The sequence below is a fragment of the Muntiacus reevesi genome, chromosome 4, assembly GCF_963930625.1.
Source record: "Muntiacus reevesi chromosome 4, mMunRee1.1, whole genome shotgun sequence".
Lineage (NCBI taxonomy): Eukaryota > Metazoa > Chordata > Mammalia > Artiodactyla > Cervidae > Muntiacus > Muntiacus reevesi.
In genome coordinates this window covers 67,239,183-67,360,100 of record NC_089252.1, presented here as the reverse complement: position 1 = coordinate 67,360,100, position 120,918 = coordinate 67,239,183, and the positions used below count along the sequence as shown (strand labels likewise).

At 44.5% G+C, this 120,918-nt stretch overlaps 2 protein-coding genes across 2 annotated transcripts; both read left to right on the top strand.

The window, feature by feature from the left end:
* Positions 1-10,064: 10,064 nt before the first annotated feature.
* GLB1 (galactosidase beta 1) lies at positions 10,065-111,938 on the top strand. The gene is made up of 16 exons (XM_065932930.1): positions 10,065-10,213; positions 37,453-37,622; positions 39,284-39,434; positions 39,976-40,036; positions 41,227-41,321; positions 47,661-47,841; positions 53,173-53,231; positions 54,965-55,086; positions 55,197-55,237; positions 57,379-57,491; positions 81,416-81,490; positions 83,686-83,775; positions 86,641-86,754; positions 89,573-89,704; positions 91,569-91,823; positions 111,382-111,938. Exons 1-16 carry the CDS (start codon positions 10,142-10,144, stop codon positions 111,610-111,612), a joined length of 1,962 nt encoding a protein of 653 aa, XP_065789002.1. The 5' UTR covers positions 10,065-10,141; the 3' UTR covers positions 111,613-111,938.
* Positions 10,394-20,889, top strand: TMPPE (transmembrane protein with metallophosphoesterase domain). Its single transcript, XM_065932942.1, has 2 exons — positions 10,394-10,508; positions 12,300-20,889. The coding sequence occupies exon 2, from the start codon at positions 12,408-12,410 to the stop codon at positions 13,740-13,742; it is 1,335 nt and encodes a 444-aa protein (XP_065789014.1). The 5' UTR covers positions 10,394-10,508; positions 12,300-12,407; the 3' UTR covers positions 13,743-20,889.
* Positions 111,939-120,918: the final 8,980 nt, after the last annotated feature.

The following is a 120,918-nucleotide window of genomic DNA, read 5'->3' as shown; positions in this document are numbered from 1 at the left end:
ATGGATGTGAGAGTTAGACTATAAAGAAGGCTGAAAGTGAAAGTCGCTCAGTAGTGTCCAACTCTTTGCTATAGTTCATGGTATTCTCCAGGCAGGGATACTGGAGTGGGTAGACTTTCCTTTCTCCAGGGGATCTTCCCAACCCAGGGATCAAACCCAGATCTCCTGCACTGCCGGCAGATTCTTTACCAGCTGAGCCACAAGGGAAGCCCAAGAATACTGAAATGGGTAGCCTATCCCTTCTCCAGCGGATCTTCCTGACCCGGAATCGAATCAGGGTCTCTACATTGCAGGCAGATTCTTTACCAACTGAACTATCAGGGTGCTTTTGAACTGTGGTGCTGGAGAAGACTCTTGAGAGTCGCTTGGATGGCAAAGATCAAATCAGTCAATCCTAAAGGAAATCAACCCTGACTCTGCATTGGAAGGACTGATGCTGAATCTGAAACTCCAATACTTTGGCCACCTGTTGCAAAGAGTCGACTCACTGGAACAGACCCTGATGCTGAGAAAGATTGAGGGCAGGAGGAGAAGGGGGCAACAGAGAATGAGACGGTTAGATAGCATCACCAATTCAATGGACAAGAGTTTAAGCAAACTCCAGGAGAAAGGATAAGACAGCCTGGTGTACTGCAGTCCATGGGGTCGCAAAGAGTCAGACATGACTGAGAGACTGAACAGCAACATACAAACATACAAAATAAAACTATAATGAAAAAGGAACCATAAACAAAACTTTTGGATCATGATTTCCTATAAGGTAGAAGGCCCCTCAGGTGACTTAAGTGACAAATTCTCTTTAGTATCATGAATTGATTCATTCTTTCACTACACTGTTCAGCACTTACCTTAGATCAGGTCCTGCCCTTGGCACGGAATGCAAAGATGAATCAGACATACATCCTTGACTGCAAGGAACTTCCAGTTCAGTAGAGATAAGACATCTATATTTTTTTGCATTTGTTCCATTAACCTATAGTAAACTATTGTGTGACAGGCACTGTATTAAAGAAATATCAACTTGTTCCCTCAAAGTCTTGAGAAGACAGATAAGCAAACCTTTCATTACCCACCATTAGAGCTGGAGAGAGTGTTATGTGGACCCCAAAGAAGGCTGGGTAACTATCTTAGTGATTTCCGGCTGCTATCACAGGCCCAATGGATGGTTCGTAGACAGAGATTTATTTCTCATGGTCTGGAGGCTGAGAACCCCAAGATCAAGGTGTTGGCAGGTTTGGTGTTAGGTGAGAACCTGCTCTCTGGTTCATGGATGGAAGGGGCAAGGGAACTTTCTGGTATCCCTCCCTATTTTTTTTTTTTTAATTATAGGTTTTTAATTGGAGGATAATTGCTCTACAGTACTGTGTGGGTTTCTGCCATGCAGCAACATGAATCAGCCATGGGTACACACATGTGCCAGTGTCCCTGCAACCCAAGCAGCTGCGCCACCTCCACACCTGGGGCAGACCTAAGTCCTCAAGGAGTGTCTCCTTTTTTTATTTGGCTGCATGGCTTGCTGGAACTTAGTTGCCTGACCAGGGATTGAACCCTGGACCACTGCAGTGAAAGCACTTGGTCCTAACCACTGGATTCTCTCTCTCTTTTAATAAATGTTTGGCCATACCGCATGGCATGTGGGATCTTAGTTCCCCAACCTGGAACTGAACCCACGTTCTCTGCATTGAAAAGGCAGCCCATCAGGGAAGTCCCTGGGGTCTCTTTATCGAGGGCACTAATCCCATCCATGAAGGCCCTGTCCTCATGAGCTAATCACCCCGAAGACTTCAAAGACCTCATTTCCAAATACCATCACTTTGGGGATTAGGTTTCAACATATAAATTTGGGGAGGTGCACAAACCTTCAGTCTGTAGCACTAACCTAGTCTGAAGGTGAGTCTGGGAAAGTTTCTTGCAAGAGGTCATTCTTTAAGTCTTGAAGGGCCTGAACAAAAGGAACAGAAGTTTGCTGGAGGCAAGAAGGGAAAAAGGAAGAAGATTCTTGGCAAAAGAAATAACAGTTACAAAGGAGAAGAGAGGTGATGGGACTGGAGGCCAAAAAACAGCATAAAGACCCCAAATGAGATCCTATAAGAAAGATGAAGGCATGGGAATTCCTTGGTGGTCCGGTGGTTAAGACTTTGCGCTTCCATGGCTGGGGACCCCAGGTTCAGTCCCTGGTCGGGGAACTAAGATCCTACAAGCCTCACAGTGTGACCAAAAATAACTAATTCAATCATAATTAAAAGAAGATGAGGGTCTGAGTTAAGGCACAGAACATAAAGAGCCATAACACAGAGAAAGATAAATGTCATAAGTCAGATGTATGTAGGGCGATGTGGAAATTGTGGGAAGGAAAAAGCACTAATTACTTCACTATGAAAGGGGCATTAAATCTGGATTTGAATTGGGAATGAATTGTGATCTGTGGTCCTAAAAGCAAAATCTAAGAGGACATCCCCCAGAACCCACCGATAGAGAAAGCTTAAGAAATACACACAGGCAATAGGAGGCTGCAGAGCAGTTTCTCGCGTTCAACAAATAATGGTCTCATGCTGGGTGGACTAGAAGACAGAGACTGAGGCAAGAATTAAGCGCTCCGACTTTATGTGGAAGGTAGAATGCATGACTGGGAGAGAGGAAAGGAAAGGAAAAGGAAAGAAAAGATGAGATGCAAAGTGCGTGCGTGTCTGCCAAGTTGCTTCAGTTGTGTCTGATTCTTCATGACCCTGTGAACCACAGCCCGCCAGGCTCCTCTGTCCATGGGATTCTCCAGGCAAGAATACTGGAATGGATTGCCATGCCCTCCTCCAGGGGATCTTCCTGACCCAGGGATCTAACCCGTATTTGTTACATCTCCTGCAGTAGCAGGCCAGTTCTTTACCACTAGAGGCACCTGGGAAGCCCCTGAGATGCAACACAAAGACACAAAGTAACGTGTTCCCACACTGGCTACAATTTCATAACAGCTTGAAGACATGCGGGCCTTGGCACCTGCACCCACCAGACCATGCGGAATGTCTCTGGACAAGCTATACAGAGAAACCACTCCTTGAAACAGTTGATCCGAGCGAAGAAGGGCGAGGAGGACATTTATTTACTGGCTCATTTCCTGCTCTGATCCCCACTGCACTGTGGTTCTCCGTGAGAGAGTGAACTTGCCTGCCCCTCTGGGTTGCACCACCCAGCCTCTGGCAGCCACAGAGGGAGCGTGGTGCTCTGTTCCAATGAGCACACAGGTATCTGGAGGAGCCAGAAACTCCAGGTGGTTGGTTTGAGGTGATAGATGTGCAGCCAGGCTGGCTGGATGGAGCAGGCAGCTGAGAGCTCTGGAGACAGGTAACTAGGGAATCTGATGGGTCACATCAATATGTTTGATATAGCAATCAGAGAGGTTGTAATCAAATTACCATGAATACTCTCTGGCCCAGAAGTTGCAAATTTTCATGTCTGCTGGGGCCTGCAAAGGTTGCACCATAGCAAAGGTGCAACAGACCAGGAGATGTTGCAAACTGAAATAACCTACCTGCCTAAAGAATGTCCCAATGCAATATATGATCTACTGTTACCCCAAAGGACCTTGGGCCTTCTGTGGCTAGACTTTCTGGTCATTTTTTCTCTCTTTTTTTGGTTGAACTATGCAGCATGTGGGATCTTAGCATCATGCTGCTGCTGCTGCTGCTGCTGCTAAGTCGCTTCAGTTGTGTCCGACTCTGTGAGACCCCATAGACGGCAGCCCACCACGCTCCCCTGTCCCTGGGATTCTCCAGGCAAGAACACTGGAGTGGGTTGCCATTTCCTTCTCCAGTGCATGAAAGTGAAAAGTGAAAGTGAAGTCACTCAGTTGTATCCGACTCTTAGCGACCCCATGGACTGCAGCCTACCAGGCTGCTCCCTCCATGGGATTTTCCAGGCAAGAGTACTGGAGTGGGGTGCCATTGCCTTCTCTGCTTAGCGTCATGACCAGGGATCAAACCCTTGCCCACTGCAGTGGAAGTATGAAGTCCTAACCACTGGACCACCAGGGAAGTCTCAGAGAAAGAGAGAGTGTGTGTGTTGAAAACAAAGTCAGTCCACCTCCCACCCCCCTCCCCCATTAAGATGGGCCTCACTTGGGGTATTGTTGGTTTTAGATCTTAGACTCCTGAAAGGGAGCGTGAGGACATGCAGACCAAGGCGTCCTAACCTCACGAGAGTCGTGAAAGGTGGGCAGTCCTGGGGCACAGCTGCCAAGTTTTATTGAGATGGTGAGGAAACTGCAAGCTGATGATTTCACAATTTCATCTTTTTATTGCAAATAGATGGGGAAACAATGGAAACAGTGAAAGACTTATTTTTTGGGCTCCAAAATCACTGAAGATGGTGACTGCAGCCATGAAATTAAAAGACGCTTGCTCCTTGGAAGAAAAGCTATGACAATCCTAGACAGCATACTAAAATGCAGAGACATTACTTTGCTGATACAGGTCTGTCTAGTCAAAGCTACGGTTTTCCCAGTAGTCATGTATGGATGTGAGAGTTGGACTATAAAGAAAGCTCAGCACTGAAGCATTGATGCTTTTGAACTGTGGTGTTGGAGAAGACTCTTGAGAGTCCCTTGGACTGCAAGGAAATCAAACTAGTCCATCCTAAAGGCAATCAGTCCTGAATATTCATTGGAAGGACTGATGCTGAAGCTGAAACTCCAATACTTTGGCCACCTGATGTGAAGAACTGACTCACTGGAAAAGACCCTGATGCTGGGAAAGATTGAAGGCAGAAGAAGGGGACGACAGAGGATGAGATGGCTGGATGGCATCACCAACTCGAGATACATGAGTTTGAGTAAGCCCTGGGAGTTGGTGCTGGACAGGGAGGCCTGGTGTGCTGCAGTCCATGGGGTCACAAAGAATCAGATACAACTGAGTGACTGAAATGAACTGAACTGATTGTTTCATAATCATACCCATTGGTTGGTTGCACAATTTAATCCCAGGATACAGGTCTTATGACTTTCTTCGTCAGAAAATTTAAAGACTTGTGAGAAGCGTGAGGGATTGCTACACAGCAGAACTGTCTGAAGCTGTAGGCAGGAGGCTTTATTTTATATTTTTTAAATAATCTTTTTATTTTGATATAAGAATTTCTATATGCCCTTTGCCCAATTCATCGATTGTTAACATTCTGCCTTATTTGCCCCATAATTTGCTCTCATCCTATACATGTAATAATATGTATATTATGCATAATTATATATATACATGTAGTAAGTGTATATTTATTTTAATGTATAATTATATATATGATACATACACATGAGGTTTCCCAGATGGCACAGTGGTCAAGAATCTGCCTGCTGATGCAGGAGACACAAGAAATGTGGGTTTCACCCTGGGTTGGGAAGATGCCCAGGAAATGGCAACCCACTCCAGCAATCTGGACTGGAAAATTCCATGGACAGAGGAGCCTGGTGGGGTGCAGTCCATGGGGTCGCAGAGTCAGCTGCACACAGCTGAACATTGCAGAACACAGCGGCACATACTGTGTGTGCGCACCTAGACAGAAACTACAAACAGAGCAGGCACAGAAGCATCATGGCCTTGTGAAGATAACCCGGGCTCCAATAAACCATAATGAAAAAAATGTGAAAAAGAACATTTATATATATATATGTATGTATATAAATAAACTGGAACCACTTTGCTATACTCCAGAAACTATTAATAACATAACATCGTAAATCAACTATACCTCAATAAAAAATAAGGATAAAAAATAACTTGGTGTTTACAGTCAGGCAATGAGACTAGAGAGCCCATCACTTCCCTGGCTCTGTGGCTCCTGGCACGTACCTCCGCTCTGACTCGGTTTTCTCATCCGTGAAATGTGGATAATAACACGCAACTAGGTTTTGACGCAGACTGACTCACTGCTGGTAAAGCCTTTAGCACAACCACGGCGATTATCACTTCCAGTTCAACTGTAACACAGAGTCTGGCACTAAAATCTCAGAAACAAACTGCTATCTATACTCCCTGGGCAAGCTTCTACTGTAAAGGGCCAGATACAGTCCATTTTAGGTTTTATGGCTCATAAAGGAAAGCTATGACAAACCTAGCCAGTGAATTAAAATGCAGAGACATCACTTTGCCAACAAAGGTTGGTACAAAGCTATGTTTTTTCTAGTAGTCATGTATGGATATGAGAGTTGGACCATCAAGAAAGCTGAGTGCCGAAGAAGACTCTTGAGAGTCCCTTGGACGTTAGGGAGATCAAGCCAGTCAGTCCTTAAGAAAATTAACCCTGAATATTCATTGGAAGGATAGATGCTGAAGCTGAAACTCCAGTACTTTGGGCACCTGATGCAAAAGTGGATTCATTGGAAAAGACTCTGATCCTAGGAAAGACTGAAGGCAAAAGGAGACAAGGGAGGCTGAGGATGAGAGGGATGGCTAGCATCACTGACTCAATGGACATGAATTTGAGCAGATTCCGGTAGATAGTGGAGGACAGAGGAGTCTAGTGTGTTGCAGTTTATGGGGTTGCAAAGAGCTGGACACAACTTAGGGACTGAATAAGAACAACAAAGGCTCTGTTTCAGCTGCTCGACTGCCGTTGTGATCCCAAAGCAGTCCCAAGCAGGACGTAGAGGGTCAGAAGGGGTCGTAGTCTAATACAACTTTACTCATGGATGCTAACATTTGGATCTCATATCTTTTTTTTTGGCCATGCCTCAAGGCTTGTGGGGTTTTAGTTCTTAGCAGACAAAGGACTGAACCGTCTCCCCCTGCAGTGAAAGTATGGAGTTCTACCATTGTACAGCCAGGGAAGTCCGCTGCATCTTTTTTTTTTTTTTAAGGTTTCTTTATTTTTATTTTTGGTTGTGCTGGGTCTTCGTTGCTGGGTGGGCTTTCTCTAGCTGCAGAGAGTGGGGGCTACTTTGTAGTTTCGATACATGGGCTTCCCACTGAAGTGGCTTCTCTTGTGGAGCACAGGCGTTAGGCACACGAGCTTCAGTCCTTGCAGCACGCAGGTCCTCCACACAGGCTTAATTGCTCTGCAGCATGTGGGATCTTCCCAGAAAAGGGACTGAACCCGTGTCTCCTCCATTATCAGGTGGATTCGTTACCACTGAGCCACCAGGGAAGCCCCCCAAATAACTTTTAAGCTAATTTTAAAAACAATTACAGGGAATTCCCTGGCAGTCCAGTGGTTAGAATTCTGTGTTTCCACTGCAGGCGGCACAGGTTCAGTCCTTCAGTGGGGAACTAAGATCACACATTGAGGCAAGGTCAAAAAAAAAAAAAAAAAAAAAAGGAAGAAGAAGATACAGGAAGTGACACAAAACATGAATGACTAAGTGGCGAGTACTCCTGTAACCATGCTCTAGTTCAAGATACAAAATTTGGGGGGCCCTTTCCATTTCAGGCCCTCACTCTCATAAGTTATTACTATTCTTTATTATTATTACTTTATTTATTTACTTGGCTGTGCCAGGTCTTAGTTGTGGCATGCAAGCTCTTAGTTGCAGCATGTGCTGCTGTGGGAGCTAGTTCCCTGACCAGGGATCGAACCCTGGCCCCCTGCATTGGAAGCTCAGAGTCTTAGCCACTGGACCACCAGAGAAGTCCCATAACCACTAATCTTGTCTTTGATAACCATCACTCTCATTGTTAAAAACCAGACTAAGTTTGAAAAAGGTCTGCAAATTGTAAAAAAAAAAAAAAAATAGTGCTAAAGAAAAAAATTGGATACTTGCTAAAGTGGTAAGGAAGATTTTCTTCAAGATTTTTCTAATAACGCTCAATTCTACTACCACAGGTGGAGACGGATGGGTCTCAATTCTAACTACAGCAAAGAGAGCTGGGGATTTATAACCAGCAGAGTTAGGGGCTTGTGGGTGGAAAATTGTAAGATGAGGTCTCAAGGGATTCTTGCTAAGGGTTAGTCAAAGAGTTAGATGTCAAGAAGAGGTGGGATGGGGATGAGTAACTTGATCAGATAACAAGAACTGGGGGATTATTCCCAAACTGATTTAGCAGGATTCTTTGCTAAGAATTTTTTTTTTTTTTTGCTAATTTTCTAAGACTGGACAATTCGGGGCAGGCAAGGACAGGTCAGGCACAGAAGGCCAAGATCCAGGTCTAGAAGAGTCTAGAAGAGTCTCTCTAGTCAGAGAAGCCTAGTTAAAGTTTAGTCAAGGAGTCTATCAATAAACTGTAATTTTTTTGGGGGGTTGGTGCTTGCAGTTTGGCTTGTGGGATCTTAGTTCCCCTACCAGGGATCGAATCCTGGGACCACCAGGGAATCCCCTAACCTTATACTGTTACTGTTAACCTCAAGTCTCAAGTTAACAATATGGGCTTCCCTAGCGGTTCAGTGTTAAAGAATCTGCCTGCAATGTAGGAGATTTGGGTTCCATCCCTGGGTGGGGAAGATTCCCTGGAGCAGGAAAATGGCAACCTAGTCCAGGTTCCTTGCCTGGGAAATCCCAAGGACAGAGAAGCCTGGTGGACTACAGTCCCTGCAGTCACAAAGAGTCGGACACAACTTAGCGACTAAACCATCAGCAAGTGAATATATTTAACATGAGTGCATTTTGTAGTGTTGGGGCCAGTGTGAGGAAAGCAGGAGAGACTCCACCTTGAAGCCTGTCATCCATCTTAAAGACAGGATGTAAACTGGGCCTGAATCCTGCCCAAGAATGAGAAAACCATTGCTAATGAAAACCAGGTCCCCTGGAGACTTTCCTCCCTACAGATGGCAAAGGAAGACTGTAGTTGACTCAGGCTGCCCCTGTTAGATTAACCATGGAGATATCCCCCATTGATGTATAATCATTGTTCCCCCCCTTTAACCTTAATTGTTTGTTCTTCTAGCACCTACTTGTTGTAAAACTCAGTCATACACAACAAAGAGGTTGCTAACTTGTAACCACTCCCGTGGTGGGGGTGGGGGTGGGGAGCATTATAAAACTGGGCCTCTGGGAAACATCAAGGTCCTTGTTGGGAACTGATTCCCCTTGGACCTGCTGGCATAATAAATGGCACTTCACATTGTCTTGTGTCCTTTGAGGTGTGTTTCCGTGATTCCGGATTCCACAACAGTAGAATGTTAACGTAATTCAATAAAGCTGGAAAATATGTATACATACATTTGAAAGCGATTTCCCTAAACCCGCCTTCCTCTGAGACTCAGTTTTGATTAAAGTTGATTAAAGTGCAGCAATGCAAAGGGGGGATTTGCAGAGAGTTTTGGCAACCAGGTAGGAAAAGACAAGTTCAGGTTCAGATCTAGGGGTAACCAGCAGTCCTGGACTGGTTAACTCACAGTAGAGTCTCCCTTTCCCCAAGTGTAAAAAAGAGATCATACTAGATATTTTATTCTACTTGACAGACCTGTTTGCATTACAGGGATGTTGAGTGGCTTAAAAGCAAAACTGAAAGATGGGAGCCGTTGGTACTCTTATCTCTCAAAATCCAGCATGAAATAAAAATTCCGCAGACCCGGGTGCCTTGAGGGTAGGCATTCCTGAAGATTTTGCCACAGTTGAACCACACCTTTTAATGTATCAGTAACCTGGAATAATGGTTCTCAAGCTTTGCGTGCTGTCAGAATGACCTGGAGGGTTGTAAAAATAGATTTCTGGACCCTATCCCTAGGGTTTCTTGGGCGAGGCCTTGTTCCTTCCAATTCTAACACGTACCAGATAGAAGACTGGTTCAGGGACCACACTTGGCGGACCCCTGGATGTTTTCCAGACTGCCCCTATGAAGGGCTGAGGATCCATCTAGTCCACTTAGGTCTATCTGGCCCGTTTCTGTCGTGTCCAGGGAGCCGGGAAGCAAGGAGACCCTTGTTAAGGTCCAAACCCGAGGTGCGTTATCAAGCTGCTGACAGCGAGTACTCCTGAGTGTCTTTGCAAAAGGTTCCTCCCTCCGGCGGAGGCCGGCCGGGGTCAGATAACACTGCCCTGGAGTCACGCGGCCGCGCGTGGCCCCAGGCACTCGCCTGCCCCGGCTCCGGGCTCCGCGGCTGCGGCGGCGGGCCGGGGCGGGGCGCGGGGCGGGGCCGGCGCGGGGCGGGGCCAGGCCCCGGTCCTCGGTCAAGTGACGCCGACCGGCTGCCCGGGCTGACTGCGGAGCCGAGAGGCCCGAGAGTGGACATGCCGGGGGTCGTTCGCCTCCTCGCCCTGCAGCTGGTGCCGCTGCTGCTGGGCTCTGCGCATGGTTTGCACGTAAGTCCACAGGACCCCCGCGCACAAATGATGAATCGGGGGAAGGCTGGCGGGGAACCGGGCTGGGGCTGCGGCCACCTGGGGCCCCGCAGGGCGGAGGTCCTGGGACCCCGAGGCACGCCCGGGCCCGCCCGGCTCCCGGGGAAGCTCAGGCAGTGGGCCGGCCTTCCCGTCGGGGCCGGGCGGGGCGGGGCGCGCGTCCTTACCAGCAGCTCTGTCGCTCGTGAGTTCCGCTCCTGCCGCCTCTGTCGCCGAGAGCCACTTCCTTATCGGTGCAACCAAGGGCTGAGATGAGGTGCTTTCCAGCTTTGCGGGTTTCCGGGAGTGGGATTCTGAGCTGTGCGCGTTCTTGGAGGGCGCCGGAGGCTCGGGCTTGGCGCGCCTCGCTTGCCTGCGCTCTGCGGTGCGCTCCGGAAGGAGAATAGTGGGGTCAAGAGAGGCCCCGGCAATGGGAACATTGGATTAATTACCTTCGGGGTGTTCTCTTTGAGGACGTCTCTTGCCCGTGTCGCCACTTCCCTCCGCCTACTTTTAAAACTTGGATTTTTCAAAGCTTCAGCGTTTGACGGTGGGCAAGGGGCAGGCTGCAGGTGGCCGCCAGCGCTGCTAGAGGGAGGTCTGGCCGGGCGAGGTGTGTGCTGGGGAGGGGGCGGGGAAGGGGGGGAGTCGTGCACAACTGCGAGAGGACAGCCTCAGTCCGCCCGGCAGAGCTAAGGTAGGGACCGAGGGAACTCGGGGTCGCTCCTGTGCAGGTCAGCATCCTGGCTTTGGAAAGGTGGGGGTGGGGAGATCTGAGCTGGGAGATGAGAGCGGGGACCTGAAACGGGCGCCTTTCTCTCTGCACTTTACGGGAACTAATTTTGGTTCCTCCAGAGTTCCGGTGGGCTGAGTCTGGGGCTTGTTTTATAAGTAGAAGCTGGTGAACTTGACTTGCAAATTACACCTTCTGATAAGAGGCTTTTTAATAAAGTGCCTAGAACAGAAACAAGAAAAAAAGGCCTACATTTATCTAAAAGCAAGATTGAGAATCTTACTTGGAAAGCAACTGCTGAAAATATTTTCGTTTGGGGTCTTAATGGGAAAAGGTCACCTCAAATGAATATTTGCTAACCTTTGTCTATCCAGGTCTGTAGTTCCCTTGCACAGTTTTTTTTTTGTCTGGGAGCCAGCCAGCTAGGAGAACCAACCAGGAGACTGGCTCCACCCCAGGAATCTTTATGTCAGTTGCCTCAGTTCCCCTCCTTGGCCTACAGCTAAAAAAAATACCAGCAGACTAGCTTTCCATGGCTTCCTGGTTTACACTTTAGAACAGCGGTTCTCAAACTGTAACTGTCTTAGGAGTTAGACCATTTAAAACTATATGTTAATAAACAATATATATTTTTAAAAAGTAAGTTGTTCTCTCCAGTTTTTAGGGCACAAAGTGACATTGTACATTTTTGTAAATCTCTTTCATGTCTTTTTTGTTTTTAGAGATTAGACTTTGTTTTTTTCAAACTTGACTTTTTATTTTGTATTGAGGTATAGCTGATTAACAGTGTTATGGTAGTTTCAGGTGAATAGTCAAGGGACTCAGCCGTACATATACATGGATCCATTCATGTCTGTCTTAATAGACGACTGTTGAATGCTCGTAGCTACTTCTGCATTCAGTTTTGCCATATCACATGTCATGTAACCTCTGGAAACCACTGTACACTCATGAGAGAATGGTTATGGCTTAGTACTGTTTTTGAAAACAGTCAGTGGACACCCCCCACCCGTTTCCCCCCAACGCCAACAGCCAGAGGGTCTCCCTGGACCACACTTTGAGAACCGCTGATTTAGAATAATGTTTTTCTTATTATAAAAGTTCATATACATGTTGTGGAAATACTTGAAACACTCAGAAAACTGTAAGAGAGTGAAACTGCCCAACCTGTTACAATCGGGTGTGTTTGTAGTTCACTAATAAAGTCTAGCAACTGACTGGTACTTGAGTGGCTTGGATTCAAGGCTGGTTGGGCAGATGTAAGTGGCCTTCAGGTTTTGACAGGGGACAAGAAAGCTCTCATATCACAAAGCTGACGCCGGTTCCTGGTTGCAGGCGGAGCTGACCTGGAAACCTGTCCTTGGCCACTGTCCTATCTAAGGAACTCACCTTCCAGAGCTCGCACGCACAGAGCTGGCGGGTGTCCGCTTAGGAGCAGAGGCAATGGCGATCTTCAGGCAGCTGTCCCTGGGCGCAAAGGCCGCCCTGGCTGCCGGCACTGTCTTCGTGTCCATGGTTGTCTCCCGGTCCTACCTGGCGGAGAGCCTGGAGTTCAGGGCCTGGCGATGCCTGTTCCGCCTGCAGCTCGCCCTGTTTGCCAACTCGCTCATGCTCCTCGGCTCCATCTACATCTGGCGTAGCACCATCAGCAATCTCAGGCATTCCCCGGCTGCAGAGTCAGCCTGCTTCCAGCTCTGGAAGATGATCGTCGCGGCCTTCCTGGCCCTGGCGCATTCCAGCTTCTTCACCATGATCTTTCTAGTGGCCGAGGAGCCCTATCTCTTTTCCCTGGTTGCCTACACCTGCCTTGGGGCGTATGTCATCATGCTCTGCTTCCTCTGTGTCCTCAGCGGCATGGAGCAGGCCTACCAGCTCCTGGCCTGGCGTGCCGGCAGGGCGGTGGGCAGCCTTGACAAGACCAGGAAGCTGGCCCTCCGGCCGGCACTGGTGGTGGTGGTGACCACGGTGCTCAGCGTGGTGGGGCTGCTGAACGCCGCCCAGCCCCCAGCGGTGACCACTGTGGAGGTGCCCATGCATCGGCTGCACCCCTCCATGAACACCCTCAAGATCGTGCTTCTCTCGGACATCCACCTGGGCCCCACGGTGGGCAGGACCAAGATGGACATGTTTGTAAGGATGGTGAACACGCTGGAGCCGGATGTCACGGTGATCGTGGGCGACCTGTGTGATTCCGAAGCCTCTGTCCTGCGCACGGCTGTGGCTCCTCTGGGCCAGCTGCGTTCACGCCTGGGCACCTACTTCGTCACAGGCAATCACGAGTACTACACGTCAGATGTCAGCAACTGGTTTGCACTGCTGATGTCCCTGAACGTCCAGCCCCTCCACAATGAGAACGTGAGGATTTCTGCCACCGGGGCCCACAGTGAGGATGACGACTGGATCTGCCTGGCTGGGGTGGACGACATTGAAGCCAACATCCTGCACTACACTGGCCATGGCATGGACCTGGAGAAGGCCCTGGAGGGCTGCAGCCCGGATCACCCCACCATCTTGCTAGCTCACCAGCCCCTGGCTGCCAAGAGAGCCCTCCAGGCCCGGCCAGATATTAACCTGATCCTTTCTGGGCACACGCATGCTGGGCAGATCTTCCCCTTGAATGTGGCAGCCTATCTCCTGAACCCCTTCTTTGCTGGTCTCTACCAGGTGGCCGAGTCTACATTTGTATATGTGAGCCCAGGCACGGCCTATTATGGGATACCCATGCGTCTGGGCAGCAGGGCAGAAATTACTCAGCTCATCCTGCGGCCTGCCCCCTGACCCCACCCCTGCCTGCCCCCCGCGCACCTGCCTCCTCGATGCCCTTGTCCTCTGTCCCCATCCCTCTGCAGGGCAGGCCACCCATCTACCCCCTCTAGCCGCCCCTGCCAACCCACACTTGTCACAAGACTGGCTGGCCCCGTGATCTCTGCTGAGGCTGCCTGGCAAGTCCAGGGAGGTTAACTCTGCAGATGACCACCTGCTTTTTCATACGCATTTGTGAGGCCACTCAAGTAACATGTGTAAGGACGGGCATCTATTTTCCAAAAGATGTGGAGTAAGCCCTTCTCTGCAGAACTCACAAGGATGTCCTGAAAACAGGGGTTGCTGAATAGCGATGCCTCTGGCAAGTGGAACAGGGAAGGGACTCTTGGTGTTCTAAAAATCTTCTTTTGAGCCTAAGCAATTTCCAGAAATCAGTGATCCTGAGCTTTCTGGGGAAGGGGCAGTGGGGCTAGGTAATCTGGGAGAACAGGCAAGATGGAGGCCCCTCTGGCTGCTGGAAAGAAGGTTTACTTTTCCCTCTTGGTTCTATCAGAGTCACCTTTACTGAGAGTACCAGCCAAACCATCTGGAATACAGGGTCCCTCCTGTTCCTCTGGGCCCTGATTGATGCTCTCTAACTGGCTGCTGGACCTTTGGGATTGGGGGTGGAGTGGAGGGATGTGAGCACTGCAAGATGAAGGTCATGGTGCTGCTGCCTAGAATTCAGAGGGTGTTTGCCAACCTTGACTCCATTTGTATTACAACACTCGGATGGAGTGATTAGGGACAGGCAACTTGCCCTTGCTGAGCGATGAGGAAACGAAGGCAAAGGGAAGTTAGGGCACTGGCAACACTCAAAGTTTGTGGGAGATTCTGGGCTGAGAACCAGGTTTCTGCCTCCCAACAGAAGTGTTCTTCCCACTGCCTGAATCCTTACAGGTGAGAATGGGATTCAAACACAAGTAACAGTATCGAGAAGGGCCTGGAACCTGATGTCCTTTCCAAGTGCTCTCCTTGAGGCTGATTTCAGTTCATCATCACTACGTGGGCCGGCCCTGGAAGGGGGTTAGACAGTTTCAGTGCAGGGCAACTGGTGCATGGGAGGGACAGCCAGGAAACTGAAGACCACACCCTCCACCCCGGGTTGGGGTAAGAAATGGAGGTTCGGTTTGCACCCTCCCAATGCGGAGGTTAAGGCTTGCATCGGGAGTGGCCAGGGCCTTTCCTCCCTGGGGGTCCTGGCTTTGGGATGCTGGGCTATCTTTCCTCTCCAGCTGAACCCATCAGAGTTACCCTTGCGCTTTGGTCATGGAACCAGAAGGCCATCCCTGTGCTGGATCCACAGAAAAAGAGGCAGGGGTCAATATGTCTGGAGCAGCCCTGACCCCACTGGCTGGCCTCTGTGCCAGAGACAGGGGACCCTGTGACCCCGTGACCCCGGGCTAGCAGTAAATCCTGATAGAAAAGGCCTCAGTGGGAATCCTTCTGTGATCTCTGCCCCGGGGGCAGGCAGGGTGGGGGACACTCCTCACCTTCCTGCTCACTTGTCAGGCAGCATTGGGCAAACTTGACGTCACTGAGCCTCAGTTTCCCTCACCCTGAAATGGGGATAATTACTGTGTGTACCTCAAGATTGTTTTGAGGGAAGGGTATTAAAACATGCTGCAAAACAAAAACACAAAACACATGCTGCAACAGTTGCCAGCGCTAGGTCACAAGGAAGCACTTGATGTTGCTAATTTTAAAGCATCCCATGGGGCGTGCAGTGGTGCTGTTGGTCCCAGGTGCCCAGAGAAATTGCGGAGCAGCCACTCCTAGGGAATGGGAGGGGGTGCCATGCCCAGGGGCTTGTCAGAGCGGCAGCTGCTGGCGTTGCTTTCCTCTGCCTCCATGCCTGCTTTTGTCTCCCTGTGTACACTTCGCCTGGCCAGGGCATTTCTCCATTTCCCCAGACAAGTATCATTTGCTTCTCTTCTTGGTCAGTGGAACCCTGGGGGATCCTGGAGACCACCTCCCTTGTTTCCAGGCAGCCAATGTGTTGACAGCCAGCCTTCCAGGCAAGTTTAAAATGCATCTTTGAGTGGAGATTTCAGTGGTTTCCTTACTGTTTACCCCTTGTGTTTAATCGTTCTTACAGTCAGGAGTATGTTTGGAGAAAAACTTATCTAGAAGCAAGGGAGGGACCCTGGAGAACCTTCCTTTGAACACATTTTGCAGATGGTGGGGTCGTGGGAGGGGGAAGTGCTTTGCCCTGGGCAGCGCCCAGCTCAGCTCCAGTTCTCTGAATCCCTTCTCCGTGGCATCACTCAAGCTCCCCGCCTCTCCCCGTCTCAGAAAGGTCGCTCTCCCAAACCCCCTCACTCTCTCGTGCCTGACCCCAGCTGGGACCCCTGGCTCTCTGACTCCCTTGTTTGGATCCCCCCAGTCTATGTCAGTTCTGCCATTTGTCTTCTACCTTTTGGTGCAACAGGCCGTGTGTGTCTCTCCTGCTCCAACAAGTATTATTTCACTGATTTCTTCACTGGGGATCTTTCCGGCGCCTGAGCTGGATGGGATTTACATGCGTCAGTCCTGTTTTTCATCTTGCGTCTTTGTCTCTTCTCCTCTGCTTGACTGCCAGTATTTTTTGGTCTTGTGCCCTGTCATCCTTATTCTGGGGTCCTTGGTTGACGGATTCCTGTCTTAACAGAAAGAGGGCAGGTGCATCTTCTGTGCCCAAGGAATAGTCAGCAACACCTTCTCACACTTGGTTTGTGTTCCTTGATTTTATGGTGGAAGTTTTCCAAGCAGGAATTTCTCCATTTCTGTTCAGATATGGTCTATGGAGGGGCATGTGTGGTTTGCTCTCCATGGCCCCCAGGCGCCTATATTCCCCCGTTCCTTGCTCATTTACTGTCTTTGATTTATTTATTGCCAGGGGAGGTGGTGAGAAACATTTACTTGAAGCTTGAAAATGCTTTCAATTGCATTCTAGTTTTTTTTTTTTTTAATCCGTTAAATGCAAGTTAAACAAAATACTTTCTAAAAATTAACAGTAGCATGTGTAGTATGATACTATTGTTAGAAAATCCCCTTACATTTATCCTTCTGCTGTTCATTCCAGACATCCATCCATCCTTTTTCCTTCTTATTTTGTTTATTCTCTTTAAAGCCTTTTACTGAGGACATTTGAAAGTATTCATGAAGTAGAGAAAACAGCAACTGAGCTCCCATGTGCCTGTCACACAGCTTCAACATTTGTGACTATTCCACTGTTCTTTCTCATCTACCCCAGCCCCACACTCTTTGTTTTTGTCTGGAGCATATTAAGACAAATCTTAGAAAATATGATTTCACCCTAAAATACTTAAGTATGAATAAATTTTTAACAAGTGTATCCTTAATGCTATTGTATCTGATGAAATTCACAGTAATTCTTTAATATCGTCTAATACCTAGTTAGGAGACTGGGAGCTAGAAGCTGTAATAGGTCTTCTACCTCTTAATAAGAGTATTTTTTCCACTGTCTGAGGATTAAGTAGCTATATCTATTATAGGTAAGTATAGGATTCAAATGCAGTTAACTGGATAAGGATTAGTTTTCAGGGTTTTTTTTTTTTATTATTTCAATTGTCTTCTGTGTGTGATTTTAAAAAAACATAAAAGTTATCATCTTAGTGATTTTTTAAGTGTACAGTTCAGTGGTATTAAGTATATTCACAAAGATGTACAACAGCTCTTCAGAGCTTTTTCATCTTGCAGATCTAAAACTTTGTACCTATTAAACAACAATGCCCCTACCCACCCCCAGCTCCCGGTAACTCCCACTTCACATTCTGTTTCTGTGAATTTGACTACTCTGGGTACCTCATATAAGCAGAATGATACACTATTTGTCTTTTGTATCACTTGGCATAATGTCCTCCGTGTACATCCATATTGTAGCATCTGAGAAGACTTCCTTCCTAAGGCTGAATAATACTGCATTACATGTATCCACCCCCTCTTGTTTACTGATCATCCGTCAGTGGACACCTGGATCACTCTCACCCCTTGCCTGTTGTGAACAGTGCCGCTTGAACGTGGGTGTGCAGGTATCTCTTTGAGACATTGCTCTCTCTTTTGGGTATGTACCCAGAAATGGAATTGCTGGATCATACAGTAGCTTCTATTTTTCCCGTTTTGAAGAAGTTCTATACCGCTTTCCATAGCGGCTGGACCCCTTTACAGCCCCACCAGCAGCACAATGTTCCAGTTTCTCTGCATCTTCACCTGAATTTATCATCTGTGTTTGTTTCTGATGGTAGTGTGAGATGAAAACTTACTGTGGGTGTTGATTCGCCTTTCTCTGATGACTCGTAATGTGGAGCATGTTTTCATATGCTTGTTAGCTATTTGTATAGCATCTTTAGAGAAATGTCTATTCAGGTCTTTTCCCACTTTATTCATAGTATTTGATTTTTGTTTGTTTGTTTGTTTTTGGTTGTAGGTCTTTATATATTCTGGATATTAACTGCTTATCAGATATATGATTTGCAAGTATTATCTTCCGTAGACTCACTTTTAACTGTATTGATTGTATCCCTTGAAGTGAAAACGTTTTTAAGTTTCATATTCTATTTGTCTATTTTGATTTTGTTGCCTATGCTTTTGGTATCATATTCAAGCAGTCACTGCCAATCCCAATATCATGAAGTTTTCCCCCACATTTTTTTTTTTTTTTTGAGGAGTTTTAAATGTTAGGTTTTATGTTTAGGTCTTTAATCTGTTTTGAGTTATTTTTGTATATGGTGTAAAGTAAGGATCCAATTTTATTCTTCTGCTTGCAGATATCCAGTTTTCCCAAAACTTTGTTTAAGAGACTGTCCTTTCCCCAGGGTGGTCTTGGCTCCCTTGTTGATGATCAGGTGAACATATACGTGACAGTTTATTTCAGGCCTGTCTATTCCAGTGGTCTATTTGTCTGTCTTTATATCAGTAACATTGTTTTTATTATTATAGTTTTGTAATATCTTTTGAAATCAGCAAGTATGAGTCTTCCAATGTTGTTCTTCTTTTCCAAAGTTGTTTTTAGCTCTTTGGGGTTCCTTGAAATTCCATATGAACTTGAGGATGTATTTTTCCATTTCTGCAAAGAATGCTCTTGATGTTTTGATAGAGGTTACGCTGACTCTGTAGATCACACCAGGTAATACGGACATCTTAACAATCCTAAGTCTCCTGGCCCATTAACGTGGGATGTCTTTCCATTTATTTGAGTCTTTTTAAATCTCAGTAGTGTTTTGTAGTTTTCAGTGTGTGAGTCTTTCACTTCTTTCGTTAGGTTTATTCCCAAGCATTTTATTCTTTTTGATCCCATTTTGATTGAAATTGCTTAATTTCATTTTTGGATTGTTCTTGTCAATGTATAGAAACGCAGCTGATTTTTGTATGTTGATTTTATATCCTGCAACTTTGTTGAATTCATTTATTAGTTCTAATAACTGTTTGTGTATGGGGGTTGGGGGAGACTCTAGGGTGTTCTACATGTAAGATCATGTCCTCTGTGAACAGAGATAATTTTACTTTTTCCTTTCCAATTGAATGTCTTTTCTTTCTTTTTCTTGCCTTGTTGCTCTGGCTAGGACTTCCATTAGTATCTTGACTAGAAGTGGTGAGAATGAGCATCTTGATCATGAAAGAAAAACTTGCAGTCTGTCATACTGAGTATGATGTTAGCTGTTGATTTTCATATATGGCCTTTATTGTGTTGAGGTAATTTTCTTCTATTCAGAGTTGAAGTGTTTTATCATAAAAAGGTATAGAATCTTACCAAGTAGATTTCTGCCTCAACTGAAGCAATCGTGTTTTTGTTCTTCAAACTGTTAACGAGGTACAATCCATTGATTTTCATATGTTGAATCACTCTTGTGTTCTGAGTCCCATTTGGTCATGATGTACTGATAGAAAGAGTTGCTAAGGGAAACCCCTCGCAGTCTAGTAATTAGGACTTGGCGCTTTCACTTCTGAGGGTGCCAGTTCAACCCCTTATCAGGCCACTAAGATCCCACAAGCCAAGTGGTGCAGCCAAAGAGAAAGAAAAAGAGTTGTTGAATTTAGTTTGCTGATACTTGTTGAGGATTTTTGCATCAGTATTAACCAAGGATATGGTATTGGCCTGTAGTTTTCTTTTTCTGTTATGTCCTGTCTGGCACTGATGTCAGGATTATGTTGTTCTCATAGGATGAACTTAAAAGTGTTCCCTCCTCTTTAATTATTCGAATAGTTTCAGGAGGATTGGCATTTAAATGTTTGGTAGAATTCCCTAGCTCAGTTGGTAAAGAATCCGCCTGCAATGCAGGAGATCCCGGTTCAATGTCTGGGTCAGGAAGATCCCCTGGAGAAGGGACAGGCTACCCATTCTAGTATACTTCAGTTTCTCTTGTGGCTCAGCTGGTAAAGAATCTGTCTGCAATGTGAGAGACCTGGGTTTGATTCCTGGGTTGGGAAGATTCCCCTAGAGAAGGGAAAGGCTACCCATTCCAGTATTCTGGTCTGGAGAATTCCATGGACTGTATAGTTCATGGGGTCCCAAAGAGTTGGACATGACTAAGTGACTATCAGTTTCAAAGCATCAGTTTCTTGGTTTTTCTTTGAGATTTTCAATACTGATTCAGTCTTTTTACTAGTTATTGGTCTGTTCAGATTTTTTATTTCTTCATGATTCAGTCTATGTAGGTTGTATTTTTCTTGGTAGGTTGTATGTTACACAATTTGTAGGCATACAGTTGTTCATAATAGTCTCATAATCCTTTTTATTTCTGTAGCATCAGTTGTAGCATTTTTCTTTCATTTCTAATTTTGAGTTTTATCTGTTTTTTCTTAATCTAGCTAAAGATTTTTCCATTTTGTTGATCTTTTTAAAAGATGAACTCTTTTTTTCATTGATTTTTTTTCTATTCTCTATTTCACTTGAAAAGTGAAAGTGTTAGTTGCTCCGTCATGTCTGACTCTTTGCGACCCTAATGGACTATAGCCGGCCAGGCTCCCCTGTCCATGGAATTCTCCAAGCACGAATACTGCAGTGGGTTGCCATTTCCTTCTTCAGGGGATCTTCTTGACCCAGGGATCAAACTTGCATCTTCTCCTTGGCAGGCAGATCCTTTACTGCCTGAGCCACTTATCCCTGCATTAATTTGCACTTATCCCTGCATAAATAATATTTATTTATTTATAATAATTATTTATATTATTAATAAATAATAATATTATTTCCTCCCTCCTGTTAGCTTTAGGTTTCGTTTTTTCCTTTGATTTCTTGAGGAATTGTGTCACTTTATAGTTCTTTTGTTTGAATCAGGATCTAAAAACAAGGTCCATATATTATATATATTTCATAAGTCTCTCTAAGTCTTTAAGATATCTTCTCTTCTTATGCTGTGTCATTTATTTGTTCAAGTTATCTGGATTTGTATCTTGGTATTTTCCTGCATTTTGGATTTGTGGTGGTGTTTGACATACACTGTCCTTCATATTTTCTGTAAACTGATAGAGGTGGACATCTATTAAAGTTAGAGCTAGAAGTTGGACAGATTCATGTTCAACTTTTGCCCCTTTTGGTAGGAAGACTCCACTGTTTTCAGGGATGCTGAGGTTGATCAGGTGTTGTCAGCTTGGCCCCACCACTAGAAAGTTCCACATCATCTTTTCATCTTAGGTTTCAGGAGTCATTGATGATTGTTGCCTGAAGTCATTAGTAGGGATTGTAAAATGGTGGTTTTTTAAGTTTGATACATTTAATACAGAATGTATTTAGTAGGCCAGAATACCAAGTAGACTTTCTAGGAATAATTAGTTGGCTTTAATGTATTCAAGAAACAATGGAAGCTTCTTTTACCTCAGTTTTGTATTTTGAAGGAATTTTTGTGGCACTTAGAAATATAATCCTGGGAATTCCCTGGCAGTCCAGTGGTTAAGACTCTGAGCTCTTGCTCCTGAGGGCCCAGGTTCAATCCCTGATTGGGGAACTAAGATCCCACAAGCCACACAGTGTGACCAAAAAGAGGTATAATTCGGCCTTCAGCCCCCAAAATGAGGATTTTTAATCACATCATTTCTTCTGTATTTACTAGCTATGGTTTTTCTACAAAGAATTCTCTTCATCAGTTTTTTGGTTATTCTGAAAAAGTCTGTAGCAAAGGCAAGAGAGATGCTGATTCTTCCTCTTCACTTCAGTTTTCAGGATAATGAACTGATACCCCAGCAAACTTCAAGGATGACCAAAAAGCTTTTCTTTTGCATGGGAAGGAGTTTTCTGAATTTGGCTATTTTTACATGTCTGATATGTTTCAATCTAGTGAAATGTTAAATCTTTTGATGCTCAAAATAGCCCATCTTCAGCCAGTAGGAGCCCTTTCAACTTTGCTTCTATGTAATTTTGTTGTTGATAATAGTTATTGATTGTTTTAGGCCTATTTTGTATATATTCTACCCAGACTTGGATTAACTAATGTCTTAAGGAGCGCTGGTTTCTTTTAATGGGAAATATTTAGAGACTATACTTAAAGGGACTAGATGAGCTAAGTGCCTACTGGCTATTGTCATTTCTAAGCTGTTTCTATGGCTATTGCTGGGAAATAAATATTTTTTTAGAAAAAGGAAAACTTTTAAGTTTTATTTTTTAGAGCAGTTTTATGTTCGTAGCAAAACTGAGTGGAAGGTGTAGAGATTTTATGATTATAGGATTTTTAATTAACTTTCTTTGATTTTATATTTGCTTCTGTTTTACATTGAAAATTTTGGTTCCTAACAACCCAGTATAATTACATATGTATCCTACTGTGTATTTTATGAATTCAAAATAGTCATGAAATATTAATAGGATGAAATCTACTGGATGCCTGTTTGTTTTAATGCAGCTCAAGATATATTTTCATCCTTAGTTAAAACATTATTTCAAATTGACTTGATTCTTTTCTCTGTGGGAAGTTAGGTCTTAACTTTCTTGACTATTTTTAACTTTTAAAAATTATTTTATATTTTTAATTTTTAAATTTTATTTTAAATTAATGAAATGTGCACTTACCTCTTCTCTGAGAGGAGCGGGTAGAATTAAATCTATAAATGTCTGTGAGTCCTGGCGGATAGGGAACTGATCCTCAGCTGTGCTCACGTCTTTTCTATTCTACCATCTTTCCTTCCTCTTCCACTGAAATGTATTCTTTCCATCCACGGTCATTTGGAATGCTGAACAAAAATCTGTTTGGAATAAGACAAGCATAAATAAATAAAATGAGTAAATACATAAGCTATAGCAGATCATTCACAAATTCCTGCAGATCCATGTTGGTTATCACTGTTCATTCCCTGTGGCGGTTTTGCTTCTCCATTCTGATGTAATGATGCTTCCATGACGTTTCATGTTTGAATGGGCTCCTGCTCTGGCACAATGAAAGTGTGTTTTATAGGTGACTGCAATACTGTTTCTCTTTCCCCTTGTTCTGTGAACTGAGGGGTCTGGGAAGCCCATGAGTGTAAACACCCCTCCACCCTTGTCCTCTCCCCTTCTCTTAATCCCATTTCGCTCACCCCTAGGGTCCTATCAGCCTAAAAGGGTTGTGTCTCTGTCACCCTGGAGCTGAGCAGCTCATGTCAGGGATTCTCCAGGCTGTGGGGCCTCTGGGGTGAGTTGAGAGGGTATGTAGGGGTAGGGATGGAGGTCCATGCAGAGGTGCTTAACTGAATTATAGTGAGCAACTTAACTATCTTCACATAATCAGCATGACCCATAACTGTGATGGCACTGATCTCCTTTTATTTCTTTATTCAGGTGGAGGAGTGTGCAGGAATAATGCAAATATAACCATTTTTAGACCTGAGGATTAAGAAACTTGAGGCATGTTTGCATTACCTGGTGATGTAAATACTGATGTTATGTTTAATTTTTTAAAAGAAAGGCTTATTTACCACTGAAATAATCTTAAACATTATCAATAACTTTAAAACTGTTGTACTGGACAGTATGAGTTACCTGATACGTATTGATCTGGGCTCACTTGTGCTCTGGCCTTTTTCCGCAGTATTATATGCACTGTGCTCATGGGCTGTGGGTGGTGGGGGTGGCTTGGAAAACCGTGGGCTTTGACTTGCTTGGAATTACTTTTTTGTGAGTGCTATGACTTCATGCATTGTAAATACTGACGCTCCCACACCCGAGCACATGTGAAATAAAACTGTGACTCTTCAGTCTTTGGTTCCAGTGCTAATTATTTAAAAGGGGTGGAATTTACACAGAAGGCTGGTTTTCCGTTACATATATTTTGGGGGAGTAAACTCTGAAGACAGCTTTCGCTCCTCCTCTCCCCACTCCTGATTGTCTTACTCCCATTCATAGTGCCACAGCCCAGAGGTTAAGGAAGCTGGCTCTAGTAAGCTGGATCCTTTCAGGTCCTTCAGCTTGGAGAGGGGTCACTTTGGAGCCATGAGGTGGATGTTCCCTGTTGGCTGTGGCAGGCACCAGTTAGAAGCGGTCTCTTAGATGATGTCTCTTGCTTCTGCATCTGTCCATATTATCCCCCTTTAAAAAACATTTTTTGATTTATTTGTTTGGCCGAGTTGGGTCTTAGTTGCGGGGTCTTCCTTGTAGCACATGGCACATTATCTTCTCTAGCTGTGGCACGGGCTTTGTTGCCCTGCGGCATCCTACTTCGGGGGCCAGGGACTGACTGAATCCGCGTCCCCTGCATTGGAAGGTGGATTCTGCCACTGGACCAGCAGAGAAGTGCCCCCACTTGCTGCTTTTCTAAGCTTTCTTTCAGAGACTTGCCACTGCTCCCCAGGTCTAATCACACACTGTTGTTTGACTACCGTGACAGCTCAGAGTGACCTGGCAGTCAAGGTCTCAGGGGACGGAGCAGGTCAGGAACCAGATCCCTGGAGCAAGAGAAAGAAGGTGTCTGCTGTCACGCCCACTCACAGATTGCTTCTGATGCTTTTTAGTGACAGTTTTGAAAGGATTAAAACACGAGTTCCACAGCCTCCCCTGGGGCTGGTGCTCAGTTAAACAACTGGTCTCCCAGCATCAGCCTCCTTCCCCAATGGGACTTAGGGCACCTTTGTCCTAACGGAAGGGTACCCCTAGACCTTGTGAGGACTGTCAGTGTCAGCCCAGACTGCATCTGACAGTCTATGATTTCCGAGCCCTTGCCCGAGGTCATCTCTGAGGTCAACACGCCCCGTTTGCCACCACAGTCATAGTGATGGTGATTATGTCCACCGGCCACTGGCAGTTAGGTGGCCTCTCTTTGGGTGTGTCAGGATTTCATCACCCTCGAAGACACGAACCAGTGTCTCCTGCCATTCCCTGCCCACAGAGCGCAGCCCTCAGGGTGCGTGAGGTCTCCAGGGCCCTCCTCACTTCCGCCTTCCTGACGGAAGGGTGCGTTATCTGGCCAGGCTCAGGGAGTGTAGGCAGATGGTGGGGTGTCTGGTCACCGGCTTTACCTTCTCGTCTCTTAGAGCTGTCTCACACCTTCCTTAGGATTGCACAGCAGTTCGGGCACCTCACTTCATTTCCCATAGGTCAACATCAAGTACAGGTTCCAGCCACACAGGGATGGATTGAATGCCTTTACCAAGATGAAAGCTCACGAATCTTGGGAGAATGAGCCATGTCCATGCACCCCCCTCCCTCCTCCTTGTGTTCGTCCCCTCGAGATTCGCTCCCAGTGTTCCCTTCCACCCCCATTAGGTCCTGGCCTTATCCTTCTGGCAGGAGATGTAGGTCTCTTTCAACATTGCCACGGAAACTTCTAGCATACCTGCGTGGACGCATGATATGAGCCTGTCAGCCAGTCTTTCTTCAAAGCTGCCAATCCGTTAGTAAAAGCCAGCCAAGCTCAGAGTCCTTACAGTTACCAGCACCCTGTCCTTCAGCCCCGTCCCACAGGGAGAGCTAAGGCAGATGCCAGCTCCTGTCTGCCTGTTTCTCCTCCCAGGCCTGTACCAGTGGGGCCTCAGTGCCTGTGTTTGCAAACCAGAGGCCGTTGCCCCTCCACTGAGCACTACTTTAGGGTTCTCACCACTGTCTTGACGTACAGGAAATGAGAAATCCAGGTACAGACTCAACATCATGAGGATCTGCTGTTTAGGCCACTTCTGGAACAAACTGTCTTAATTTGGGTTCCTCTAGAAGTAAAACAGGCTTCTTTGGTGTCTCAGACAGTAAAGGGTCTGCCTACAATGCAGAAGACCCAGGTTTGATCCCTGGGTTGAGAAGGTTCTCTAGAGAAGGGAATGACAACTCACTCCAATATTCTTGTCTGGAGAATCTCACGGACAGAGGAGCCTAGCGGGCTACAGTCCAGTTCAGTTCAGTTCAGTCACTCAGTCATGTCCAACTCTTTGCGACCCCATGGACTGCAGTATGCCAGGCTTTCCTGTCCATCACCAACTCCTGGAGCTTACTCAAAACTCATGTCCATTGAGTCGATGATGCCATCCAACCATCTCATCCTCTGTTGTCCCCTTCTCCTCCTGCCTTCAATCTTTCCCAGCATCAGGGTCTTTTCCAGTGAGTCAGTTCTTCACATCAGGTGGCCAAAGTTTTGGAGTTTCAGCTTCAGCATCAGTCCTTCCAATGAATATTCAGGACTGATTTCCTGTAGGATGGACTGGTTTGATTTCCTTGCAGTCCAAGGGACTCTCAAGAGTCTTCTCCAGCACCACAGTTCAAAAGCATCAATTCTTCAGTGCTCAGCTTTCTTTATAGTCCAACTCTCACATCCATACATGACTACTGAAAAACCATAGCTTTGACTAGATGAACCTTTTTCAGCAAAGTAGTCTCTGCTTTTTAATATGCTGTCTAGGTTGGTCATAGCTTTTCTTCCAAGGAGCAAGGGTCTTTTAACTTCAAGGCTGCAGTCACTATCTGCAATGATTTCGGATCCCAAAAATATAAAGTCTCTCACAGAAAATTGGATTAAAGATTTATTGAGCATGGCCCCGCCCATCAGAACAAGACCTAGTTTCCCCCACAGTCAGTCTCTTCGCTTCCATAAGCCTCTTATCCTTATCATAGGGCAGACAGGATAAAAACCACAATCACAGAAAACTAATCAAACTGATCACATGGACCAAAGCTTTGTCTAACTCAAGGAAAATATGAGCCATGCTGTGTAGGGCCACCGAAGATGGACGGGTCATGGTGGAGAGTTCTGACAAAACGTGGTCTGCTGGAGAAGGAAATGGCAAACCACTTCAGTATTCTTGCCTTGAGAACCCCATGAACAGCATGAACAGGCAAAAAGGTATAACACCAAAAGATGAACTCCCCAGGTCTGCAGGTACCCAATATGCTACTGGAGAAGAGTAGAGAAATAAATTCAGAAAAAATGAAGAGACGGAGCCAAAGAGAAAACAATGCCCAGTTGTAGATGCAACTGGTGATGGAAGTAAAGTCTGATGCTGTAAAGAACAATATTGCATAGGAACCTGGAATGTTAGGTCCATGAACTTGGAATGTTAGGTCCATGAATTTCTCATGAGGCAGGTATGGTGGTCTGGTATTCCCATCTCTTTAAGGATTTTCCACAATTTTTGTGATCCACACAGTCAAAGGCTTTGGCATAGTCAATAAAGCAGAAGTAAATGTTTTTCTGGAACTCTCTTGCTTTTTCAATGATCCAGGAGATGTTGGCAATTTGATCTCTGGTTCCTCTGCCTTTTCTAAATCCAGCTTAAACATCTGCAAGTTCACAGTTCACACACTGTCAAAGCCTGACTTGGAGAATTTTGAGCATTATTTTTTAGCATGTGAGATGAGCGCAATTGTCCAGCAGTTTGAGCATTCTTTGGCATTGCCTTTGTTTGGAATTGGAATGAAAACTGACCATTTCCAGTCCTGTGGCCACTGCTGAGTTTTCCAAATTTGCTGGCATATTGAGTGCAGCACTTTCACAGCATCATCTTTTAGGATTTGAAATAGCTCAACTGGAATTCCATCACATCTACTAGCTTTGTTCGTAGTGATGCTTCCTAAGGCCCACTGAACTTTGCATTCCAGGGTATGTGCCTCTAGGTGACTGATCACACAATTGAAAGGTTGTTGCTGAACTGGTAAAACGCCGGGATTCTTGGCCTCCGGAGGAGATGAATTCATTCCGGGGCCAGAGACGAGGCTGGATCGCTCAGAGCTTTTGTGTAATAAAGTTTTATTAAAAAGTATAAAGGAGATAGAGAAAGCTTCTGACAAAGGCATCAGAAGGGGGCAAAAGAGTACCCCCTTTGCTAGTGTTAGCAATGGAGTTATATACTCTCCAGTGAATCCAAAGAATGTCTGGAGGTTGTAAAGACCTCACCAGACCTACTTCCATAATTTACATTTTAAGATAACATGTTGAGTTAGCCAGGAGGTTTAATCCAAAGACTGTCCTGAGGCAGGATACATTATTGTTATTTAGTCACTCACAATCTGTTAATGAAAAGAAAGGAATATCATAAAACTTAGAATGGCACCAGATAATTCATCCCTGGCCATAAAACGATTGACTTGAATCTTGTAGAAGGGCAGATTACCAACAAATAGTTTCATTTACATAGATTAGGGGAACAATATCTGAGTAAGTAGGTTGGGCCATTTGGCGGAACCAACTTGAAGATAGAGTCATAGCTTAAGACAACATTTCCATAAGAAAAATGCATTGGTTAACTCAAGGTTTGAGAGTAGTTAGCTTCAGGTGAAACCAGGTGTCATGGTAACACAGCATTTTAAGAGAAACCTCCTTTTAAATTTGTATAGAGAAGAAAAAATATCGCTGGTTTGTTTCCTCCTGCCGCTTAAGAGAGATAAAAATGTCTGGCACTTGCAGCCTCTTTCCTCCGTTTGGAGACCCCTGGCCTTCCTGCCTGTTACCCTCTCACCATCATGGTTATCTGGGTCATGAAGATCTTTTTTGTATAGTTCTTCTGTCTATTCTTGCCACCTCTTCTTAATATCTTCTGCTTCTATTAAGTCCATACCATTTCTATCGTTTACTGTGCCCATCTTTGCGTGAAATGTTCCCTTGGTGTCTCTGATTTTCTTGAAAAGATCTCTAGTCTTTCCCATTCTATTGTTTTCCTCTATTTCTTTGCACTGATCACTGAGAAAGGCTTTCTTATCTCTCCTTGCTATTCTTTGGAACTCTGCATTCAGATACTTATGTCTTTCCTTTTCTCCTTTGCCTTTCACTTCTCTTCTTTTCTCACCTATTTGTAAGGCCTCCTCAGACAACCATTTTGCCTTTTTGCATTTCTTTTTCTTGGGGATGGTCTTGATCACTGCCTCCTGTACAATGTCACATACCTCCATCCATAGTTCTTCAGGCACTCTGTCTATCAGATCTAGTCCCTTGAATCTATTTGTCACTTCCACTGTATAATCGTAAGGGATTTGATTTAGGTCATACCTGAATGGTCTAGTGGTTTTCCCTACTTTCTTCAATTTAAGTCTGGATTTGGCAATAAGGAGTTCATGATCTGAGCCACAGTCAGCTCCTGGTCTTGTTTGGCTGACTGTATAGAGCTTCTCCATCTTTGACTGCAAAGAATGTACTCAGTCAATTTCAATATTGACCACCTGGTGATGTCCATGTGTAGAGACTTCTCTTGTGTTTTTGGAAGAGGGTGTTTGTTATGACCAGTGAGTTCTCTTGGTGAAACTCTGTTAGCCTTTGCCCTGCTTCATTATGTACTGCAAGGCCAAATTTGCCTTTTACTCCAGGTTATCTCTTTACTTCCTACTTTTCATGGACCTAACATTTCTGTAGGACCTAACACGGGGTACAGTCCATGGGGTCACAAAGAGTCAGACATGACTAACAGTCAGAGCAACTAACAGTTACACTTTTCAAAGTAAAACATGAAACAAGGGCTTGAGTGCACGTGATCTGAGAAGCTGTCCAAGTTGGACAGGTGAAAAGAGGCAAAAGCCTACATGAGGATGTGCATCATAATTCTCACTCTGGGCGACAGGACTGATTCTGCCAAAGACTCCTGGGAAATCCACAGAATGTCTCCTGAATTGTCTGCCTGAAGACAGTGTAATTATTCCCCTTCCACCAGGGCTACCCCCAGGGGTGTGGACTCCACCTCACTCCTGGGCTCCTGGGTGAGCAGGTGCCCATGGTGTGGAGATTGTTGTTCAGTCACTCAGTCGTGTCTGACTCTTTGTGACCCCATGGACTGCAGCACGCCAGGCTTCCCTGTCCTTCACTCTCTCCTGGAGTTTGCTCAAATGGAGATAGTTTGCTCCATCGAGTCGGTGATGCCATTCAGCAATCTCATCCTCTCCATTCTCCTCCTGCCCTCAGTCTTTCCCAGCATCAGGGTCTTTTCCAATGAGTCAGCTCTTTGCATCAGGTGGCCAAAGTATTGGAGCTTCAGCTTCAGCATCAGTCCTTCCAATGAATATTTAGAGTTGATTTCTGTTATGCCCAATGTCCGAATCCCCGAGCGGGAAGAGAGAAGGCTTCCAAGACAATGCAACTCGCAAAAAAAGGGAAGTTTATTACTGACTCGAGCCAGGGCCTTCTGCCTCACCCATCACAGTGGTGCAGGGTCAGAAAAGCCCTGAGCCCAAGCTGTTACGCAAATTTATAAGATATGCATAAGCAATTAGTAGCTGGCTTAAGCGGATTGGTTACATGTTTGCAAAGCAATTCTATTGGTACAGACTTTTGCGGGCTTTTTCAAACCTGGGCGTTCGCGGGCTTTTCAGCTCTCCCTTTGTTTCTTACTGGGCGCATATTGATTGGCTGGCTCCAGGTTACCTGATGGGGGTAGGGAATCTTACCATTTCGGGGAAAGCTAATACTTAGGTCCAGGCTGCCTGTCATGGTATTAACCCTGGCAGCCTCACAATTTCCTTTAGGATTGACTGGTTGGACCTCCTTGCAGTCCAAGGGACTCTCAAGAGTCTTCTCCAGCACCACAGTTCCAAAGCATCAATTCATTGGCGCTCAGCCTTCTCTATGGTTCACCTCTCACATCCATACAAGACTATTTGAGAAACCATAGTTTTGACGAGACAGACTTTTGTCAGCAAAGTGATGTCTCTGCTTTCTAATACGCTAAGTTTGTCATAGCTTTTCTTCCAAGGAGCAGGCGTCTTTTAATTTCATGGCTACAGTCACTGTCTGTAGTGACTGTGGGGTGGGAAATCACAAAGACTTGAGGGATGAGTTTGAGATGAGACCCTATCAGCATACAATATGATGAGTTCCCAAGGGACTATCCACAGGAGCTGACATAGAATGTGTTTTTTTAATTAAAAATATTTATTTATTTGACTATGCCAACTCTTAATTGCGGTACTTGGGATCTTTAGTTGTGGCCTGTGGGGTCTAGTTCCCTGACCAGAGATTGAACTCACAACCTGTGCATTAGGAGCACAGAGTCTTAACCACTGGACTGCCGGGAGGTCCCCACAGTTCACATTTTAAGCTTAATTTTTTCCCAGTTTTATTGAGAAATAATTGGCATACATCCCTGGATAAGTTTAAGGTATACAACATGATTGACTGATTTACATATTGTGAAATGATTACCACAGTAGGTGGTAATATCCCTCGTCTCATACTGATACAATAAAAAGGAAAGAAAGAAGAAAGAAAATTTTTTCTTATGATGAGAACTGTTAGAATTTACCCTCTTAACAGTGTTCCTATAGATCCTGCAGCATTCTTAGTTGGAGTCATCATATTGTACATGACATCTCTGGTACATATTTACCTTGTAAATGGAAATTTGTGCTTTTTGACCACCTTTCTCCAATTCTTCCTGCCCCAACTTTTTAATGTGTCAACATTTCACTTGGAAAAGTTTTCACACATACAGTACTCACCATTCAGATTCTCCCATTAACATGTTACTGTCAGTCTATCACTGCATCCATCACCTCTGTGTTATTTTGGGGATGCGTTTGGGAGTCAGTTGCAGACATCAGTGTACTTCCTCTGATATATCAGCATATAAATCATTACCTAGAGGTCAATATTTGTTTAGAGTCCTTTTTTCCTTTAAGGTAAACTTTACATGGACCTTCCCTCGTGGCTCAGATGGTAAAGAATCTGCCTGCAATGCAGGAGACCTGGGTTCTATCCATAGGTCAGAAAGATCCCCTGGAGAAGGGAATGGCTGTCCACTCCAGTATTCTTGCCTGGAGTATTCCACAGACAGAGGAACCTGGCGGGCTACGGTTCATGGGATTACAAAGAGTCCGACACGACTGAGCGACTTTTACTACTACAGACTTTACATATAGTGAAATACACGAGAGATTTTGTAATGTAACAGTGTTTGGTTTTTTTTAAAGATTTCTTTATTTTTGGCTATGGGTCTTCTTTGCTGTGTGCGGGCTTTCTCTGGTTGCGGTGCATGGGCTGCTCAGTGTGGTGGCTTCTCTTCTGGAAGCACAGGCTCTAGGGCGCCCAGGCTTCAGCAGGTGTGACGCAGTGGCTTAGCTGCCATGAGGCATGTGGGATCTTCTTGGAGCAGGGATTGAACCCGCGTCCCCTGCATTGGCTACAGGATTCCTAACCACTAGACCACCAGGGAAGCCCACCGCTTGATGAGTTTTGATAAACGCATACACCTGGTAATCTCAAACCCTGATTCAGCTCTAGGATGTTACCATTGACCCAGAAAATTCCCCAGTGTTCCTTCCCAAGCATTGCTATTTTCAAAAATAGTTTATTTTAATACCATCAACTTTTCAGAGTAACTCTATCACTGGACTTTAAAATGTCCCACATGTTAGATTTGGCTTATTACTTCCTTGTGTTAGAGTTAGATTCAGGTTCAGTTGAGATTAAAGTTCAACAATGAGCACTGCTTCGAGGTGGGGCTGTGTACATCTTCCTGAATCACAACATGACAGTCACGTCTGCTTGTTCTACTTTTATGAGGTCAACATGAACAGAGGGATCACATCTGCCTGATCCCTCCTTTATAAGATTCCTTCAACCTTGCTGATGGTTTTAGCATACATTGATGATTACCAACAAAGGTCCGTCTAGTCAAGGCTATGGTTTTTCCAGTGGTCATGTATGGATATCAGAGCTGGACTATAAAGAAAGCTGAGGGCTGAAGAATTTATGTTTTTGAACTGTGGTGTTGGAGAAGACTCTTGAGAGTCCCTTGGACTGCAAGGAGATCCAACCAGTCCATCCTAAAGGAGATCAGTCCTGAATATTCATTGGAAGGACTGATGCTGAAGCTGAAACTCCAACACTTTGGCCACCTGATGCGAAGAGCTGATTCATTCATTGGAAAAGACCCTGATGCTGGGAAAGATTGAAGGCAGGAGGAGAAGGGGAGGACAGAGGATGAGATGGCTGGAGGGCATCACCGACTCAGTGGAGATGAGTTTGAGTAAACTCCGAGAGTTGGTGTTGGACAGGGAGGTCTGGCGTGCTGCGATTCATGGGGTCGCAAAGTCAGACACGAATGAGCGACTGAACTGAACTGATGATTACAGCTTAAGTCTATTATTTCGCTAAAGGTTAGGAAAAGATGTTTTTCAGATTCTGTTATTCTGTTGCCATTTATTAGCTCGAATTCTGTGAAGAATTCTCCTTTGTCAACTTCTTGGTTACCCTGAAATATATTTTTTCTGTGAAAAGGGAAGTAAGCTGCTTTTTTTTCCCCTTTGCTTGTCATTTTTGGAGTAATGAGTTGGTACTCTGGCAGTCTCCAAAGGTGACTGGTGAATGCTTTTTTCCCCTGTGTGTATCATTATGAACTCATAGGTGTTAATATCCTTGCAGTCTTCTTTTTCCAGAGGATACTCTAATTTAAGTTTCTCTCTTTTAAAAATACTTTTAAAAAAAAATATTTTTTAATCTCTTGGCTGCTTTGCATGGCATGTGGGATCTTAGTTCCCTGACCAGGGATTGGACCCTGCATTGGCAGTGTGGAGTTTTAACCACTGGACCACCAGGGAAGTCCCTCTCTCTTTTTTAAAGAAAAAGCTCATTTTTTTTCTGCCCAGGGCCAGTGGGAGCCTCTGGCTGAGGCCCTGTGTTCATCCTGCATCTAAGCAACCCATGAGTTCTGTGGAGTCCACTTCCTGCCCACCTGACCCCTCGCTACCACCACCAGGGTCCACAACTCTGCTTCCTTGATTGCCATTTCAGGAAAAGAGCAGAGTGCCAAATATTTGAAAACACACGCCTGATCCTATCAGTCTTCTGTTTAAGTAGCTCTCCGTAGCTCTTGGCATAAAGTCCAGGCCCTTGGATGTGGACGTCAGAGCCCATTCCGACTGGCCTCTCCCGTCTCCCCGGTTTCGGCTGTCACTGTGCTTTATCTGGGTTGTTCCACCACTCCCTGTCCAAGTGCCGCACCCTCTCCGTCAGGGCTCCCAGTTTCTGCTCCCTGCCCTCACCTCTCCTTGGCTAACTCTTCTTCATCCTGGGGCTCAGCTTAAACCAGGCATTCTCAACGCTGACTGTACATTACATCATCTGGGCAGTTTTAAGAAATGCCAAGGCATGGGCTCCACCCAAGATCAATTAACATCTGTATGTCTGGGCGATGAGGCTTGACTTTGCTATATTTAAAAGCTTGGGCAGGTGATTCTGATGTGCAGCCAAGGTTGAGAATCACAATTTGAGGTGTTCCTTCCTCTGGGAAATTCATCTTTGTCCCCCAGACCTGGGTTACAAGCCGTTTGTTTCTGTTGCCATCTTCTGCTCTTGTCCTGTCCCCCAGCTGTACTCGATATAATTGGAAAACTATATATGTTTAAGGTGTACACCCGGGTGGTTTTATCCTCATTTAATCATCTAGGACTCACTGTGCTGATTCTTGGGTTTCTTCCTTACTAGACAGAAGCTTCACATGGTTCCCCTGTTATTACTCAGCACATAGTAGGTGTTTGTAATTTTTATAAGTAGTTATTAAGTTGGTGTTTGGGCTGTATTTTGAGGTTGTTTGAATGCAGAGACGGTGGTGGTGCTCTGTTCTGTGGGATTAAGCCGGATTTCACCTTCTGCTGGATCACTTCTCTCTAAGCTCATTTCCTACTTCTCTGAACTGCTTCTCTTAGACAGGGAGATTTGTGGGATCTTAGTTCCCTGATCAGAGATTGAACCTGCATCCTCAGCTGTGACAGTGCAGATTCCTAATCACTGGACAGCCAGGAAATCCCCAACAAGCAGACTTTAGACAGCCCTTTCCTCTTCCCAGTTCTACCCGAAGTCGCTCCCTCCCTTTCTATCGGTCTAAAGAATTTCCCCAACCTCTGAGCTGCCTTTGAACTCCTAAAACTTGTGGGAAACCCTTATTTGATATTTAGTCATATACATGCTGTGAGATGTTTTCAAAATCATCCATTGGGCCACAGGTATAAGAAATAATTTTTATATTTTTGTTAATTTCTGATTTTTGAATGGCGATTAAAGCATTGCTTACTGGAAGAATAAAGGATATTGACACTCTGGCATTTGAAAAAATGATTCTTACATTAGTTTTTTGTTTATTTTTGGTTAGTAAAGCTTTCCAGCTGTCCCTTAGCACTCTCTGAATTGTTTAACTTTTAATCACAATGCTTTTTTTTTTTTTTTTGCCATGCCCACAGCAAGTGGGATCTTAGCTCCCCAACCAGGGATCAAATCCATGCCCCCTGCAGTAGAAGTACAGAGTCTTCACCACTGGACCCCCAGGGAAGTCCCACAGTCACAGTACTTTAACTCTCTGGTTGGATTTCAAGCCAAGTGTGATCTAGGACCCTTGCTTTCATGGTTGTTTCCAGATATGGCTTCAAGGGCAACACTTAAAAGTTTCATGGACTGTTATGCTGCTATGAAAAAAAGATTTTAAAAAATGCCTAAAGATGCACAAGAAATTTTACCAACAATTGTTCAGTCGCTAAGTTGTGTCTGACTCTTTGCAACCTCATGGACTGCAGCACTTTAGGCTTCCCTGTCCTTCACTGTCTCCCTGAGTTTGCTCAAACTCGTGCCCATTGAGTCGGTGATGCCATCCAACCATCTCATCCTCTGTCGCCCCCTTCTCCTCCTGCCCTCAATCTTTCCCAGTGTCAGGGTCTCCTTTTCAATGAGTCGGTTCTTCAAATCAAGTGGCCGAAGTATTGGAGCTTCAGCTTCAGCATCAGTCTTTCCAGTGAATATTCAGGGTTGATTTCCTTTAGGATTGACTGATTTGATCTCTCTGCTGCCGAAGGGACTCTCAAGAGTCTTCTCCAGTTCCACAGTTCAACAGCATCAGTTCTTTGGTGCTCAGCTTTCTTTATGGTCCAACTCTCACATCTATACATGACTACTGGAAAAACCATAACCATTGTTAACAATGGAGGACACTAATTAAATGGTTTCTTGTAGCTCTGGGTCGGGAAGTTCCCCTGGAGAGGAAGTGGCAGCCCACTCCAATATTCTTGCCTGGGAAGATCCCATGGATAGAGGAGCCTGGTGGGTTGTAAGGTCCAGAGCATCGAAAAAGAGTTGGACGTGACTTAGCGACTAAACAACAACAACAACAATTTGTAACCCTGGTCCTGTTGCTACGTGAGGTCTGTTGCTGCCTTTTTCCATCCACCAGAGGGCAGTGTTCTATTCTACCTAAAAGTCGGCCTCCCCTTTGAGGTCTTCTCTTTCAACTCCTAGCATTTTGCCTTCTGAAGTGATCCCCAAACAGTGTTTCTTGAAATTTGATTTGATTCTAGAAACACAACTTACACTGCAACACCACAGAGATATACATCTATATGCAAATCTATATATGCCTATATAACTAAAGTTTCATAAAATAACACTGATCTTTTTAGAGAACAGACTTGTGGTTGCCAAGGAGAAGGGGGTTGGGGGAGGGATGGATGGATTGGGAGTTTGGGGTCAGCAGATACAAACTATCATATAGAGAGTGCAGAGACAACAAGGTCCTACTGTGTAGCACGAGAACTGTGGTCAATATCCTGTGATAAATCATAATGGAAAAGAATATTTAAAAAGATGTATATATAGGTATAACTGAATCACTTTGCTCTACAGCAAAGATTAATACAACATTGTAAATCAACTACTTCAATAAAATACAATTTTTTAAATAACACTTGTCTTTACTATGTGTAACACTGATTTTTTTTTCTTTCTTTTTTCTATTCTCTTTCATTTAAAAAAGTTCTGATCTCCCAGATTGAGTTCACGACTCACAAACTGGGTCGCAGACATTGCCTTCGAGTTCATTTAGAATGGCATCCTGCATTTTTATGGATGAAGAGACACAGGGTTAGAGAAGGATGCTCGGTCATGGTGGGACTCAGAGCAGCAGCTAGGAAAAGGTTTCAGGGCTTCGGAGGTTTCTGGCCTGTTGCTCTCAGCATAAGTGGCATTCCTGTTGCGGGAAATGCAGGGCTCCAGCGGGGCATGGCCACAAGGGGTGGGGGGGAGGCAGTGTGTGTGCATGTGTGTGTGTGCATGCGCGTGTGTGTTGCTGCCCCAGCACACTGGGTTTGAGAGGAGTCCCCTGTAGCAGGGGGACTCTTTGGTAATGTAACTTCAGCATCTCAGCCACTGATTGTCACATTGGTGCCAGCCTCTGGAACTTTGCATGTAGGTCCTCCTCACTCTAACTCAGCAGTGGTTTGTTTTATAGCCCAGAACCAGGCATGTACACAAACTAAATGGGTAGGGAGTCCCTCACCACCGTCCAAACATCTGCTTTCTGAGGGTGGAAGTTCTCATGTGGTCCAACCCTTGCTCTGTAGAACGACACCCAGAGAACATTCCAGATCGACTACGACCATAACCGCTTCCTCAAGGATGGCCAGCCCTTCCGCTACATCTCAGGAAGCATTCACTATTTCCGTGTGCCCCGCTTCTACTGGAAGGACCGGCTGCTGAAGATGAAGATGGCTGGGCTGAACGCCATCCAGACGTAAGTAGGAGGGCGCTGGGCTCCCCTCCAAGGCAGAGACACCCATGCCTGGAGTGGGGGGTCAGCTGCATCTCTCTGTGCAGAGGTTTCGTTGCTCAGAATGGGAATAACATGGTCTGGTGTCCCACTCCAGTATTCTGGCCTGGGAAATCCCATGGACAGAGGAGCCTGGCAGGCCACAGTCCATAGTGTTGCAGAGAGTCGGACACGAAGTGACTTAGCATGCACAGTCTCCTGGGAGAGGTTTGTCGTGGGCTTGGGTGTCACTTCTTTAGACAGTTAACTACTTCTTCCAACCTTGAACTTTGTCAGCAGAAATCATAAAATGAATATCAGCTTAAAAAGGCAAAGGGAAGTAACAATGATTGAGGATTTGCTGTGTGCAGGACATACGACATGGATGATGCCATTTCTCCAAGTTCACTATTACCGAATGCAACTGATAAATCTGAAATTTGCCGAGGCATGTGCTTTTGGCCGGAAATCCGGCTGAGATTTGAAGATCAGTGTGTTTGTAGGCGGCCATAGCTCCTCTCAGCTCCTAGGGGAACATGCCTTGTTGGGTAGATCCCTGAAACCTAGGTTGTCTTTGTGGTTCTGCTGGGGTAATTCTATGGCCCAGGGTTACAGAATCACCCCCAATAACTATCTCTCCTCATCTCTTCTGTTTGTTTCAAAGTGACTAACTGAGAAGGAAGTCAGGGTGGCTGGCCACTCTGGTTTTTGTGTTGCTGATGTGGATTGCTGATAACTTTTCAAAGATAAAGTATGAGAAAATCCAGCAGCAGATTCCTGGGACAGATGCTTAGGGAGAGTCCCACCATTCTCCTGGCTAAAGGACCACTGGGTCCTGTCTGTAGTTTTAGCCCTAAAACTAAAGTTTTAAAACTAAGTTCTCGGAGACCAGAATGGTTCCAGGGAACCCTGAAACCATAAGTCAGGGGTCATCAGAGAGACCTTTGTGATGGCAATGGGGAGCTTTGGATTTAAATTTGTGTCCCTTGCTGCAGGAAGTCAGGGGAACTGGTCGGAGTTTTTGTTACTTTACCTCCTTCAGGGTATTCCTGATAAAATTTTTGGTTAGGAGGACACAGGGTTTGGAGGCTTTTCCGTTTTTATTGAAAAACATTTTTCAAAAAGTAAGTGTATCGTTTATGACCTTAACACAGATAACTTTCATTTTTCCTAAGCCTTACACAGGCATATGTAATTTTTACACAGTAAAAGTTTGTGTCCATGTAACTATGTAATTTTTGTTTTTGGCCATGCGTTGTGGCTTGCAAGATCTCAGTTCCCCAGCCAGATACTGAACCCCGGACCTGTCAATGAAAGCCCGGAATCCTAACCACTAGGCCACCAGGGAACTCCATATATATATACATATATATATATATGTATATATATATTTTTTTTTTTAATCAAGCATTAAATAGGAATGGGCATCCTTTGTGGGGCATACACTTAAAAGTGTCCCCACAAGTTTGTTTATCTGGGTAGCTGCCGTGAAAGCTCAAAACAAGAGTTTTTTCTCAAGAGCTGCCTTAGGAAGACGTCTGTCTGTGTCCTGTGGGTTTATAGTTCTGCAGAGGGGTTTGGAAATTTGTATGGGACACCTGGACTTTTGAGCTATTTTCAAGAAGGAGCTGTGTGCGTCTTGGCAGGTACGTGGCCTGGAACTTCCATGAACTGCAGCCTGGACAGTACAATTTCTCTGGGGACCATGATGTGGAGCATTTCATTCAGCTGGCTCATGAGCTGGGACTGCTGGTCATCCTGAGGCCTGGACCCTACATCTGTGCAGAGTGGGACATGGTGAGTGCGGCTGACCTGGCCTCGTCTGCCTGGTGCGTGGGCAGACGGGGCTCTGGGGGAACAGGAATGAAAGCGCTGTGGATGAATCTCATCCCAGATAGCACGGGCCTGTAGCTAAGAAAGCCCGGTGTCTTTCACCTACGAGGTGGCCAGGCAGAGAGGAGCAGGGAGGGGTGAGACGGCATGGGTCCTCCTCCTGGTGGTCACAGACAGAAGCAAGTTTCCTCATCTGTTAAGAGGAGTTCATGAAGTGGCCTCTGTCTGCCTCACAGGGTAGATGTGAGGTTCAGGGGAGCAATCTATGGAAAAATCTTTGATTCTCAAAACATTACATTCGTGAAGAGTGATCTTATTTTTTATTATGTTTACAATCTCATTGCCCTGAAAGTTACAAACCAGAAAGCCTAGCTCAAATACCTGTTCTGCGTGACACATTTCTTCTTTACTCTTACTGCTAGTAGTATTAATAATTTCTATCTCCCCTAAGACCTTAAAATGGTTTCCTTTTTTTTTTATTTTTTTGCTTGTTTTCCCATCCTAGGGAGGATTACCTGCTTGGCTACTGGAGAAAAAATCTATTGTTCTCCGTTCTTCGGATCCAGGTGAGTTGTTAGAGATGTTGTAAGAGAATTTAAGAAAGTTCAGATACTTTATATCCAAAGGGTCAGATACAATATTTCAAAGGCTGGAGTACTCCTGGGTGAATGCTTCTGAAAGTTTAGCAAAAGTGTGGGTGTCCATCATTCTCCACCAGACACTGAGTGTGTAGGAAAGAAGGATTGTTTGAACAACCTGACCAGATCTCGTCGATGCCTTGGTAACTCTTTGAATTGGCACTGGGCCCTATCTGCGGTTGGCTGACTGACTTGAATGCTTTCTCTGCCTCCATTCATTCTGTGACTTGATGGGGGATGACCTCCAGCTAACCAGAAGGGCAGACGTAGTTTCTGTGGTGGCATCACTGGATGTCTCTTCATCTGCTTTTACAGAGTGATCTGTGAGTGATAGGTTTTTCCCTTATCTAGCTATAAACCCTGATCAGTCTGCAGGTCCCGATTAGCTGCATTTATTGTTGCTGGCGTGTAGCTGACTTACAATGTGGTGTTACTTTCTGCTTTACGGCACAATGAATCAGCTATGCATATTTTTGAGATTCTTTCTCCATGTAGGTCATTGTGGAGTACTGAGTTGAGTTCTTAGCTGCATTTCTGTCTTCTGAAGACTTCATTTCTCTCGGGGGTGAAGCTGGCCATAAGAGCAGCTAACAATGATTAAATCTGCTGTATAAAAGGCTAGTACATTACGCTCTGCATGCCTTTTCTTCTTAGTGTACTACCCTCACGTTTTACATTTTTAGTGTATTATTAGTGTTTTCCCACGTACTATCTCATTTAATACTTACAGCAGCTTTATGAACTGCATACTTATCCCCATTTGACAGCGTAAATGTATAGTTGATTAGAACTTAATTTTTAAAAAACTCAGCTGTGACAGAGAAGGACCGGCCACTCAGTCATTCAACAAACATTGGCAGATGCCTTCTGTGCTGCAGGCTTGTGGTCCTAGCGGCAGGGGCCGATACCAGGCACACTGGCCCTCCGAAGGCTCCGCTGAGCAGACAACTCCAGGCAGGACAATTTTTCAGACTTGGAGTGCACGTGATACCCCCGTTTCAGAAGGTAGTGGTTGAATCCAGTCTGTTCGACCTCTGCTGCCAGCTCTAGGATAATAGGCTGCATGGTGCCTCGTAGACAAAAGGTGTGTGATGGTGTTAAACCTGGTTGTTTTCCAGATTACCTTGCGGCTGTGGACAAGTGGTTGGGGGTCCTTCTGCCCAAGATGAGGCCCCTCCTCTATAAGAATGGAGGCCCGATTATCACAGTGCAGGTAATGATGGAGCCCCGGTGGGTAGGGGGAGGTTTCCATTTATCCACACAGTATATGAGAGTGAAGCAGACGGGAGCTTCATGTGACTCTTTCTTTCTTTCTTTTTTCTTTTTAATTTTTAGAATTGAAGTGTAGTTGATTTGCTATGTTGTGTGAGTTTCAGGTGTCCGGCAACATCATTCGGTTTTAGATTCTTTTCCATTATAGGTTACAGTAAGGTCCTTGCAGCTTATCCTCCTGTGTCTATCTCTAAGAGGCAGTGCCGCAGACGGTACTTGATTTAAATTGCATTTTGAGAGGGCTTTACCATTTTTGAATGCCCTCTGTGAGACTGTGCTGGCAGCCCTACAGATTCCAGTCAGTTATCCCGGCCACCGTCCCAAACAGGTTAAGTGACTTGGCCAAGGTCACGCAGCTGGCCGGTGGCAGTAAGGATTGCAGCCTGGCTCCCCTCTGTTCCCACGAGTCTTCTGGCTGCAGGGACGCACCCCGGACCGACCCACTTTGGTGTCTGTATCACCTTGGTCGTCGGCTCCCGTGGGTGAGGAAAGAGGATGTGGTGAGCTGGGGCCACTGTCTTTTTTCTCCCACTTCCTGCCCTCACCTTCCTTCTTCCATATGTTTTTCTCTTTGCAGTGACTGGTAGATCAAGGAGTATGTCATGTGGCAAGAGTGTTCCAAGAGAAAGATCGGTTCACTTGTGATTTTCGATGTTTGTAAAATGACTTAGGTCAAACAAAACCATGTTTGTTGGTCATTTTGCAAGGGATCTCTTATTGCAGAGAGTATGTTAGGTAAATCCGGCTGTGTCCCGGACCAGCATGGGGTGTGTGCAGCGCTCCCTAGGGGAATGTGGGCCAGCACTTGGGACCAGCACTGTTCACTGTTTGTAGGGATGGTCATGGTGGGGAGGGAGCTTGGCCATTTCTGTGTGCTTAAGATACAGGCTGCAGGGGGTTCCGTGGCGGTCCAGTTGTTAGGACTCTGCCCTGTCACTGCTGTGGCCTGGGTTCACCCCCTGGTCAGGGAATTAAGATCCCACAAGCTGTGTGGGGCAGCCCCCCCACCAAAAAAAAAAACTAACAAACGAATATGCAGGTTGCAGCAAGAGGGCTGGACTGACCAGGGTGCCTGTTCTGACACTGCGTGGTAGAGAAAGGCCAGGCTGCTGTTCCCAGAGAGATAGCCTACTGGTAGCATTCACTGCCCCCCACCTGTCCTGAGTCTGTACCAGTTAAGCTGATAGGAGCCCATTTTCCTACATGAGGATTTCAAGGTTGAAACTGGATGTGTCTGCCTAGCTGGGTCTTCTTCCTTCCTCTTGATCTCAGGTTTTCCTCAGTTCCCACTGTTTTTTAGTTTGTTTTTTTTGTTGTTGTTGAGTTGCTTAGTCACATTCAACTCTTTGTGACCCCATGAACCGTAGCCCACCAGGTTCCTCTGTCCATGGGATTCTCCAGGCAAGAACACTGGAGTGGGTAGCCATCTCCTCCTCCAGGGGATCTTCCCAACTGAGAGACCAAACCCACGTCTCTTGCATCTCCAGCATTGACAGGCAGATTCTTTACCATTGAGCCACTTGGAAAGCCCTTTGCTTCTAAGTCACTTTTTAAAAAAAAAATTTATTTATTTACTTGGTTGTGCTGGGTCTTAGCTGCAGCATGCAGGATCTTCAGTTGCAGCATGCTAACTCTTAGTTGGGGCATGTGGGATCTAGTTCCATGACCAGGGATCACACCCAGGCCCCCTGCATTGGAAGCAAGGAGTCTTAGCCACTGGACACCCAGGGAAGTCCCCCCTAAATCACTTTCAATTTTTGCTCACAAGTTTTCTGTATCTTTTGGTTATTGAAAGGCACTAAAATGTCATCCCTGGAGAAGGGAATGGCAATCCACTCTAGTATTCTTGCCTGGAGAATTCCATGGACAGAGGAGTGTGGCGGGCTACAGGCCATGGGGTAGCACAGAGTTGGACACGACTGAGTGACTAACACTTTCACTTTCACTTTCAAAATGTCATCAGATACGAACTCTGCACAGGAGAGCAAAGTTGGCTGATTTAGAGAGGTGGACGGTGGGCACGTTTCCTCCTGTATCCATCCCTGGCAACCCCAGGTGACATGAACTTCACTGTGGATCCTGCCAGGGGACTCAGTTTCCTCCTCTTTTTCCTCCCCACATCTCCCTGCCTGCTCAAAGCCCACCTAGTCCTTTTGCCCCTTGGTAATCAGGAATGGGGGCCTTCTACCCTACAACCTAACTTGTGGGGCGCTAGTCATGAGGGACTCCCTCTGTTTATACCTGTTGTTTTGGAAGGTCAACAACTGAAAATGTCTTTGTTGCTTTACAGTAAATCCCCTATGTATGAATGAGTTTCATTCCAAGAGCACGTTCCTAAGTCTAATTTGTTCCTAAGTCCAACAAAGTTGGCCCAAGTACCCAACTAACACAATCGGCTATATGGTACTGTACTGTAATAAGTTTATAATACTTTCCACACAAATAATACATTAAAAAACAAACACAAAAAAGAAAACATTTTCAATCTTACAGTACAGTACCTTGAGAAGTATAGTAGGACAGTACAACAACTGGCACACGGGGGCCGGCATCAAGCGAACAGGCAAGAAGAGCGACTGACTGGAGAAGGGAGACGAGGTGGGAGATGGCAGAGCTGAAGGGTCGTCAGCGACAGGGGACGGAGGACAAGCTTTGATTTCATCCGTGCCTGGTGCTGATGGTGCAGGTTCTGGTTCCTTGCTGGATCAATTCTGTCTGTTGCTCAGTTGCTCAGTCGTGTCCGGCTCTCTGTGACCCCATGGACTGCAGCACTCCAGGTTCCCTCTCCTTCACCATCTCTCGGAATTTGCTCTAACTCATGTCCATTGTGTTGGTGATGCCACCCATGATCTCCTCGTCTGTCGCTTCCTTCTCCTCCTTCCTTCAATCTTTTCCAGCATCAGGATCTTTTCCAGTGAGTCGGCTCTCTGCATCAGGTGGCCAAAGTGTTGGAGCTCCAGTTTCAACGTCAGTCCTTCCAATGAATATTCTGGGTTGATTTCCTTTAGGATTGACTGGTTTGATCTTCTTGTTGTCCAGGGGACTCTCAAGAGTCTTCTTCAGGACCATAGTTTGAAAGCATCAATTCTTTGGTGCTCAGCCTTCTTTATTATCCAACTCTCATATCTGTACATGGCTACTGGAAAAAACCATAACTTTGACTATACAAACCTTTGTCAGCAAACTAATATCTCTGCTTTTCAATACACTGTCTAGGTTTGTCATAGACAAACACTCTGTCTACTCTCTTGGAAAGTGACCCAGCGATATCTAGGCCGTAGCTCCTTTTTTGTCGTCATAGATGACAGCGGTAGCACTGGACTGCATTCTGAGCAGCTCCTGCAGTCTCTGGGAACTGTTCTACATTTGGGTCCTGTGCCTATAAAACTAACAAACAGTGGTTCCTCAAGTCAAGAAAATCCCCTTGCCATTTCCCTGCATCGTGAATCTTTTCCGTTCTTCAGTTTCTTCACCTTCCTCTTGTTTCTCTTCATCCTTTCTCTGGGCGCATTCACATCTTTGATAGTTCACAACTTGAAGGTTCATATGTAGGGTACTTAGGAGCCTACAGGGTGAGATGATTATCCTAGAGCAAGTATCTGCAACCTGCTCCAGGGGCCCTCTGCCTGTTGTGGTAAATCAATGCCACTGGCACACGGCCATTTATGCATCGTCTAGGGTGCTCGCGCACCATAGCACCATAGTAACGTACTCGAGTAGCTGAGACGGAGACTTATGGCCCCAAAGCCCCTAGTGTTTGCTCTCTGGCCCTTAACTGAAAAAGTTAGCAAACTCCTGCTCTGGAACAATCAGTGTTCCTCGGAATCTCACTTCGACTTCTGTGTGTCTTTCAAGCCCTTTTCTGCATGTTTCTCCTTTCACCTGCCCCGCCTCTCCTTTCCCCTCCTTGGCAATGATAGAGAACTTGAATATACACTTTGTTGCCAGCATTTTGAGCCTTCACAAGGTGCCGGGTATTGTGCATCGGCTCAGGGGCTCCTCATGCAGCCCAGTGAGGAAGGCACACTCACCTCTTATAGACAGACAGAGGTTTTACAGGTGGAGCCACATGGATGAGAAGAGGCAGAGCTGAGATTTGCACGAGGACTCTTGGGCCTTTGAATGTCTGTGCCTGTGACCGCAGCGCTCAGCTGTCTTGCCAATGTGGAGCTTTTCTCTCTTTCTCTAAAAAGCGAACCAAATTATGTGTATGCATTAATTACAATCCTGTTTAAAATACACTCCTACATTTTACTGTAATATAATGATGTTAATGGATAAACAAGGCTTGAAAAAGTAAGTGAGGATCGACGATGTCAGCTTGGGCATGGCCAGAAAAGAACTCGGGGTGCAGAGGCTGTGAACCCACTTTGTTGCTAGAGCTGAACCTTAAAGTTAGCTCTGAACTCCTTGGCAGCCAGATGATGAAGGAAGACACAGCCATTTAAGCACCTATTTTCTTCTTTTTGGCTGTGTCGTGCAGCCTGTGGGATCTTAGTTCGCCAACCAGGGATTGAACCTATGCCCCCTGCATTGGGAGCACAGAGTCTTCAGCACAGGACCACCAGGGAAGTCCCTATAAATAGCTCTTAATTAAAAGGAGGAAAAAGAAAATGAGGGGGAATGTACCTTGCCAGTGTTTACAAAGCTTTCCTTTGGGACTAGGGCTTGAACCTGTGTCCCCTGTGTTGGAAGCATGGAGTCTTAATCACTGGACCACCCGGGAGGTCCCCATTCTGCCTTTTGAACCCATACCTTGACAGTATAGTCAGAGGGATTCTTGCTGAGAAAACCATCATGCATTAAGCCATTTGAAATGTAGTGCTTTTAGACAGTGACGGTGGTATTTGGTTCCTCTGCATCACTCCCCACCCTCCCCACACCCCGACTGTGTCCACAGGCCTCCTGGAGCCACCAGCAATTCTGCAAACAGCCTGCTCTCTGGGGAACGCTCTCCACCTGTCTCGCTTCCTTGACCAGTGCCTTTCTGTCTAGAGCTGCTTCGGGTAACCCCTCTGGGGAAGCCCCGTTAACCTCCTCTCCCGGCTTCCCTCAGGCTGGACACCTGTTTTCTGGGGGCTCACGGTTTCTTTCTCTTTTAACTTTTTATTTTGTTTTGGATTTAACAATTACTAACAATGCCGTGATAGTTTCAGGTGCATAGCAAAGGGACTCAGATATACACGGATCCGCTCTCCCCCTTCCTCCCCTCCCATCCAGGCTGCCACATAATAACATTGAGCAGGGTTCCTGCGCTCTACAGTAGATTTTTCTTGGTTATCCATTTTAAATATAGCAGTGCATACGTGCTAATCCCAAACTCCCTAACTATCCCTTCTTGGGGGCTCTTGGTTTCTTATACTCATGTTCAAAGACAACATATCCCTCGTATCACAGAAGCTTGTTTTGTGTTGTGTGCCGGTTGAAATTCTTATGTTTGGGCAACTTTTAAATTTTTGTAAAATTGTGAGCTGTAACACACACACATTAATGTGCAGTGAATGAAGCACTGTGGAGAGAACAGCCACAGAATGGACACCCAAAGGACCCAAGATGGGAAATGGTATGTGGCCAGGACCCTAGAAGCTTCCCGATCATGCTCTACTTTTTCTCACTGTCCTGACTTTCACGACCATCAGCTTTTTGCTTTTTTTTACACTTCTACCAAACCAACTATCCGCACACCCACACTTATAGTTTGGTTTTAACTGGTTTGGATTTTCTGTTCGGGAAGTTGTATTATGTGTATTTTTTTAGTGTCATGCTTCCTTCATTAAACTCTACACCTCTAAGATTTTTAAAAAAAAATATTTATTCATTTGGCTGCAATGGGTCTTACTTGTGACTCACAGGCTTAGGTTTTTATGCTGAGTTTTGCTCTTTGGAAAATGAGTTTTGAGGATCAAGTGTAGGAGATATTTAGGGGGAGGGGACCACTAAGCCTCATCATCTCAGAGAGGCTCAGGGAGTTTCTCCAAACAACAGTTTGCCTTAGAACGCTGGAGTCTTCTGATTTTTTTCCCCTCCTCTTTTTTAAACTTTTTTAAACTATGGGATTCCCTGGTGGCTCAGATGGTAAAGTGTCTGCCCGCAACACGGGAGACCCGGGTTCGATCCATAGGTTGGGAAGATCCCCTGGAGAAGGAAATGGCAACCCACTCCAGTATTCTTGCCTAGAAAATTCCATGGATGGTGGAGCCTGGTGGGCTACAGTCCATGGGGTCGCAAAGAGTCGGACATGACTGAGCGACTTCACTTTCTTTCTTTTTTAAACTTGCAGGTTGAAAATGAATATGGCAGCTACTATTCCTGTGATTACGACTACTTGCGTTTCCTGCAGAAGCGTTTCCACGACCACCTGGGTGAGGACGTGCTTCTGTTCACCACGGACGGGCTGAATGAGAGGTTCCTGCAGTGCGGGGCGCTCCAGGGGCTCTATGCCACCGTGGACTTCAACGCAGGTTGGTATCTGCAGAAACCCAGCTCAGCTGGCGGATCTGGGCCTTTAACTTGGTCAATTGCTCTAGGCAGCTATTGTTTAAGTGGCTTGGGCATATGGAGTAGGATTTCCCAAATTTTCCTTTATCTGTAACGGTAAAATAGAATACTTGATAAAGCACCCCTTGGTGGCAGAGATGGGTTGATGTCAGCTGAGTTGGCCCTTAGGACACAGGCTCTGTTTCCAGCCCTGGCGGAGCTGGCTGCAGCCTGGAGTCCTGTTTTCTTAGGGGCTGCTGCCAGGGGTTCCCCCAGCTGGAGGAGCTCCACCTTTCAGGCTGTGTCTGGGATGTACTGTTCTTCTCTGCACCTGCCCGCCCCGCCGCCCCCTGTGCCCCCAAGGTGTGGCTGGATGCTTGGGCCGGGTTGAGGCCACTGTGAACTCTGAGGTCAGCTCTGGAGTGCAGAGAACATACCTGGCACTTCCATCTTCTTTCTGTGTAACTCATAACACTGGGAACTGTGATGGGCCGGAGGTGGTTTGGAAGATGCTGCAAAGAATCCTCTTTCCTGATGCATTCGTGCTGTGTAAGCCACAGTGTGGCTGGGGTGCTCGGGCTGAAATGACATTAAGAGATCTTCATGTGGGTTGAGAGCGGCTTTTATAAAAGGCATCATGGCTAAGTGCAATGTGATCCTGAAAAGGGTCCTGGACTTTTTTCTCTGTTTGTTTTAGTTGTTGTTATTATGAAGGACAATATTGAGACAATTGAAATCTTTGAATAAAGCCTTTAGATAATGGTAATCCATGTTAATTTCCTATTTTTTTTTTATCATTGTTTGTATTTATTTAAAGAATGCTCTTACTCTTAGGGGATACATGCTGAAGTATTTAGGGGTAAAGGACCATCCTGTCTACAATTTATTCTCAAACAGTTCAGAAAAAAAAGTGCATATTTATATAGAGAGGAAAAAAACCAATGGATGTGGTAAAATGTTAACAATTGGGGAACCTGGGTGAAGGGAAAATAAGTTCTTTGTATTATTCTCACAGTTTTCCTATACATTTGGAATGATTTCAAAATAAAACATTACCCCACTCACCCAAAAGACCAGCTCTTCAAGTAGCATAAAGACCCCACTGTTGTCCTGTCTGAGGGAGGACACACGTCCAGCATTGCCTTCTGTAGAGAAGGGTGTTCAGACTGAAGTTGCATTTTTAAAGAAATTCTTCTCCACTACAAACAAAGAGGTAACTGGCTCCCAGCGAGCTGAGTGCTTCTAGAAACATGGCACATTGCTCAGAGCGCTTGGTGATGAAGTCAGTCACCTACAAAGAGCTGCACAGGAAGTGGCACGATGGTTTCCTCCTGCTTTGGCACATTTCCTAACACGGTGATGAAGAAGCACAGTGTTTTTCTGTTGGGAGGAACAAATTGAGGATTATCACAAGTTAGTTATAAGTGTTATTTGTATGTGGGGTGACAGCATGGTTGCTACCGCTGTGGGTTCAAAGATGCACTCAAGGCCAGTGTGCCCGGGGCAGGTGGGATGGTGGCGACTTCATTTATTGGAGTGTGAAGGGGGCAGTGCCTGGGGTCAGATCCCAGGAGAGGCTCTTGAGAGCAGGTTTCAAGATCTGGAAGGCAAAAACTAAAAACACCAAATAACCCCATCAAGAGATGGAGAAAAGATCTAAGTAGACATTTTTCCAAAGAGTATGTACAAATGGTCAAAAAGCACATGAAAAGAGGTTCAACATCACTAATATTAATAATTATAGAAATGTAAACCAAAACTACCATGAAGTATCACCTCACACCGATCAGAGTGGCCATCATCTAAAAATTTATAAACAGTAAATGCTGGAGAACGTGTGGAGCAAGGAATCCTCCTACTCTGTTGGTGGAAATGTAAGTTGGTAACAGCCATTATGGAGAACAGTATAGAGATTCCTTAAAAACTAAAACTACCATATGATCCAGCAATCCCACTCCTGAGGGTAGAGCAGAAGAAAACTAGAATTCAAAAAGATACATGCACCCCCAGCGTTAAGTGCAGCACTGTCTACAATACCCAGGACATAGAAGCAAGCTAAATGTCCATCAGCAGAGGAATGGATAAAGTAGATATAGTGCACACATGCAGAGGAATATTAGCCATAAAAGAGCGAAATAATGCCATTTGCAGCAACATGAATGAACTTAAAGATGGTCATACTGAGTGACGTCAGTCAGATAGAGAAAGACAAATGTCACATATCACTTATAAGTGGAATCTAAAAAAAGGGGGAGGTGTAAATGAACTTATGAAATAGGAATAGAGTCACAGATGTAGAAAACAAATATGGTTATCGGGGATAAGGGGGGAAGAGGGATAAATTGGGAGACTGTTCGCTTCAGTTAAGTCGCTCAGTCGTGTCTGACTCTTTGTGACCCCATGAACCGCAGCACGCCAGGCCTCCCTGTCCATCACCAACTCCCAGAGTCCACCCAGACCCATGTCCATCGAGTCGGTGATGCCATCCAACCATCTCATCCTCCGTTGTCCCCTTCTCCTCCCGCCCCCAATCCTCCCCAGCATCAGGATCTTTTCCAGTGAGTCAGCTCCTTGCATCAGGTGGCCAAAGTGTTGGAGTTTCAGCTTCAACATCAGTCCTTCCAGTGAATACCCAGGACTGATCTCCTTTAGGATGGACTGGTTGGATCTACTATGTGTTAAATAGATAAGGTATAAAATCTGCTGTATGGCTCAGGGAACTCTACCTAGTAGTCTGTAATAACCTATATGAGAAAAGCACCTAAAAAAAAAAAAATAAGAGAGTAGATATATGTATATGTATAACTGATTCACTTTGCTGTACCCCTGAAACCATTACAACATTGTAAATCAACTACACTCCAATAAAAATTTTAAAAAAGATCTAGAAACCACCTAATGCTTAGTTAATAGTGAGAAATTTACAGCCATAAAGTAAATGAAATTCCACTTTCTTGATCATCACTTTCTCTTCTGAGAGCTAGCCTCACAGAGAAGCCCAAGACTTGTCCGACGGCGAGGGGTTATTTGGAGACCTGGCTGGCGTCCTTGCGCTCCAGGACACCTGCTGCAGGAACTGGACAGTGCAGTGTGGGCCTGGGTGTCCTCGACTCTGGCTGGAGAGACACTGTTCGTGCTCATTACTTCTCTGTGGAGAAACCCTTTTTCTTTTTAGAAGAGCGGGGGGAGAACAGAAGATGTGGGAAGCAAGATGAGACATAGACATCCTAATGGGACACTTCAGAAGACAAAAATTGAGCACAAGTGGTCTGGAATGGCTTGAGATGTACAAATTGAAACACAGAGTATACTCTGTGATTCAGGATAAATGTAGTTAGAGCACGATTTGTCCCTTTGATTTGTTAATTATTTGTTGTTGTTCAGTTGCTCAGTCATGTCCGACTCTTTGTGACCCCATGGACTGCAGCACGCCAGGCCTCCCTATCCCTCACCATCTCCTGAACCTTGCTCAAGCATATGTCCATTGAGTCGGTGATGCCATCCAACCATCTCATCCTCTGTCATCCCCTTCTCCTCCTGCCCTCAACCTTTCCCAGTATCAGGTCTTTTCCAATGAGTCAGTTTTTTGCATCAGTGGCCAAAGTATTAGAGTTTCAGCTTCAGCATCAGTCCTTCCAATGAACACCCAGGACTGATCTCCTTTAGGATGGACTGGTTGGATCTCCTTGTAGTCCAAGGGACCCTCAAGAGTCTTCTCCAACACCACAGTTCAAAAGCATCAATTCTTTGGTGCTCAGTTTTCTTTATGGTACAACTCTCACATCCATACATGACCACTGGAAAAACCATAGCCTTGACTGGATGGACCTTTTTTGGCAAAGTAATGTCTCTGCTTTTTAATATGCTATCTAGGTTTGTCAATTTTTCTTCCAAGGATCAAGCATATTTTCATTTCATGGCGGCAGTCACTATGTGCAGTGATTTTGAAGCCCCCAAAATAAAGTCAGCCACTGTTTCTACTGTTTCCCCATCTATTTGCCATGAAGTGATGGGGCCAGATGCCATGATCTCAGTTTTTTTGAATGCTGAGTTTTAAGCCAGCTTTTTCACTCTGCTCTTTCACTTTCATCAAGAGGCTCTTTAGTTCCTCTTCACTTTCTGCCATAAGGGTGGTGTCATCTGCATATCTGAGGTTATTGAGATTTCTCCCAGCAATCTTAATTTCACCTTGTGCTTCCTCCAGCCCAGCGTTTCTCATGATGTACTCTGCATATAAGTTAAATAAGCAGGGTGACAATATACAGCCTTGACGTACTCCTTTCCCAATTTGGAACCAGTTTGTTTTTCCATGTCTGGTTCTAACTTGTGGCACTGTGATGCATACGGTGCTGTGGAGGCACCAGGAAGTATGTTCAAAGCAGGGTCATCGTGTAGGGAGCAGCTCAGTCAACCAGATACCTGAGTGAAGAGAGATGCGCACCAGCCACGTGTCTAGGCTCTGGGGACACAGAGGAAGCGCAAGGCCTGTGTCATGATCGTCCAAAGGAATGAGGAGAGGCCCAGACACTGTTCACAAAGGAAACATCATTCTGTGGTCCCCACAGTCTACTGAATGTATGGTCTGAGTCCCCACCTAAAGCAGTCCTCACCTAAAGCTGACTTGGAGGTGTGCAGGCCCATGGGGGTATGAGGGAGGGCAGGGAGCTGGAGGCTCAAGTCCTGCAGAGGAATCTTTTTTTTTTTTTTTTTAATTTCATTAATTTATTTTCAACTGTGCTGGGTCTTTGTGGCTGCACACAGGCTTTCTCTGGTTGCAGCGGGCGGGGGCGACTGTTCGTCGCGGTACACGGGCTTCTCCCTGAGCTGGCTTCCCTCGTTGCGGGCTCTCGGTGCGTGAGCTTCAGGAGTGGCAGCCCATGGGCGCAGTAGATGTGGCACATGGACTTGGTTGCTCCGCCTCATGTGGGATCTGCCCAGACCTGGGATGGAACCTGTGTCCCCTGTATCCACAGGTGGATTCTTACCCAGTGTGCCACCAGGGAAAGTCCTCTTTTTTAAGAAGTGAATTTATTATACACTTGGCCACGCCAGGTCTTAGCTGCAGCACTCAGGATTTCTCGCTGTGCAGCACAGATTCTCTGTGGTGTGCTTGGGCTTAGCTGCTCTCCTGCATGTGGGATCTCAGTTCTCCAACGAGGGATCGAACCCGTGTCCCCCGCATTGGCAGGTAGAAGTCCCTGCAAGGCAGATTCTTAACCACGGGACCCACTTCCTCTGGAAAGTCTCCAAAGGAATCTTTCTTCTTGAACTTGTCACTCCCATGGCTGACCTCTCTCCTCTTTCTCATTGTTCAGGTACCAACCTCACAGCTGCTTTCATGCTCCAGAGAAGACTTGAGCCCAGAGGACCCCTGGTAAGAGTCAGGGGTGAGGCATGGGGAGACCACTTGGTCATACAGACTTCTTTTCTGCCGCTGGGGGAGAATGATGAGGTGCTGTGAAGGGTGGGAGTGGATCCTTGGTTTCCCTGGGTCTGGGGTCAGAACTGATGGGGCTGTGGAGACCGCCTTCTGGACACATGGGAAACAGCTGAAGCAGTGCTGCTCAACACTAAGGCCCTGCGCTGGGGGGGCAACTAAGCCCATGTGCTGCAACTAGAGAAGCCTGCTCGCCGCAACGAAGACCCAGTGCGGTCAAATCACTAAAGAAAGAAAGAAAAATAAATGCAATTTATTTTTTCTAATGCAAACAAAAAAAGAAGCAGAGCTTAATGAAGGGGGATGTTCACCGCGGTCCCCATTCTGTCCCCTCCGGAATGGATCCTAGTTCTCCTACCACGGATTAAACCCACATCCCCTGTTTTGCAAGGCAGATTCTTAAGCGCTGGAGCACCAGGGAAGTCCCAGGCTCTGCACCCTGGCGTAGCTCGTCGCCTTTGGTCCTCGCAGCAGCTCTCACAAGTGGTGTTATGAGAGCTCATTTTTCAGTGAGGCTCAGAGACTGTGTCACGTGCCTATGACACATACAGCTGGTGAGTGGCAGGGCCAGGACCTGAGGTCAGGTCTGTGTTTCTTGAGAGCTCTTTGTGACTGAGCTGCCCCACCTTTAATCTACTTAGAAATCGCATAGGAGTCTTGTGAAAATGTAGACATTGATGTACTGGGTCTGGGGAGGGGGGCACTGAGCTTCCGACAAGCAGCCAGGAGATGTGGGGATGTAGGGTGCCAGCCGCTCCGGGAGTTGCAGGGCTCTGCGGCATGCTCCGTGGGCGGCTGGGAGGCAGAGATGCCAGTGAGGTCCTGGCAGGCGTGCTCAACCCATAGTGAATGTGTCCCTCTCTCTGCCTCCCTTTTCCCTGAAGTTGTTGTTGTTACTTGGCCCCACGTAAGGGGTGTCTTCCCCGCAGCAGGTCAGGCTGCCCTGACTGTGTACCCACCTTTGTACAAAGCAGCCTTTTCTGAACCTGGTCTCTGCTTCCTGAGTCATGCAGAACCCATGTTCGCAGACTCTGAGTGGAGCTGTTTCCTGCACCCTGAGACAGGAAGTCCCCAGAACACATCCAGATTTCTCTTTCCTTTTGTAGACAAGGGCTTGGCAGGGTCATGCCCAACAGAAACACCAAGCGCTAGAATATTTGGACAATATTTCTACCACACATTAAGTCAGTCTGAGATCTAAAGAATGTCAACATGTCACTTGGCTTACAGCAGAGATTGGCACAACATTGTAAATCAACTATTCTTCAATTCAATTAAATTATTCTACAATTAAAATAGTCAACCTGCAATCTGAAAATCTGGATTCACACAAAGGGTGAATTTGGAGCTAATTATTTCATAGACATGTTTTGTCATCTGATTCTTTTGCCCAACAAACTTTCCTCCCTTATTCAAACTGGGGATTGGTTAACAAGATTTTGATGCAGGTACAGCTTTTCAGGAACACCTGCATTGTCCACACCTGAGAGCTGAGTTTAGGCAATGCTGTTATGAAACGTCCTCATTGGTCCCCACTTCCCAGTAAAGCAGTGGATGTCAGCTGCCCCCTCTACCTGTTCTTCAGTGGATAACCTCGGGCAGGAGTTACTGGGACGCCCAGCGTGGGAAGGTTTAAGTCTGTCCTAAGTTCCATATCCCTTTCTTTTTAGATCAATTCTGAATTCTACACTGGATGGTTAGATCACTGGGGCCAACATCATTCAACAGTCAACCCTAAAGCGGTGGCTTTCACCCTTCATGATATGCTTGCTCTCGGGGCAAATGTGAACATGTGAGTGTTAATTTTTGGAGGGAAGGGTGTCCTCTGTAGCTGTGGGCTCATGGTGAAGCAGTGGGTTCATGATGAGCTGTGGGCTCATCTGTTCTCTTGTTTCTTTGTAGGTACATGTTTATAGGTGGCACCAATTTTGCCTATTGGAATGGTAAGAGCAATTTAACATTTGTTTGTAGAATCTAATGGTAGAATGTTTCTGGTGCTTGATTTTGTCCATGCCTATGGCCATCTGTGATTCTTCTGTTTTGGTTTTTCTTCTGCTAAATTTCCTAATATGTAAGATTGCCTATATAATATTAAAAAATCACTTTTATTTTTTATTTATTAGGAAGAGAGAAATTTACCTTTCTATTGAGAATGATTTTTAAAATTGAATATGCAGGTGTTATGAAATAATCAGTGTTATATGAATGAGTAGCATTAGGATGCTTATGAATTACCCTTCTATACTTGTTTTAGAAGTTCAGAAGTTATTTTTTACAATTTAATTCAACATTTCAATTTAATTTACAAATGTGTAAGAATCATAGAAGTGGAATTTTTTTCCCTATGTAAATTTGAATTTTTCTAGGTTTTCTTTAATTTTATTGAAGTATAGTTGCTTTACAAGGTATTTCAGATATACAGCAAAATGATTCAGATATATATATAGATAGATATACATACAGATATATATATTTCTTTTTCAGATTCTTTTCCCTAATAGGTTACTATCAAATATCGAGTTCTCTGGCTATACAATAGGTCAAAAAATCATTTTTCTTTTATTTGGTCACACTTTACAGCATGTGAGATCTTAGTTCCTTGACCGGGGATCAAACACATACCCTGTGCACTGGAAGCATGGAGTCTTAACCACTGGACTGTCAGAGAATTCATTTTTCTTTAAAAAAATTTTAAGGGCTGTAAGATGTACATTTAGAAATTATTGTTTAAAATCAAGCTAACTGGGCAAGTCATAGTCTCTGGCTATAACTTTACTTGTTCATGTATTCTGGTCTTTTTTTCTCTTTCTTTTTTAAAAAACATTTTGTTGAGGCATAATTCACATACCCTCAAACTGATGATTTTTAAAATACATGATCTAGTGGTGTTTAGTTTAGCACAAACTTGTGCGGTCATTACCACCATCTAATTCCAAAACATTTTCATTACCCCCAAAAGAAACCTCATGCCCAAGAAATGCCCCACTGCCCCTTCTCCCAGCTCTTGGCCACCACTCTTTGTCTTTATGGATGTGCCTATTCTGGACATTTAGTACAAGTAGAACCACACAGTATGTGGTCTTTTGTGTTTAATTTCTTTCATTTAGCATAATCTTCTCAAGGTTCATCCATATTATAGTGTGTATCATACTTCATTCTTTTTCATAGAGGAATAATATTCTATTATGTGGATATACTACATTCTGTTTCTCCATTCATCAATGATGGACATGTGGGTTGTTTCACCTCTTTTGGCAATTATGAATAATGTTGCTATGAACGTGGATGTGTAAGCATTTGTTTGAACCTCTGTTTCAGTTCTTTTGACTGCACACCTAGGATTGGAATTGCTGGTTCTCATGGTAACTAACTCTGTTTTTAGAGTTAGAGGAACTGCCACAGTATTTTCCAAAGCAAATGCATCATTCCTATATTTCCTCTATGGTCTCTCTCTTTTTTTTTTTTTCTTTGGCCACACCACTTGGCATGTGGGATCTTAGTTCCCTGACCAGGGATTGAACCCTCGCCCCCTGCAGTGGAAGCACAGAGTCTTAACCACTGGACCACCAGGGAAGTCCCTACATGGTCTTTTTTTGTGGCTAGGAAAAACTGTGATAAAATTCTCCCAGTTTATTTGGTCTGATGACCCCTTAGTGGTTTGCTGCTGATCCTGGGCCCAGAAACCTGTGTGTCTCCCGTGGACCTTTTTTTAGCCACAGAGGAGGTCATAAACAAGACCACAGCTGCAAGGTTAACAGTCAGACATGTGAGTCATGCCACAGGCCTGGCCACTGCTGGCTATGAGATGTCTGGGCTTTTGGGGAGCTTCAGATGCCCTGCTGATCCAGTGCGGGGATATCTGCTGGGGTTGCTGAGAGAGTAAATGGGGAAAGTCCTTTGTAGACACCAGGGTGCTTAGTGAGGACCATCTGCAGGAAGAAACCTCGCATCTGGAGGGCCACCTCTGTGTCACTGAACAGTTGACTCTAATGTGTTTCCTTATTCACCCCCTCCACAAATCCGTAAGAGCTTGTCACAGGAGAAGGCCTTCCGTAGTAACTAGTGGCATGGTTTTGTCTTCCAGGAGCCAACACGCCCTACCAACCACAGCCCACCAGCTATGACTATGATGCCCCCCTGAGCGAGGCCGGGGACCTCACTGAGAAGTATTTTGCTCTGCGGGATATTATTCAGAAGGTGAGTGCTTTGTACATGCTCCAGGGGCTGGCCTTGGACCAAGCCTGCCTGGGACTCACGATGCTCTGTAGACATCTTCCTGCAACCTTTGTGTGGAGGAGGATGGATGAAGGGAGGCATCAGCTAGACTTGACCCCAAGTCTTGGCCCCACCCAGTTAAGAGTGAGCCTGTCAGCAAGTGAGGCCATAGCACGCGGTTGTGTTGTAAAGATTAGAAAGAACACAGGTAAAGCCTCGGGAATAGTCCTTGCACATACGCTATCCAGTAAGTGTTAGCCGTTACTACTTTTTATACTAAAGGTATAAATGTGTGTCCACATAAATAGCTGAAGTGCGCGGGAGAGAAAATCTATGGGCATTGTGAACACAGGGCAAGTGTGAGCTGTCAGCAACGCTTCATTTTTCTGCTTTGGAGCAAGTGATTGCTATTTCCTCCTGGCCTGACACCTGAACACTTAGTCCTGCTAGCGTTGTGACCTTTTGAGGCATCTAACGCACTCAGGTGGGGTTTCCTGTCTCTGTGTGGCTTTAAAAAAAAAACCCACAGTTTTTCTGCTCAGTCACCTGAGTTTTGAAGTTAAAAAACAAAGGTTTTCTGCCTATAAATGGTAGAAACTTTTTTTTTGTTTTCAACATAGTCTCAATTTAAGCCTAAGTGTTAACGTTAATATTATGAAATACTTTAAACCTGTTAAAAAGTAGAGTCTGATACCTAACTACTCAGAGTTTGTTCATTTCATCTGCATTTTCAGATGTGTGGTTAAAATGTTGCGCATGTGATTGTTATTGTGGGTTTAATCTCTAGAATTTAGAGTGATGACTCCCAAGTTCTCTCTTGTACATTTGTTCTCTGTTTCAAAGTTCTCTGTTCCTATCTACATTGTTTCCTTCCTTTATTTGAAGCTTAGCTTTTTAAACCAGACTTTGTTCTTTTCTAATACAAATACTCAAGTCTGTACCTTTCCTTCAGGTACTGCTATGGCTCCATCTCCTAAGTCTTGATATGTAATGTATTTATTATTATTTGCTTTTAAACACGCTTATTTTGATTTCTCTTTGACCCATCAAATGTTCAGAAGTGAGTTTTTAAAATATTAAACACAAGTATTTTTCTAGTCTGATGGTTTCTCACATAGTTGCATTCTGGTTAGAGAATGTTTTGAGTATAATACCAATCCTTGAAATTTATTGAACCTCCTCATACAGCCTGGCGTATACCAATATGAACAAATATTCCATGTATTCTTGAAAATACTGCATGTTTTATAATTGTTGGCTATAATCTGTATACGTGTTCATTTGATTAAGCTTATTAATGGTGCTATTGATATCTTTTATAGCCTTCCTAATTTTTGTTAGTTTATTCTATTAGTTATTGAGAGAGTTGTGTTTATGTATTTCTCCTTGTAGATCTGTCAGTTTTTGAGGCCATATTATTAGAATGCAAATTGAGAATTAAATCTTATTGTATCATTATATAGAAACTCGCTATCTCTGATAATGATTTTTGCCTTAGAATCTGTTATGTCTGATACTAATATACTTACCTGCATTCTTTTACCTGGTGTATCTTTCACAATGCTTTAATTTCAAGCTTTCTATATCCTTTCTTAAAAATCATCCCCCAAAACTCTGTCCCAAAACAGAAACAAACTCACAGACATAGAGAACAGACTTGTGGCTGGCAAGGGAGAGAGGGATGGACTGGGAGCTTGGGGCTGGCAGATAGAAACTATTATACGTAGGATGGATGAGCAACAAGGTCCTACTGTAGGGCCCAGGGAGCTATATTCAATATCTTTGTAATAAACCATAATGAAAAATAATGTAGAAGTGTATAACTGACTTCATTGTACAGCAGAAATGAACACAACACTGTAAATCAACTTTACTTCAGTAAAAATAAAATAAAAAATAAAAACATACATCCTTTGTAAACAAGACATAGCTAGATTTTTTAAAAATCTCTTTTGAACATTTTGTCTTTTAACTGGTGCACCGACTTGTCATCATTCATTATAATTCTTGATACACATCGATTCATTTCCGCCATCTTGTAATTATCTACTTGCCTACCTTTTCTGCTTTGTCTTCCTTTCTTACTGTCTTCTGAGCTGTTTATTTTTGTTTTCTTGTATCACTGCCCCCTCCACACCCTAATTTGAATGTTATCCTCTACATTTTCACTTCTTCGGGGGTTACCAGTTGAAGCGTAAAGTATGTACACCCCACCCTCCCCACAAAAGCACAGCTCATTAGTGTAGAACTCAGTGAATTTATAAAACACAAACTCCTGGAACCAGCACGCAACCCCTCAGCAGCTTCCCTCATGTTCCTTCTAATTACTAACTTTCCACTGACCTTGATCACCACAAGTGCTTGTTTTTTGACTTTATATAGATGGATTCATACAATATGCACTCCTTTATACCTGGCTTTCAAAAAGCTTTAACATTCAGTTTTAATTTATAATAATTTAAAATTAATCTATATCTTTACTTCTTTCCTACAACCAGAACTTTATCTCATGTTAACTTCAATTATATCCCTCCTGACTTACATGCTCTATATAGATGGATTCATACAATATGCACTCCTTTATACCTGGCTTTCAAAAAGCTTTAACATTCAGTTTTAACTTATAATAATTTAAAATTAATCTATGTCTTTACTTCTTTCCTACAACCAGAACTTTATCTCACGTTAACTTCGATTACATCCCTCCTGACTCACATGCTCTGAATGGTGCGTGTTTTAGTAGTGGGCTAGTTGTGGATGTGAATCTTCAAGAGAGATTTGTTTTCTCCCCGGTTTATCGCTGTGCAACAAATTACCCACAAACTTAGTAGGTTAAAACAACAGATGTTAGGAGTTCCCTGGTGGCCTGCTGGTTAGGATTCTGGGCTTCCACTGTCACGGCCCAGGTTCAGTCCCAAGTTGGTGAATCCCACAAGCTTCGTGGCATGCCCAAACATATTCATATATGATCTCACACAGTTTCTGCCGGTGAAGAATATAGGGTGGCTTAGCTGTATGTTCTAGCTCATGAATTCTCCTGAGGTTGCAGTGAAAGCTGTTGGCCAAGCCGCGGACTCTAAAGACTTGTGTGGGGCTAAAGGATCCATTTCTTGCTTTCGTTCTTTTTTTAATTGAAGTATAGTTGATTTACAGTGTTATGTTAGTTTCCCGTGTACAGCAAAGTGATTCAGTTATACATACATATACATATTCTTTTCCATTATGGTTTATTACAGGATACTGAACGTAGTTCCCGGTGCTATGCAGTAGGTCTTGTTGGTTATCTATTTTATATATATAGTAGTGTGTGTATGCAATCCCAAACTCCTAATTTCTCCCTCCCCCACCTTTTTTCCCCTTTGGTAACCATAAACTTGTTTTTTTTTTTTAATTTTGTTAATAATTTATTTTTGGCTGCACTGGGCGTTCTTTGCTGCGTGAGGGCTTTCTCTGGATGTGGCGATCTGGGACTGCTCTTCACTGTGGCGCGCAGGCTTCTGCTTGTGGTGGCTTCTCTGGTTGTGGAGCACAGGCTTCAGTAGTTGCAACTCTTGGGCTCTAGAGAATGGGCTCGGTAGTTGTGGCGCCTGAGCTTAGCTGCTCCAAGGCATGTGGGATCTTCCTGGACCAGGTATCAAACCCATGTCCTCTGTGCTGGCCAGCAGATTCTTAACTACCAGACCACCAGGGAAGTCCCCATAAGTTTGTTTTCTATGTCAGTGAGTCTGTTTCTGTTTCGTAAATTAGTTCATCTGTACCAATTTTTAGATCTCACATATAAGTGATATTATATGGTATTTCTCCTTCTCTTTCTATTTCATGTAGAAAGATAATCCGTACGTCCATCCTACAAAATGGCATAATTTTATTCTTTCTTATGGCTTAGTAATATTCCATTGTATATCTGTACACATCTTCTTTACCCATTCATCTCCCAGTGGACATTTAGGCTGTTTCCATGTCTTGGCTACTGTGAACAGTGCTGCTGCGAACACTGGGGTGCACGTACGTGTCTTTTTGAATTACAGTTTTGTCCAGATACATTCTTAGGAGTGGGACTGCAGGATCATAGAGCAGCTCTGTCTTTAGTTGTTTGAGGAACCTCCATGGAGACATAGTGGCTGCAACAACTTCCATTCCCAAAAGCTCCCCTTTGAAAGGTCCGTCTCACATGGCTAAGGGCAGGTCACTGAAGTTCCTTGCCATGCAGGACTCTCCACGAGGTGGCTTACAATGCAGCTTCCCCCACAGTGAAAGATCTGCGAGAGAGCGGGCACCTCCAGATGAAAGCTGCAGCCTTTTAAAAAAAAATTTTTTTTTTTAATTTATTTATGACACGTGGGATCTTATTTCTTAACCAGGGATTGAACCCATGCCCTCTGCAGTGGAAGCATGGAGTCTTAACCACTGGACTCCCAGGGAGTCACTGAATCACTGAACTCCCAAAGTTGCAGTCTTTTAATTACCTAAACAAAGAATGACATCCCATCCCTCTTCCACATTCTTTCCTCCAGAAGCCATCTTCATGGGGACTAAGTCCCACTTATTGAGGGGAAGAGGATCAGAGAATTTGTGGGCATATTGTTAAAACCATCGCATCCCCCTACAGTCAGGGTCAGATTTGTCAACACTCACTGTAACCACAGGTAACTTTTGGTTATGCTGCGAATCCAACAGGTTCATTTATTTCCTTTAAGGGTTTTTTTATGTATAGAGGTTGCTTTTTTCCTTTTTGACCTAATTTTGTTTAATTAAATGAAATTACAAAGTATCAGTATCTTTAAATGTTTCCTCTATGACTGTTAAGATTTCCAAGAAAGATATCTTCTGATTTTCTGCCTGGAGTAAGCGGCTGGCTGCCAGCATTTTGCACCCTGGAGCAGGGCTGGGATGGCGGTAGTTACTTTTTACTCTGTACATGATCACAGTCTCCCCTTTTAAAATGCTCCACATGTCCTTAACTCTGCAGGTTAACCAGGAACCCAAAGACCATGTTTTCTCCTCCCCAGAAAATAAATCTCTAGTCCCAGGTGGAAGAGGGCATTGCATACAAAGAGCAGTGTTTCTCAAATACCAGCACATCAGAACCACCTAGTAACTTGATGGAAATTCTAATTCCACTGAATCAGAAACTCTGTGGGTAGGGCCAGCAATCCAGGAGTTTACGGTCAGAGGAGACTCTGACATGCACTAGAGTTTGAGAACCCTTAGCTTGGAGAAGAAGAAATCTGTGGATCATGCTCCTTATTTAATTAAGCACCTGTGCCTCCCAGGTTCGGAAGTACCTGGTGCTGCCAGTTTCGAGCCTTTTAGTAATTCTTCAGAACCAAATTGAATTGGTTCTTAGTTTCCTCCCATTCTCTTTGCCTTTCTTATTACTGATTTGCCATTCATTTGTCCGTTTTCCAGCTTTCAAAATTTTCTTGCTGTTGTCTCCTCTCCAGTTCTTCAGTTCTGTGTTTTTATGTCTTAAACAAAAATCTGTTCACTGAAATTTTACTGGTGTTTTGGGCAAGAATGACATCAGATGTTCTGTTTAGTGAGCCTTCTTAACCTAAATGATCTCATTCTCTGTAATGAGATCATCACATGCTGTTGTACATGTAGCATGTACTCAGCTACATGCTATTATACTATTTAGATCTACTGCCATTTACTTAAACCATTTCTAACTGATGGGCATTTATATTATTTTGAACTTTTATTTTACTTATTTAAAAATTTTTAAATTAATGTGGCTTCACCGGGTCTTAGTTGCAGCATATGGAATCTTTAATTACGGCATGTGGGATCTAGTTTCCCGACCAAGGATCGAACCTGGGCACTCCCTGCAGTGGAAGCCCAGAGTCTTAGCCACTGGAAAGTCCTAGTCTTCTGTCTATAGTCTTTCAGAATTTCCCCAGATATTATAAACTTTCATATTATTCTATCAACTTCAAAACAAAAACTCAAGATACCTGTTGATGTTTTAATTAGTTTTGTATTAAATTTATACATCAAATTAGGGGTGATATTTACTGTATTGAGACTTAGCCAAGAAAACGGTTTTCTATCTATTCAAGTCTTCTTTGATGTCCTTTAAAGTTTTCTTAAAAAAATAGTCCCTGTCCATTTCTGAATATGTTTATCCTCAAGTATTCTATATTCCTAATTCTAATATTACAATTACAATGGAGAATATTACAATTCTCCATTACAAATGGAGTCTTTTATTTCTTCATGAGAAATATTATGATATATGTCTTCAAAATATAACATCTTGAAATTTTTTTAATATATAGAATAATGTTGCAGACACTCATGTACCCAATACCTAGATATAACATAGGTTATTATGAAATCTTTGCTTCTAATTGTTTAAGAAAATAATACAATGCAGATAAAGCTGGGTCTATCTCCTGTTTCTTGCCCTCCCCGCCTCAGATGGAGGAGGAGGGAACGGTATTTATCCTTACATACATTTTGTGATTTTAGCACAAATGCATGCATCCACATATACTTTATTTATTTAGTCTCTTTAAATTGTACATGAATATTCCATTGTACTTTCCTTTTTAAATTATTGACTGATTTCTATGATTTTATTAATGTTATAGTGCCTGTGGACTTATTTCTGTTGCTTCATCTCACAAACCATTTCAGATTTATTTATTTATTTTTTAACAGATTTATTTAGATATAAATCACATACTGTGGACTTCACCCATTTAAAGTACACAATTAAATGAATTCTGTACATTAATTTTTTTAATTGTGGTAAAATATATATAACATTAAATTTGACATTTTGACCATTTTTAAGTGGTTAAAAACTCAGTGGCATAAATTACATTCATAATGTTGTGTAACCATGGCCATTATCTATTCACGAAATCTTTTCATTCGCTCAGATAGAAAAGCTGTTATGCAATAACTCCCCATTTCAGCCTCCTTTCAGCCTAGTCTGGGAAGCTCTAGTCTACTTTCTGCCTCTGTGAATTTGCATATTCTAGATGTTTCACAGAAGTGGAACCATACAGTATTTTCCTTTTGTGACTGACTTATTTCACTTAGCATCTTTTCAAGATTCAACCATGTTACAGCATGTGTCAGAATTTCATTTCTTCTTATGCTGAATAATACTTTATGGTATATATATATAGTCAGTGCTCCATATCTGTGGGCTCCACATCTGCAGACTCAACCAACCACAGATTAAGGGAAAAAAAAACAAAAACAGAAAGTTCCATAAAGCAAAACTTGAGGTGGTTGCATAGCACCGACTTTTTACATGACATTTACATTGTATTTACAACTGTTTACATAGCATTTACACTGTATTAGGTATTGTAAGTAATCTAGAGATGATTGAAAGTACATGGGAGGGCTTCCCTGGTGGCTCAGTGGTAAAGATCCACTTGCTAAAGCAGGAGACACAGGTATGATCCCTGGTTTGGGGAGACCCCTCATACCTTGAAGCAACTCAGCTCGCGTGCCACAACCATGTAGCCTCGCTCTAGGGCCTCGGAGTGGCAACTACTGAGCCTACTTGGCACAAGGGCTGAGCCTGTGCTCTGCAACAAGAGAAGCCTGTACTGCAGGGAGCAGCAGCCCCCGCTGACAATGAGAGGAAAGTATGCACAGCATGGCCAAAGAAGATTTAATTATTAAAGAAGGTATGTGGGAGAATGTGCACAGGACATGTGCAGACACTCTCAAATTTCTTGAGCATCCTGGAGTTTTGGCATCTGCAGGAATCCTGGTGGCAGAACCCTGCAGATACGAAGGGACAACTTGGGTACCAGTTGATTCATTTCACTCATCTCTTGATGGACACTTCGAATTGTGTGACACTCTTTTGGCTATTTTGAATAACACTATATTAAACCTCAGGGCACAAATATCTGTTCAAGTCCTGCTTTCCATTCGTTTGGCTATATACCTTGCAGTGGTATTGCTGGGGAGGCTTATTTTTAGAATATTTTTCTTTCTGAAATAATGAACTTTTCTATGCCTAACAAGAAAAAAAAATGCAAGTCAACTTAAAAACAGATATTTACATGTGCTTTCTTGGACAGAACATTGTCTTATCTTTGGCCTCATCACAACCTCACACTCTTATTCTCCTATACATTTAGCGGCTTCTTTCTGCCTCTTCCCCACTCCTGCGGCCCCTCACATTTTCTTGACCTTCCCTGGCTCTTATGATGGCTAGCTGTTAAGAATCACTGTCACCCTCCATAGCTCTCTCTGCTGCTGTTTAGGGTCCGTGCTCCATACACCAGCCTGGGCCATTCCGTTGTCACACTCTGGCCCTGGAAACAGGCAGGAGGATTGTGAGCTTCAGTGTCAACTGGCTGGAACAGGGATTTGTACTTCCAGCCTCAACTGGACCTTTAATTATCTGCACTTCTCTGTTTCCACCCTCATCTCTTCTCCCTGTTCAGTGTGAACCATCACCGCCACACTTTTTCCATAATGTACAGGTGATGCTATCTCCTCTTTCATCAAGAACATTAATGCTGCTGAAAAAGCCAGGTGACATAGATATACATTTCAGAGAGGGTATCGCATGAGGCACGAAAAACGAACGTATATTTAAATGAGTAAAAACAAATCATAACAAATTTATGGGTACCAGGGAATAAGGGTGGAGGAATAAATTGGGAGATTGGGGTTAAGGTATACACACTGCTATATATAAACAGACAACTAATAAGAACCAGCTGTATAGCACAGGGAACTCTACTCAATACTCAGCAATGGAAAAAGAATCTAAACAAAAAAAGAGTGGATATGTATATGCATAACTGATCCCACTTCACAGATCATAGCCTATGAGTCATGCCATGCAGGGCCACCCAAGACAGACAGGTCATAGTGAAGAGTTTTGACAAAACATGGTCCACTGGAGGAGGAAATGGCAACCCACTCTAGGAGTCTCACCTGGAGAACCCCATGAACAGTATGAAAAGGCAAAAAGATATAACACTGAAAAATGAGTCCCTCAGGTCAGAAGGTGTCCAATATGCTACTGGGGAAGAGCAGAGGGCAATTACTAATAGCTCCAGAAAGAATGAAGCGGCTGGGTCAAAGTGAAAACAATGCTCAGGTGTGGATGTATCTGGTGGTAAAACTAAAATCTGATGCTGTAAAGAACAATATTGCATAGGAACCTGGAATTTTAGGTTCATGCGTCAAGGTAAGGTGGACATGGCCAAGCAGGAGATGGCAAGATTGTGCATCGAAATCTTAAGAATCAGTGAACGAAAATGGACGGGAATGGGCCAGTGTAATTCAGACGACCATTATGTCTACTACTATGGGCAAGAATCCCTTAGAAGAAATGAAGTAGCCCTCACAGTCAACAAGAGTCCAAAATGCAGTACCTGGGTGCAACCTCAAATACAGAATGATCTCAGTTCATTTCTAAGCCAAACCATTCAGCCTCACTGTGATCCAGTTCTATGCCCCAACCACTGATGCCAAAGAAGCTGAAGTTGACAGGTTCTATGAAGACTTACAACACCGTCTACAACTAACACTAAAAAAAGACATATTTCTCATCATAGGGGATTGGAATGCAAAAGTAGAAAGTCAAAAGATACTTGGAATAACAGGCAAGTTTGGCATTGGAGAACAAAATGAAGCAGCACAAGGGGAAGAGAACATGCTGGTCATATCAAGCACGCTTTTCCAACAACCCGAGAGTTGACTCTACACATGGACATCATCTGATGGTCAGTACTGAAGTCAGACTGATTATGTTATTTGTAGCCAAAGATGGAGAAGCTCAGTACAATCAGCAAAAACAAGATGTGGAGCTGACTGTGGCTCAGATCATAAACTCCTTATTGCAAAATTTGGGCTAAATTTGAAGAAAGTAGGGAAAACCATTAGGCCACGCAGATTTGACCTAAATAAAATCTCTTATGATTATACAGTGGAGGTGACAAATAGATTCAAGGGATTAGACCTGATAGAGTGCCCAAAGAACTATGGATGGAGGTTCATAACATTGTACAGGAGGCAGTGACCAAAACCATCCCAAAGAAAAAGAATGCAAGAAGGCAAAGTGGTTGTCTGAGGAGGCTTTACAAACAGCTGAGGAAAGAAGAGAAGTGAAAGGCAAAGGAGAGAGGGAAACATATACCCAACTGCAGAGTTCCAGAGAAGAGCACGGAGAGACAAGAAGGCCTTCTTAAATGAACAATGCAAAGAAACAGAGGAAAACAACAGAATGGGAAAGACTAGAGATATTTTCAAGCAAATCAGAGATATCAAGGGAACATTTCATGTAAAGATGGGCACAATAAAGGACAAATATGATAAGGACCTAACAGAAGCAGAAGAAATTAAGAAGAGGTGGCAACTATGGAGAACAGTGTGGAGATTCCTTAAAAAACTGGAAATAGAACTGCCATATGACCCAGCAATCCCACTCCTGGGCATACACACTGAGGAAACCAGATCTGAAAGAGACATGTGTATCCCAATGTTCATCGCAGCACTGTTTATAATAGCCAGGACATGGAAGCAACCTAGATGCCCATCAGCAGATGAATGGATAAGAAAGCTGTGGTATATATACACAATGGAATATTACTCAGCCATTAAAAAGAATTCATTTGAATCAGTTCTAATGAGGTGGATAAAACTGGAGCCCATTATATAGTGAAGTAAGCCAGAAAGATAAACACTAATACAGTATACTAACGCATATATATGGAATTTAGAAAGATGGTAATGATAACCCTATATGCAAGACAGAAAAAGAGACACAGATGTATAGAACAGACTTTTGGACTCAATGGGAGAAGGCAAGGGTGGGATGATCTGAGAGAACAGCATTGAAACATGTATATTATCAAGTGTGAAACAGATCGCCAGTCGAGGTTGGATGCATGAGACAAGTGCTTGGGGCTGGTGCACTGGGATGACCCAGAGGGATGGGATGGGGAGGGAGGTGGGAGGGGGGTTCAGGATGGGGAACACATGTAAATCCATGGCTGATTCATGTCAATGTATGGCAAAAACCATTACAGTATTGTAAAGTAATTAGCCTCCAACTAATAAAAATAAATGGGAAAAAAAACTGTATCAAAAAAAAAGAAGAAGAGGTGGCAAGAATACACAGAAGAACTATATAAAAAAGGTCTTAATGACTTGGATAACCACTACATTGTGGTTACTCTCTTAGAGCCAGATATCCTAGAATGTGAGGTCAGGTGAACCTTAGGAAGCATTACTACAAACAAAGCTAGTGGAAGTGATGGAATTTCAGCTGAGGTATTTCAAATCCTAAAAGATGATGCTGTTAAAGTGCTGTATTATGTCAGCAAATTTGGAAAACTCAGCAGTGGCCACAGGACTGGAAAAGGTCAGTTTTCATTCCAGTCCCAAAGAAGGGCAATGCCTTAGAATGTTCAAGCTACCACACAATTGCTAGCAAGATGATGCTCAAAATCCTTCAAACTCAGCTTCAGCAACTCATGAACCGAGAACTCCCAGATGTACGAGCAAAGAGACAGAGAAACCAGAAATCAAATTGTCAACATTCATTGGATCATGGAGATAGCAAGGGAGTTCCACAAAAACTCTACTTCTGTTTCACTGACTACACCAAAGACTTTGACTGTGTAGATCAATTCTTAAAGAGATGGGAATACCAGACCACCTTATCTGTCTCCTCAGAAACCTGTATGCAGGTGTCAAGAAGCAACAGTTAGAACCAAACATGGAGCAACTGACTGGTTCAAAGTTGGGAAAGGAGTACAACAAGGCTGTATAATGTCACCCTGCTTATTTAACTTTTATGCAGAGTACATCATGAGAAACGCTGGGCTGGATGAATCACAAGCTGGAATCAAGATTGCCAGGAGAAATAACAAAACCTCAGATATGCAGATGGTATCAGTCTCATGGCAGAAAGTAAGGAGGAACTAAAGAGCCTCTTGATGAGAATGAAAGAGGAGAGTGAAAAAGCTGGCTTAAACTCAGCATTCAAAAAACTAAGATCATGGCATCTGGTCCCATCACTTGATGGCAAATAGAAGTCGAAAGAGTGGAAGCCAGACAGATTTTATTTTCTTAAGCTATAAAATCACTGTGGATGGTGACTGCAGCCATGAAATTAAAAGACACTTGCTCCTTGGAAGGAAATCTATGACCAACCTAGACAGCATATTAAAAAGCAGAGACAAAAAAAAAAAAAAAAAGCAGAGACATCATTTTGCTGACAAAGATCTGTATAATCAAAGTTACGGTTTTTCTAGTAGTCACGCAAGGATACACGAGTTTAACCATAAAGAAAGCCAAGTGCCAAATTGACACTTTCAAATTGTGGTGCTGGAGAAGACTCTTGAGAGTCCCTTGGATAGCAAGGAGATCAAACCAGTCAATCCTAAAAGAAGTTAACTCTGAACACTCATTGGTAGGACTGATGCTAAAGCTGAAGATCTAATACTTTGGCCACCTGATGTGAAGAGCTGACTCACTGGAGAAGACTCTAATGCTGGGAAAGATTTAAGGCAAAAGGAGAAGAAAGCAGCAGAGAATGAGATAGTTAGATAGCATCACCAACTCAATGGACATAATTTGAGCAAACTCTGGGAAATAGTGAAGGACAGAGGAGCCTGGCGTGCTGCAGTCCATGGGGTCACAAAGAGTCAGACACGACTTATTGACAGAACAACATTACTGATTCACTTTACTGTATACCAGAAACTAACACAACAATGTAAATCAATTATACTTCAATGAAAAAAATTTTAATCACTGCAAGTTAAATTTTTTTAAAGATTAATATAATTGGAAACATCACAAAACTTAAAAATGTATTTTGATTTATTCACTGCTTGAAACATCTCTGCCATCCTTCTTTCCTTATGTTCTTTTGGCTTCATGCTGTTTTATTGTCTCTTCAAATGACAGCAGTGTTTGTAATCTTCTCTAGTGAGATTGGCTCTTGAGTGTGGTTGATAGAAATTTGTTTTTCAGTATTGACATTTTAGAAAAACAGAAAAGCTTCACATTTTGTTACCGATGGTGTTATATGACTATTTAGTATTGTCATGCAAATTGGGGAGATGTCTTTCAAGTTCTTGCATGCATGAGCTATAATATTTGGAAGAAATTACAGACAGGTTTTGGCTGCATAACATTTCAAACCCTGTTCCCCCTCCACAACCCACATATTTCTGGGGCTGGATGCCTTAGAGCACAGTCATGTTGCAAGTCAGCATAATCTGTTAGCAATAGTATACCTACTCATGGGACTGACAGTGCAGCTTGTAAATATATTTTCCACCCAAATTAAATAAATCCCTGCCTCAACTCTCCTCTGGTTGAATCAAGGCCTGTAGCCACTCTAAAGCCCCTTCACCTAAGAGCATGCTTGACAGAGGAAAGCTGGAGCAGAAAGAGATGAGTGTTTTAGCGTTTTGTGGTTAAATTGTAATACTTTGCAAATTTTACAGAAACCTCTGAGCACACACTGCTAGGACCCCCCTTGGGGAGGGAGTGACCCTTGGGGGCATTTCTGGGTGCAGGAGATGAGTTCAGAGGCTGCTGAAGTAACCACGGAATGAGATGACAGCACGGGCAGCAGGGAGTGGAGAGACAGCAATTGATTTCAAAAATATTTGGGAGGTAAAATTGGTGACAAAGGGAAGTGAGAGTGTTAGTGGCTCAGTCATGTGTGACTCTTTGCAAACTCGTGGACTATAGCCCACCAGGCTCCTCTGCCCGTGCGATTCTCCAGGCAAGAATACTGGTGTGAGTTGCCATTCCCTTCTCCAGGGGATCTTCCTGACCCAGGGATCAACCCTGGGTCTCCTGCATTGCAGGCAGATTCTTTAGCATCTGAGCCACCAGGGAAGCCCATAATTGGTAGGATTTAGCAACTGGCTGAATGCAGGTGTGAGGAAGAATGAGGAGTCATTGATTGTTCCATGTTACAACATTAACTGGATAACTGGATGAGTATTGGGATTAGCAACTAAGACAGAGCACTGCAAGGAAAACACAGTTAGGAAGTGGGGTGGGGGAGAGAAGCCAGTTGTGCTCAGGATGCCTCTGGGTACATCTGGGGGAGGTGTCTGTCTGGCAGGCACCTCACTTAAGGCTCCAGGAAGAAGTCGTTAGGACAGACTTGGATTCCACAGTCGTTGTGGAGGTGGAGGGTGAAGTTCAGGAGAGGCTGAGATTGCACATGCAGAGCTGATCAAGAAGGGCAGTGGGCCATGCAAAGGACAAATGCAGGGGATCCCAGGTGTTTAACCAGTGGCCACCGTAAGATGAACTTATGAAGGAGACAGAATCTTCAGAAATTTATGTGATTCAGCAGCTTATGATAGATTGCAACATAACATGTAGTTGTCTTTCCCCTCGTTCTCTGTGTTGATATTTCAGGTATAGGAAGAGAAAAAAGAACAACTTCAAAAGTGGGCTCTTTCTTAGGAGACTTTGTAGATGTTCAGCTAGCTGGTTTGTTAGATGGTGTTCAGAGTATTTGTTTGCATGGAGGAAAAGAAATGGGATCATAAATATCCCCATATACACCTCTTCCTGCCTCTGTCCTTCACCAAAGTCTTAAAAAGTTGCATGGGTCTCTTCTTTAGTCTATCTCAGGACTAAGCTGCGTGGAGATGGACAGTCTCTTTCACTGACATGGACTCCCAGGGATGGGAATTTCCCAGCAGGCTGCACAAGCCTGTGCTCAGTGGTGAAGGCTCCCGGCAGCCCTCCAGGCAGCGCAGGACTCTTTTAAGCCATGACCGTGCTCTCGATATTTGCATTTTTTAAGCTATTCTCTTTGCTGTGGGTAAAACTCAACCAACCTGGTTAACACTTTGACCTCGAGGATGAACCATAAGACTGTAGGGTAGCGCCCTCCTACTCATTACCAATTCCTGAGAGGGGCAGTGGTGAGTTTATTTTTGTATGCTTTTGAATGAGAGTTTTGTTCCGGTTCTTAATAGGGCTTCTATCAAAGATAAGTCCAGCTGACTTTTTGAAGATGGGTTATTCTGTAGAAATTAATCAAGTTGTAGTTGATGACCTTGATGACTGGAGTGGATCTTGGAATTCCTTGAGGGTGGCATTGGGGCTGGGCCGTGACAGGGCATGGGAGAATGGCCAACATGATTTTCAGTATTTCAGAAGCTTAATGACATTTGAGCCTTGACACAGGATCAGTCCACACTGGCTGAATGTCCTTTTGGTTTATGGCTAGAATGACATTAGTTCAGTGGGTGAACCAGCTGTCTCTTAATGATCCATGGTGCTGGTGGAAACACAGTGTTTATGTCAGACAATTAAGGATGACAATGTGAATATTGCTTGATGAACGTTAGTCTTTTAAAAAAATTTATTGAGGCACAGCTGATTTACAGTGTTGCGTTAATTTCTGCTGTACAACAAAGTGACTCAGTTATACATATAGACACATTCTTTTTCATATTCATTTCCATTAAGGTTTATTGGAGGGTACTGATTATCGTTCCCAGTGGTACACAGCAGCACTTGTGTTTATCCATTCCACATATAATAGTCTGCATCTGCTCTAATCCAAACAGTCTTTTAAAGTATCACCTAAACTCCTGTGGCATTAGTCCATTCATTTCCTGATACCTGGCTTTTTCAGTCTGTCTTTCGAAGTGATTTCTCTGAAACACTGATCTGGTCAGGATGCCTTCCATGACTCCACCCCTATTTTCATCAAGCCATCTTTCATCTTTCAATTCTCCCTTTTATGTAAACCATTTTTTAAAAATTAAAGTGTAATTTACAATCCTGTGTTAGGTTCAGGTGTACGACAAGATGATTCAGTTCTTTGCACTCTTTTTCAGATTCTCTTCCTATATTACAGGTATTGAATATAGTTCGCTGTGCTATTCAGTTCTCCCTTTCTTGTACATGATTGTCTAGCCGTAAGATAAAGGTACATAAAATTCCTCACGTTCTACAGGAGGTGCCACTTCTACCCCCTGGCCTCTGCACAGAGTGGCCCCTCTACCTTTATCCATCTGGAAAATGAGGACATGCCTCATTACCTTCTCTGGGGAGTCATCTTTGAGTCATCTCTCTGCAGATTTACTCACACTTTGCTTTCTGCCACTATGTTATACTGTGGAAATCTTGAATACACAACTTCTCCTAGTGTTAATATAACTTGTTTATACACACTGTCACTCTAGACTTGGGGCTGTTATTATCCTTAGTACCAAGCACAGGACCTGACAGAAAGTACTTTCTTATATTTTTTTTTCTGTGCCACGTGGCTTGCCAGATCTTAGTTTCCTGACCAGGAATTCAACCTGGCCCCATCAGTAAAAGTGCAGAGTCCTAAACACTGGACTACCAGTGGATTCCCCAATTACTTTCTTAATAAGAGTTTATTAGATAAATGAACAAAAACGTTAGAGGTCTTGGGGAGAGAATAGTTGGTTACCGTTGTATCTGTTGGATTCTACTAGGAAAAGAGCAGCTTCCCACATTGAGTTTGTCCCTCTAAATAAGTAGGATGAGAAGCAATGTCAAGTCTGAAAACTATGATTAAAGTACAAATTACTATGGAGACATAAAGGTTCAGAAGTTTATTTTGCTCTGGTTGTCTATTTCTTTTCTGACACATTGGTTACTTGGACAGAAGACCAGAATTTTGCTATATGATAATCAGTGAAGTGAAGGCGCTCAGTCCTGTCCCACCCTTTGCGACCCCATGGACTGTAGCCTACCAGGATCCTCAGTCCATGGGATTTTCCAGGCAAGAATACTGGAGTGGGTTGCCATTTCCTTCTCCAGGGGATCTTCCCGACCCAGGGATCGAACCCTGAAAACTCACTATAATAATTTTTTTAAAGGTTGTGGCAAATGTGATAGACAGATGGAGGCTTAATGTGGAGAATGTAATGAGCTCATACTACTGATTTAAAAAATCAAGATCCAAATAGATAACTGGGTGAAAGACATAAACAAGTATAGACCTCTAGTGAAAACTTTGGCATACCTTATATTAAGAATCATATAAAATGCTTATATCATTTGACCTAATGACCCCTCACTTGACTGGAGTAGGGCACAGCCACCCACCCCAGTGTTCTTGCCTGGAGAATCCCATGGACAGAGGAGCCTGGCGGGCTACAGTACCCGGAGTCACAAACAGTCGGACATGAATGAAGCGACTTCACATGCATGCCCCTTACTTGGAACTTTATTTTAAAAATTCTGAACATGGAGAATGTTATAGACAAGAAGTGTTCATTGCAATAGTATTTATAGTATCAAAAACTGGAAATAATTCAATGCCTAATATTGAAAAGTGATGGTTATATAAATTCTGTTATATCTGTTTGAATATAATATGCAAGTAAGTAAAATTGTTGTTACTATTTGGTCCATGCCAAAAGTGCTTTTGGTAAGTGGCAGGAGTAAATTATAAAATGATCTCGTCTTTATGTATGCATAAATACAGGGGGTATAGGAGGAAAACTACAAGAGAGAGATGGTTTTGTGGGGTGGGGAAGATACTTTCTACTGTATTATTGTTGGCAATAATTGGTAAAATTATTGCAATTGGCAAAAACGGAGGCAAGATGGAGCTGCAGATGGGACTTACTTGGTGGTCCAGTGGCTAAGACTCGGAGCTCCCAATGCAAGGAGCCTGGGTTTGATCCCTGGCCAGGGAGCTGGATCCCACGTGCTGCAACTAAAGGTTCTGCAAGCCTCAACAAATATTCTTGTGTGCCACCACTAAGACCCAGCGCAGCCAAATAAATAAATTAATTAAAATAGCCAAAACAAAAAAGACAGAGCCAGAGGAACAACACTAAACTTGGAGTCAAAGTCCCAGCTCCCTCCCTTGCCCCTTTTCAAAATCTTGAGCAAGTTCCTTGGTCTCATCTCTAAAGAGGAAGTATAATAACCAGCTCTGAGGGCCTATGTAAGGAGTAAATAAGATGACAGAACTGGCACATCAAAGTTAGCTGAGTGTAGGTTGAATAAAGGTGTCTGTGCAGTTGACTTTTTCATCCAGTGTGGTAGAGAGGTTGCAGTCCTGGCCACACCTTGACTTTAGAAATTAGGTGGGTCGTGGCCCCCTCCCACGTACAAGTAAATGGGGGATCTCCCCCATTTACAGACTGCGGTAAGGTCTCCTCTGAGGACCTGTGCTGACTGCTGTTATTGGCCAGAATGTTGGGGGTTGGGGGAGGATGGGGTATGTCTCCTGGCAAAAGAGAAAGAATGTAATCTAGACTTCAGGGAAAGTTGGGAAGAGAGACCTTGCATCTTGATCTAAGATCAGGAGTAACTCTGGCCTCCTTTGTGTTACTGTGAGTCATAAAGTTCATTTTAACATGATCTTTTAAATTTCACAGAAATATAGACTCATAGAATATTAGAAATGCCAAGGACTCCCACTTCCAGATGGCTGCATGTCTAAGTATCTATCTCTTCTTCCTTCCAAAATGTGACTAATGATTAAAAAAAAAAGTATATGTATATATTTTTTCTAAATGAAGCCAATAAGAAGGGAGCTGTCCATGAATGAGAGATTTCAGCCGATTTCTGGGAAACAAAAAGAGATGGAGCAGTGGTGACTGAAGAAGTAAGATAAGGAAATCTAGGTTCCCAGTGAGCATGGAAGAGGTTTATAGGAACAGGGAACAGGGAGTATATTGACTTTAAAGAACCAAGAAGAGCTGGGGTCTTGGAAATGCAAGTAAGAAAAAGGATGGAAATGAAAGCTGAAAATGGAAGATCTGGGTGGTCCAGTGGTTAAGATTCTGCACTCCTTATGCAGGGAGTGGGTGTTCCATCCCTAGTCAGGGAACAAAGATCCAAGATCCCACATGCCGTGTATCATGGCCAAAAGGTTTTTAAAAAGCAGGGGTGGCAGGGTGGGAAGGCTGATGAAACTCTACGTATTTCCCGTCAGATCCGTCACTCCTTCACCCCACTTTCCAATAAACTGTCCATCAGGGAAGCATCTCTCTACCAGCCAGAAAATTGGAGGATTTAAAAAAAAAAGAAAGTGCATAGCCCCAGAGCAAAGACCCCACATATTATATCTGATTTCCTGCGAAGTGATCCTAAAACAAAGCTCCCCACTGGACAAGCCTGGCTCCTGTACACATAACAGGACTGGCACATAGAAGCTGAGTGTGCAAATGCTAGTGCATTCATCTGCATTACCATTAAATGTGAATAGACAACTAAGGATGATGGCCACATGTTTGTGCAAACCTATAAAAACTGTAACCAGGAGGAGAAAGACCAAGATAAAATAAACAAAAAAATAACCCTAAAGCCAAGAGGACAGATCTTAAACAAAGCAAACCTTCTCAAATTTATATCCTTCAGAGATATTTGAGAAGATATTGCATTGATAAAATACAAACAGAATACTTTGATAAAGGAGACCAAGAAAAAGTTATTGGAAATTTTAAAAATTTCCTATAAATTAGAGTGAGAAGACAGATGGAAACAGGAGAGAAAAGATGAGACACATAGAAGAATAATCTGGGAGGTGCAGGTTACTTAAAAGGAAGGGAAGAAATGGAGCAAAAGAAAACATCAAAGAAATAATACAGAACTTTATCCAAAATAGAAAAGAATATCTGAGTTGCCTAGTGCAATGAATGTAAAAACCATGTGTGTCCAGATGCATCTTTACAGAAATTTAGGATATTGGGAATAAAGAACCTACAAGCTTCTAGAGAGAAAAAGCTGGTCTCCTTTTTCAGGAATGTGCTTGGCATGAGCCACACCAGGGGACAGAGGACACTAAACAGCACCCTGGTCATTCTGAGAGAAGATGATTTTTTAAAAAAATATTTATTCGGCTGCATTGGGTCTTAGTTGCATCATGCAAACTCTTAGTTGAGGCATGTGGGATCTGGTTCCCTGGCCAGGGATTGAACCTGGGGCCCCTGCACTGGGAGTCTTAGCCTCTGGACCACCAGGGAAGTCCTGAAGATGATTTTCAACATAGAATTCTATACCTATTCAAATTGCTAACTAAATACGACATACTCAGACATGCAAAGATTCAGGAAGTTTCCCTCCCATATACCAGTTCTTAGGAAGTTACTTGAGATTGATCTAGTGAAATGAAATCACGAGATTCTAGAAACAGGAGGGAAAAGCCAGAATAATGATAAAGCCTGGGGACTTCCCTGATGGTCAAGCAGTTAAGACTCCACACTCCCGATGCAGGGAGCATGAGTTTGATCCCTGTCAGGGAATGGGGATCCCACCAGCGGTGCAGCAGGGCCATAAATAAAGGAAATACGAAAGTTTTTCTAAAATAATCATGGACTCTCAACCCTTGGAGCAGAAGACTGAGAGTCCCAGTAGGAAGTTTTCTAGGAGAGAAAATAGTGTTGGAAGAAACTTGATACCGTCTTTGGAAATTTGGAACCATCTAACCACCATGTTAACCGAACAGAAGAGAGGAAAAAAGAAAGGCAATTAGAAACCCTAGGGAAGAGAAAAGAAAAATAACGTCTGCAAGGAGAGAGAATATGCCATCCTGATACATATCTGCCATTTAGCTGTGCAGAGAGCAATATTTATATAACTGTAATAATGTGAGCACAAGTGATTAATTTTTAGTTTAATGTCAACGTACACTTGCAGGGAGGACTTGTGACTATAGGATAGACTTTTAACCTTGACATTGTAAAAAGCACAGCTGATGATTTGGAGATGGGAGTGGAGAGGAGAGCTAAGGGGAAGGATGCAGACAGCCTTATCTTTAAATGTGTGGAGACAACGGATAGTGTCCTAGTCGGTAAGAACTAAGAAATAAAGGTATAGGGTATTATTTAAAGCTACAAAGATAACCAGTAGAGAAAGTAAAAATGGTGACATAACCACTTTGGCAAGAAAGGGTGATATTTGAAGAGCACAACTGAGCTAAATCCCATGTATTAAAGAAATAAATGATCATGCTTTAAGTTGCTCAAACAAGAAGTAGCAGATAAATTTAGAGACTAAAAGAAGCAAAAATCGAAACAGTGAAATGATTTTAAAATGGTTTCCTCTGAAGAACAGAACTAAAAGAATATTTCAGGAAACCACTGCTTTTTACTATGCTTTTTAAAATTACTTTTAAAAAGGGAAGCTGAGAGGCAGCAGGGGGTGGGGGGTGGGCGGGGAAAGAAGGAAAGAACTAAGAGCCCTGACAGATCATAATACAACCTATTAATACTTGGAGATTCCAGATGGAGATAGACTTTTTTTAAGACCTGGGAATTACACCCATATCTTCTGACATTAATATAAATTATGTGTGTATGTATTTAATAAGGTTTTGTTTTTATTTAAAAATAATTCCAAACTTACAGAAATGTTTCAAGAATAAGAATAGTAGGACAAACACTTGTGTATTCTACACCCAGATTCACCCGTGTGAATATTTCACTACGTTTGTATCACCATCTGCCCCTCGCCAAGCCCATATGTTCTCTAAACCTCTGGAGAGTTTTAGACATCAAGACCGTTGACCCCTACATACTTCAGTGTATATTGTTTAAGAATAGGCAAGAATATGCTCTTATATAACCACAGCAAATTTAACATTGACACAAAACTTTAATCTATTCATAAGATTTAATTTGCAAACAGCATCTTTTCCTACTGTAGACTCCCTCCCTTCAGAGTCAGTTTTGCCATGTACCTTTTTTTCCCCCTCCCCACCCCAGTCTTCTGTTGTGACTTTCATCCTCTCTACTTGCTTTTGCTTTTTTGTTTCACCCTATTCCTAATTCAGGTCTCAGTTTTTGTCATTGTTTTTAAAAATAATCTTATCTATTTTTGGCTCTGCTGGATCCTCTTTGCTGCATGGGCTTTTCTCTAGAGCAGGGGCGATCCTGTAGTTGTGGTATGTGGACTTCTCTCACGGAGACTTGTTCTCGGGAGCATGGCCCTCAGTAGTTGCAGCACGTGGGTTCAGTAGTTGTGGCTCCTGGGCTCTAGAGCACTGGCTCAAATAGTTGGGATGCATGGGCTTGTTTGCTTTGCGACATGTGGGACCCTCCCAGACCACAGGGATCAAGCCCATTGTCTCCTGCATTGGCAGGCAGATTCCTTACCACTGGACCACGAGGGAAGCCCCCGTTGTTGTTGTTTTTAATGGTAGCATTTAAAAATTTTTTCATTGGTGTATAGTTTATTTCTCCTGGCAGTCTTGATTCTACCTTTTGCCTCATCCAGCCCTGTGTTTCTCATGATGTACTCTGCATATAAGTTAAATAAGCAGGGTGACAATATACAGCCTTGACGTACTCCTTTCCCAATTTGGAACCAGTCTGTTCTATGTCCAGTTCTAACTGTTGCTTCCTGACCTGCATACAGATTTCTCAGGCCAGGTGGTCTGGTATTCCCATCTCTTGAAGAATTTTCCAGTTTGTTGTGATCCACACAGTCAAAGGCTTTGGCATAGTCAATAAAGCAGAAGTAGTTGTTTTTCTGGAACTCACTTGCTTTTTTGATGTTCCAGTGGATGTTAGCAATTTGAGCTCTGGTTCCTTTGCCTTTTCTAAATCCAGCTTGAACATCTGCAAGTTCACAGTTCACGTACTGTTGAAGCCTGGCTTGGAGAATTTTGAGCATTACTTTGCTAGTGTGTGAGACAAGTGCAATTGTGCAGTAGTTTGAGCATTCTTTGGCATTGCCTTTCTTTGGAATTGGAATGAAAACTGACCTTTTCCTGTCCTTTGGCCCCTGCTGAGTTTTCCAAATTCATTGGCATATTGAGTGCAGCACTTTCACAGCATCATCTTTTAGGAATTCCAGCTCAACTGGAATCCCATCACCTCCACTAGCTTTGTTTGTAGTGATGCTTCCTAAGGCCCACTTAACTTCGCATTCCAGGATGTGACACCACCCTTATGGAGAAATCAAAGAACTAAAGAGCCTCTTGATGAAAGTGAAAGAGGAGAGTGAAAGTGTTGGCTTAAAACTCAACATTCAGAAAACTAAGATCATGGCATCTGGTCCCATCACTTCATGGCAAATAGATGGGGAAGCAATGAAAAGAGTGACAGACTTTATTTTGGGGGGTTGCAAAATCACTGCAGATGGTGACTGCAGCCATGAAATTAAGACGCTTGCTCCTTGGAAGAAAAGTTATGACCAACTTAGCATATTAAAAGGCAGAGATATTACTTTGCCAACAAAGATCTATCTAGTTAAAGCTATGGTTTTTCCAGTAGTCATAGATGGATGTGAGAATTGGACCATAAAGAAAGCTGAGAGCCGAGGAATTGATGCTTTTGAACTGTGGTGTTGAAGACTCTTGAGAATCCCTTGGACTGCAAGGAGATCCAACCAGTCCATCCTAAAGGAAATCAGTCCTGAATATTCATTGGAAGGACTGACGCTGAAGCTGAAACTCCAATACTTTGGCCACCTGATGCGAAGAGCTGACTCATTGGAAAAGACCCCGATGCTGAGAAAGATTGAAGGCGGGAGGAGAAGGGGACAACAAAGGATGAGATGGTTGAATGGCATCACCGAGTCAATGGACATGAGTTTGAGTAAGCTCTAGGAGTTGGTGATGGACATGGAGGCGTGGCATGCTGCAGTCCATGGGGTCACAAAGAGTTGGACACCACTGAGCGAATGAACTGAACTGATAGTTGATTTACAATGTCATGTTAGTCTACTTGTTTCCACTTTCTGTTTTCAGGTGTCTTGTTTTATAATTCTTTGAATGATTCCTGGAGCTTAAAGCACAGACATACACAGACGCATGCTTAGAATTCTGTTTTGGAGGGAGTTTTTGGTTCCTTTGCCTTTCCAAAAATCACTGGCACTGTTTGAACCTTTGATCATTCTTTTGAAACATGAATTGTAGAGATGTGTTTCTGAGACTTTAACAGCCGTTTTTCTTTTCTTTTTTCCACTGTGGTTTATAGTTTGCAAAAATACCGGAAGGTCCTATCCCCCCATCCACACCAAAGTTTGCATATGGAAAAGTTGCTCTGAAAAAGGTAAGAAAAAAAACTGACAGAAACATTGAGAGTAAGGAAGTGGAATTCAGCAGTCATGAGTCAAAGTGTTAGGCCTGGCAATCAGTTCCTTATTTTTTTGTGAACTTGTTTTCTGTGAGACTGATGGGGTGGGTGATGTTTCTGGGAAAACGGGGACACAGGCAGTGAAATGCCGTGTGTGATGTTGACAGGGTGAGTGCATCAGGCGTGAGCGAGCATTCGTAGATCATTTTGTTTCCATCATCGGTGTCAAAACCAGTGTTAGGAACCCTTGCGGGAATAACGGGCAACCTTATTGTTATGGCTAGTGACATTCATTTCTATAATTCTCCCTTTCTAAAAGGAGTTCTCAAAAGCCACAAACATTAACTCTAAATGATACACTCCCCTCCATCTCAAAACCATGTCTTCAGGAAAAAAAGAAAAATCATGTCCTCATGGCTTGTGGGTTGTATGGTAATTGGGACATCGAGTGGGAAAGCTAGAAATGATTCATAAATATTAGCGAATAACTTTTTCTTCTAGGGAAAGAGAAAAAGAGGAGAGGCTTCATTTGATAATCAGGAGTGACGTAAGCCCAAGGCAATTTGTTTTGACCATCTTCAGGTTTTCCCCTCTGATAATCCCTAACTCCTACCTGGGTTAACTAACAAGAAAAAAAAAGTTACACGTTTCTTAAGAATCTTGATATGCTAAAATAGCATCATAAGTTTTTATCTTTAAGCAAAATGCCAAACATGATTGTATAATGTTTCCACTCGTGAAGCCCTTTGATGTTTGGTTGAGCTCTTGTAACATTTTCCACCTAGTGTCAGATATGTGTGTTACATTCTACAAAGAATGTGGTTTCTCTGCCTGATAGGAATCTTGCTTTAGATTAATCAGTCTTTAATCACATTTGTAAAGGGAGTACCTTCTACTGGTTCATTGCTACTGCTACTTAAGGAAGAGTTTGGTTTGTGTCTTTTTAAGCTGTGAAAAGTTTATTTTTATGCAACAGAAAATAACTGCAAATGTTTTAAACAATATTGCTAAAACAAAGCCACCTTAGTACCAAAGCACATTCTGTTTACCAGGAAGGAGAATTGTGAGACCAGAAACTAAATATATAGGATTGAAGACAGCAAATTGACATAAACCTGTAAAGTTTGGGAGTTCTCTTGTGGTCCAGTGTCTAAGACTCTATGCTTCCAATGTGGGGGGGCCCAAGGTTTGATCCCTGGTCAGGGAACTAGATCCACATGCTGCACTAAGACCCAGTGCAGCCAAATAAATGAATAATTTTTTAAAATAGTGAGTGATGTTTATGTAGATCATAGTTATATAGGATAACAGTTTTCACCATGAGCTCCTTGAGTTGTCCGAGTGGGCTTTTTTTTTTCTTCCATGCTACCTATTGGTGAGGTAGCCCTAAAAAGCGTTTATAAAATTCCTAACCAGTTTCATGTTGGGGAGAGCCCTGGGTTTGAAGCCAAACCTAAGTGCAAATTCCGTCTGGGCCGTGACTCCTGTGGACTCCTCTGAGTCCCCAGTCCCTCCTCCCTAACAAAGGACAGTACTGCCTTCCTTGCCTGGTTTTGTGAGGACTCAGTGAGGTGTGTGGGTACAGGGAGGTCTCTCCGAGAGTTTGGTGAGGCACCCAGGGTTGTTCTGTGCATCAGAGTAAACATCATGGGCTACAAGAAAACACAGTCATTTAGGCTGAATATAAAAAGTGTTAATTGGGTGTCTACTATTTGCTGGACATTGGCGGTGAGCACGTAGCTTGCTCTTAAGAAGCTGACTGTCCACAGGGGTGCAGTGGGGTAAACAAGTGGGAGGTGATACAGGCGTGGGCAATGTGCTGCTGACAAGCTCAGAGGAGGGCACAGTTGGGGCTACTTCACTTGGAGGTGGCGGGAAGGCTTTACAGAGTCTTGGTTTTCATGCATTTTTACGGGCCTTTTCTATACAGGAGGTTGTGATTGTGAATAGGTATGTTTGAAACTCTTTTTACAATGTCACCTGTTATTTTTCATCCAGAGTTAGGGACTGGATAGAACTGATTGAAGGTGACTGTGGGACAGCCCTGGGTGGAATTCAAACCATTTTATTTAGGGGTTTGGTCAAATCTGCTGTCTCTGATGATGACATTATTTCTACTGTGATTAAGTGAGGGGTGACAGTGAGTGAATGCTGTTTTTGTTTCTTTTCAGTTAAAGACAGTGGAGGATGCTCTCAATATCCTGTGTCCCTCTGGACCCATAAAAAGTGTTTATCCCTTGACATTCATCGATGTGAAACAGGTAGGGCTTCAGAGGTAATACTTTAACCTTTTTTCTACCCTCAAAAATATGTGCTTTCTACACTGCCTGTTCTGAACACAGGGACCAAAATGGTAAGCAGATACATCAGACCCCACGTGAAGTCACCTCGGATCTCCAGGCTCTAGCTCTGCCTGCTGCACAGTGGCTGACCTTTCCTGTTCTCCCCACCCCCATTTCTTATCAGACAGGTACTAACCTGCTTTAGCACAATCCTCTGCAGGTTATACATTGAGTATAAGTCTGATATAATTCATCTGATTAGGTATCAGAGTAAAACCACTATTTTATTACTCAAAAAAAGGCAGTTGTTTGTTCTTAGTTCCAGGATATAGGGACTGTGTTCCTGATAGATTAATTAGGTTATTAGAGATTCTTTTTCCTGCCTTTGCAGAGAAAAAGAACAGAGTGCATGATTGTGTGTGTGTGTGTGTGTGTGTGTGTGTGTGTGTAATCTCCAGGCACAGCTCCATCTTTATTGTAAAATTTCCCCAACTTTTTATGTTAGAAAACTTGCAAGAATAGTACAACACCCATAGAGCTTTAATCTAGATCCATCAAGTGTTAACAGCTGCTTCATTTGCGTTCTTTCTCGTGTGTATGGTTCAGAGTCAGCTGCTTTTTTTTTTAAGCATTTGAGGTAGTTGTCAACATCATGAGACACTTCCACTCTTAATATTAAAGCATTTATTTTTAAGAAGGACATTATCAAAAAAAGAAAAAAGAAGGACATTATCCTACATGATCACAAATAATGATCACCCTTAAGAAATCTCGCATGATGGCTGATTCATGTCAATGTATGACAAAACCCACTGAAATGTTGTGAAGTAATTAGCCTCCAACTAATAAAAAATAAATAAATAAAAAAATTTTAAAAAAAAGAAATCTCGCATGGATACAGTCCTATTATCTAATATACATTCTGCAATCAGGTATCCCAGTTTATTCCAGTAATGTCCTTTATAGCTTCTCTCTTTTCAGTCCAGTTGCCAGTCCATGATCACACAATGCATTTAGTCTGCTTTCATCTGTGACAGTCCCTGAGTCCGTTTTCCCTCTCTCTCTAGTGACATGGTCGTGTCTGAAGAGTTCAGACAGTTTCTGAGTTTTGTAGCCCACGCCTCACTGGTTAGATTCAGTGAAACATTTTTGGTGCACGCACGACAGCAGTGGTGTGTTCTTCTCGGGGTACTGTCGTAGGATCACTTGGTGCCTTTAGTTCAGCGTTCTGTTTGATCACTTAGTTAAGATCTCAGCTCTGGGTTTTGAAATGGAAAATTATCTAGGGGCTCCCCTCTGACTGTCTGAGGAGATCACCTTCTGGAGGGTGATTAATAACAGCACATTTGATCTAGATTTAGCTTATTTTGCTTCCAGTTACTATTGTTATGTTTGTGATTTCACTCCAGGAATACTGCTTTGTGATAAATAAAAATGCTTAATTAAGCTCCCCCTCACTTTTTTATTAGCGTTGTAGTGTTCTTTCTCTGGTTCTAACACACACTGGTTGTACATCCATGTCTCCATCTACCTGTCCTCTCCACCGAGTAGGGTCGGAGCACATCAGATAAGACACAACTCAGAGCAGTGGGAACCTGGGAAGTGGATCCCAGGTTAGTGTCCTTGCTTTTTCTCAGACCCTTTCTGCTGTCTCACCTTTGGCCAAGGCAGTGCTCTCAGATGAGGCGTGGCTCCTGGGCCCTGACTGCTTCAGATCTGGGACAGGCCGTAGATTTACTTCCAGCAAACCTCTCGGCGGGCACAGCTGCAGGGCATGGGGTGCAGCTTTGGTACCCTTGCAGCTGCCTTCCCCATCCACCCCATCCCTGAAGTCCTCTACTTTGCCATTGCAGGGAGCATCGCACCTTCTGCTCCCCTCCTGGAAACTCCTAGTCTCTGAGCTAGGACTCACCACTCTGCTCCATTCAAAACAAAAAAAGAAACAAGAGATGGAGATTTGGGGGTCTGGAAGGGAGGCATCCTTGTGCTTGAAGGTTTGGGTAATGACAGTGGCATTTCTTGAGTTCAGCACTTTCCTGCAACACAGGAACATGGGTTAGCGTTTTCCTTCCGCTCCTGCATGTCACCTCTCCCCTTTGCTGGGCTGCACTTTCTTGCATTCAGGGCTAAAGAGTGGGAAACTTTGTTTTTTGCTGGGTTTCCATTTGGATTCTCCTGTATGACTTGATTTATCCAGCTCTCCCAGCTAATGACTACCCAGGAAGCCATTCACCCAGGCTAGAGTTTGGGGGCTTCCTTTCCGACCAGGGGTCCCAGCATCTCAAAGTACTTTCTGAGGCACATTTAGAGACACATTTCACCCCCACCTCCATCTGTCTCTCGCCGCCTGTTTCCCCTTCGCCTCCACTTGAAATAGTTTCTGATTGACTCTTGTTTTGTATGTTAGGGCAGATTTAGCTCAAGAAGCTGGAGAATGTTTTACGGAGCACTCTGTTGCTGTTTACCGTTTGTTTTTGTTGTCTTTGGCTTTGGTTTTTGAGGTAACAGCAGCAGTAACCTTTTGATCTGTGACGGGACCCCCCCCCAAGTGATTCTGGCACATCACCTAACATGTTCCAGGGTCTGGTTCCTTCTTGTGGGAGGGGAGGGGATGTTTGACAAAGGCCTCCAGGCTTCCTTGCAGTTTGCTGCTGTGATGGTTATTCTGTGATCTGAAAACTGAAGCCAGTTCTCTTCTTTCAGACAGAATATTTGCCGAGGCTGGGGAAGCATTTCATTCTTATAGTTTTAGAAACATTGCTTTCACGCAGATGGAGGGTGACCCAGTTCTCCTAAGATGAACTGCAAGAGTGATGTATTTTTTTTGCATCCTTCTCTAACCAGTACTTTGGATTTGTGCTGTACCGAACAACACTCCCTGAAGACTGCAGCAACCCTACACCCCTCTCTTCACCATCCAATGGCGTCCATGACCGGGCCTATGTCTCTGTGAATGGGGTAAGAATTCTCTCTGAACTTGTGTATCTGCCCCTACGGGGGAGGAGAGTTGTGGGCTGCACTTGGTAATGATCTCAGAGAGACAGCAGTAAGCAGTCCTGAGGAGAGATCTTATTCCTTGCGCAGGAACTGGACCTGGGTAGCCTGGATGAAAAGCAGAAATCTTAGCCGCTAGGCCACCAGGGGCTACAGGCAAAGTTCTCCTGGCTCTTTCCCCTGTTTGAAAGCAAGAATGTTTCAAGGGGGCAAAAACTGTAAAAACAGGTAGCAAATTTATTCTTAGGGACATAGCACAGCAAGTGGGACAGCACACAGAGAAACGGCATGTTTATCCAAGTTCCCTGGTTGCCTGGTGGTTAGGAGTCAGCATTTCACTGCCAGGGCCTGGGTTTGAGCCCTGATCCAGGAACTGTCTTGCATGCCACACAGCAGGACCAAAATACAAAAATAAACAAACACACACAAATAGAAGACTGAAGCGAGGCAGAAATACACGCCTGGAGAGGACAGCAGGTGTCCTGAATGAGGAGTGTAGTAAAGAGATTATTGTTTCATTTTTCACACTTGGCCTGTCCTCGGGCCTTCCCCGACATGCATGCTAACTTTTTGCTCAAATGGACCCCACTGCAGAGGCCTCTGGTGCACGTCCTCACTTGTCATGGGGGGCATGTTGCGACCCCCAAGGAGCCTGCCTTTACAGTACTGGCAGGGAAGTTCCCCCTGACCTCAAGAGTGGCCACCTTATCTCTTCTCTTCGGCAGAGGTCGGCTTCTGCCACTAGCTTTGTCCTCGGAGTGTCTTCGGTTTGACCCCACTTGACAAACACCAGATGTCCAACCCAAGGGCCCATCTATCTCCTACCTCAGTAACATGACAGTCAGGGCCATTGCTGCTTCCCACCCTCAGGCTCCACCCTCCTCGCGATGCTCCTGAGCTGTTCCCCTTGCTGGCTGCTGTAGCCTCACCAGCATCCCACCTCCCCGAGGTATGCACCCCCTCATCCATCCTAACTTCCTGGCCACCCCCCAGGCCAGGGCCATCCCCTTTGACTGACACTGCGTGTCATTCATGTCTTCTTTGCTCCTGGATGGCAGGGTCTGTTTCCTACACACCAGATGAGTCATTTAACTTAGGGTCTTCACCCTACATGAGAAGTTATATTCTGAAGGGCTGTTCATGATAATTAGAGCTAAGAGATACAAACGCTTTGGTTTCATACAAAGTAAACATAAAGTTATAGGATTTCCATTCCTCTCACTGAAACAATCATGTGAAACAAACACGTGAAAGATTTTTCCTAACCAAGAAAATCTATTGAGAAAATAAATTTTTTAAAATTTTTCTTAAAAAGAATGAAGTGATTTTAATGGATGAAATAGGCAAACAAGGTCCTACTCTATAGCACAGGGAACTATATTCAATATCTTATAATAACCTATAATGGAAAAGAATATGTAAAATGAAATCACTTTGCTGGACACCTTAAGCTAACACAACATTGTAAATCGACTATGCTTCAAAAACAACACAAAAGGAAAGAAATTGAGGGTCAGAGAAGTGAAGTGATTCACCCAAGGTTACTCAAGTAAGTATCAGAACTAGTTCTCTGCTTCTTCTATTTCTCCACAGCAATCTCCCATGTCTCCCAAACTACTTTTTCTTTTTTTTTTTTCTTTTCAGATTTTAAACTTTTTACTTTGTATTGGGGTCTAGCCAGTTAACAATGTTGTGGTAGTTTCAGGTGAGAGGCAATTTTAAATGAAAATATTTCCATTCTGTTGTCATGAGTGGTTTTAATTTGAGCGGCAGCAAATGTCTAAAACACTATGAGTATGTATACTGATGGCAACGATTTCTAAAATTCCAATTTGAGGGTTATTTTAGTGATTTACAGTCTTTTTTTTTTTTAAAGAATCTTGCATTTTAAAAAGTTAGGAATATGTTGCTGCTAAAATACCTGCTATTTCCCCTCATTCTATTATTTCATCTTTGTGGTTAATGTATCATATCAGGTATTTTGAAGTAAAACTACTCCACCTAACTCTCTGATTTTATCTCGTTTGTCTTATTTTGTCCCATCTCCATGCTGTTTAAAAGCTATTTTTTATTACTACCTTTTTTTTGCTATGAGCACATGAAGACATTCCTGTATTAGAAATCTTCCGCTGGAATTTCTGCCTCCATCCCCTATTAAAAATAGATGCACACCCTACTCAATACTCTATTATAACCTATATGGGAAAGGAATCTGAAAAAGAATTCATATATTGATATGTATACATATAACTGGACCACTTAGCTATACACCTGTAATGAACACATTATAAATCAACTATACCCCAATATAAAATAAAAATTAAATTTAAAAAATAAGGGACTTCCTTGGAAGTTCAGTGTTTAATACTCTGTGATTCCACTGCAAGGAGTGCAGATTTGATCCCTGGCTGGGGAACTAAGATCTTGTGTACTGTGAGGCATGGCCAAAAATTAAAAATAAATGAATAACGTTTAAAATAATAATAAATACAAAGTAAAAAAAATTAAAATAGACATACAGGAAAATATCCCAGAGCTAAGGAAATCAGCCTCAGCCCTTCCCTGCTGGGAGCTGAGTCTGGCAATCTGCCTATGCAGAACGCAGTGGTTGCAGGAGCCTGGGCATCTGGCTGAGGACTTGGGCAAAGGAGCCATCAGAGCATTTCTGTCCCAAGTCTGCTGACACTTCAAGGTAGGAAAATGAGTGTGGAATTGACTGAGCAGCCTGCCTCTGGCTGACCCTCCCACCCTGGTTAATTTTCATCTGGTATTGAACCCACAGGTCGCCCAAGGAGTCCTTGAACGAGAATCTGTGCTCACCCTGAACATAACAGGGAAAGCTGGAGCCAACTTGGACCTCCTGGTGGAGAATATGGGGCGTGTGAACTATGGCCCATCTATCAACGATTTCAAGGTAGGCCCAGCCTCCCTATTGGGAGTAAGACTCAAAGGGTGACAGAACTGTGCCTAAGTCATTGGGGAAGTTTCTGTAAATCCACATAAAGACTCTCCTGCATACACTCTTTCCTTCCAGCCCTGTTCATGTAGAAGTAATTTTCTGTTTTGGTTGTGCTGGGCCTTGGCTGCTGCGCACAGGCTTTCTCTAGTTGGGACAACACTCTTGTTGCAGCGCATGGGCTTCTCGTTGCGGTGGCTTCTCTTGTTGGTGGAGCCACAGGCTCTAAGAATTATGAGCTTCAGTAGTTGCAGCTTGTGGGCTCTAGAGTGCAGGGGCTCCAGAAGTTGTGGCTCATGGACTTGGTTGCTCCAAGGCATGTCAAATCTTCCCGGACCAGGGATTGATCCCGTGTCCCCGGCACTGGCAGGCAGATTCTTATCCACTGTACCACCAGGGAAGTCCACATAGAAATAATTTTTAAAAGCCCACCCCCTCCTTTGCCAAATTTGATGAGTAAATTTACCTGATTTGTTTTGCAACCTAGAAGTTGGGTTATTTTGAAGATCTGTTTTCCTCTGTAGATATGAGAAAGTTGAGCTTTGCAAACAGAACCCTTGCATTTGAGTTCAGTCATCCTTTAGCAAGAAACAGAAGGAGGAAGCCACCGCACCATGCTTTTCCTTTGCTTAAAAAACCCACCGAGCCTGCAAAAGGCACTCCGTTGCTAACAAAGCCAACTTAGCATTTGTTCTGCTGCTTTCTGGGTGTGGACAAACTCTTGAATTTTAGAAAGCCTTTCCCTCTGCACACTGCTCTCACCTCTCTTGGTTAGTCTGTGCCTAGGCGTCTTGTCCAAATATGTTTTTCTGACGTACATTTTGAGAGCACTGTTCAGTAAATGTTTGTTATGCTCATACTCTGTGTGTGCTCCATGCGGTGCTTTTGGGGGAAGGCGAGGATGTTGAGATACAGGCTGCCTCTCGGGTAGCTCCCCACATGCTAGAGGAGGGAAGGCTGCACCTCAGGAATGACGGCAACACCCATGACAGGACAGGTGTCTGGGGCTATCTCCTGACCCTCCTGGGGGCCTCTCCGAAGCAAAGCAGTGACACTCTTAGAGAACAGTCGTGCAGGGGCCACTTTTGTCTCCAGTATAAAAGAAATGTCCCTGCCACCGTCCTTGTGGTCAGACTAATTAATGGTCGTCCTGCTTGGCTATCATAGGCCACACTGACCCACAGAGTGACAGGGACTCTTGGGAAATGTCCCGGTCCCCAGGACCCAGCAAAGAGCCTGGCACACAGCTGCGTGGTTAACACTTATTGAATTACTGATTGGGCCACTGAGGCATGGTATTGAGAGGTGTCGGAGAACAAATGTGGGATCGAAAAGTTCCCCTCATGAAAGGCTGTGAAGAGGAAGCCAGATGAGCCATGGACAAAGGCTTCCATGCAGTGTCTGGTGCCATGGACACCCCAAGCCCTTGCCCCCACTGGACAAATAGAGCAACTTCAGAATGTGAGTCTCAGGCTCCCCATCATTGTCACAGACCCTTCTATCCTTTCACAGTGGGCCAAGTGTGCCTTTGTATTCTCCCCCCACCTCCATTCACTCTCCCATCCTCAAAACCATCATTTCTTCTCTTCTGGCCATGTCTCTGAACCAAACACTGAAGACTGGGGATTTGGGGTCTAAAGCTCTGGCCTTGAGCCAGATCTGTGTCACTCTGATGTACACACAGTTTGAGTTTCATGTGCTGTTGGTGTTTCATATCCCAGTATGCTTTTCCCAGGAATTCAGGGCTGGAACACAGTCACGTGAAGCCTCTCTCCACCCCCATCTTTACCCCCCAGCTCATCACTCTGTTTCTCTTTTACAGGGTCTTGTTTCTAACCTGACCCTTGATTCTGAAATCCTCACCGACTGGGAGATCTTCCCGCTGGACATGGAGGATGCAGTACGCAGTCACCTGGGGACCTGGGATGGCCGTGACAGCGGCTACCACATTAAAGCCCGTGCACACACCCCACCTACCTACGCACTCCCGACCTTTTATGTGGGTAACTTCACTATTCCCAGCGGGATCTCAGACTTGCCTCAGGACACCTTCATCCAGTTTCCTGGATGGACCAAGGTATGTGTCTTCATGGAAAGTATTTGCGTTTAGGCCTCAGATGTCTTCTTTTCTGTGTCTGATATAGCATCAAAAAGACTGCTAACGGTGTGCTGCATAAGACTCAGGGGAGTGGAGGGTTTTCTGTGGAAGTTTATCCATTTCTCAGGAGCAGGGCCATAGCAGATCTTCAAAGATGCTGTGGTCAACCTGAAGGTACACCGTCTAGCCCATTTTCATTGACAACTTTCTTTAGCAACTTCCTCCTTCCCCTAAGGAAAATCATACCTTCTTTGAAAAGTGACTAGGAAGAGCATTTCTTGTTTATACTGAAGAAAATCTGGCCCAGGCAAAGGGGCAGATCTCTGGGAAGCCTGTTTTCTCTTGTTCACACCTAACTCTATACTCTCCAGACCACCCCACCTCTGTATGAGGATGCTCCCACCCCCGGGGTGCATCCACCCCTGTCTGTGGGATCCTCAAAAAGCTCCCCCCTGGCCACTTTACTGCCTGCTTCATTCTCCTTTATTCTTTGAAGACATGTCTTCTTTCACCATTGTCTTCTCTACTTCAAGTCCTATTTTCATCCTAGAAGACCTTATCATTGCTCAAGTTATTCATTCAACAGATATTTTAGTGGTTTCTGTTACTGAGACTGGGTCCAGCTGCTCGCCACCCTAAAGCTAATAAAGAGGTCAGGGTGGTGGAAAGGCAAGTTTGCTTTATTTAATTCAGAGGCTGACAACACTGGGGGAGGGCAGAATCCTGTCCACGGGCTGACTCCCCCACCGCTGACAATCAGTGGGCAAGGGCTTTTATAGGTGGAGGGAGGAGCTACATGCAGAAACAGCACAGTCAGCTCTGACAGTCATCTTGAAATTGGTCATGCAGTGGTCTGAGCAGTGTCATCTTGATTGTCTTAAGTACAGTTAATCTTCAGTTCCAGGGTCGGTTTGTTCCCATTTCCCTGGGGCCAGTTCTCAGAATTGTGGCACCTTATGTCATGGCTGCAGTCTGGTCCTCATGTAATTAAATTCTTCCATCTGGTGGGAGTTTCAGTGTCTACAACACAGCTCCAAGAATATGGCTCAGAATACTACCTATAACCATTGAGAAGAAACTAAAGGTCTTTAACTTTGCTTACTGGCTAAACCATTATCATTTTGTCCTGTTTGATTGTTTTCCTTTGCTTATGTATTTTCCCAATTCTCTGATTAAACTGGTTAAAGTTTTCTACAGACAAAAGGCAGGCAGAGGATGTGTGGGGTTGGGGACCATAGGGTCTTGTTCCCTTTCAATCCACCCCTTTTTGACACTCTTCAAGATTAAGGAGAGATAGATACAGAGCAAGAAACGGAATAAAAGTTTTGAATAGAGAATAAAGTTAATAATAAAGTTGGCAGAGGAACTTGGTTTTAGTTCCATTTCTCTTCCAGTATTCCCCAATTCTTTGAGGCAGTGGGGTGCTGACTGCTCTGGTTCCTTTTTGCTGAAATGGGGTACACTCCTGCCTAATTTGGGGAATGGACACAGCGTTGGAAATAATCTCAAGTCTCAAGTTTAGCATCAGTATTTTGTATCGTGAAAACATGACCTCTGTCTGATTGTCTTGTCACAACACCTGGATAAATGCTTAAAAATTAGCAGACATATTATGGATGAGGATAATAATCAAAATGCATCTTTGAATTATTCTCTGAATGTATTTTCTTCTTAATGGTTAAAGCAGATGTACAATGTATATCTAACAGGCCATAAGCCGCTATTTGGAATACTGGAGTGAGCTGCCATTTCCTTCCCCAAGGGATCCTCCCACCCAGGGATCGAACCCAGGTCTCCCACATTGCAGGTGGATTCTTTACCATCTGAGACACCAGGGAAGCCCTGGTTAGCCTAAAGTGCAAATTAAATCATGTATAAGCCAGAATGACCCCCATGCCTCAATATGTGAAAACTTCTTCTACCATTTTCCCCTTTCAATTGTAAATCTTCCCATAAAAAGCGCTGATAATATATTTTTCCACTGTTGCCAGAGTGGCTCAGTTTTTGCCTGCTCTGGATCCATTCATATCCCTCGGTGCTAGGCCGACTTTTTGTTTATATATTTATCTAGTCATCCACACTGGGAGAAAACTAACTAGACATAACAAACAAGCATAGCGAGGTATGCTGACAGGGAAGCATTTTATAGGTCATACATTTTATTGATTATACCCAATCTTTACACATTATTAGTAAACTTAAAGGCAGCAATGACACACATCATGAGTAGTTATACTCTGTGATAACTTGATTAAACAATTTTTTCCATTCTGAACATTGGGGTCAAAAGTATGATTAGAAGAAACACAACAGCTTTCCATTAGAATTCTGTCAATTTTTTAACAGTATTTTTCTCTGAGATTCCTCAGGGGCCCTCTGAAAAACTCAAAGTTACCTAGATAAAGAAACTTACAATCTGTTATCAAAAGCAGCACAATATTCCAGGAAAACTGCTCTCGTAACAGAGAAAACCAAATTGCTGCCCTGTATCAGCTTACTGTTAAAATTCATTTACCTTATTAAATTCAATCTAATTTTAATCAATCTTAAGTGTCCAAAATTCCTTTCTCCTAGTACTCTGTTTTTCTTTACAAAAAAGGATACTTTCTATGTCCATTTTAGTTTCTCACTAATTTTTTTCCCACCCAAAAGTTATTCTCCTTTTATCCTTCAACAAAAATATCTCCAGGGAATTCCCTGGAGGTGCAGTGGTTAGGACTTTGAGCTTCCACTGCAGGGGCACAGGGTTGGTCCTTGGTGAAAACTAAGATCCCGCATGCCACACGGTGGGGCCAAAGGAAAAAAAACAAAATCTCCATCCTTTATATTTTCTCTGGCAGACAACACATATCCTACTTGCTTTATAAACTGAAATGTATCCCTTATCATTTTTACATATTACAATTTTTAACCCTTTTAAAGCCTTAACAAAACTAAGAAACAAGTAGTTGAACTGTTATACCAGCATTTCTGATTGGCAAACTTAAGAACATATTCCATAACCTCTAAAAACATACATTTTTTTCATAGCACAATTTCTCTTTAATGTGGTACAATATGTGTATTTAATAATATGCATTTATTGTGTTTAAATCTAAGCCCTCTTTCCTTTTTTCTTTTTGTTTAAAATTATACTAAATAACCCAAGTCTGAAGTCTCAATGTGAGTTGTGTTTGTATTTCAAGGACAAGAGTTAACTTCGAGCTTTCTCCTAAGCATATTTTTGTTTTTCTCAGGGTCAGAATTGTGAAGAGAAAAAAAAAAGTATGTTTTCTCTAACTGCATATGCAAAAATAAAAGGCTGTCATCATAACCAATTTTTTTGGAGTTTGAAGAACACTTGGTGGCCACCAGTGTTCAAAAAATCTTTTTTTTTCTGTAGTCATAGTTTCATAGCTAAAATCTTTCTAATGAATTGAACCTGAATTTTTCACTTTACAAAAGACAAGAATACCAATCACACAAACAGAATACACACTCACACACCAGAAGAAAGAACTGTCATAAATCCCCTGAGAGGATGACGGATATGGAGTCCCAAATAAACACTTTCCAACACAAACAGTCCTCAACATCATACATACATCAGAACCAGTTGGCAAAAATGCCCAAATAGCACTTCAAGCTCAAAAGAGAAGTTATCCGGGTGCACACCCGTGGACTTACTGGGTCTGGGAGCTCCTCAACTCGTCCTGAGGCGTCTTTTCTTCCACCAAGAAAGCGCGTGTTGGCGGCCAGTGCCGACCAGGGGAGAAACAGGGAGGATCCCCGAAACAAATGGTTTCGGCAGCTGGTAGGGATGTCCCCCAAACCTCCTCCCAGGGCCTGAGAGCCATGAGCAATGGCTCCTTGAAGCCTTCCTGGCGCGTCTTCATGGTGGCGGCTTCCCTTGGGGAAAACCCCCAGCAGGCAGGTATCGCGAGAGCTCAGTCTCACGTTGCATCAAAATATGTTAGCGAAAGTGGGTCCAGGTGCTCGGAGCTCAAACCCAATAAAGAGGCAAGGTCAGTGGAAAGGAAAGTTGGCTTTTTTTCAGATGTATGCAACTAAAGGGAGGGCAGGCTCCTGTCCAAAGGCCAACTTATCCTCCTCCCACTGACAAGCAGTGAGCAAGAGCTTTTAAAGGGGATCTTCAGGGTTGTATAGGTATTAGGGAGGGGGCTACAGTCAGCTCTCACAATCATCTTGAAATTGATCATGCAGCGGTCCGACCAGCATTTTGGGTGTTTGTTTTGCTGCACTGCACTGCTTTTGGGATCTTAGTTCCCTGACCAGCGATTGAGCATGGGCTCCCTGTAGTGGAAGTGTGGAGTCCTAACCACTGGGCCGCCAGGAAGTCCCTGACCAGTGCCATCTTGATTATTTTAAGTACAATTAGTCTTCAGATCCGGGGTCAGTTTGCTCCCATTTCCCTGGGGCCAGTTCTTGGAATTGTGGCACCTTATGTCATGGCTACAGTCTGGTCTTCATGTAGTTAACGTCTTCCACCTGTATCTACAGGTTTCAGTATCTACAACACAGCTCCAAGGATATGGCTCGAATATTATCTAAAGCCCTTGAAAAGAAACTAAAGATCCTTGACTTTGCTTACTGACTTAAGTTATTATTATTTTATCCTATTTGATTGTTTTCCTTTGCTTCTGTATTTTCTCAGTTCTCTGATTAAACTTATCCTTTGGCTACAAGGCAGGCAGGAAACATGGTGGGGGGAAGGACGATAGGGTCCTGCTCCTTTTCACTACTATGTACCCAAACTTTGTGCCAGGCACTAAGGATCCAAAAATGAAGAGAACTGGATATGGTTCTTGCTCTCTTGGAACTTAAAAGTCTGGGTGTGTGCTAGTCACTCAGTTGTGTCCAACTCTGTGACCCCACAGACTGTAGACCACCAGGCTCTTCTATCCATGGGATTCTCCAGGCAAGAATACTGGAGTGGGTTGCCATTCCCTTCTTCAGGGGATCTTACCAACTGAGGGATCAAACCCAGGTCTCCTGCATTGCAGGCAGATTCTTTACCATCTGAGCCACAAGGGAAGCCCTCTGGCTCTCATGGAATTTAAAGTCTAGCATACCCAAATCATATCATCATTCAAATTAAATTGATAAAATTGCAGATGCAATGGATGCTAAGAAGAGATATGGAGGCTGACAATAATTGGGCATTTGACCATGTTAAGGAGGTCAGGGAACATGATGGACAGGTGGACATGATGCTTGACAGAGATAGAGGGGTTGAATAGGACTTAACATGGCAGAAAGGGGAGGGAAACATATGCCAGGCAGAGGAGAAAGCATATGCAAAAGTTATGTGGTTAGAGGGAAAAGTGGCCAGAATGAGACACTTAGAGAGAACTCAACTGTATGGAACACAGAGAGGAGGGAGTGTGCTTCAGAGAAGAAGCTAGAAAGTGGGTAGAGATTAGATCGGGACAGGGTATTAAACCACATTACAGTTTTATCTTTCTTTTGAGAGCCACCAAAACAGAGTGACATGGTATGGGTCGTGATGCAATGAGTTTCTGTGACCCCGGGATGGACTGGGCTCAGGAAAACTGTCTGGGAGGCTGGATCATAGTTTCATTGCCAGACTGGGTTGGTGGGAGACAAGATGGTAATGACACACTATTTGAGAAATGTTTGTAGTTAAATCCATAAAGAGGTAGTGATAGATTGGATATAGGTATTTAAAGAGAAGGACATATCAGGTTACTCTCAGGTTCTAGGCTTGCTGCTAGGAAGATGACACGATTTACTGAAAGAAGGAATTTCAAAAGAGGATTTGTGCTAGAAGAGCATGGTCATGAGTTTGGATGTGGACAGTTGAGTTAGGCCATGGGGAACAGTGGAGAGAAGGTTCTCGAGGAGGCTGTTAGATTTATGGGTGGGTATTTAGAGGAGGAGGGATCTGGGCTGGGAATATATGTAAGAGATCATTTGTATATGGATTGTCATTGAAGACATGGAGTAGACAAGTTCCTCTAAGGAGACAGGATGCAGAAGGAAGAAAGGAAGACATTGAGCTGACCTTTGAGAGACACAAACATGATGGAGAGTGAGGAGAGACCAAACAAATGGGAGGAGAACAGCATTTGTGCTGCCAAGAGGCAAGTGAGATGAAGACTAAAGCACCTCTGCTGGATTTAGCACCAGGGGTCACAGAGACCCTCAGTAAGGGCTAAGCCAGTGGAGCGAACACTGCAAGCCAAACAGCCTTCTATTGAGGACTGTAGGGGGAGGAGATGAACACATGAAAAATACAGATACTTGAAGATAAACATTCTTCTTGAGAAGTTTGAATCTGAAGAAGAGGAAAATAATACTGGGAAAAAAGCTGCAAGAGAAGATGCACATGTGAAAGTGAAAGTGAATGTTGCTCAGTCATGTCCAACCCTTTGCCAGAATACTGAAGTGGGTAGCCATTCCCTTTTCCAGGGAATCGTCCCAACACAGGGATTGAACCCAGGTCTCCTGCATTGCAGGCAGATTATTTACCAGCTGAGCTACCAGGGAAGCCGAAGATGCACATGGCATGTGTTTAATAAGTGCCCTTTTATAATGTTTGATTTTTACATGTTTATGGAAATATGTTTTCATTATCATTCTGTCTGAAATATTTTCTAATTTCCCTTAATATCTCTTCTTTGAACCATAAGTTATTTAAATATGCATTGTTTAATTTTTTTTGGCCATACTGCACAGCTTGTGGGATCTTAGTTCCCTGACCAGGGATTGAACCCAGCCCCTCAGCATTGAAAGCACACAGTCCTAAGAACTGGATCACCAAGGAATTCTGTGTTTTTGTTTTTGTTTTAGAAGCATTTCTTATTTTTTTTTTATTTCTAACTTAATTCTTCTATAAAACTTCTGGAAGAAGGAGAAAAATCTTCCTGATCTTGGGTAAGGCAAAGACTTCTTAGACTTGACACCTAATACATAATCCTTAAAGGAAAAAATTGATAAATTAGATTTTATCAAAATTGAAAATATTTTCCCTTCAAAAGACATTATTAAGAAAATGAATATCCAAACCACAGATTGGCAGAAAATGTTTTCAACTCATATATCTGACAAAGGACTTGGTTCTAGAATATATAAAGAATTCTTATAACTCAGTAATAGAAAATAACCAACCCACTCAAAAAATGGGCAAAGGACTTGCATGGACATTTCACCAAAGAAGATAAGTACATGAAAAGATGCTTAATGCTCAACATCATTAAGGAAGTGTAAATCAACCACAATGAAATACCCCTTCACACCCACTAGAATGGCTGTAATATTAAAAGATGAACAAGAACAAATGTTGGCAAGGATGTGGGGAAATGGGAACCCTCCTACATTGCTAGTGGAAATGTAAAAATGATACAAACACCTTGGAACATAGTTTGGCAGTTTCTTCAATTTCTCCTAAAATTACCATAGGATTCTTCAATTCTACTCCCAGCTGTTTCCAAGAGAAATGAAAACATGTGTCTACACAAAGACTTACATCCAAATATCCATAGTAGCATTATCAAAGTAACCAAGAGTTGGAAATAATTCAAAATGTCCATCAACTGATAAATGGGGAAATAAACTATGGAATATCCATGCAATGGAATGATATCCCACAATAAAAAAGGGCAGACTACTGATACAGGCTACAACATGGATAAATCTGAAAAACATTATGCTAAGTAAAAGCAGCCAGTCATAAAAGACCACATATTGTGTGATCCCACTTGTCTGAATTATCCAGAAAAGGCCAATCTATACAGCCAGAGAGTAAATGAATGGCTGCCTAGGACTTAGGGTGGGAATACAGAGTGACTGCAAATGGGCATGGGGTTTCTTTTTGGGGTGATGGAATTGTCCCCAGATTAAATTGTGGTGATGGTTGCAAAATCTTCTTAAATTTATTGAGATTTGGTTTATCGCCCAAGCATATATTTCCTGGTGAACATACTTCTGTAATTTTAAGCTCTATGATCCTCTCTCTGGCCATATGTTTCTGTCCCTCAAAACTCTCAAGGCTCCCAGGTCTACTTTTGGATCTTGTGGATGACTTGAAACTCCACCACCAGGGCCACAGTTCTTCCCTATCCTGCCTAGACAACATCATCATTTTTCCCCCCCTTAGGAGCCGTCAATCCACTGGCCCCCTTGCCCTTCCACTCCTTGTTCACCCTCACTGGGAGTGGGTTCACCACTGGCCTCTGCTAGTTCATCGGTAACTAAGGACCCCTGGTATGGCCTCTCCGGCATATTCGTTCCTTCATGTCTCCAAACTCTGGAGGTACCCAAGCTGCCCAACAGTCCTTGGCCTCTGTCTTCCCTATCCCCAGCTGGCCTCTGACTCTCACCACCTCCCCTAAACCAACTACCTCCTCCCCACCTCCTCCACTGAGGACTCACCCTACTTGACGCTATCAAGTGAGATCCTTTGTTCCTCAGCTTCCTGTCAGACTTATCTCTCTGCCTCCACCCTCACTTCCTGCCCAGTGGCCTCTAGAAAGAAGTGTAAGCTCCAAAGCCCCTCCCCACCGTCTTCCTCCAGGCCGAGATCCTCTTCTCTCTCTTCCTCCTCCAGCATTTTGTCAGCTTTCCCGTCTTCTCTCCAACTCCCTGTTGCATGCAGCCCAGAAACAATATCTAGGGACGCTGGGACCCGGAAAGAAAGTATAGGCTGACCTGGAAACAAAGTGTAGCCTGACCCGGAAACAAAGTGTAGCCTTCACTGGATCGTCCTAGTGGATTGCGCATGCTCATTCTTCTCTCCCTCCCTCTTCCTCACCCTGCCCCTCCACCCGATCCCCCTCTTCTCCCTCTTGGTGTCCTCTGTTCACACTTTTTCATTCCCTCTCTGTGCCCACTGAGTCTTCACAACTTGAAGACTGGCATTAACTCCTCTCTGAAACCTTCTAGACCCTCTGTCCCCCTTGATCCCCCTAGAGCCCAGTCTGGACTCAGCACCCGTGACACTTCATCACTTGAGCTGTCGCCCCAGTTTCACCCGCTGAGCATAAGTTTCACGAAGGGCATTTTTTTTAAGTGCCTGGTTTATTTGGCCTCCTCCCTGGGCCTGGTTGCTCTGTTACTGCCTTCAGGTGGAAGAGGGAAATTGCTTATGTTGCTGGGTCCCTTGCAAGAAACCTCCTGGAGGTGAGTTTGGAGGTGAGTGGAGTGCAGACCTTGCGAGGGTCCCGTTGGTGAAGAGAGACTTGGCTGTTGCTGGGGGTATGGGACCAAGGCCCACGAGAAGACCCAACACAAACGGTGGCCCACTAGGTGGTATCAGTTCCGTGGCTTAGAGAAAGAACTTTCAAGAGATGCAATCCATAAAGACAGCATTATCTTTCCCAGGAGTTATGAGCAGGGCTGGAGCTTGACATACACCCAAAGGATGGATAGTCCTTTATCAGAATCAGAGGTTATGTCAGGGAGGGAGCTTCAAGTGAAAGAATACTAGATACAAAGGAAAAAGTAAATGGAAAAGCATAACATGTTTTTGGAGGTCATAAGGGTTCACCTTGGCCAGGTCATGGAAATGTCACACCCAAGAGTTACTGACCCAGGCGTTTCGCTCAGCCCTTAAGAGACACTATCTTTATAATCATCAAAGGAGCCCCGTGTGGTAGGATGTCCTGGTAGTGACTCCAGTTTGCAGATGAGCAGATAGAGGCTCAGAGACCTGAGTATCTGGTGTGAGGCACAGACATGCTGGTGGAAAGGCTCCCCAGCCCTAGGTCTGTCTCACTTGGAGGCCCAAGTGAAAAGGCCAGCAGCACCTACAGGGCCTCGAAGACCGGGCGGAGCTTGTACTAATGGTCCAGGCTAAAGCTCTTCACTTACTTAGTCTGATGGGTTTTCTGCACCTTTATGCTTGAAAAGTTCATGTACAGGACTCAACAGGTGCTGCAGTGGATCAGAATCCTCTTGCCAATGCAGGGGACACATGTTCCATCCCTGGGGAGATTCTGTGTGCCGTGGAGCAACTAAGCCTGTGAGCCACAACTACTGAGCCTGCGCTCTAGAGCCCTCTGTGCTCCAAAGCAAGAGAAGCCACTGCAGTGAGAAGCTCCTGGACAGTAACTAAAAGTAGCCCCCACAGCCCCCCTCGCCACAACTGGAGAAAGCCCACAAAAAGCAACCAAGAGCCAGCACAGTCAAAAGTTTAAAAAAAAAAAAAAAAGTTTAATCTTAAAGTACATGTGCACACAATATTTATGAATGTTTCAGGGTGTTTAGAACCCAAGAAACTCATCTAATTCATATGTCTGATCAAAAACTAGTATGCCAGGGAACTAAGATCCCACATGCTGCATGGTTCAGCCAAAAATAAATGTAAAAACTGGTACACAAATATACACAGCAGCATTACCCAGAATTAATCAAAATCAACTAAAAGATCAAAAAACCCAAGTGCCCCTCAACTAATAATGAATAAACAAACTATGGTCTACCCATTTAATGGAAAATTATTTGGCAGTATAAACAAACGAACAGGACTTTGCTGGTGGCTCAGTGGTAAAGAATCCACCTGCCAGTGCAAGAGACATGGGTTCGATTCCTGATCTGGGAAGATCCCACATGCTTCAGAGCAACTAAGCCCATGCACCACGATTACTGAAGCCTGTGCGCCCTCACACTCTTGCTCCACAAGAGAAGTCACCACAGTGAGAAGCCTACACACCACAACTGGAAAGTAGCCCCTGCTCACCACAACTAGAGAAAAGTCCACACACCAATGAAGACCCAGCACAGCCAAAAATAAGTTAATAAATAAAAATCTTAAAAAGACAAATGAACGACATGGATGAACCTTGAAGACATGGATGAACCTTGAAAACATGTTCCATGAAAGAAGCTAGTCACAAACCATATATATCATGTGATACCATGTATATGAAATGTCTGGAACAGGCAGATCTATAGACACAGGAAGATTAGTGGTTGCCTAGAGCAGGGAAAAGGGGGTATTGAGGGAAAATGCCGTGGGAGGGGGGGCAGATACTAAAGACTGAAGAGTTTTTCTTTGGGGTGATGGTTGGATTTCTCGTTAGTAAACTAATAACCACTGAGTTGTATACTTGAAATGAGGGAGTTGTGTAGTATGTGAATTACATCTCAGTAAAGCTTTACACACACACACACACACACACACACACACACACACACACACACACACACACACACACACACACATGAGATTTGTGAGCCTGGGTTGCCTAGGTCTGAAGGTCAGAGAGCACACATTTATCATGCCTAGGACAGAACATGCGCATTTTCTATTCTGTTCTGGTGAGCGGTGGTCCCTGTTCCCATGGACCGTCCAGGCCACCTCCTGAGGTTCTGAGTGATGGGCAGATGCACCGCAGACAGATCACACACACCACACCACACCCCCCCGCAGGGCATGGAGTTCTGAGTGTGGGAGGACGCGCACTTAGCAGTTCAGGGGGATACAGAGGGGATGGACCACCCAAAGCGTGGGCGATTTCTAAGACTCTGCCCTGGGCACCGCCTCCAGCTGGGAGGCCCCATCCAGGCCCCTGTTCTGACCCTTTGACTTCTGCCATTCACTTGTTATAGAGAAACTACCTTGATGGGGTGAATGAAGTCACTGATAAGGAGATTCAGGAGATTAAAAAAAAAGTCACTTCTGATTAATCGGCCGTACTTGAGCCGGATGTGGCTTTCTGGTTAAATGCCCGAATGTCAACTGGGATTTCTTTGGGAAGTTGTCTGACATGTTTTGCTTCATCCGAGAGACCCAGGCCAGCGCTTTGTCTGCATAGAACTCTCGTCCGACTACAAACTGCCCACAGTGAGCATTGTTCTTCAGTGCTCCAGCTTGTCAGATGGGCCAGACCTAAAACCCTTACTCTGTCTGCAGTGACGAGTGTGCTGTTTCTCTCTCCTTCAGATGCATGTGGATGACACCACATGCATATCCTCTGTAGACTTCCTGCGTTTTTTACCACTTTGAGTTGGTCTGGGTGCCTAGCAGAGCATGGGGGTGAGAGGGGTGGGATAACTTCGGCTTTTCCCCCTACCAGAATTAAGCTTTGAACATTAAGAAGCAACATAGAGGGACCTCCCTGGTGGTCCAGTGGTTAGAACTCCAAGCTTCCTCTGCCAGGGACAGAGGTTCGATCCCTGATCAGGGCACTAGGATCCCACATGCTGGCGACCAAAAAAAATCAACATTGAATACAGAGGAAAAGCAAGAAGCTGTAAAAGGACCATGGATAAAAAAAAATTTATAATGAAGGGTTGATAAATATCTTCTATTTGGAGACTCTTTTTTTGAATCTTGCTTTTGAAATTTCCAGCTGTCTAATCATTTGGTCTTTCTGGTGATCAGTCCTATCCTGAGGCCTAGTCACCAGAAAGACAATGTGATTAGACGTTGGAACTTTCAGCCCATCCCTCCTCAACCTCTGGAGTTAGGGTCAGGGCCTGAAAATGGAATTCTATAAAAAAAAACTTTAGAACAACAAGATTCAAGGAGCTTTTGGGTTGGTGAACACTTCCAGATGTTGAGAGCTTACACCTGGGCAGGAGGTGCACATGGAGATGGCAGGCAGCTCAGCCCTGCACCCCTAATACCTTGCCCTGTGACTCTTTTTCGTCTGGCCATTTCTGAGTTGTGTCCTTTATAATAACCCCATAGATATCAGTACAGTGTTTTTCTGCATTCTGTGAGCCACTCTAGGATATTATTGAATCTGAGGAGGGGCTCATGGGAATCCCCAACGCCCAACTGGTTGTTCAGAACTAGGACTCCAGAGTTTGGAGCCTACACAGCTGGAGGTATGGCGCTCTCAGCCTCTGAGGGGGACGACCCAGGGGTATGGTGGGGCCACAGACCACGCAGGTACTTCCTGCTCATTTAGGAAGAGCTGTCCACTCTTGGTCATCACAGGGCGTGGCCATGAAGTCTGGAACACAGCATTCAGCATAATGAAATTGTGTCATCTCTGTTTCTAGACTTGATGGCCGTCTTCTAGATGGCCTGTCAATCTTGAGTCTGTATGGATAATTCTGTGCAGGTTGCGGGGGCCGGGCTGTATGATGCAAGTTAAAGGGGAGACTTCAACATTTATGGGAATGCAGCAGAAAGGTGCCTGTCAGGCACGGACTCAGTCTGTAGAGTGGAGGGTGATGCGGAGGAACTCTGCTCCCATGCTCCTCGGAAGCTGTCCCTGCTGAGACCACTGGCACCCGCTTGGTGACATGCTCCCCAGACATTTCTCACTTAACTCCTTGGCAAGTAACGTCTGACACAGGTAACCACTCCCTCCCTTGAAGCTCTCCTGATGCCTGTGACCCAACTTCTGGTTTCCTGCCCTGTCTTCATTCCTTCTCAGGTTTTGCTTTCTCTGTGTTTCAGTTCTCAGGACTTGATTCAGGGCCCTCTGCTTACACTTTTAGGGGCGCTCATCCCCATGGATGTAACACCCCGGTTTCCAGCTCCAGCTCGTCATTTTTGAGAGCGGGGAACACCACATCCAAGAACCAGGGGGGACTGACCACTGGAGGCCTCAGAGGCACCTCTTGTCTGATACGTATAAGACAGACCCTTCCTCCTCATTCCCCCAAAGCTTGCTCTTCTGCAGGAGAAGACAGGGACAAGGAAGGAAGCTGGCCTTTAGTGCAGCAGAGAGGATGAAAAAGGGGCCCAGCTATGGGAAATAATACCAGCAGTCTTGTGGAGAGCTCCCTGCACACCAGCCACCATGCAGAGTGCTCACCTGAGCCATCTCACAACAACCCTGGGAGAGGTACAGATACGACGGAGGTGGAGACTTGGAGATGGCGTTTGGAGGCTAATTAGTGAAAGAGGAGCTGACTAGTAGAGGATAACCCTATTCTTGTGAAATTGGGTTCAATGACATCATTTACTTTACTGAAAAGTAGCATTCTGCTGTACATTGATGCCATGGAGTGGTGTATCAGTTAGCTTTCGCCGTCTAAAAAACCACCCCAAACTTAGTGGTTTCAAAGAGCAACCCTTTATTTAGCTTCTGATTTGGAGTGTTGGCAGATTGGGTTGTGGTTCCGCTGGTCTTGGCCGGGCAAGCCCTTCCAGTAGGCGAGGAGGCCCTCCTCCTGGGGTTTGGCTGAGACCATACAGATCAGTCTATGTCTCTCTCATCATCTAGCAAGCCAACCTGGGCTTGCTCATATGATGACTGGCAGTGCTCAAAGAAAAAAATGCAGATGTGCAAGGATTCTTAAGACCCAAGTCAGAATTCACATATCACTTCTTCCATGTTCTTTGCCCAACACTCGACCAGTCCCATCCAAATGCTGTGAAGAACTGGGCATTTCTGCAGCCTGCCGTGAAGTCTTAGCCCTGTGTGACCCTACTTTCATTCTGAATTTGATATGCTTTTTCAACTCTTTTTGGCCTGATTTACAGTTATCCTACCCCCAACGAAGTTTACTATTTCCACTTCATTCATTGTTTCTAATCACAAGTCCTGTGAACTTGGAAACTAGATAGACACCTTTGTCCAAATGTATATTAATTTAGTAACAAGGCTTGTAAGAATTGTGTGCCAACAGGAGTAAATGGGCTCTGAGTAAAGGAGAATCTCCTACAAATTTTAGTGCATGGACTCTGCAACAACTAATATATGGCTGCCTAGAGATGGTTTTCACTTACCAGTTCTTAGCTTCATTCCAGGAGTGTGAGGACGCATGAGGACAGTGATAGGGGAGATGCTCCATAAAAAGATCAAGCAATGGTGGCACCCTGGGGGAGTTGAAAAGGAAGGAATTTATCTTTTGGGGTTTGCTGAGAGCAGGAAGTGACTCATCTTTTATGTTAATATTCTGCATTTTCGTGGCTTCGATTCTATCTGGGTCTGTCCTAAAATACAGAGAATCGTAAACTTTTTACTCTAAGACAAAGGAGGAAGGAAAGGATTTGCATCAGCTACAGATTTAGGGTCTGAAGGAAGGGGAGATTTTGGTTTTCTCCTGTGTGGAGGTTTATTTAACATCTTATCTCTCACTGTTTTACTTTTTCTTTCTTTGCTTTTTCCTCCCAAGTTAGCCCCATAAATACTCGTGAATCATGCATGTGAGAACCATTTAACCTTGAGAAATGGACCTTTAAGTCCTCCAAGTGTCTAAATGTCTTCTTCCAGAGTAGAACAGAGTCAGCATTCAACCCAAGTTTGGTGTTGTTAAAGGAACTCCTGACCACATTTGAAAATGTTGAAGCTATGAGTTAAACCAGGATTGAATCTTTTGCTTTATGTTCTCAGAGAGTTCTGTTTATCTGGAGAATTGAAAACAGACAGACACATGTCTGTCTGATTAACACAGAAGCAAGTCAGTCTCTGCCAGGAACCTGTCCTTCACTGGAACTATTACCACCATGGTGGTAATATTTAGCAGAGAGCGGGGAGTCTGTCAAGGGTCAAGCCACAGTCAGAGAAAGTCAGCATTTGTCATGGAGATGTTTCAGCTGGGACAACCCAGGGAAACTCTGAAGCCATCGGTGTTCGCTCTACAGATGCTCGGCCTTAGTATGTATTAATACTTAACTGTGTTGATTAATAAGAGTGTGTCTGCTTTTAGGAACTTTCCTGGAGGTCCAATGGTTGGGACTCCGAGCTTGCGCCTCAAGGGGCACAGGTTCTATCCCTAGGCGGGGAACTAAGATCCACAGGCCACATGGCTAGAACAAAAGGAAAAAAAACAGTTATATTCTGTTTTTAGATCACATGGGCCTACTCTCCCCCCACCAATAATTTCAGCATAATTTTTTTTTTTTAAAGAGAAACAAGAATCAGAATGTATATATACATATATTTTAACAGATTTTTTTTTTCAGTTTGACTCTTTTAAAGTGATTTTTCTTTTTTTTTTTTTTTGGCTGCGCTGGGTCTTAGTTACCATGCGTAGGCTTTCTCTAGTTGCGCAATCGAGGGCCACTCACTGCGCCGGCATCTCATTGCGGTGACTCCTCTTGTTGCAGAGCACAGGCTCTAGAGCGTGGGCTTCAGAAGCTGTGGTACACGGGCTTAGTTGCTCACAGCATGCGGGATCTTCCCGGACCCAGGATTGAACCCATGCCTTCTGCATTGGCAGGCAGATTCTTAATCACTGGACCACCAGGGAAATCCTAAACTGATTTTTTTAGTGCCTTAAAAAATTGTGTTTTAAAAAATCACAGTGTTAATCAAGGGAGTAGGCAAATGCTGCATTGTTCTTCCAGTGAACAGTAGTCCCTAAAATTCTTAAGCTGGGAGGGGGAGAGACAGGAGTATTTTTGAAGTGGGGCTGGGTATTTGCCTGGGCAGAATCGTCCACGAGTCTTACCTCCTGGATGTCGTGGGTGTATATTGTATGTCTCTCTGCTGGGTGCTGAGAAGCTCTCCCTCAACAAGATGGTCTCAGCCTTCCTCTTCATGGAGCCTCTGCTGGAAATAGCTGATAAACCAGTAGTGAAACAAGGGACTACATGTGCAAACAATGACAATAACGAGAAGAATGATATTAAAGGGCAAGCAAGTGACTTGGGATGGAAGGCCCAGGACTGAGGATGGTGACATGACCTTCTCTCTGTGGAGGTGGTGATGGGGTGGACACTTGAGGAATCTGAAGGCTTGGAGTGTGGCAGATAGCCTTGCAGGCTCGGGGTGAAGCATGGTGCACAGGTGAGCGAGCTTGGTGTGGGCAGGAGGAAAGCGGGGAGCTGACCACAAAGGCGAGAGGACCAAGGTGTATGCCCATGGGCCACATACGGGGCTTAGAAGCAGGACCTCATGAGAACTGTCTGATGTTCATGCAACTGCTGTGTGGACCCTGGGATCTAGAGCTAGAGGAACTAGGGGGACCTGCCCGGGTTGGGGTGGAGGGTGGCTCCAGATGCCTGAGCCAACACTGCCGGAATGTGTCTGAAGAACTGGGTGTGAAAGTAGAGAGGAGCAGGGAGATTGGTCTGATGATGGAGTGGTGGGCATTCACCACACCTCTGCTGAGCTCAACAGTCACCGGCCACCTGGCTATTTTATATTTACCTTTGAACTGATTCAAAGTGAAAATTTAGTTCCTCCCTCGCACCAGCTCACCAGCCGCTGGTAAGTGCAGGTAGCTATCTGTGGGGCAGCGCCAAGCCCTCATCTCTGTGGACAGTTCTGTTGACCAGCAGGGCCTCAGAACTAGGTACCATGACCTTGCTCTCGGAATCCTTCATTCCTCTGGGCTGGAAGGGCAACCCAACTGTCAGAGGCATCACTGAACGCCCAGGGACGGATATCTACATGTTAGAGTCATTTAGGTGAGTTAGGAGGCAGAATCCAGGTGGGAGCTGAAGGCTCCAAATGGGTGATAATTTGGGAGAGAAAAGATAACTTAAACAGATAACTTAAACAGATGACTCAAAGCCAGGAGGGTCAGAAGAAAAATTATATCTACTTTGATGAGCAACTAGGAGCAACTGTTAGGGGTTACATCTGTCAGTCACAGAGCAGTCTGGGAAGGGGCCACCTGAGTGTTCACTGGTGGGAGCTGGACCTTCCAGAAATGTGGGGGCAGCTGGGGAAGCGAAAGTTGGAAGAGGGACTGGAGAATCAAAGGTGGATATGCTCATCTTCCTCCCGGGCTGGTCCAGTCGGCACCTCGAGGGGCTCCCAGGAGTAAGTGGTACCCCTGGAGGCTCATGGGGGGGGCGGTCTTTACGGCTGTTGTCTCATGCAGCTACCGCACTATTTGTGAGCAGGGCAGCATTTAGGAGGATAAGCTAGGCCTGGGGTTGTGGGGGGACCAGCGGCGAGCTGAGCCCATAGGTGCCAGCCCCTTGTCTACCCAGGCAAGCCCCCAACAGTGGCCCAGCTCTGTGGGGCCTGCCACCTTCCAGTGTCAAGCAAGATGCTCCTGGGGCCCCAGCCCGCCGCACCCCATCTCCTTCGCCAGATGAATTGCACCCCCTAACCCTGGAAGGAGCCAGGGCGAGCCTTTTCCCACCCAGCTCCCCAGTTCCAATAACTAACACAGGAGACCTGCTCCGTGCAGCTGGAGAGGTATTGGAGGGGCAGCATCTTGGGAGGCACTGGTCCTCAGTGTGGCCAGGACACAGTGTGGAGCCGGGGTCGCCCACACGTGCTGCTCACAGCGCTCTCCCTCTCTCCCCTTGGAGCCCGTCTCCCCCCACCGACCGCAGAGACGGGCTCTGCTGTTCTCTAATACTGCGGAAACGGGGCGCCACCAGATCTTCAAGGTGATAAACCCTGGTGAAGCTGTCGTTGTGTGTACCTTCAGGATGGATCAAGATAGCATATCCCGTGGTAAAAACAAGAGTAAAATAATTCTGAGAAGTGTGAAACTGTCACCCTTTTTCTAAATGACTTATCCCAACAGACAGGTGGCTTTCCATCACTGGCTTCTTTTCACGGGGCCGTGGAGGCCAAGGTCTTTTCATTGGGTGGCGTGAGGGGTGCAGCCACGCCATGCTGGCCACGCACGGCTTCCTCCTCCTGCCCCGTCCCCAGGTACCAGTGGGAGTGGGGACCTGCCCAGAGTCACACAGGCAGGAGGCGGCAGGAATGAGGTTTGAAGCCAGCTGGGAAGCTCGCATCCAGGGGCCCCCTGGGGGCTGAAAATTACCCAAAGGTGAGAACTGAGGAGCTAGCTCCAGGGTGAGCACCCAGAGCTGGGTTCAGGGTCAGGGCTGCAGGGGGCAACCAGGGCGGGCCCTCTCCAGGATGTTCCCCCAACACATCAGGGCCACGGTGGGGCCAATTTTGGTGCTTCTTCCTCCCACCTGTCCTCCTCCCTTCTTCTTTCCTCCCATCCTCTCCCAGGTATTCTGTCTCCCTCTTGTGTGTGACCTCCTCTCCTTCACTCCCTTGCTTTCTCTGTGACAGAATGTTCCACCTATTCCATCAACTGCTAAGTCCAACCTGACAGCAGATTCTAGCTCCTGAGGTCATGCTGTGCAGACACACTGGGGCCTGGTCCCCATTCCTGAGAATTTTTTTCCTCCTTCTGGGTTTTGTGGTGGAAGCTGATTTTTCTGCTCCTAGAAGTTCTTGCAGCTTATAGAATTCTCTGTGCTCCTTGAAGCAAGTCCCCACCTCTCACTCTTATGCTGGTGTGAAAACGATCAAAAGGCAGCAAGAAGGTAGATGCCCACCTGGGCAGCCAGCCTCTACCTCCTCGACCCCCCCCCCATCCTTCTAGAGGGCACATGTGTCTGGGCTGCTGGGCTCCTGCTTACCTCGGGCAGAGGCGGGTGTGTGCAGACAGGCACCCCACCCCCACGTCGCGCCGGACCCAGGACAAAATTCAGAAACTTGGTGAATGTGCCGCAGCATCATCCAGCGCTGACCTACTGAAGCCACAGGAGGGACCAAACATGTCTCTTCCTGAAGCAGGGAGGGTCCTGGGATGAGTGGCTTCTCCCACCCAGCTCCTCCCTGACTTGAGCATCTTCCTGGGGACACAGCCTGCCTCCCCACCCCACCCCCCCGCACCAAGGTTCTTACGCCCCTCAGCAGGGTCGGCATACTCGGTTGATGGTTTTCTCTCTCTCCAGGGTCAGGTGTGGATCAACGGCTTTAACCTCGGCCGCTACTGGCCAGTGCAGGGCCCCCAGATGACCCTGTTCGTGCCTCAGCACATCCTGGTGACCTCGACCCCAAACACCATCGTGGTGCTGGAGCTGGAGCGTGCGCCCTGCCAGGACAGTGGCCCGGAACTGTGCACCGTGGAGTTCGTGGACAAGCCAGTTTTTCGCACAGTTCAGGCCGATAGACATGCAAACTAGGAGCAAGACTCATGACTGACTCCCTGTGAGGAAGACTGTGACCCTTCAGAATTCTAGCATTGCACATACCTCACCTGCTGCTCGGAAGGCCAACGTTCACTTCTGGTTGGAAGATGGGTTAGGCGTGTTCTAACCTAGGTTTCCCTGGTGCCTGGCGGTGCCTGACGCACCGGTCCAGGCTGCGTGGTCATGGGGTGGGGCTGGTAGCCCAGCAACACAGAGGCATCCACAGCGTTGGAAGGGAAGCATTTGAAGTTTTTTTTCTGATTTTTATTCTGTTAAGAATCATGTAGACTTTTTATTAAATAAAATTTGTATTCAAGTGATCTTACTGTTTTTAATGTTAAGCAGGTATTAAATTATAGCTTCTGATTTAAATCATAACTAGACTTGAGTGGGCTGAATAAGCCACTTCACTAAGTTGAGGTTGGTTCAAAGGAGTGGAAAATAGTCTTGTTTTGATCTAGTGGACCATTGCTTTTCTGATTTTGACTTCCTTTTGAATTTCTGTAATACCTACCGGGAGAGCTCATAAACACAACTCCAAATGATTATGCAGACCATCAGCAGTTGGAAAGCATAGATAGGATGGTACATCTGTACAGTGGGAGACACCAGAGCCACTAAGATGCAGATGCAGATCTGTATTTATTTCCTTGAAAATATTTTCATGGTAAGTGGTGTGAAAAAAGCATGTTGCCTTAAGTTGGATCCTGTGTTGTCGGTTTGGACATAAGAGCTGCACATGTGCACACAGTCAGTCCAGGCCTCTTCACCCATCAGCAGACAGGTGCACACACGTGGACAGGCAGACCCCAGCAATTGTGAGAGATGCCCTTCCTGCCTCAGGCGTCCTGATCACACACCGTAAGCACTGTCCTCCACCATGTCCAGTTCTGAGCATACTGTGTATTTAACCCACTCGTCCCTCACCAGAACTCAGAGGAACATCCTGTCATCTTCCCTGATTTTCCGGGCCACGAGTCTACATGTTGGGCTTCCCTGGTAGCTCAGGTGGTAAAGAGTCTGCCTGCAATGCAGGAGAGCCAGGTTTGATTCCTGGGTGGGGGAAATCCTCTGGAGAAGCAAATGGCAACCTACTCCAGTATTGTCTGGACAATCCCATAGATGGAGGAGCCTGGCAGGCTACAGTTCATGGGCTCTTAAAGAGTTGGACGTGACTGAGCGACTAACACGTTCACGTCATGAGATGTGGTTTGAACCCCAGTCCTCTGGCTCTGGTGTGGCTTCTGTCATATATTGACACGTGCCCATGTTCCCAGAGGAGAGGACTACAGTGACATGAACGGAAATGTTGACATGAGCATATCTGGGGCACGGGACACAGGTTAGATCCCTGTCCAGGAAGATTCCACATGCCGCGGAGCGACTACTGAGCTCACGCACAACTGCTGAAGCCCACACAGCCTAGAGCCTGTGCTCCACATCAAGGGAAGCCGCTGCAGTGAGAGCCCGTCCACCAACTAGAGAGTAGACCCCGCTCACAACTGGAGAGAGCCTGCGCGCAGCAACGAAGACCCAGCAACGAAGACCAGCACAGCCAAAAATCAAATAAATGAATAAAAAATTTAAAAAATATATGAGCATATCTGGGTGGTGGATGTTTGAGAGGTTGTTTACAATTTCTTTTTTGCTTACCTGTATTTTAGAGTCTGTGCAGAGATGATGTACATTTTCTTAAGAGAGGAAGAAAGATGTCTGTTGCTGATCGAAAGCATCTTTTTACAGGAGTGTGTATCTCTGTCTCCTAGACATCAGTGATGACTGGGAGTCTGGAAACTCTGCAGGAGGCATTGTACGTGCTGAAACAAATAGACCCGAACTGGACTGAGGAGCGTCTTCCATAGCATCTTCTGCTGGATGTCCTGCATCCTTTGGGTGTTGGGCAGACCACGGGGTGAAGGCTTAGATGCTCCCTGCACCTAAGCCTCAGTGCATCATTCTTTCTTCCACTAAGTTCCTGAAAATTGAGAAAATGATACTCAAGAGCTGTGCCTTGTGATATGCTCTGGGAAGATGAGAGACTAAAGTCTTACGTGCGTTGCTCCACTGCACATCCCCTGTCCCAGGGATTTCTGCTGGGGCATCGCCAGAGGCTCAGGCCCTGGAGTGAAACCGCCTCGGCAGAGTGTTCCGCCTCCATTGCCTTCCCTGGATCCACTCATTCAGCCTTCAGAACCACACCCCACAGGTGGCAGTGGTGAGCCCGCTTCACAGATGAAAACGTTTCAACCTCAGGAAGGGTGGAACTGGATTCCAGCCTGGTCTGTCTCCACCCAAAGTCAGTCAGTGTTTTCTTTGTGTGAGGGAGTCTTTTGGGGTTCTCCCCCTCATCCAGGGTGCTATATTCTGGAAAACAATCTTTTTATAATTTTTAAATTAATTTTTATTGGAGTACAGTTGCTTTACAATGCTCTGTTAGTTTCTGCTGTAAAGTGAATTAGCTATACATATATCCCCTCTTTTTCAGATTTCCGTCCCATTTAGGTCACCCTAAATGGGGAATAGGGTTTGGGAGCTTTGGGAAATAGATGGGGAGACAGTGGAAACAGTGTCAGACTTATTTTTGGGGGCTCCAAAATCACTGCAGATGGTGATTGCAGCCATGAAATCAAACGACTCTTGCTCCTTGGAAGAAAAGTTATCACCAACCTAGACAGCATATTAAAAAGCAGAGACATTACTTTGCCAACAAAGGTCCACCTAGTCAAGGCTATGGTTTTTCCAGTAGTCATGTATGGATGTGAGAGTTGGACTGTGAAGAAAGCTGAGTGCTGAAGAATTGATGCTTTTGAACTGTGGTGTTGGACTCCTTTGAGACTCTTGAGAGTCTCAACAGACTCTTGAGAGTCCCTTGGACTGCAAGGAGATCCAACCAGTCCATCCTAAAGGAGATCAGTCCTAGGTGTTCTTTGGAAGGACTGATGCTGAAGCTGAAACTCCAATACTTTGGCCACCTCATGCGAAGAGGTGACTCATTGGAAAAGACCCTGATGCTTGGAGGGATTGGGGACAGAAGGAGAAGGGGAAGACAGAGGATGAGATGACTGGATGGCATCACTGAACTCAATGGACATCGGTTTGAGTAAACTCCGGGAGTTGGTGATGGACAGGGAAGCCTGGCGTGCTGCGGTTCATGGGATCGCAAAGAGTTGGACACGACTGAGCGACTGAACTGAACTGACTGAACTGAGAGCTTTGACTAGACTTCCCTGTGCTGTACAGTAGATTCTCATTACTTAACTATTTCATACGTATATGTCAATCCCAATCTCCCAATTCATCCCACTGCCTTCCTTCCCCCTTACCTCTGGTATCCATACATCTGTTCTCTATATCTGTGTCTCTATTTCTGCTTTGCCAATAAGTTCATCTGTACCGTTTCTCTAGATTCCACAAATAAGCAACATTATCTGACATTTATTTTTGTCTTTCTGACTTACTTCACTCTGTATGACAGTCTCTAGGTCCATCAAAGTCACTGCAAATTGCATGATTTCATTTCTTTCGATGACTGAGTATTATTCCATTGTATTTATGTAGTATATCTTTATCCATTCATCTGTTAATGGATATTTAGGTTGCTTCCTTGTCTTGGCTATTGTAAACAGTGCTGCAATGAATATTGAGAAACACGTATTTTTTGAATTATGGATTTTTCCAGGTATATGCCCAAAAGTGGGATTACTAGAGTCATATGGTAGTTCTGTTTTTAGTTTTTTAAGGAACTTCCATACTGTGGAAAACAGTAACTTAATACACAAGTTGCCCTACCCTGGACTCTACCCAAACTCATCCAACTCTTTGTTTGTCTCTCAGGGGCATACATTTCACCTTCTACAATGTCATTCATAAAATTCGATGAGCCTCTGGAAATAATAGGGACAACACCTTTATTGACTGATGTGCAAACCTTTTATATTAAATTTATCTTAAGCTGATTTTTAATAAGTCAAAGCTTTACGGGGACTTCCCTGGTTGTCCATTGCCTAAGACTACACATTCCCAATGCAAGGGGCCTGGGTTTGATCCCTGGTCAGGGAATTAGATCCCACATGTTGCAACTAAAGATCCCATGTGCTGCAATGAGGACCTGGTGCAGCCAAATAAATAATTTTTTTTTTAATATGTTAAAGCTTTCTGAGCAGGCCTGAACCAACCCATCCGTAACACTGATGTTCCCAGAACATTACTGTATTTTCAGCCATCCTTGTCAACAGCAGGGCTTTTCCCTTGGCATCCTTGGCCTAGATTTGCACAACCAGCAGATCATCTTATTTGGAAAAGTGTTGTTGAAGTATAATATATATACCATAAAATTCACTCATATTAGGGTACACTTTGATGGGTTTTACTAAACGTGTGTGTGGGGGGGAGGGGTGTGGTGCTCAGTCATGTCTGACCATTTGCAATCCCATGGACTGTAGCCTGCCAGGCTCCTCTGTCCATGGGATTTTCCAGGCACGAACACTGGAGTGGGTAGCCATTCCCTTCAGGGGATCTTCCTGACCCAGGGATCAAACCAGCATCTCTTTTTGTCTCCCGCATTGGTGGGTGAGTTCTTTCCCAGCTGAGCCACTGGGGAAGTCCTTTACTAAATTTATTCAGGTGTAAATCCACCACCACAATCCAGTTTTAGGACACGGTTTTCACTCAGAAGATTCTCTCAAGCAGGAAGTCTTCATTTCCACCCCACATCAGGTGACCACTAACATTTTCCATCTCTGTAGTTTTGCCTTCTGTTGGAATTTCACAGGACTAGGAATATGAAGTCTTCTGTGTCTGACTTCTTTCACTCAGCATCATGTGTTTGAAGTTCATTCGTGCTGGAGCACGATGTGGAATGTTCTCCGTTTTCCTGCTGAGGAGTGTTCCCTGTGTGAACATCCATTTGTCAGTTGATGGGCAATCAGACTGTTTCCAGCTTGGGACTCTTACAAATAATGCTGATCTCGACATCTGTGCACAATTCTTTGTGTGGTCGACAGTTTTCCTTTCCCTTGGGTAGGCAGCTAGGAGTGGAATTCTTTAGTCATATGATAAGTGTATGTTTAACTTTTTAATAAACTACCACACAATTTCAGAAGATCTTACTTGAGCCGAGGAGGGAATGAAGAAGAGTACTCATGCCCCTCCCACCTCCCTCTGTCTCTTTGTCTTGCTCTGTGTCAGGCCAGTCACTGTCTCTCTCTTTTTTATCTGTCAACCTGTCTGTTGTTATTTCTCAGCAAATCCAGTTTATTCAGAATGAAATTGTTTCGTGTTCATCTGAGTTTGGGTATTTTTTTCACTGTTTCCCCACCAAGCGCTAGGTCTTCTGGCGGATGACACACATAGGAAATAATCTCGTGTGGTCTTTGTTTCTTGCCTTATGATCATAAAAAAAAGTCATTTCCTGAAATTGCTTTTTCAGTCCGTACTCTGAGGGATTCTGTCTGGCCTGTGGTAGAGGAGACGGCTGGTGTGGCCCAGCTGTGGGGAGAGTCTGGTCAGGGTCCAGATGCTCAGGGTGAGGGGTTCTGGGTTCAGCCCAGCCTCTGCTCTTGATCTAGCTGAGCATGCTCCCGGGTTGTCCCCTGCCTTCCAGCCTTTGGGTCCTGAGGTTTGCTAACTAGACACCAGCAACCATCTGTGATGAATCTCAACTGATTCCCCAGCAGACAGATGCTCTCTTTGTACCCCCAGGGGCTTTCCATGTGTAAGAAAGTCCCCTAGGAGCCCCAGGCTCGTAAGCCCCCAGGCCAGCACCACTGTCTCCCCGGTGAAATAGGACAGGCTGGGGGCGGAGGGGTGGTGCAAAAACACAGGGTGGGTGCTCCCCGCTCATCACTCACCATCGATATGATCTCAAGCAAATAATTCACTGATGAAGCCCTCATTTCGTAAGGGGGCCTCCCTAAGGGGGCCTCCACTTGTGGAGTTTTTACATCAAAGGCAATAATCATAAAAGTACCTCCCAGGTCACTTGCCATGGAGAAAGGCTTTCCTGAAGGCTATTTGGGTGCTTTCCCATCACATTCCTCCACAGAAGCAGGTAGAGGGTCATCTGGAAACCTGAGGGACAGACGGGAGAAAAACCACCAGGAGACACTGTCCTTTCCTTTAACCCCTTGTGTTCAGCTCAACAACTGGGCTCTTCTGACTGGACACCGTGCTTGACTGAAGGACACAAAGCCAAGGAGATGGTTTGGTTTTGAATATGGACACAGCCCAGAAAAGGGGAGGGCAGAGGCTGCACAGAAGGGGGAGGCACTTCATCCCTCAGGACCCCCCAGCACTAGCCTGACCTTGCTGGGGGCCGCCTGTGCCGACAGGAAACATTTGAAATCCAGCGTGGACGTCAGAAACCTCAGTGTAGACGAAACGGTCCTCCATTCCTGTAAAGCCTCTGTTCACCTGTTCTCAAAACTTAAGCAACTCTCTGGTGCCAACCCCTAAATGACTAATCCGAAGGGCACTCCCCATCACTATGTGCCTGCTGCTCCTGGGCTGTTGCTACACATCCAAGCACCTCAATACATTTGCATAAGTGGCCTAAAAAACTATCTTGTGATGCATGTGGTTCCAAGGATCAGGAATTCAGACTCTGCAGGATGGCTTGTCGGTGTCATGACACCACAGCCTCTGCCAGGTCCTAGAATCGTCTGGCGGTTCCTTCACTCCAGATGGCCTTTGGGCTGGTGTGTCTGAAGGCTGAGCTCAGCTGGGATTGTCAACCAAAGCTTCCACCCATGGCCTTTGCTGGGACTAGGACTTCCTACAGCCTGGTAGCCAGGTTCCAGAGGGTGTGTTCCAGGAGGAAATTCTGGAGCGTGATATGTATTTCCATTCTTCCCACTCGAGTCTGAGAACCTGGTGAGCCTGAATCGGGTCCTTTCACCCTTGGCGCAAGGTCTCATTGGCAGAGCACTGTGATTGTTCCATAGTAGGTATGTTTCGCCTGTGTTAATGAGTTGGATTCCTTTGTCACTTTTGCAGATTACTGGCCTTTTATGGTCCTGCCAGGTATTAACCACATGGGAATTGTGACTCTGAACACAGGCCTCACCAGGCAGAGTATATGGCGAGGTCAGATGACAGGAGTGCATCCTGCACTTAAAACTCAGTTTGGTTTCCTGTTTTATCTTTGGCAAAACCTTTGGATTTAGATTTCTGAGCAAGATGTTCAGTTCAGTTCAATTCAGTCACTCAGTCGTGTCTGACTCTTTGTGACCCCGTGGACTGCAGCACGCCAGGCTTCCCTGTCCATCACCAACTCCCAGAGCTTGCTCAAACTCATGTCCATCAAGTCAGTGATGCCATCCAACCATCTCATCCTCTGTCGTCCCCTTCTCCTCCCTGCCCTCAATCTTTCCCTGCATCGGGGTCTTTTCCAATGAGTCAGTTCTTCGCATCGGGTGGCCAAAGTATTGGAGTTTCAACTTCAGCATCAGTCCTTCCAATGAATATTCAGGACTGATTTCCTTTAGGATTGACTGGTTTGATCTCTTTGCTGTCCAAGGGACTCTCAAGAGTCTTCTCCAATACCACAGTTCAAAAAGCATCAATTCTAAAAATAAAAGAAAAACAAAAAGCATCAATTCTTTGACACTCAGCTTTCTTTATGGTTCAACTCTCACGTCCATCCATGACTACTGGAGAAACCATATCTTTGACTAGATGGACCTTTGTCAGCAAAGTAATGTCTCTGCTTTTTAATATGCTATATAGGTTTGTCATAGCTTTTCTTCCAAGGAGCGAGAGTCTTTTAATTTCATGGCTGCAGTTACCATCTGCTGTGGTTTTGGAGCCCAAGAAAATAAAGTCTCTCATGATTTCCATTGTTTCCCCATCTAGTTGCCATGAAGTGATGGACCAGATGCCATGATCTCAGCTTTTTGAACGCTGAGCTTTAAGCCAGCTCTTGCGCTCTCCTCTCTCACTTTCATCAGGAGGCCCTTTAGTTCCTCTTTGCTCTCTGCCGTATGGGTGGGGCCATCAGGCAAGATGTGCAGTCTGTCCAATTTACTTCACCTTGGCTTTAATTTTTACTAGGCGATAGGATCTTGATCCAGGTAACTGGGCCATTCTGGCTCACCTCTCCTCTTTTCCACACCTTTGAAGACATTAAGTGTTCCAAGAAGTGCCAGAGAGGACTCCTGGGGGCATTCAGATCCTGTCCCTTTGAGGGTCGGTGTGCTCCTCACCTTTAACTATGAGCAGAGTGTCTTCACCTACACAATAGACACTCATTCAGCACTTACTCTGAAGCCCACGTGACTGAGTAGGACATGTTTCTTGCCCCTCGAGGATCACACAGTTGCGTGCAAATGGACGAGGCAGTGTTTGTGGGGAAGGCCATTTCAAGGAGAAGAACAGCATGCTATGAGCATGCCAGCTGTAGACCTGGACCTGACGCAGAGCAGGGCTGGTCAGGGTGAACCTCCTGTAGTGGAGACACATGGAGAATAAGAGAAGGAGGGAGGACCAGGAATGAAGAGAATAGAAGGCCCTTCGGGGAGGAAGCAGCAACTGCAGAGATCCAGAAAGACAACAGAGAATTCCAGAAATATTCAGACCCCAGCCAGTCCTCCTCAACGAGTTCCCCTGCTTCTCCCCAGCTCCAGTTCTAAAGCTTGATAAACAACTCCTGGAACTGACTGTAACCCTGGGGGTTTTGCCTTTATCAGCCTCTCTCACTTTGTAGTCCAGCAGAGCAAACTCTGATGCTCCTCGAGTCTGTGTCTCCCAGGCTACAGACCTAACAAACCCCAAATAAACACCTTTTTATTTCAATCAGGCGTTGGTTTCTAAAATTTTAGTTAACATGTTTCTATGAGGGTCCCATGAATCCCTCTGTTGCAGAGTCTGAAATACAAGAACTTACTTTCCTCCTCAACTATTGACATTTAGAAAATTTATTTTCTTTCTTTCTTCTTTTTTTTGATTGCTGTTATTATGGAAAATGGGAGGGGAGAATTTTCTTTTCCATTCCCACTTAAAGAAAGCATGTCACACACAATCCCTCCCTCTCTAGCATGTCTCATAAAATCCATCTTCAAGCTAAATGTGCTAAGAATTTCATCAGTCTCTTTGGGACAAATGCCTCCCCCAACCCCATGCTGACTATGGACATCAAGGCAATTATCTCACCCAAAGGCTTTTGAGATGATGGGCGATTTCCTGTTTTGGTGACACTTGTTCTCCCATCAGCTCAACTACAACACGGGATCACCATGGAGATTCTGCAGTTGTTCTATACTCATGAACCAGCAGTCAATGATGATAACAATCAAAAAAGAAGAG

Bases quoted from the DNA above. Each gene is read 5' to 3' on its own strand.
- GLB1 (XM_065932930.1), top strand. From the start codon at position 10,142: ATGCCGGGGGTCGTTCGCCTCCTCGCCCTGCAGCTGGTGCCGCTGCTG. The intron at 37,623-39,283 runs GTAAGTAGGAGG...GCGTCTTGGCAG, and splicing joins GGGCTGAACGCCATCCAGAC to GTACGTGGCCTGGAACTTCC. The intron at 86,755-89,572 runs GTAAGAATTCTC...TTGAACCCACAG, and splicing joins CCTATGTCTCTGTGAATGGG to GTCGCCCAAGGAGTCCTTGA.
- TMPPE (XM_065932942.1), top strand. From the start codon at position 12,408: ATGGCGATCTTCAGGCAGCTGTCCCTGGGCGCAAAGGCCGCCCTGGCT.